Below are 141,928 nucleotides of genomic sequence, written 5' to 3' on the forward strand. Positions count from 1 at the left end.
TAGGAAGTAAGTCCTTCCAAATGAAACCATCCCCATTCTGGCCCACCATGTGGTGTTAAAGGCCTATCCATCTTAGGGCTGTCTGCATGGGGAAACTAAGGGCTTGTCTACACTGGCACTTTACAGTGCTGCAACTTTCTCGCTCAGGGGTGTGAAAAACACACACACACCCCGAACGCAGCAAGTTTCAGTGCTGTAAAGCACCAGTATAGACAGTGCGCCAGCGCTGGTAGCTGCGCCCCTTGTGGAGGTGGTATTTTTAGAGCGCTGGGAGAGTTCTTGTTATGGGAGAGTGCTGGGAGAGTTCTCTCCCAGCGCTCTGCCGCTACTACTCAAGCCACGTTAAAGCTCTTCAACATCAGATTCATTCAGGAGCAGTCAGTGTTTGTGACACTTCACAAATGACAAATATCAATCAATAGTTCTGTTGTAAAAACAACGGAAAGGCAGAGACTTAAACTTGATAAAGTTGCAACCTTCTATGCTAGTAGATGTTGCTTTCAGCGTAACACAAAATGAGTATTTTAAAGAAATAATTGAAGCACTTTGCTCAGGATATACTCTTGAGAAATGACCCAGTAAATGAGTAGAAGCAGCCATAGAGGGGAGAAATGTGCACATACACAATGCTATTAATTCTATATCTGAAAACAATATTGTGTCCAAGTTGCTCACAATAGCATCCAAAATTTCAGAGAAAAGTATGAAAAAGGAGGTATGTGACATTTTCTTATATAAAAGCATTGAAATGAAGAAGACAGTCTTCTCAGGAGCACTTATCTTAGCTGTCTGATGTTTCAGTTTTCAGAGTGGTAGCCATGTTAGTCTGTATCAGCAAAAACAACTAGGAGTTCTTGTGGCACCTTAGAGACTAACAAATTTATTGGGGCATAAGCTTTTGTGGGCTAAACCCCATTTCATCAGATGTGTTTCAGTGGTCAGTATGCTCTTTAAGGCCTGTGGATGAAGTAATACTAATACAGACCTGAAACACATTGTGGAAACTCAAAAAAATTTTCTCAACCACTCATGGGCCTAAAGATCATTTCATTGCTTCTTTTTTTTTGATGTCCCATTTTTTGGTGAAATCTAAGGAATACTGTGTGTTTGTATCCAGCTGCCATAAGAGTGTTGAAGAGGACTTTGGTCAAAATATAGCATCTATTTTATACAACAAGGGGCTACAGAGAAGCACTAAACTTACACTGGGTGACGTTTCAGTGGGACGTGACAAATTATAGCCTGATAATTGATTACTTCTTTCTCAGTCTCGGTGGAAATCTGGCTTGATCTAATTAATAGCAAAGAACTGGAACCATACAAGAAGAAAAGAAGGTATGGTCCTTCTTTATTATTTAGCTAACGTGATTGATCCCAAAGACAAAGGTCATAGTTGGGGCCCAGAAAAAGAAGAGTCTGAAATGTGATTAGAACAAAATCTTAAATTCTCTACTCTTTTTTTGCATTTAAAGTTGAAAATCCACATTTCTGTCTCCAATCTGCTTTTGAAGGAGATTGTCATTGTTTGTTCCATTAAATAGTGGGAAATTGTAGAAGTAAAATCACAAGACAGGACAGTTTAATTCAGAATTTTTTCAATGTTTAGAAGACTTCCACTCTTGTCCAATAAGCTCAACATCTGTTGAGTGTATTTTAACACAGTTGGTTTGGTTTGGGTGAAACTTCATTATAGGCTAGGTCAGCGGTTCCCAAATTTTTTCCTGAAGTGACCCACTAACTGCATTTTCTTTTTAGTGACCCACTATTACATATATGCACCTTCTGCCCTGGCACTACAACCCGAATCCCAGCCCAGGGCGGAGGGCAGTTCCTCGGAGGGGGTGTTGTCTGAGTGCAAGCATGCCTTGCATTCACCCCACACAGCAGTGGTTTCTGTCCCATGGGGCTGGGGCTGGCTCCCCACTCCAGATGTTGTGACCTGAAGCAAAGGGTCGCAGTGCTACTCAAGTTTGCCCAGCTGTCCCTCCATCACGACATTAGGTATAACTAATTAATAGACTGGGAATTTGATTATGTTCAAATAAATTACAGCATTGCAAACTTTTAATTTTGGACAATGTATGTGTTTTATGTTTGAGGAATAAATATACATATGAAATGCAAGCTATAGTGTGTGTTTTATCTCATTTCATAAAACCTTTGTAGGTTTTATCTATTTCACTGCTGTTTTCCATTATTTTGAGAGTTGTTTTGTTGGGCTGTTAATTTATTATTCTGCACTTTCTAATGTAAAAAGTTGTTCAGCTGTAATTAATCTTCATGACCACTACAGATGTGGTCTTATGATTTTTTGGGGGGGGGAAAGGGGGTCAAAATCTGAGGTCAAGTAATATGAAGCCTATTGGAAGTAGAGATTTTTATTGAATAGTTTTAGTTCTTGCACTTTTTAAATTGTCCTAGAAACTATTGGTAAAAAATATTAAAGTTGCATGATTAATTACTCAAATACTCAAATGCCAAAGTTGAGGTTACATGTGCAACTGTACCTCTGCCTTCTTGTGTGGATGCATTATGATAGTCTTTAGTTATGATCCTATGCTATTTCCCAAATACACTATATCAAATAAAATTGTAAAACTTTAGATAAGGCAGTATCTTGTATTTTTTAATTTTGGTATCTTTACACTGTTTTATTTGCCAAAATGATCTAGTATTTTTAGACTTCTAAAATGTTTTCTATCTTTAATGTATATGTTTTAATAATTTAATCAGCAGCCATTTACTATACCTTTTCTTTCCAACCATCAGTCTTTAGGTGCCATTTTGGAGATGAGGCAATTAGAGCAATAGTTTAGTGAAAAACTGGCTTGTATATACTAGTGTATTTCACTAGTGCTTTGTTGTAGTTACATCTTGTGTAAGAAAGTTTACTGTGTGCATGTCATAGAAATCAATTTAATCAATTCTCATGTTCAATATAGTTATACACAGTAATAGAAACTGTACATGTTCATATAATTTATATCATTAATGTATATTATTGTTGCCCCTAGGAGCCGTAGTCAGGGACTAGGACCTGTTGTGCTAGGAGCTGTACAAACACAGAACAAAAAGACAGTTCCTTCCCCAAAGAGTTTACAGATGGATAAGGATCAGATTAAAGGTTGCATGTGCAGCCATAACTGTAATTTTCTGACGTGTGTGCACATCAGGGTAACCTTAAGATTGTCAATATAATATTTGATGGAACTCCATGGATTTTAGGAGGAAAGAGAGAGAAAATAAAATTTATAATGTGGAAGTATGACACCATTAGAACATCCTATCCTATCCACCTTGCAAGGTCCTACTAAGAGTTAGCTCTCTGCTCTGAACATTAAAGAGTTTGCAGAGGAGAATCCATTATCTGCAAATTTTAGGTGTGCAGCTTTTATCTTAAGAGATTCATAAGGAAAGGGTCATTCCTCAATCCCTGCACATTTTATAGGATATTTAGCGGTCTGTGTTGGAAACATACACCTTTTGTTTCCAGTTATTGATGTGCCATACTTCCACTGATTTATGTGGAAAACATTATTTGTATTATGTTAGCACCTATATGCCCCAACCTGAAATCATGGCCCCATTGTGCTAGGCACTACCCACAAAAAAAAAAAAAGTAAGAGTCCCTCCCCAAAGACCTTATAATCTAAATAGAATAGGCAAAGACCTGGTCTGTACTGGGATTTCAGCCAGTGGTGCAGCTACACCAGTACGGACACCTAGAATATACACAGTTTAGACTGATGTAACACAATTTGCACTGGCTCAGTTTTCTCTGTCCTGACTGTAACTCTCTCAGCTGTAGAGTTGTTTGGGAAAAAAATTGCAAGAGCATGTGGGAAATATTTTTTTTCACTCATTCTCAAAACCAGCTAATGCTTCTTTGCTAAAATAATAATAAATAGTATAATTAATCACCCTGGGGTAGGGAATGAACCTGGGACACTATCCCAAAAAGTGAGTTTCAGAAAATTTTGAGTGCCTGAAAAAGCAGGCAGAATAGAGAGTTCTGCAACTTTGCTGTAACAGCCTCTCCCACTATAACCAGCACAATTGTTTATGATTGGTTAAAATCAGTTGACTCTGCAATTGGTACTAAATGGACTCGGGTTTGGTACTGCTTTAAAAGCATAAGTCTCTAAGCACAAATTTATAGTGGTTAAGGGTAATTGCATTTTTTTCTCAAGCATCTTCCATTCTTTGCTTCCTGAAAGCAACTCAAGAAGCTAATTTAATTTACAGTCTAGTGGACTTTTTTTTTATTTTTGAAACTTCTTAGCCAGTGCTGAAATTATAATCAAAATGCCATTGGGAAATTGCAGTTTCATTGCTGACTTTGTCTGTTTTCCAGGAATTTGGATTAGTAGAGACGTACACTAGTTGTTTAAATAGTAGTCTGATTTTACATGTGCACCTAGACTTTATGGTTTAGAATGAACTAAGGTGACACTCAGAGCTCAGTGATTCAGGAGCCAAATTAGCGATCAACATTACCCAAAAGAGCTATGTAGAGTGAATTAATTGTTTCATTTACTGTTTATATAAATATAATATAAAATTCTAATAGCAAAATGACTGACCAAGTATTCTACAATTGGTAGTAAAAGCATTCTGATTGGTTAATAATTAAATCACAGTGTTTTCATATTGTGCTGCAAGGAGCTGAAGGAGACATATTAAAGAGCCACTTGTGGTTTGCGAGCCTCAGTCTGAGAATCTCTGGGCTAGAACATATTTCAAGGTAATTGGGCTACAGACATAGAAAAACTATCTAGGTGTATTATTGGGTTATCTAAAAATAACCCCAAAAGCAAAGAGAATTTTGTCTACATCATACAGCAAAGACTATGGGATTATAATATTTTAAAGAATCCTGCCAGAACATCCTCTTCAGCTTTCTTCCATGTGAATTTAGTGCTTGCAAAAAATTCCAGATCCATAGATTTGGAGATTCCCTTTAGTTACAGATCTGTAAGACGTTGTTCCCCAATTCTGACCTGTAGGTACAGTATAAGATCCTGACTTAATTAATGGAGAAGGCCTCCAAGTTTGCCAGTCTTGTTTGTACACTCCAGTTGCAGGACACTGATGCAAGGTATCTTTTTCTGAAATTGGAGATGTCCAATCTGCTCCACTTTTCCATGGGAATATTAAATATTTGCAGGCAAATGGCCAACTCCACATAGCGAATATGTTGCTTGCCAAATTGGTTAAATAGGTGTCTGAGAGTTTTTAAGTATTCTCAGAAAGAAGTAATGTGGAACCATTAGAGAGATGGCTGGAGACCTGAATCTTCACATTTGCTGTTGTAAATGTCATAATGCAAATGTTAAATTCACCTAATGGTCTTGTGTGCTAAGTCTCTGGAAGTCTTTTAGCTTCTTTAATTAAGGACAACTGCAGAGTGTGATAGTTCAGTGTTCTAAAAATCAAATTTGGAATATTTAGACTCCCTGGTTCTACAATTTCAAATACCAGCAGATTGACTTAGTCCTTTAACATGTTGAGGTGTTTTGGATGAGGCATATTTAAAAAAAAAAAACATTAAATATATAACATGCCACTTTTTATAAGAGTTTTCATTTGGTTTATTTAGCCAAAACACACTCTTCTGCCCCAATCATGGTGTATGCTATATATTTATAACCTGGGACTTAGTGCACCTGCTGATCGCCAATATAACTAAAAAGAGTTAACTGGCCACTTTACCTTGAGTAGTCCCTTGAAGTATGAGTTAAGTACTAATGCTAAACAATCTATTCCGTCCTGTATTAAGCTGTGAGACACTGAGTAAGGCCATGTCTACACTAGTAGGCTTACAGCAGCACAGCTGGACCAATACAGCTGGACCACTTGCGTAGCCGCGCTGTGTCGATGGGAGAGAGCTCTCCTATCCACATAAAAAAACACCTAAATCAGCGCTGACATAGTGCTGTGCACAAGAGTGCTTATGCTAGCACAACTTATGTCACTCAGGAGTGCGTTCTTTCACACCCTTGAGCGACATAAGTTTTGCCAACATAAGTGGAAGTGTAGACATGGCCTGAGTTTCCCAGACCTGAAGAAGAGCTCTGTGGAAGCTCAAAAGCTTGTCTTTCTCACTAGCAGAAGTTGGTCAAATAAAAGATATTACCTCACCCACCTTGTCTTTCTAATATCATGAGACCCACAGGGTTACAACACTGCATATTACAACTAAAAGACATTCACAATTCTTAACTGCTTCAGATTTCTAAAGCACAGGTAAAGTGGGATTGCTTAATAGTGGAATGAGGAAAAGGTAATAAGTCTTTTGAATTATACTTTCTACTGGTGTGGATTGTGAATTCTCATTGTGTGGATAAGAGATTCTCAAATGGCAAAATGCTGTTAGGAGAGGCTACTTGCTTAAAAGTCAGAGTGGAACTTGTTAACGTGACAAGATATAACTTGACCATATCCATTTCAAAACTTGTTGCTCTTTCTCTGTTTTTGTTTTTGTTTTTTTAATTGAAGCAGTAAGGAAAAGCCTATCTTTCAGTCTGTCTGCACCAAAAATTTCTTATAGGGGGAGAGTGGGGAAAGGTTTAAAAATAAATTAAAATCTATTTTTACATTATCATGCTAGTGGTGAAATTTTTAGTAGGTCTCTTATTTAATGGATCACATCTGTAAGCTGCATGTATCCCTTTAAAGTAGGCTGCTTGCATCAACCAGGGCTTTTTATTCTGCATTGTAAGCAAAATTTAGATTGCTTACTTTATAAATTCCATAACAAGGAAGCAGTTTTGTAAGTTTTATTTGTTCTGTGGGCCTGTATGTAAAACTAATTCCTAATGTTTGTGTACTGTTAATATGCGCTTTTCTGTAAAATCAGTTTTGGCCTGGGTTTTTGTGACCTTTTATTATTAAAGTTGGGTGCACTTATGCCACATTGGTGGAAGTGAAGTCCAACACAAATGAGGTTTAAAATGGACAAATTTAGTTTATACTACTTCCAACTCTGGAATACTGTTTGCCAGTGTAAGACATTTTAATGAATAGTTTCTGAATCAAAGTAAGTACTGAGCTTAAAGACTAAGGCCTAGTCTACACTTAAAACTTGTACCATCATAGCTGTGTCAGTAAGAGGTATGAAAAAACATCTGCTTGTGATATCTGTGCTGACAAAACTCTCAGTGAGACACAACTACGCCAACAGAAGAGAGTTTCTGTCGGCATAGCTAATGCCATTTGCAGAGGTGCTGGTCCTATACCACAGAACTCCTCTTTCTGTTGCATATATTGTGTCTACACTAGGGGGCTATGTTAGCATAGGCTCTGCAGTATAGACATAGCCTGAGAGTCGGCTACTGCAGTCTTTCTTTGAATCAGTCCTCAAATCTGTGTGATGGAAGTTGGAGAGCTGCAAGGAGTGTAGAGAATAGGACTTGAAAACTTCACTCTTCCTTATGGTGAGTACAGAGCTTTCCCAAGCAAATGCCACCAATTGTATACAATCTAAACTTTCATTTTAAAAAAGTAAGTTTCTAGACTTCATGGTTGCAAAAATAATCTTCCAGGTGATAACTAAGTATAAACCCAGTGCAGTGCTGTCTTTCTATGTCTGCAGAGACCACTGCAATGACTCTATATAAATGCTTGTAGGTTTACAAAGCTACAGCAAAGTGAAAGCCCACCAATATCTTTGGCAGTTAATCACTGCTGATATTGGGAACCCTATGGATAGCAGCACAACTGGTAAGAATTAGGTCAATGTCACTCCTGCCCCGGAGAGCTTCCCGCAGTGCTGTAAGTGGTTGTGGAGTGACGTAAAATGCGTCATCTTCCTGTCTTCCATGGGAGCCACGAGAAGTAATTCAGCGCACTTGTGTAGTAGGCACCTAGTTGTTTACAGTGTATGTCGGTAGCTACACAACTATGTGGTGCATGGAGAACCATGCTAAGCAGGAATAATTTTCATCTGTAGATCACAAAATGTGTTACAAATGGGATAAGCATTATCTCCATTTTACAGATAGGGAAATTTGGCACAGAGGTAGGGTCACGTGGTGAGTCAGTGGCAGAGTTAAGACTAAAAGCCAGGTTTTCTCACTCTGACTGGTCACTATTAACCACACTACTCTGAGGAGATGTAATTTAAAATCTATAGTCAGTAGCACTCTGTACATCCGACTCAGACTGGTCTTGATTTAAAACAGCTGATATTGAATCAAAGTTAGAACAAATAATTGTTTGAGTTCATTGCTGGGTAGATTTTTCTATTTTTAGCTGGCAGATAACATGAAGAAATGTGGTTTTTCATTAGAAGTAGCAAAGGCATTGTGTGAAATGCTGCTCCCACATAGATGCTTCCTCCACCTACACATTTGTCTGCAAGTCAAGATTTGGTGCACTTTTTGCTTCTGGGCTTTATGCCTTTAACTCTTGTAACCTCACTTTTTAGGTTTTCCAGTGTAGTCTCTGAATACAAATTTCCTGCAGGTGCCTCATAACTATTCATTTTATATTCATAATAAAACTACTTCTGAGTTTGAATTCGGATGTACTTCCTTTAAAGAGAGCCTGTGTTTCTCCCATCTGATAGGAAAAGCATTCTTTCAGAGTCTGAACAATTCATCAAGATATGAGACAGACTCTCACTCATTAAGAATTCATTAAGAAGAATAGATTTTTTTTGTCTCTTGTCTTTTTTGTATTTTCAGAATTAAGATTTGTATATTGTCAGAAATTGCTAGTAAAAGTTATATTTCAGCACTATTTTATTTCATACTTTTTAATCTTCTGATGCAATGCATTGTTTGTATTGAGAATGTATTAAGTGTCCCTCTTTTTACCATCTCTGTGGCAGTTAATGAAATTTTGTTCGAAAGTTGTGGGTCCCTTGAGGATTGCAAATATTATATTCAAAGTGAAACTAGGTTACTGTTTCTGCAAAGTGCAGTGGTTTAAGACCAAACAGCTTTTGATATGTTCAGAATGTGTCCTTTTGCTTTTGAAGTGGTAATACATTCATGTAGAGTGGTTTTATTTTATAGAACGTTCCTAAAATGAGCAGAGGTGAAACAATTCTAATAAATATGAAGACAAAAATTCAATGAAAACGTGATTTTATTTTTTTTCTTGTTCACAGCAGCATGTTAAGCTATTTCAGGTGTTATACTGTCAGTGATTATACACACTTCTAGTGTTAGCCATGTAACTTAGATCTGTTCAATGAGCTTACGAAATAACTAGGTATAGTTTTCTATATGGCATAAACACTGTTTGCTAGGTTTTATGACTAATTTTTAAAATTCTGTTGAGGGGAGAGACATAATAGTGGAATTCACACTTTGTTGTGCAGACCACTTTGTAAGTACCTCTTTGGGTCCATATTGCTTTGCAGTCTCTCATCTCCCTACACTATCTGTAGAATGCTTGTTTTTTATTCTGCAGATCATTGGTAATTGGTACCCTAGGAGAAGCACCACTGGTTTAATGAATTTGTTTACCATAAAAACTATTACTGAAGTCGTCCTTTTTCAAACACCTTAATTGAACTCTTTTTAAGGTTGTCGAATAGAGAAATACAACATATACTTCCTTCTTTATATAAATTGCATTCAGCTGTGTCTGGAATGAAGTTGTCATATTTGTGGTTTGGAGAATGTTTTTATTAGTAACTCACAGTGCTAAGTGGAAAGAAGTGTGTAATGTACAGCTGTAATATACTATTCTTCCTACTTAAATCATGTGTAGTTTTTTCTTATTGAAGTCAATTTAGTGCATGTGAATGGTGCTGAATTGTACCCAAAGGTGCTTTACTCTGTTGATGGGATAAGTATTGCATAGAAATAGCAGCATAAGTCTCACTACACAGTGTTGTTAAATCAAAGGTGCCTCAACTCTGAATTGGTGGAACAAACTTTAGAGGTGGACAGTTATGTAATAATATTCCCATAGAGGAAGTTCCTTCTTAACCCCAACAGTTTAGTGGTGGGCTTTTCTGGTTCTCCTAGCTCTCTGATTGCTGCTTCAAACTCTCTTGTTTGGTGATCTGTCATCCTCCCTTCTCCTTCCTATGTGCTTCCCCCAGGCCTCTATCCTTGGTTCCCTCTTTCTGCACCCTCTCTAGGTACTGTTGTCTGCAGGCATGACTTTTTGACTATCCCACATTAATGCTGATGGCTCAGATATACCCCTCTATCTCATCCATTCAATCCAGATTCTTGGTTTGTCTTTCTAATATTGCGCTGCTTGAAATGTCATTTCCTGAATGGGAAAAAAATCTTGAGGTTCTGATTACTAGTGGTAGAGATCACGTGGTATTTTTTGCAGGAGGAAGTAGGAGCTTTAACCCTGGTGTACTGGTCAAACTCCAACTTTGATAACTGCAGGTGAAATTTAGATGGATAGAAAGTGTTATTGTTTGGCTACTAGATTGGGGAGTGAGTAACCGTGGGACAGGGCACAAGCTGAGATAGAAGAGAATAGGTCCCTTAAATCAAATAGAGATTGTATGAACAATCTGTGAGGTGGAAACACAAACAACTGGACACACAATATCTTCCACTCTAATTTACTGCTGCAAGATGAAAATGTTTCACTGAGACTCTTCATGCACATGTACATTAATAAAATGTCCTTTGGCACATAATCAGTTCCAGTTTGCATGCTACTACAACCTGGAGGGTAGAACAGGGAGGAGGCAGTTTAGAGATGCTTTCTCAGTTGTTCTGCAGAACTTTCCTGTCGGGTTACCCATCTCATCCAGGCTGGCACATGTACAGAATTTTTCATGGCCTTTTTGATCTGAGTTTTTCTTGTTCTGCTGTAACTTTTTTTGCAGCACAGTGAAATTGTGTCCTTGGTGCTACTGGGAACTACAGTGAGTTTGTTGACTTACTTAAAAGTGACCTGTGAAAAGGAGAGAGGGTCTGTGCCTCTTTTTTGCTTCTTTATGATATATAGAGAAGATTTGAAAAGATTATCTGCCCTCCTCCCCATCAAAAATACTTCGTATTTATCTTTGATATATCAGGAATATTAAGTCTGCTATTCTCAGGTTTACAGGAAACTTTGTTTGGGAATAGTCTCAGATGAGTATTGCAAGACTTCTCAGCCCTTAATTGTGTGCTGAATCTTTAACAAAACTATATTGGAATGAAAATCACTTCTTTCTCAAGTAATGAGGTTTAATAACCAGAGATATGCCATACTATCAGTTCTCCATCTTTCCATAGATCATCAGAAAACAGGGTAGAGCAGACTTCAATTTGTAATGTAAAAGATTTAAAAAAAACAAAATTTGGGAGGGGGGAGGGATTTTTAGGAAGGATATCATTCAGGATGCTTTTAGACATAAGTTTAATTAAAAAAAAAAAAAAAAAAAAAAAAAAGATGGTGGGCACCCTTTTTTTTCTTTGCACCTGGCCTTTATCCCACATTATCCACTATAAGCTGTGGACCTAGTAGTATGGTCCATTTTCATATTTTACAGTTTGATAATCTCTTATCTCTCCCGGAGGGTCTGTTGAGATCTGCACCATTGCCAGTAATCAGTGGAAATAAGATTTTTTTGTTTGGCAATTTGAAGAATAGACCACTAAGCATAATGAATAATTAACGATTGGTATGGTCGATCTTGCTGGGCTCTGCCTAAATTGTACACCTGGAAAGAAAACAAGGAGCTTGGGGGATACATTTCTTCAATTATTTTTAAGAAACTGACTTAATTTTCTCTGTTCTTCTTTGTAGATAAGATGTTTGGAGATTGGTTGGTCGCTTTCTTCAGAAGAATATTTACTACAGCTCTGCTCTTGCCATAATACCAGAATTCTGTGATCCACACTTCAGTGCTAAACACCAGGAGAGAGTCGTATTTTAGTCATTCTGTCTTGATGGAACAGGCATCATCTTGAAAGCCCATCATATTTCACAGCAGCTTATTTGATTTTTCTGGGATCAAAGGTGCTCAATGAATCAGGGCCCCCCCCCCAATGAGTCAAACAGCCAATTCTGACCAACAGCTGGTTGAAAACAGTGCTGTGCACGTAGCAGGGATGGCGCAAGAGGAAAGCCGTCGTGGTCAAGTGCCACCCACATTTTATCATGCTTCCAGTCAGGAACTTGATCTGTCCACCAAAGTGTACAAAAGAGAGTCAGGAAGCCCTTACTCTGTGTTGGTGGACAGCAAAATGAGTAAACCACATCTCCATGAAAGAGAGGAGCAGCCATATTTCAGGGAGAACAGATCAGTGGGAGAGGTCCGGGCTGTGAAAGAAGATAGAGAGAACTCGGACAACTCTGAGGAGGAAGAAGAGGAGGAAGATGAAGTGACTTACAAAAGGGAGCAGATTATAGTGGAGGTAAACCTTAACAACCAAACATTAAATGTATCAAAAGGGGAAAAGGGTGTCCCCTCCCAGTCCAAAGAGACTGCTGTTCTTAAGACCAGCAGTGAGGAAGAGGAGGGTGACAGTGGGGAAGAGGCCACTGAAGACAGTAATGATGATGAGGAAAATGAGAGGCAGAAGAAAAAAGAGAAAAGAGTGGAAAAAGTTAGTGTTACCCAAAGGAGAACAAGGAGAGCTGCATCTGCTGCAGCAGCCACAACTTCTCCTTCACCCAGAACTACAAGGGGCCGTAGAAAGAGTGTGGAGCCCCCCAAGCGTAAGAAGAAAGCTGCAAAGGAGCCCAAGGCACCTGTGCAGAAATCAAAGTGTGAAGAAAAGGAGACTTTGACCTGTGAAAAGTGCCCCAGGGTGTTTAACACACGCTGGTACCTGGAGAAGCACATGAACGTCACTCACAGGCGTATGCAGATCTGCGACAAGTGTGGGAAGAAATTTGTTCTAGAAAGTGAGCTGTCCCTTCACCAGCAAACAGACTGTGAAAAAAACATTCAGGTAGGTTAGTTCACCTGCTTGCCAGATTTCCACACCTTTCTGTTGTGCCCTGGATACAGCTAGTGGACACCAGAGAGGGAATTTTTTTTATGGAGACAAGGTCCTGACCGAGATCTGCCTCTACCTGTCAGCACTTCTTGGTGTCTGCCAAAGGAAATAACTTGTAGGGACCAGAGGGTGCCCCGTGTGCTGTTTTAGCAGAGTTCTTGCTAGGATTAATCTACACTGTGGGAAGATGCCAGACTACTTTTTAACAAATGCCAGATACAAGAATAATGGGTTGAAAACTTGTCTGCAGTGCACCACTTTGTGCAAAATAGGACCTGATTTTTCAGAGGTGCTGACCCACCTGCAGCTTCCAGTAGCTTCAGTCAAAGTTTTGAATGTTTGGCACCCTTGAAAATCAGGGACATAATGTGTAAAGGTAAGAATTTGAGGGGAGAACAAAATGGTGACAAGTGTCAGGGAATCAGCAATGTGTAGAATGTTGGCTGACACAAGTGACCTAGAAAAATTGTAACACCTTCAAGATGTGAAAAGTGTTAATTTGTCATCTTTGCTTTCTGGATCACATTAAGATGATTCAAATTCTCTTGACATATTATTTACAATGGTGTTTGTGTACATGTACATAGGTATGTGGAAATCCTTCTAATAATGCAAAAGGTGAACCTGATCATAAACCTGCCCATTTCTGCAGTGCTGCAAAATCTGAATAAATAATAGATTAGCCTTTGAATTTGCTGTTAGTAGGGAGATTTTTGTTGGACTGCATCTCACCAGAAGGTTTGTCACTTTTAGTTATATACACAACAGTGGAAATCTTTGCCATGAAAGAATCATTTAAATAATTTAAATTATGGAATACAATTTCTGAGCTTTTTGACTTATCTGTGACTTGTTTTCTGCTCTTAGGCATATATGTTATCTCATAACCATGGTCATTGTTGTTTTATCTGATGATTTAGTCTTGCTTTGTTAAAGAAAACTTAACACAGTGCTGCATCCTAGTGGTGAAATAGGCCCACTGCCCCAGGGTAAAGCCCCGTGAATTCCATTTTAATGTAGTTGAAATGTTAAAAGGCAGAAGGGCAGTAAATTATTCCCATCCAATGAGTATCACCAAAAGAGGGCACTTTTTAAAAAGAATACGTACATTTGACTGAAACGTGACATAAAAACGGCCATACTGGGTCAGACCAAAGGTCCATCTAGCCCTGTATCCTGTCTTCCGACAGTCAAGCAGAAGGCCCCATTTCAGCCCAGAACATTAAAACCTTTGGTTTCAGAGTAGCAGCCATGTAAGTCTGTATCCGCAAAAAGAAAAGGAGTACTTGTGGCACCTTAGAGACTAACAAATTTATTTGAGCATAAGCTTTCGTGAGCTTCAATGAAGTGAGCTGTAGCTCACGAAAGCTTATGCTCAAATAAATTTGTTAGTCTCTAAGGTGCCACAAGTACTCCTTTTCTTTTTGTCTTCCGACAGTGGCCAATGCCAGGTGCCCCATAGGGAATGAATTATCAAGTGATTCATTCCCTGTCGCTCATTCCCAGCTTCTGGCAAACAGAAGCTAGGGACATCATCCCTGCCCATCCTGGCTAATAGCCATTGATGGACCTATCCTCCATGAATTTATCTAGTTCTTTTTTGAACCCTGTTCAAGCCTTGGTCTTCACAACATCCTCTGGCAAAGAGTTCCACAGGTTGACTGTGCATTGTGTGAAGAAATACTTCCTTTTGTTTGTTTTAAACCTGCTGCCTGTTATTGTCATTTAGAGACCCCCTAGTTCTTGTATTATGAGAAGGAGTAAATAACACTTCCTTATTTACTTTCTCCACATCAGTCATGATATTATAGATCTCTGTCATATCCCCACTTAGAAGTCTCTTTTCCAAGCTAAAAAGTCCCAGTCTTATTAATCTCTCCTCATACGGAAGCCATTCCATACCCCTAATCATTTTTGTTGCCCGTTTCTGAACAAGTTACTGGACTGCTCCAGTATTCTGAAAATAATCCTAGCTGTGAAGCTTGGATTCTTACCTAAAATGGATCTTAACTTTTTGGTACAGCAGCCAATAATTTTTGACCTTACTTAGAATTTGCTTATGAAGTCTCTGGACAGCTTTCCCTTTTATTTTAAATTGCATTTCTGGACCTGTACTGATATGCAGTTTACAGTGTTAGTAAACAACAATAGAAAACACTGAATATATATAGGAAAAAAGTAACAATTTTTAAATAAATGCAGACTTTCCAATTTTGTAGAAGTACATTTCAAGTGACATTTCTGACTGAACTGTTTTACCTTATGTTCCAGCTCATAAGAGGGAGATGAAAGGAAGGATAAATTATTATTTATTATTATTACCTAGCTCTTATTGAGCACTTCAGTAGATCTCAAGCACTTTACAAAAAAGATCAGCATCGTTATTTCCATTTTACAAATGAGGAAACTGAGGCAGAGAGAGGTGAAGTGACTTGCCCAAGGTCACTTAGCGGCCCAGTGTCAAAGCCAGAAGGAAAACCCAGGTTTCCTGGAACCCAATCCAGTGTTCTGTCCATTAGGCCAGACTGGGCTTTAAAAATTGAGGTTACAATGGGTTAGGCTTTGGACCACACAAATTCCAGAATGGTTTTCACTGCCAAGTTGAGACCATATCTATGCTTAGGAGTACCCCTGACTCAGCCATTGGTGGCTGGCATGTGGTGTAGCTACACTGGTGCTGACTCTTAAATATAGGCAAGGCAAGCCTGGATTTTCCCCTATACAAACATGGGTAAACCTCAGTTGGTGCAAACCCACCTGTATCTCCTTGTCTACAAATAAGGGTCAGGATTGATGCAGCTACACTGATTGGTGGCCATTCCTGGCCTAGTGAGAACTATCTCTAAGAGCAGACAAGGCTTGAGAATGGATACAAAGTAGAATCTGGAGCTAGAATTGCAGTAAAACAGTTGGGCACGATCTGTTAATGACAAGCCAATGTATATAACCAAATATCCAGGAGACAGCCATGTAATGAAGTGGCCTAGTATAAAGCCATTTTATACCTGGGCATTTTGGTGTTTAAAAATAATAATCCAGCAGTGCTACAACGAATTCAGTTACATTTGGTGTTAACATCAGTTGAAGACCTAGTGTACACAAGACAGCAGCAGCTTCTGGTATTTTTACCACTGTCAAATAAACCTGCTTCTCAAGAAGTTTAACTGACATGGTAATAAAAGCTTTGTAACCCACTGGAGCCTTGTTTACACTAAGGCTTTTACTGATGCTAACACCAGGTGCAGTTGAACCAGTGACAGCACCAGTAGGATTTTTTTTCCTAAAATTCCTCAAGGTAGACAATAGTCTAGGAGAAGTTAGACCTATTGGTTTACCTGTAATAGATCAGAAAGAAAAAAGCCAATAAATATTTGTATAAAATTAATTTGAGGTATCTGTAGCATCAATTAGTGCATAGTAGACTATGGATGCACTATAAATGCCCCTTATGTCATCTAAGTAGAAATGTAAACATCATTGCCGTTGAGTGTGAGTGTGTGTGTGTGTATGTAAAAATTAAACATTCTGCTGCATCCTCATAGAATCATAGAATATCAGGGTTGGAAGGGCCCTCAGGAGGTCATCTAGTCCAACCCCCTGCTCAAAGCAGGACCAATCCCCAATTAAATCATCCCAGCCAGGGCTTTGTCAAGCCTGACCTTAAAAACTTCTTAGGAAGGAGATTCTACCACCTCCCTAGGTAATACATTCCAGTGTTTCACCACCCTCTTGGTGAAAAAGTTTTTCCTAATATCCAACCAAAACCTCCCCCACTGCAACTTGAGACCATTACTCCTTGTCCTGTCCTCTTCTACCACTGAGAATAGTCTAGAACCATCCTCTCTGGAACCACCTCTCAGGTAGTTGAAAGTAGCTGTCAAATCCCCCCTCATTCTTCTCTTCTGCAGACTAAATAATCCCAGTTCCCTCAGGCTCTCCTCATAAGTCATGTGTTCCAGACCCCTAATCATTTTTGTTGCCCTTCGCTGGACTCTCTCCAATTTATCCACATCCTTCTTGTAGTGTGGGGCCCAAAACTGGACACAGTACTCCAGATGAGGCCTCACCAATGTCGAATAGAGGGGAACGATCACGTCCCTCGATCTGCTGGCTATGCCCCTACTTATACATCCCAAAATGCCATTGGCCTTCTTGGCAACAAGGGCACACTGCTGACTCATATCCAGCTTCTCGTCCACTGTCACCCCTAGGTCCTTTTCCGCAGAACTGCTGGCTAGCCATTCGATCCCTAGTCTGTAGCGGTGCATTGGGTTCTTCCGTCCTAAGTGCAGGACCCTGCACTTATCCTTATTGAACCTCATCAGATTTCTTTTGGCCCAATCCTCCAATTTGTCTAGGTCCCTCTGTATCCTATCCCTGCCCTCCAGCATATCTACCACTCCTAGTTTAGTATCATCCGCAAATTTGCTGATTTAGTATCATCCGCAAATTTGCTCATGCCTATCAATGAATTGAAAAAATCCTTGCACTTCTTAAATGAAACGTTTCTAAAGCTTGTAGTGTAGCAGAGACCACTTAAGTATAAATTTACAGGATGGTATAGTCATTCAGGTGACTCAGCTCACAGCAAATAATCTTTTAGAACTGTCAATGGGATTTTATAAGTAGTTAACGTATGGTATATAAGGGACTTCTGGGAACATTGAACAGAAGTATTTGTCAGGACACTTACCACACTTGAAAGGCATCACTGGTACAATAAGTTAGTCTTTTGACCATTGTTAGTATGCAGTATATTGAGTAAAAATGGACTAGAAGCTTAAGTCACACATTCAAAAGTGATTGAGGCACTTAGGAGTTGACTTTCAATGAGATTTAGGCTCCTAAGTGACTGAGTCACTTATGAAATGAGAATTAAGCTCCTAAGTCTTTAAGTGCTTATGAAAATTTTATCCAAGACCTATTTCAAATTCAGCAAAATTTTATCTTTGCCTTTATATAATATATTCATCATAATATAATATGTAAACTGTAGGACCCAGGGGCTAGTAGGTGCTAGAATCTAAGTGTTCATTTAAAAGTCTCGCCCTTATTGGTTACACAGATAACTTTTTAAATGTGAGTCAAACATAAGGCCTTGTTTATGCTGATTTTTAGCCACTGGTATAGCTACTGTAGTGCCAAATTCCTAACAGATATGACTTATGTTGGTGCAAGACATTTTGCACTACTGTACCCAGGATAAGTCAGCCCACCTATAAGACCTGCTTTATTCCAGTGCAGAATATCTGTGTTGGGAGTTTGCGATGGTTTAGCTGTATTGGTGTAGCTACACTAATGCAAAAATCTCTCATGTAGGCAATACCTTAGGCACTTCTGCCTCTGCCCAAAAGGGAGAGGGAAAGAGGAGAATATATTCCCTCTCCCGTATCAAAAGCCTCAGAACCCAAAAACTGTCTCCCAAAACTTCATGGGTGCCTGACTATCTTCTTCAGATTCTCCCTGTAAACATCTATTATGCAATTATACCTTGTCAGTACTAAAACTTGCAGCATGTTAAAAATGAAAATTTGGGAGTAGCTTTTTAAAAAATTAATTTGATTGGGAAGGCAGTGAAGAGGTGGGGGGAGAGTTGCGTAATATAGTTCTAATATGCCAAGACAGACATGGAGCCTTGTCTAGAACAAATCCCATGTGGCTTGATTACATAAGTGCCAGTTGGACTGATGATAATGGCTGTTCAGTCATGTGTAAACCTAAATATAGCTCTATATGATGGGTTGTAGCCATTCCAAAAGAGCCTTTGTATTCTGTTGGATAAGTACCTTTTCAAAATTAGTGCCTTTACAAAGGTTTTTATTGTTGTGTTAGGCTGTATCCAGACATTAAATTGGTGTATCCCGATTACTTGCTGTTGATCGCTCATGGAAATGCTAGATTTCCATATCCCAATGGCTGAACTTTGTGTTAAATCAAATGATCACTTTTTAGCACTGCTTTACTCTCCAGGGTTTTTCCACCATCGACTGCAGTTTGTTCCTGACATCTCCAAGTAGGTCCTTTGAAAGGAGAAGGCTCTTCCTGGTGGCAGTGTGGTATGCAAACTCCCAGGCCAGCAAAGGTTGGGTGCACTGTGAAGGCAGTATGACTTGCCCATGGGGGGGGAGGAACACCTCATGTTGACAGGAGTGGCACTGACTGTCTCCTTAGAAAACTGCGTCCAGCTCACTTTGAGCATGAGCAGGATGACATGAGCAGCATGAATGACAGCCAGGAAAGATTAAAATTTCTAGAGAACTCCTTCCCTTTCCCTTCAAAGATAAAAAATGTTTGGTATCTTCATATATTGCTCCATTTACAACTGTTCTGAAATGTATAAAATTGTACAAAGATTTTTAAACATGTTCATCATTAATGTTCTTTTGAAAATGGGGGTGTACATGAGAGGCTTGTCCTTGATCCTGTCTGGAGATTTCATGGTAATGGTGGGGTTGGGGTTTGGGGTTGAATTGAGAGGTCATGTACTGCATATTTCCCAATATAAAATGGTCTTGAAGGCAAGGCAAACAAGGTTCTTGGGTTAGAAGTAGTTTGTCTACGTGAGTTAGTGTATTAGGCTTTCACCTCTGTAGAACTGGGTTTAAATTCTTGCTTAGTATACTTGTATAGTGCTTTCCTTCTTGAAAGTGAAATAAAGAATTTAACTGTTCCTCAACACCCCTGCAGGTTATATCCTCATTTTGCAGAGGGAGAAAGTAAGACACAAAGAAGTTAAGTGATTTGTCCAAGATCACACAGTGTCATTGTACAGGCCAGGGTTAGAACTCATGACTATTTGGCATCCAGCTGTCTGGATTAGGTAATTAGTGAAAATGACTTCAGTGTGACTTTACGCCTTACTTATCCACCTCATAAAACCACCACACAGTTGACCGTCCCTGCTCAATTAAGGATCAAGATTAGAATAGCAGTGTCCAGAAGTGCACCAGGTCAGTATTAAGGTGGTTGCATAGTGCCTTCTGACCTTACAATTTTCAGGGCCCTAAAGTTCCAGAAACAGGGAAATCTGGCCATGTATTGCTGTCTCCTTTGGGCTTGTTGCTGGAGTTTGAGCTCTGGCATTAAGATGTTTCTTCCTATGTAGTCCTGCTGCCAAGAAAAGTAGAGAGCCATGCCAAGAGTTATGCAAAGCCTCCAAGTTTTCTTGCTTTCTGGCGCTGAACAAGGACCCTGATATGGACATTCTAAACCTCTCCTTCCAATACTAGAATCTGACTGGACAGTCCAACCTAACATGAGCTGACACTATAGATCCCACTGGGTTTTGGAAACAGGATACTGTAATATAGTAGCTGCACTGCTCTTGAGACGTCAGCAGATGGCACCAAACTGCAAGTGTGTTAACCTCTGTTCCCTCATTCCACTCTTCCTTGTTCTGTACTCCTTGTAAGTGTATCTAAATTTTCCAAATTCTTAAAAACAGTGAATATGGGCTGAAGTACATGTTGGGATTCTTACTACCTTCCTTGTTTTGGGGACATTCTTCCTTGATCAAGTTGATATGTGACTTGTGGCTTTGAAACTCTTTGTGAATTAAGCTTCCTTGTTTGTCCCATTCATTCAGTGTGTTTCCTGTAAGAAATCATTCAAGAAGCTCTGGTCTCTCCATGAACACATCAAGATTGTTCATGGATATGCAGAGAAAAAGTTCTCCTGTGAGATCTGCGAAAAGAAGTTCTACACAATGGCCCATGTGCGGAAGCACATGGTTGGTGAGTTCTTGCTGCTTATATTTGCTGAGCCTGATAGCTTGTTGTCTTCCTGGTCTTAACTGTTTTTAATATATAACCTACAATGCAAGTAACCTAACTTCCTTAGCTTAATCTGTTAGAGGGAAACTAAAAATGTATGTCCGTAGTACTGGGAACACCAGATAGTATTCATCTCTATAGTACCAGTCTTTCTCCTCAGGAGTCCAGAATGAGAGATTTTGAGTGAAGTAATGTGTTTGTTGCATTTTTAGTAACCTTTTTTCATAATGTAATATATATGTTGCAGCACATACAAAGGATATGCCATTTACATGTGAAACCTGTGGAAAATCATTCAAACGCAGTATGTCGCTCAAAGTGCATTCCCTACAGCATTCTGGAGAGAAACCTTTCAGATGTGAGGTGAGGCAGCCACTTTAATGATGTGTTGACAGGGTATGAGGCATATGCATCTAGTAGCTACAAATGTGAAAATGTCTTATCTATGTAATGAGGTGCAGTTGTATTAAGGCTTTGGGAAAAAATGTACTCTCTGGGGAGAGCAGAGCATAAGTGCAGATGGGAGTAAAGCAAAACTGTCAAGAAATCTGGGTTGGTTCAGTGCTGCAGTGGAAGTAGCCAATTACGGTGTGTCATTTTTTCCTTTACTGGGAATACTATGGGGGCAGAAAAGGGGTATTGATTCAGGGGGTGAGAGGGTAAAGCGGGTAAGAAGCTCTCCCTTTCTTTCCAAAACCAGGAATGAAGGAGGGTAGGAAGAAATCTTTAGACCAATTATCCAGATCTCTCTTCCTAGCACCTTCAGGAAAAATGGAGGAAAACAAAGCTTGCCATCACTTTCATCAGTGTTGGGGAGGATGAAGAAACAAAACATCCCTTTCTGTCCTAGCTTTGGAGGGGTGGGTGTAGTTCTAAACTTACCAGGCATCTACATGCCAAACTACAATAGGATGCAACAGAATCCAGAGAAAGTGCTGTTGGAAGAGTCCATTGTTTTCCCTCTTCAGCAGTGCAAGGAATACACTGAGCTTTCTAATGAGACAAACTGTTAGTAAAATGGAGAGTCATTTTTCATATTACTTGTGGCCATTAGGTATCCGATGAGCAGTTTCAAAGCCCTGATTTTTCATAAATCTCTTTAAGGCTGTACCTCCTGGGTACACAAGATAATGCTCCTAATAATGGACCCCTCCCCCCCCCCCAAAAAAAAAAAACAAAACTGTGGGTATCAGTAGTGTGTGTGTTTCATATATGCATTTTTAACTAGATGCCCTACTGTTGTAAAATCATCTCTGCACTGTATGTTTTCTTGGTGCATGTACTGCTTTGGGGTGGTCTTCTGGATTTCTATATATGCAACAGTAGAACACCCTTCTGCAACTTCATTGCTTGCTTACCTGAGATGCCTGAAAGTCAAGGTCTGTGTCTGTTGCAGAACTGTGATGAAAGGTTTCAGTACAAGTACCAGCTGCGTTCCCACATGAGCATCCACATTGGGCACAAACAGTTCATGTGCCAGTGGTGTGGCAAAGACTTCAACATGAAACAGTACTTCGATGAGCACATGAAAACACACACTGGTAAGAACATATCTAAGAAAAGTGCACACGCCTCCAGGGCATAAACATGCCAAGTCTTCCATGTGTATCGGTCCCACCAAACTTATGCCTAAAGCCAGATTCAACCCAGATCCATCCAGTAACTTAGTGACACCTGACCTCCTCTCCCACTGCACTGTGTACTGTATTTCAACTGCAAAAATGAGTGGTTGTGCATGTTTCTCTTCATGTTACTGTGGTTTGAAGAAGCCCGTTACCTAGCCTTTTTAGAGGTCTCCTCATGCACCATACTATGAAGCTGGGAGAGGAGCTTACAAAGATTGAGGGCTTTTTTGGGAAAGCAGTGTCGGCTGTGATTTTATTTTGGCCGTAAGTAGGGAAGAGTGCAGTCTGTGGAATATACAACTCATTGACCACTTATAGCTGAAGTAAATTGTTAGCAGAAGCTTTCAGCCTAACTGGCTGCTGTGTTTGTCTTATAGGAGAGAAGCCTTTTATCTGTGAAATCTGTGGCAAAAGCTTCACCAGCCGCCCAAACATGAAGAGACACCGCAGAACTCACACAGGGGAGAAGCCTTACCCATGTGATGTGTGTGGCCAGCGATTTCGCTTCTCCAACATGCTCAAGGCGCACAAGGAGAAGTGCTTCCGAGTCACAAGCCCCGTTAATGTGCCACCTGCTGTTCAGATCCCACTTACCACAACTTCTCCTGCTTCCGCAGTCCTTTCTGTAGCAAACACACCCACCTCCCCAACTCCACCCATTAACCTGAACCCAGTGAACACGCTCCCGCCACGTCCCATCCCGCATCCATATTCACACCTTCATCTCCACCCTCATCCACACCATCTCCCAGTCCCCCCAGTCCCTCATTTACCCCCACCTCCAGCCCTTTTTAAGAGTGAGCCTTTAAATCATAGAGGCCAGAGTGAGGACAACTTTCTGCGACACCTGGCAGAAAAAAACATTTCAGCACAACACCACTAACACCTTTGCCTCCTGCCAGCTGTTTTTCCTGTTTTATGCACATGGAAATGTGCCCTCCTGGAAATTGCAGAGGGAGAGCTCGTGAAGATCTTTCAATCTCTCCTGGTACTCCCATGAATCAGTTAACGAACAAGAAAATTCTATTGGATCAGCAGTGATCATTTGAACCAGGGGAACCAAAGGGACTGAAACCCAATTTGCTTGCGTTCTACTGATGACTTTTATAAATTTCAAATACTGAGATTTGTGGAATTTTATAATTTCATATCAGCTGATGAGGTATGCTTGCTTTTATATCCTGGACTTCTCCTCAAAGAGGGGATGGGCCTGGTTTCCTTTGTACTAATCGGAAAGGCTGTGAGATTAATACAGAGCATTAATTGTATCACTGTGTATCGTAATGAATTCTTTTCAGCTTTTGGTGCCGGCTACAGAGCGAGCCAGCCACGTATCACAGTATATCAAGCATTATAGAGAAAGACAAAAAAATTTGTTTGTGTAGCTCTCCTAACGCACTCTTTATTTTACTACAGAAATTATTTTAGAGTTTTTTGTATAGACCTATTTAGTAGTCTGTTTCTAAAATGAAATGTATTTCAATAAGCGGTGTAATTTTTTCAGTGTAGCTGGACCTATGTTGTATAATAGATAAAAAATTTTATAATCATCAAAACGTGATTCTAAAAAGATGCAAATAGCTTCTATAGTTAAAGTTATTCTTACATCCATACAACTCAAAAGGTGCTTCAGAGAAGAGAGGGACCCAACAGGTCTCTGGCAAGGCTGCCTCAGAAGTGGTGTTGATTTCAGAACTTTTATGTAATTTATTTAGTAGTTTTTAAACCTTACCTTTCCCCTTCCACAGTGTCTCTTAGGCTTATTGAACAAAGACGTTGAGTTACCATACTCCTGCTCTACAAGTTTCACTTAGTTCAGTTAGATGGAAGTGTGGAATGGGTTAGAAAGGGACACACCCGTTGGGTGAAGAGACTCAACAGCTCATGAGTTACGAAGTCACAGGTGAGTGAGAGATCTGACTTAGGAGAGGGAAATAAACAATCTCAAGTCAGCCAAGCATATCTTCTTTGATATAGGAAGGCCTGGTTTTAATGTTTGTTTATGGTATGATTTTAATTTTGGGATCATATCAAATGCTGCTCATTCAGATTGCTATTTTTAAATTCCTGGATTTAGGAGAGGGGAATTAAGTTAGATTCACAAATGTGGTGTTTGGTTGATTGTAAGAATGAGAAGAGGAGAAATTTGAATGGGAAAATGGTGTTTAAGTAGACACATTGCTGAGAAAATGCAGTATGTATCCACAGTATGGAGCTCTGTCCCATAAACGTGACACATTCAGACAATATGGGATGATGCTGAGGGGTTCATAGTCCCCTTTTTTGGGCAAATCGGAGTTTGACAGTTGTAGGTTAGAAACCTTTGAATTTAGACAAGTCACTGTTTCATAATCTTGTGAGGCACTGAGTGAGTGGCAAATGACAAGTTTGGTGCAGAGGTGGTGGGCTTGGAAGGCCAAATGTATCTGTTTTAATCAGTGAGTGGTGGTTTTTCAGGTTTGTATTTTTGTTTAAATGACATTGAATATAGCAGCATTATGCAATCTAGGTAATTGTTGCCACCTTCAATGAAGACACAGAGCCCCAAGGCCATTGTACTGTAAGTTTCAAAAATGTTTCCTACTATTTTGTGCTGCTTTGTAAAATGAATCCCACCCAAACTCCATCTCCAAAGACCCCAATAGACAGACTGCCATTTTAGTTAATGGACTGGGCTTTTGTGGCTGATCGATACCTTCAAAGTAGCAGAAATGGTGGGAATTCTTCCTAGCATTATTTCTTCAAGTTTAATGCTGTTCACTATTTTTTTGAAACACCACATTTTCCGTCTTTTGGGAATTAGCTCCTTAGTTGATATTTTACAAACTTTCTGCCATCTAATCGTTAATGCTTTCTTTTTTCATAGGAAATTTTAGGAACAGGAATTAGGCCCTTTTGGGCCAACATACTCATTTTTGACTGAACTGAACGTACCCCCCATTTCTGAAAAATAAAAGAATGCGGGTTTTTTAAATGTTTCTCTACAATATTTATATACACCCTTTATCTTCTAGGTGATAAAGCCACTCATGATTATGACTGTTGTATTTACTGTGGCATGTCCGCCCAGGAAAGTTCTATGCATTCCATGTCACATTTACACCCTACGTTTCTGTTGTGCCACGATTTTGTGGTCAGGCCTGTTATTAAATGGTTTTTAACTGCTAAAACAAAATCTTGGTAAATGAATTGTAATCCGGTTTTTAAAAATGATTTTCTTCTCAATAAATTTACAGTATTAGGCTGCTATTCAAAATTCGAGAATCTGAGACCGTTTTTCTCTTCTATGGTACACAGTAATTGTACATCTTGGATTTCAGCTGATTTTGCCGCTGAGATATAGGAACTTCTACCATTCTGCAGAAGAAAGTGAAATTGGGCTAGGAAAAATTAAATTAATAGTCACATGTTTAATAGAATGTCATGGTACAAAATGATGTGGAGACAAATTCTCTGTAAGCATCTGGGGACAAACTTAAAATGGAATCTGACATGCTTGTCTAAAAGTGCTGCAATATTGTACCATAAAACTACAAACTGCAGTAACAGAGGGTAGGTGAAAATTCAAAGGAGAGATTTGCCATGGCTACTGGCATATTCTTAACATGGCATATGCCCTAAATTATATTAACATGGGCTTCATTTACAGGGTTCACGCAATACTGGAAAATATGACAAGAATTTGTCTAACACTTTACCATTGTTGTGAAGGGGAAAAAATATGTATGAGTTTTGTGTTAGCTTTATTGTGTGTGTATTTTATTGGCCTAAAGAGTCTTTTAGGTTATATTAAGTGTTTTGTTTGTTACTCAGTTTTCTGGTGACAGCAAGGTATTAAAATTCAACAAAATTCCAGTCTAGAGAAAATTCCAGCCCAGATGCTAGTCCAGGAGTGAAAAGGATTTCAATACTTTTTGAGTTAAAAAACTATATAACAAACATGGAAATGTGGATTTACAAGATGCTTTCTCTTTATTTGTAGAGCTCTGACTCCTTTCCAAATTTGGAAGCTTTTAACCAGTGTAGGCTTGTTGATTTGCCTGTTTAAAACTTATTTTTACCTACTTTGTCTTTAAAATAAGTGTGGCAGTGCTTAGTCTCTCCAAGGAGCAGACCCTCAAGTGGCGTGTATCCCATAGCTCTGTTGAAGTAAATGCAACAAAGGCAGTTTACGCTAGCTGAGGATTTGCCTCCAAGTTTTGTGCGCTTCTGTCATCCGGACTCAGCTGGTGAAGTCTGACGCACTGAATTCTGGCCCGTCCAAAATTTTCTAGAACCTAACTCAGATTTTATTTTTTGAACTTTTTAAATGCATTTTTAAAGGAGAAATTTCAGCGAAATTGACAAACACTAGTTGTCACACGCAAAATTAACTTACAGTTAGGAGTCAAACAGCAGCAGTAGTGGGACAGCTGCCCTCTTCCCCCCCCCCCCCCTCAGTGAATTTAGTGCTTATGATAGATACAAAACTGCTAGTCTTGGAGAGAGAAGTCATTTATTTTCAGAAAAGGCAGTGGCAATGCAAGCTTCCCTATACAGTGTGTATCTCAGATTGACCTGAAAGGAAACCAGTCTTTCAAGATGAGAGAGCAGTTCTGTGTCTATGACTGCCTACACAGTTGTCTTTGCTGATACTGCTAACAATAGGAACGTTTAGCATCAGTCTAATTCTTAATGGATAGATGTCCACTTAAAAAACCACCTTTACAACTAATACTAACACTGTTAATGAATCATTAAACAGTTGTTGGGGTATGATGATTTTAGATTTAGTATCTTGAGCCAGATTCAAGCCTGAGCCCTAAACGGGGAAAGGCTCTATATCTCACCAGTTAAATCCACGATAGGTGGGATTCTTCTCTGTTTTCCTGGAGCTTCCTATGCACCTCATTGTTGCACCTTACCCTGAACTGTGAATTTCTTTGGTTTGCTCTTGTAATCTGTTGATCTTGTAATGATTATTGGTGGTGGTTGCTCTTTGATGGAGGAAGGAAGGAGGTAAAACTGAAGTGATATCATCTGAAACACAAGCGCTTCCATATGTCATTTTCACTTCTGTTTTTAACCAAGTAGGTGAGCAACAAAATGTAACTCTCCCACCTAAAAGTTACTTGAATTACTGTCTGTCCCTTTGCAGTACAAATAGAATGATTAATGGTCCAACTATGAACAATATTTGTATGAGAGGCATTTTAGAAGTGTTTTTCAGAGTGATATGTCATATTATCTAGTGATGTTTGGACTCTGAGTCAAATGTTTGTGCACTGAAACTTTTGATTTTGATTGTGCATATGGATTGTATATGTACATGCCCTTGATTTGAAAGTGGTTGAGGGACCTCGTGATAGAACACCATGTGACTTGTAGCGAGGCCCATGAGTGTACTAAGTCAGTAATGCCAAACTTCCTAGCTCATGGGAATTTAGCCCAAACTCTCATAAAAATATTTAAATGTTTTATGGTTTAATTTCCATTGATTAATAATAAAAAGGAAAAAAACTCATAATTATAGACTTGAACTGTGCAATTTTACCCATTGAGATAGAACATCTTGTCTGTAAATAGAGGCTTAATTAAACTGTGTCTTTAAAAAGCTGCTTTGCGGGGAAATAATACTCAAGACACACATTTACCTGAGACATCTTTGAGATCATTTAAGTAAATACATGAGGCAGTTTCCATAACAAATATTGGGTACTTGATAGACAAGTAATAGCATTCTTGAAGCTTTTCCAGTCTATTGTGTAATACAGTATACTTTTTTTAAATGGGGGGGGGGGAATGGAAAAATTGTACTGCCCATGCACATTAACCCATTTCTGAACTTTTGAGTTCTACCATTTTTCAGTCATGACTATTCAATTCCTCTTTATCTCAGGCTCTTCTCTCTCTCTCTCGCTCCCAATCTTATGATTTTAAAGTGGGCAAATGGATTTTGGTTTTCAAAATTGGTTTTAAAAAATTGCTGTTGAGCTGAAAACTTGCATACTAAATTTGAGACTGGGGTGACATATTACATTCCGATTTGAGAAATGTGTGTGTTATAACGGAGAATAGTTAAACCTTATTAAGGATGCGAGTGTTATCTTTATTATGCAATAGATTCTAGCTCTGTAACATATGATTATTGATAGCCACCTTGCACTGGACACTACCTCAACAAATCAGAGGTGCTCTCGACATTTTAGACCTTAAAGGCCATTAGCCAAAAACTTGTCAGTTTTCACTATTGATAAACACTTTAACATTCAAGTCTAGACTCTCTGATTTTTTTTTTCCAGGTACATCATCCAAAATTGTAACAGTTGAAGAAAGCAAAATTCCACATTTATGAATATGCAATAGTTTAACTCTTCTAAGGATTAAATAGGGAAGCTCTTGTCACAAAATCTTGCCATTTCTGAAATACTCATTAAGATTTAAATATCCTTTTATGCAACATCATTCACTAACCTACATCTAAGTAGTTCACCTTACTGCACTCTAATTTACTCATTTTGCTCACTACTTGGTTCCACAAAATTGTGGAATCATTTGTTGATTTCTTGTGTATAGGTGTCTTTACTAGTAGTTGACACTTACTTTGTCCCCTTTTAAGAAAAGGGACATGTTTAGCTGCTTTATATCAAGAACCTTCATGTGTATATAGATAAAACCTGATTTTTCTGCCATGATCTCAAGACACACAAAATCTAAATAAAACTCAGACTAGTAAAATTTAATGTAGTTTTGATGCACTTTTCAGACAAAGGACCAGCTATGAATTTCAAGTAATAGAATCACCTATTTGGTGCTAACCTCTGTGTGTCTTACCATCAGTCCTACCCTATCTCCATACAGCATCAGCACTACCCTTCTGTCCTTCAGTGTCTTGATTGAGGAAACCAGGTTTCCAAAACACATCCCAGTTCAAAATCTTCCTTTAATTTCTGATGGGGTGGCTTCCTGTTTGTCCCTTTCCACTGAGTGCCTTGGGGCTGTTTTTAGCTTTCTTCTGTCCTCCTCTCTCTCTTTCATAGTTTCATCTTTGAATATCATTTACATGTGAACGTCACCCTGCTCCACATCTCAACACTTTGATCCCGCTTATCTTATCTCTCTTCCCTTCTGACTCTTGGATAGTGATTATGCTGCAACTTTCTAGTACAGAATATTTAAAAACTATAGATCTGGTTTAAAGTCCTTTTCCCATGACTCCAACTCCTGTATCACTCTTCCTAGCTTTCCTCTTATAGTCAGAAATCTAGTTTTCCTTGACCTCCAATCACTTTTCAGTAACCTTCTGTGTAATTTATTAACGCTTCTGCAGAAATCTTAATCCTTTCCTATATTTCCTATTTCAGTTCTTCCTAGATCCGGTCCTTCTCACTAATGTTCAAGGAGACCAGAATGCTGCTACTAGGCAATTTGTTCTTGTTCCAGGAAGTAAGCTCACATCATCTCCTGTCCTATTTCACTAGCTTCAAAGTATCTTCAGATGCAGTCCTAAATTTTCCTTTATTTTCAAAAGTATTTGCTCACTCAACCATTTACTTCTCTGTCCATTCACTTGACTCCAGCCCCTCCACATGGCTGCAAAAAGCTGAAAGTTTGATGTTCACTTTATGCAGCTGTCTTTCTGAACTTCCCCCAATCCTCCCCAATATCTTCTAGTCACTCTTTAGTTCTCTCCATAAACCACCTCTCTTTTCTACCCTGATTTTGTACAATAGAAGCTGCCTTTATTATAAGTGGTATAATATATTGTTTGCGCATCAGGTTCAGTTTCCTACATAAAATAAAAATGGTGGTTTTGTTATTTTTTTTTTTTTTGGCTGCTGCAGCTGGGGTTTGCACAGTGAACAGCTCTCTTCCATTCCCTTCACCCCTGTGTTGTCTGAAACCGAACAAAAGGACTCATCTTAGTTGCTTTTGAAAAGGGGAATAAAGACTGAAAACTGGGTTAGTTGGATGGGTAAATTAGACCACTGAGAATAGTCTAGCCTTAAGGTTTATCAATTCCATCTGAATTCATTCTTCTACCGTTTGCTTTCCTTGACGTAAACACCTAATTTAGTTTTTGCAAGGCAAACCAAACTCCTAAGAGTTTGGCAGATAAAGGCTGGAGAGAGGAGTAATATTTGAATTATTAATCTCAGGTTAGACTAGATTCTGATGGTCCCGTCTGGCCTTAAAATCTATAAATCTGCTAGTCCTTTCATTTGGGTCCATGGTGGATTGTTACTGGTATCACAAGGAGAGACTTGAAAATTTAAGGCAAATACTGTGTAAAATGATGGGATTGGTAGAAGGCTTAATTTCTCTGAAGGAAAGATGAGCTAAAAATAAAGGATAAAACAATTTTCTGCATTTTCCACTCAGTAGTGAGTTGCCTTTTGGGCAGAGAACTCTCTCTAAAATTTCCTTCCGGTTTAAGGTTCAGAAACACACTCATGATTCTGCTCCTGGTAACAATCAGATAATTTTGTGATTGCTAATCTTTAATATGATTGAGTAAAAAGTGGTGAGAATTATGTTAATTTCATGGCTCTCCCCAGGAATTTCTGCTTGAGCTCACCTAGTCATTTATTCTGGTGCTTAATGAGGAAGCCATTTGTGGGCAGCAGGGGGCACCCTTTGCATTTGGAAAAGTAACCACAAAGCTCTCTGTAGACAGTGTTGGATTATTCCGTTTGGTAGCTGAGCCTTTTCAAGGAGTATAGGGATTTAAGAGGGGTTTGGTGATTTTTATTCCCCTAAACTTTTAGAAAAATGGCCTGTCCATTTTTTTTCTTGTGAACAACTCTTTGACACTGCCTCCTGATCATTATAACCACTTATTCTGCTGCCCTTTTCACTGACTTAAAATGCCAAGGAAGTAGGAAATTGCTTCTGATTATGAAATTCTTCAGAAATGTTTAATCATTCTTCTCTCACTGTCGGGTATTGAGAGTGACAGCCTTTTCTCAAGAGCTGTGCCCCATATGTGTGGTGAACAGACTACATTTGGCTGTATATGACCGTAAATAGGCATTTCTTGACACAGTAACACCAATGTAAAACAATTTTTATACACAGCTTCCCTAGCTGCACGAGGCTGGGTTAGAAAACTAATCATTTAGAAGTTTGGAAACTGTCCTTTTACTTTATACTATTACATTTTTTTCAAACGGCTCGTCCATTGTCTCCATGCCACTCACCCTCTACTAATTTAGCATAAGAACCAGTATCTGTGTTGACCTGTCTAAAGTGTTCTCATACTGTTGACTACAGTAAGCTAGGGTACTTCACCATGTACTTTAATATGAAGATTTTAAATGCCCAGTTTGGATTATTCTGAACTATTGGAAATGCTTTCACATTTCCAGTCCAAAAAGAAACATTGCTCTTGTTCAACTTCTTTCCCTTTCAACTAAGCTGGGAGAACTTGCAAGCTCTTCAAAAGAAGCACTCTGATCTAGCCCCCTTTTGAGGTGCTATACTGATGTTAATGACTCAGAGGATACTGAGCAGTGTTTACCCTTTCTCTCTAGTCAAGGATGATTAGAGGATTTTGTCTTGCATTATTTCTCTAATTCCACCTCTATAGTAAAATAAAATCTACAATTAAGAATACTGAAACTGTGATCAGTTTGTATATAGTAGGATTGATTTGTTGATATAGTACAGAAATTCCTTGGACTTTTCTGACATGTTAAGAAAAACATCCAGTGAATCATTTAAAGCTAGATCTAAGCAATAAGCTAGACTGTTTAGTGATAACATCACTAAACAGATGGCATCTAAAGAGAAGCTAGCTAAAGGTAAACTGTAGTTGTTGGGGACACATCTCTCACTGATTTCATTGGATGTCCAGGATTGAACCCTTTGTCATATGAATTAGTCACTTGATCATACTACCAAAAAAACAAAGATGGCTAGTTGGAGCTTATACCAGGATGAGGTGTTTGGCAGTAACCCTCGCCCTGTGGAAAATACAAGGGGCTTTTGGTGTTGAGATGCTTGCAAATGAATGAGACTATATACTCCTCTTTTTGGACTGATGCCATGATGGGGTGGAGAGGTGTCCACTCTGGTTTATGGTGCACCAGTGGCATTGTTGGGTCACCAGTTCATTATATGTAAGTTCCCACATTTCCTCTTCTGTAGTCTCAAACTAGCTCACAATGCTCAATTTTTCTTCCTCCGAATGCTCTGACGTCTGCATCTGGACGAATCTAGTCAGACTGGAGTTTTTTCTTTTTATATTTACTCAGTTGCTAAGTTTCCTTAGCAAGAGAGTGCACTTCCCCCAACTCAAGCATGGCTCTGAAAAATAAAGTTTATAACAGTTACACATTGTAAAAACTACTGTTTTATTAGCCCATCATTGTTGCATTGTATATTTTATTCTTGAGAGTCTCTGCTACCAGATGTGCCATTTCGCAATGTTTGACGTGCTGAGCCTTTGGATGTGTACAATAACCAACATTTTGCGAATGTTCAGAGTAAAAAAGAAATGTCTGTCTTTACTGTGTATGTTGCACTAACCCTTCTTACAAAATCAGTTGAGGGAAGGTTTATTGGGCCCTTTTGTACAATATCAATTAATTTAATTTGTGTAATATCTTGAACACCAAAGGAAGGTTCCAAAATTGCAGGTCCAATAAAATAAGTCATATGATAAACAACATCATGTAGACCACAGAAAGAGAAGCAAAGTAACTACATTTCCATGTTGGAGAAGTTACTCAACATCTAGAGCTAGGATTCTTTTAAGAATTTAGGGGAGATGAGATTTTTCCCACTTTTTCTCCTCACCCCCATTACAGATAGCTATTTATCATTGCACTTGGGAGCTGGTGCCAGCAAGCAATAAAAAGAAAGAGGTCAGAAGTAACCAGTGGAGAAGCTGCAGTATAGACACTGACTAATCAGAATACTGATAAGAGCCCCTGCTGTTTCTAATATTGAACTAAAAAATTAAAACCGTAAGGATCCATCAAACATAATTACTTTTCCTTATTTCAGTCTTGACTGTATGGAAAATCAATTTAGGTTCTTAACTGTGAGCTGCTGTGACTGTTGATGTCCTAATTTCACAGTTTCGTCTTCAGGTTGACCATAGCTGAGAGAGATGTGGTTGGGGCAAGAGATAATGAGTGGAGTTTGGAACTGCTTATAAAATATTGTAGTTCTGTTTTTGTCACCTATGCTGGTACAGAAACAGCAGTTCAGATTCTTGCATATGTTACGGCTAAAAGTGCTGTACCGATGTCTGCATATTTGTGGGCTTGAACACACTTTACACAACAATCCAGAAATCACACAGGATACGCACGCTAGAAAACTTGCAAAATTAGGAGGTCATGAGGCAGCAGGTTACAATATAGACTCTGCTGTTCAACTTTCCAACAGGAATTCAGCCTTTTTTTTTGCCTTCGTAACTCAACACAGGATAATGAATTGAAGCAGTGTGTGCATCCCTGTCCAGTGAGACACCTAGATTTGTAGGCTTCCATATACTTGTTTGTTTAAAAGTTCTCCCTTTCGCCCTTCAGAGAGAGAAATATCTGGTATCAGACTTTGCCAGCTAGACACCTTTCTCCATAAACGTGAGAAAACCAAGGAAGTTCATTAGAAAGCACTGCTGTGGCAGACAATCTCTGCCTGCATTACAGGGTTTTCTATGATGCTCAGTATTGTAGTATTTGAGCAGCTCATGTATGTATTCATCGTCACAGCACTCTTGGGTGGAAGACATTATCCCCATTTTTATAGATCGGAAAACAGTGTGACTTCCCTGAGTGAGTGGTAAAGCTGGGAACCAAACCCCAGATATCTTGAATCCCAATCCCGTGTTCTAATCACAAGAACACAGATTTTTCTCTTCAGTTTCTTGTATGATCCTCTCTCTGTAAGGTTTCTCTAACAATGGATTGTATACAGTATAGTCAGGTGGTAGATACTATCAGTGTACCTCAGTGTGAGGTTCCACTTAAACTGATATGTGAAGGCAAAAGCCATAGACAAAAGGGATAACACATTTTAATATATGACCCGGAACCATATCCACTTCAAGCTCTGTTTCAGGTTTAGTAAGTTCAGAGCTGCTGATGGTGCCCTCTATCAGATAAGCCTAAATACCAAATACCATTTGTAGCCATAAAGATCCTATGGCAGTTTTCATATGATATGAGTTACTGTGTCCTGGTCAAATTCCAGTTTTTATAACTCTTCTATCTCGTTACATGGGCCTTGTGATTTAAATTAGGTATGTTATCCTATACTTCCTGTTCTGTCTGGACTGTTTATATTGTTGGATGCCTTGGCAATATAAGAGGGCATCTTCAGTGTGGCTACTGAAGAAGCCTATTTATCTGACCAGTTTAGTTGCAAATTTGTAACTGAAAATGATACAATCACCAAGAAAGAAAGGGACTGTATATTATAATATGCCAGTAACCCTATAATTAGAGTTGAGACTTTTTGTTTTAGAAATAAGCATGTATAAATCTTCTTGTTTTGGGGTGATTACAGCATCTGAAGGAAAATACCTACTGGAGCTGAAACTGCTCATAATTGTGAAGTTGTATGGAAAGTCGGATATATTTGTTGGATCTTTTTATGTTACAGAATATAACTCTTTACGTCTTGCACAGTCATACAGCTTTGTGCATATTTGTTCACCTTGATTTTAAGCATGATTTGTATGACTTATTATAGTTAGTCCTCTGCGCCTTTTGACATGTTCAAAGAAATTTGATATAGAAGTAAACGAAGTGTTTAAAAAATACTATACTCTGCATACAAAGTACATTCTGCAATGTGCAGCACTGAGATATACATGTGAGCAGGTAGCCATTGATACCAAGTACTTCATTACAGACCATTCTTAATAAAAATATATTGTGTATATACCCTGTATTTGAATGTGTACTGGTTGAAATAAATAGTTGATTACATGTTCAAATAATAGTTATATCTTGTGATATATAATTTGTGTAATCTGTCAAGTAAACACAATGGCTTTATATCAATAAGTACACATTCAAAGAAATGTTGGACTATTTCTGGATATTTTCCTGGGCTCAGCAGACTAAACAGTCGCAAATGATATAGTATGCAGTCATATGTACTAATTGTGACCTTCCACATTTATATACAAGTGATTTGTATAAATGGAATGTAATCCATTTAAAAGCAGTTATGTGGAATGTAAGTAGTTCTAGCTAGATAGAATCCCTGTGAGATAGAAACCTTAGGTCCAGTTTCACTGCAGGTATCTAGTTTGTATTCCAATGCTTGTTAGCGTTTTAAATTATTTTAAAGTTTAAGATTAAACCCCCTCATTTTCTGAATACAGGTGCAATCAGAATTCCTCCGTATGTAAACTCCAAGTGATTTAGTGGGATTGCACTACAAACTTTGGATTCTAAATCTGTAGATACTGTTGGGAAAGCGAGTACAAATCTCTGGTTTAATCTCTGTATAATCGGAGTACAGACATCCTTGGTTGATTGCCCTCCCCATCTCTAGTGAAATGAACATTGGATCTCCATGGAGAATGTGATTTAGGCTGGTTTAACTGTGGAGACTGACCTAACGTGAGTTGCATTAACTCCTCATTTGCTATTACCATTGTACTTCATGGTTTCTCCCAAGTCCTAGTGATTGGGGAAAGCATCCAACAGGGGATTAGGATTTGGGATCCACTTTTGAACTGGAGGAGAGCGAGCAAGCAGTAGGAATAAGTTCTGGAGCGATAGATAGAAGATGGTAGTGGGTGGAGTTGATCCACACCTGCTGCTGACCCTAAAACAAGCAAACTAAGGAGACAAAATGAGGATACATATTGCTTTGGTGTTGATGTTGTAGAACCCCTGGATGAAGGAACATACTGGTTTAGTAGAGCTCTACTGTTTGGGCTTCGTTCTCTCAAAATAATTATCACATACTAATCCCACTAAACTTTCATTGCTTCCTAAATTAATGCTTACAGTTCTACCTTTGGGGATGCTAATGTCACATGTAACCTAATTTTCTTAATCAGTGTAAAGCACCATAATTCAATTTCTGTGACGCTGCATCCGTTTTCATGGCAGCTGTTCTGATAGCAGGATTGTCTGACCACTTGTGAATTGCACAGACTGAATCCAATTCCTGCGTGTGCTGTTCTTGGGTTTTCTAGCGGTATCTACAACCAGTGCTTGCTGGACCCTGATAAGTATGTAGTTTACCTGTCTGTCTTGCTTAGGCTTTTTATAGCATCCATCACAACAGTATCTGTGTGCTACCCTGTGGGAGCTATGGGGAACTGACAAAAGAGAGAGGGAGGGGTGATTCCTAGTTTTGAATTGATAGGATAGTACTACAGAACAAGATTGAATTTACTTGCATGCACAAGAAGTCGGCTATCTGGTTAAATGTAGAAATGCATGGTCTTATTTTACAGTGTGAACTGCCATTGCTGAGAAGGAGCTTTATTAGTCTTTTTTCATCACCATACTGCTGTGAGGGTGGCTAAACTGGCTAGCCAGGGCTGACCTGTACTGCTGCGTGTATGTATGTACCACCACAGCTGAAACCTCTGCCAGCTGATAAGTGGCCCCTTTCCTGTTGCCTATTTTATGTATGGCTGCGTAATCATAACTTGGCATTCCCTTAACAATCTATTACAGCTTCTTTTTATTGTATAAACCCTTGATGGAATTATAGCCTTATGTTACATGCTTTCTTCACTACTATTCTTATACACTGTGTGGCTTTTGCCTTGAGACTCTTAGCCAGCAGCTTCTGTAGTTGCTCTTGGGGATCTACACTTTAAATGTGTAGGCCGTAGTCTTCAAACTGCCTTTCCACCACTGTTCAATTAGCAACACATGTCCCTGGCTCAGAGTTCTTTACTCGTTTTTGCCCTTTTCTTTCTCTCCCCTTCTTAATGAAATGCTTATTAGCCCAATACTAATTGCATTTGGTGTGCAACGTAAGTCAGCAGCAGGTAGTCCTTTTCAATAACCCAGCACGCCATGATGCTACTTCCCAGCCAAGGAACCTTTGAAAATCTAACTGTAGCATTACATCAGTTGACTAATACTTAGCTTTTATATAGCACTTTTTATCCATAGATTTCAAAGTGCTTTACAGAAGTGGGTAGGGTGTTACTGATGGGGAAACTGAAGCACAGAGGAGAGATGCTCCAGGTCACACAGTAAGTCAATGGAAAAACTGGCTGTAGAATAGATCAGCTAGCCAGTCCAGTGCCCTAGCCAGTGGAGCATAAGAACATATACATTTTATGCAGATGCCAAATCACTGATGATAGTAAAAGAAACATTGGTAATGGGAATTTTGTACTGGAAAAAGGCTGACACAATGTGGGTGTAGCTGCAGGTGATTTTCCTGTCGGCGTACCTCAGGTCCGTGCTGTAGAGAACACCTGCCTCTAGAACTAGTTCCGCTTTTGGGGCCCTCTCCCGAGAGAACATCAGAGCCAATTAATAATGCCAGTTGTGTTGGACACTTGGGCTGAGGCGCCAGACTCATTTCTTGTAGGCCACTGAACCAATTCAGGCTTTAAAGCTGCCTTGGTTTTTACCACTTGAAAATATGATCAAGAGTTAGCGAAAAACAGCTGGAAGGAACATGCATGCCTGAATGTTTCTGGGCTTGTAGCTGAGTTGTTAAGACTACACACAAGCTCTCTCAAGTTCAGAACAGTGACCAAAGTTCAAAGAGAAGTAAATGTAAATTTGTGTAGTTTGGCTCTTTGCACCCAACTTGTTACACCATTACAGGGAATTCTTGTGTTCGCAGAGGGACAGATGAGATGGATTGCATCTCATCTATTCTGGGGTTTCCAGGGATTAGTTCAATGCAGGATAAAGCTGTTGTCACTTGCTCTCTAGGGGTTTGCAGCAGTGGGAAATCTCTGGGAAACACGACTACCCTGGAGTATGGCCCTCCCTTCCTTTGATCTCCTGGAATGCCCCCTGCGCTGGAAGCTTCTGTGGAGATGATGCACAGGCCACCTGCACTGAGGCTATCCACTAGCAGGGGGATGTAGCGCAGTAGTGAATCTGGTCCTTAGACTCCCACCCACATAAACAAAATTTAGGTGGTGTGTGTATCCGTGTGAGAGTGTTCAGGATGGTGTAACTCAATCTGAGGGGCTAGCAAATAGGAGTACAGCAAGAAAAGAGACCAACAGGTGGGTTTAAGTCAAGTAGGGGGTGGACTACTTTAGCTTACACATCCTTCTGACTCCTTGGCATGCTAATTAGACTCCTTTACACTTAAGTGTAAGGGAGGTTGAGTGTAGAAGGGAGTCAGTGGACTTGTCTTCACTAGTTCCCGTTGTCAGCAACACCAGCCAATGATGGTAACTACCACTAGTGGTAGCAACGCTGGAAATTTTAGTGTGGATCAACTGCCACCAGCATTTTAAGTACTGTGCCACCTAACCTTTGTTAACAGCAGGGTCAGATCAAGGCAGTGCTCAAAACTCCAGCAGCCTGGCTGCCAGAGGGCTCCTGATGTGGCTCCCACCTGTGGACCTTGAACCCCTGTTACCAAAAGTGGGAAATTTGCTCAGTGTAGAAGTCCAAGGCAAGGTTTGAAAGTGTAGGGGGATCGAGCTTAATTCAGAACCACTTTGTGTAATGTATGCTGTCTAATACAGTGACACCATCAAAACGTAGGGTTCAGGGTCCAGGGAGTTGTGCTGTTTGGGGGGATCCTTTTGGATTTTGGTCTGGTCCTTTCATTTTTGGAAGCTTGGTTTAAAAGAAAATAAAAATACTTCTGTAACCTTCTCCTATTTGGTTTTTAATGTCATGTTGCTCTGACCACTCCCTCCCTCTCTCCCCATGCCTTCAAATTTTAGAACAAGCTTCTCTTTTATCTTTGAAGCCCATGGTACAAATTAGAAAGTCCTGCAAAACCAAAGATGATACTTAGGGCACCGCCTAAAGCGTTGTTGATAATATTTTAGGGTGTGGACAAACTTGTTTAATGTGTCTTCAGTTGTAGAAGACTGATTTGGAAGAGTTCTCTGTAATCCCCTGTTCTGTGGCAGAGTTGAGATCTAAAATTAGCCATTAATACCAGACCATGCCCAGTTGTGGGCAACTTGTTTAGCCAAAAAGAGCGTATTTGTGTTCTTTTGGTCTCCAATTTTTTCACTGGGCGTTTTAAGTTAAAATTGAACCAAAAAAAAGAGAGATGAATTGTGGGGAAGAAATACGTACAGTGAAGCACACTGACTTCTATCATTTATCTTTGGCTATCTTGTAGAGAGCTATGTTGTAGGGTTTTGTAATAAATATAAAAGAGTCCAAAGATCTAACGCTTACAGAAATAGATGGGACGCAAGAGGTGTACAAATGTCTTACTAGAGCACTACAGTACCAAGGGTCACATCTGTGTTTCTGATGGCAAAAGAGTTTTAAGTAAATGTATTTCTTACCCAATTTGGCCTCTTTCCTTTTCCCAGTTCACATCACCTCCCAGGCTGGTTAAAAAGGCTAAGGTCGCTTTCTTCACTTCCTGCAGTCTCTGGGTTTAGGCTTGCTTATTTATTTTCTTTCTTTTTGTTAGCATTTTAGGGAAAGCCCTGCCCGGTCTAAGTGGGCAGCCTTGCCTATCTGCAAGCCAGATGTTTCCAGACCTTTTCAGAGCTGCAGCGGGGACCGATTCAAGGACAGCCTCCAGCCTACGGGTTCCCAGCTGTAATTGCACTGACCTTCAATTCAGAACGAATGAAGCCAGGTGGGGGACCATGTAGAACCCCGTGCAAAACGCTCCGGTCGTTTAGCTGCCTTTTGTTAAGGCTCCCGGCCCCTTCGCAGGCGGGCAGGCATTTGGGGGGGGGCCCCGCCCCCCTTCAGCGTGGCCCACCCGTGTTCGCGTGCGTGAGTGGCAGCCCGGTTGCGGGGCTCGCTGGCATCCCTGCGCCGGGGCAGCGGGGTGGCTGGTGCAGAGGGGGCCTGAGCTGCAGAGACCCGGCCTCTGGGGGGGGCGGGGGGGGCTTGGATGCTCTTGCTCTGCGGCGGTCTCCCCTTCCCCTTTGATCTGCGCCGGCGCGGCTGCCATTGGCTGGCCCGTTTGTGACGTGCGGGGACTGCGGCTGTCCCCTGGAGCCGCGCCGGGCTCAGTTTCCCTCCCTTTAAAGGGGCCGAGGCTCGCGGGGCGGCGGGAGCCCGGAGGTCCGGGTCGGGGTGGGAGACCGGGCCGAGCCGCCCCCGGGCGAGGACGAACCCGCCCTGTCCCAGCGGGAGGCCAGGCGCTGGGTTTCCCATTGAGCCACCCGAACCGGAGCAAGGCTCCCGAGCGGGGCGGGGAGAAGGGAAGAACATTTTGCCGTGAACAGCTGCAGCCTCCCTCTGCCGCCCCAGAACGGGGTCGAACCGGGCCGGCGCCGGGGATCCCGGAGACGTCCGTTCAGGGAAGGAGCCCCAGTGGATCGCACGTGAGTCTGCATCCCGGCAGCTGGTGGCAGTGCCAGGGAGGTCAGAAACGGCCGAGGGCAAAGAGCTGGGGCGGGACGGTGCTGGTGTCCGTGTCATGGGTTCCACAGGGACCATGAAAAATGGGCCAAGGAGGGGATATTTGTACTAAAGGACACAGTGGGCCAAGAGGCATTAATGAAACAGTGGGTGCTCAGAAGGGTGTGTGTGTGCGGGGGCAAAATGGACCAAGAGCTGGGACTGGTACCATAGATGTTGAGGGGGCAGTGGGCCAGGAGGTGGTACTGGTACCAGTCATGTATCGGAGGGGTGCGGCGTACCCAGAAGCAGAGGGCCTGGAGGTAGCACTGGTAACAGAAGTTTTTTTGGCACCTTAGAGACTAACAGATTTATCTGAGCATAAGCTTTCGTGAGCTACAGCCGATGAAGTGAGCTGTAGCTCACAAAAGCTTATGTTCAAATAAATTTGTTAGTCTCTAAGGTGCTACAAGTCCTCCTTTTCTTTTTGCGGATACAGAGTAATACAGCTGCTACTCTGAAACCAGAAGTTTTGGGGGGTTTTTTTGAGGGTGGAGATGGGGGGAGGGATCCTGGAAGCATGGACCAGGAGTTGGCACTGGTACCAGAAGGGGTCTTGGTGCCTAGGAGCAATAGGTTGTGAGTTGGACCAATACCAGGATGGAGGGTGGGGGTCCAGGAACAATGATCCAGTAGTTGGTATTGGAGAAAAGCGTTTAGCAGGTGTCAATACGCTGATGAACTAGGTCCCAGTCCAGGAAGGACCCTAGTACTTTCTGTGGGGAGGGGCTGCAAATGCTGCATTCATTGCACCCAATCCATGTGTACAGGGTTCTGACCTCTCTGGCTCAGCCCTGGTCTGGACTTCTCTGATGTCCCTAATATCCCATTCCTGCTCCTTTCCGGGTACCTTTTATCTTTACACTCACTGCTCCAAAGTCCCATTCTACCCCATTACCCTCCCCTGCACACACATGCACTCCAGAATACCCTTTCTGACTCCTGATCCTGTTCTTCTTTGCTTTCTTTGCCTCTTCCCATTGCCCTGTGCCTCAGGTGAGTAACACTGTACCGCCAAACTACGCCTATTCATCCCTCAGCCTGGGGTAGGGAGAGGACAGGAACAGCATTGGACTGAGATGTGTCCAAAAATACTCTATTCTAGACTCCTTAAATATAGCTCCTAGGCGATCCTCTTTCCCTAGCAGGGTGTCCCACAGGTTTATGGAGTATATAATACAAATACAGACTTTGTATAGCAAAGTTTTATTTATTTAACTCCCTGCTTCCCTTCCCCCTCCCTCTTGTTTGTTCTTCTCCAGGTTTTTCTGGGTCAGGCATTTCTGTGGGACTCCCACAAACCAGCTGCCATCTGGCCTGATTTTGTTTGCGTGTGGAATAGATAGTTTGAACTGTACTGAATATTTAAAAGAGAGATCAACAGTGAACGCAACAGTGAAAGCTCCCTACTAAACTGAATCCTCTGTAAATTAAAATCCCTCCCCTAAAAATGAAGCACCAAAAGAAAACTCACAATGTCAAAATTAAAAAGTAAGGCAATAACTTTGCTACATTATTACAAACTGGAAAGACCATGTTTTAAAGTAGCTTTACAGATAGTGCTGCCTCTGAAGGGCAAGCAACATACCACTCAAAATTGAGCCAACTTGACATATGCCTCCATTTCCCTGTGAGGCATCTAGCACATGACACCAAAACTGGAGAAATAGGCACTTTTAGATCTATTACTAAATCAAGCACGAAGCCTCAATGTTTGTTGCAAAAGCCACTGAGCTTAATGTAATATTTTGGTGGTCAATTTTCTGTGGGGCGTCTTAAAAATGTAACCCTGATAATGCATTGACCTAGAGCTTTCCACAAATCTGTTTAACCCTCTGGTAGTGTCACAAACTATCCAGATCTGGGGGGTTGAATTTTTGGTTTTTGTGTGAGTTTTTTGTTGTTCATCTGGGCGGGTGGGAATTCCGTTCCCAGATAGCTTGGGTCATGGTGTTCAGTTTCTTAAAGAGCCAAAGTAAAACAAACTATAATCATTTGGTCTGAAGCCTAAAACCTTAGGCTCCTAATTCTTCATGTAGGCTCCTAAATAAGCGGGCTAAGGTAAAATTTTCAAAAGCACCCAAGACCCACTGATGTTGGCTTACTTAGATGCTTTTGAAAATGTTACCCCGATGTCCAAAAGTGCTGAACACCCAACAGCCTCTGATGAAGTTAAGCTGGTGGGTGTTGGCAATTTTCAAAATCAGACTAGTTCCTTACCCTTCTGTGGGTAGGATTTGCAAAAGCACTGAGACATCGTAAGAGCACAAGGCACATGTGTTGACTTTCAGTGCGATTTGTACTCCAAAGTCACATAGGCACCTTTGAAAATCCAACCCTAATTCCATTGTTAGGTACCTAATTCTAGGCTCCTATTTTTGAAAATCTTGTTCCTAAGCCTCTGTGCTTGTCACCCATAAATTGAAAAGCAACAGTATCCAGTGAGGCACACAGGCTCTCCAGTCACCTTTGGAGTCCTCTAGCATGTAAAAATATTAGTGTAATTGACAACGGGCTGAGGAGGACGTATGGTTTTTCAGTTGCCTGCATTCGGGGCAACAATAAGTAGTCTTCTGCTTCTCTCTATCTCGATTTTGATTTTGTGGGGGATACCTGAGGAAGTAGGTTTGAGGACAGATTGATGACTAGTTTGGAACGATGATTGATTTCAGTGGGAGTTGGGCATCTAAATACCTTTTTAAAATATGACCCTAGAACTACAGAACAGTACTTTTGTAAGGGTAATACTGTCAAAACTAGGAAGAGAAAATGTGTTAAACCATCTTCTCAAGAGAGCTCCTGAGACACACAGGGATAGCAGAAGGGAATTTTTAACCTCCCTTGCCCCCATCCCACTCCTTCCTGAATTCTGAAGGTACTCAAATAACATTTCTTCCCAGATCTGAAGAAGAGCTCTGTGTAAGCTCCAAACCTTGTCTTTCTCAACAACAGACGTTGGTCCAATAAAACATTACCTCCCCCACCTTGTCTCTCTAATTTCATCCCTGTCTGGAGCTGGGCCACACCCAAGCTGGGCAGAGAAAGAGCAAGAGTTGAGAGCAAGTTTACTAGGCAAGAGCCTCATCCCTGAATTCCTGGGGCAGCCAAAAAATTCCTATTGGTGCCAATGGGAAAGCTTTCAGATCCCAAGGGACCACAGGATCCGCCCCTGGATCCTGTGGCCCTTTAGGACCCGAAAGCTCCCCCATTGTTTCAAGCATTCAGGAGAAACAGAGTTTTGTTTAGTCTTAGAATCTTTTTTTTACATGATGTGACCAAAGCGAGTTGAGAATAGATAGCACAGGGACAGTGTGACTGAGTCCCGGAAAACAATTGCACTTAACATTTAATGGTCTGTGTATTTATTTATTTATTTTATTTATTTAATTTATTTCTTCCTTGGGAAATTTATATGGCCTGAGATGATTCCAAAGTTCAGCGATTCTAGATTCTGGAAATAAATGGCTCATCCCACAAAGTCGTAGGCACATGCGTAAATCCTATGCAGGCTCGACTTCATGTGATTTTTATTAGTTATGGGCCTGATCCTGTAAAGGCTTACGAGGGTGAGGGACTGCTCCTACAACTCCCAGGGTTCACATGTCTACCCCTTTACAGGATTAGGCCCTCGGTTAACAAGAATGACAGGAGGGCACAAGGTTTCCCCAGAATGCACTGTAATTGAGATAGTCAAGGGGAGGAGTATTGCTGGCCCTTTCTTCCCCCCAGTGAATGCAGGAGGATCCTGTAGGAAGGCTTGGAGGTACTGTATGTTCCTCTCTTTACTCCAGGGTGAAAAAAGGTGAGGGACCATGGGGAGAAGCTCCATCTGCCCCCTCCCCCAATGACCAGTTCCTCTCCATGAGACAGATTCCTCCTGACCCTTCCTTCCATGGCTGCCCCACTTTGCACCGTGAGCCTTGCCCCAAATTTAATTTTGTTTTAAACCTTTTCCAAAAAACAGTATTTCACGCAATTAATAAGCAAACTTCTGTTCTATTTTCTGTTTCAACATTCAGGCTTTGAATAATGTTAGGAAGTACGGCCACTTTTATTTTATTTTGGAGGGACTACTTTTTTTTACAGAAGGTAGAAGAACACCCACCCAGGAAGCAGCCCTTAGGTGAGTCATTGCAATATATAAATAGTTCTGGTGAGTGTTACCCAAGGTTCCATGCTTGGCCCAGCCACGAAGCAGAAAGTTCTTGAGGGAAAGCTGACAACAGTTGTTAAAAGTTTTGAAAACCCACAAGTTCTTTAACAGCAATCCAGCCTGCCTTCAAGGCTGTTGTTGGGGTGTTGACCAGCAAAATGGGGGACAATGTGGTATAATGGCTAGTGTACAGGATCAGGGAGTCCGGAAACCTGGAGTCGATCCCCAGCTTTGCCACTGACTTTTGTGTGTCCTAAGGCAAGTCACTTCATCTCTCTCTGCGTCAATTTCCTTACAGGGGTAATAACCACTTGAGAGCCTTTTGATTAAAAGTTGCAGTACCAGTGCATAGCAGGGTTCTTATGAAATGCCAGCCTAAAAAACTAAGTAGTGTGCTGACTGTGAGTTCATAGGCCCTCATTTCCCTTCTGTTTTAACACTGACCACAGTATTATTGTGTGTGACCAATAAGTGCCAGCAGCTGGTGCTACGTGGGCCTGTTTGATTCCAGCCAAACCAACATCTGGCTTCAAAAAGGTAGGGGTGGGGCGCAAGGAGGAAGACTAACCCTTGGTTCAAGCCCTGAGTCTGTTGTGAGGGAAGATGATGGTTGTGGACAGCTCGCTCGCGCTCTCTCTCTCGCTGTGGTTAACCCCTAGCAAATCCAAAACCAATGGCTCGTGTCCATGTATGCATGCTTTGTACATGTGGCATTGCTGATTCACCCACCGGACATTACACATGCTCATTGCTTTACTAGATGGGGTAATTCAGGACAGAGAGAAGAGAGACTCCTGTTAAACAGTGTTTTTCTCTTCTCTGGTCTCCCCTCCTGCTCACAGACTGAGCCAACTTTTGACATGGATTTTACCAGACGTGATCTTAATTCATTGCTAAACTGGCTGAGTCAGTGGTTCTCAAACCTTCCATAACATGAACCCCTGTTCCGTACCATTCCCCTCCCTCTCACGCTAGCCAGGACCTAGTCCATTTAGCAATATGAGAATGGCAAGATGTTCACAACCTCTGGGTTAATAATAAAAATTAGCACTTTTAATTGGAAGATTTTACAGAAGAGGAGAAGTATCATCAGATGGGGAAACTGAGGCTCAATATCATCCTGTAGGCCAGTGGCTAAGCCAAGAATAGAACCCAGGTTTCAGTCCAGTGTTCCTATCCATTAGGCCACACTGCTGCTAATTTTAAGAGATTAGACTGTGTTCCTTTGCCTTCCCTCTCCTCACCCAAAAAGACCCACACTGGGTTCTGTTAATCACAGTACAGGGGATTTCTGAGAGACGTCTCCTTGCTAGTGCTTGGAGGGGAAATTTAATGCGTTGCTGTTTACAAAAACGATGGTATGGCACCAAATGTCCAAGTTAACTGCACAGGTATGACCTGTCTTCACCATTTTCTACAGCATTTGTAGGTGCCGCTATCGCTTTCCCCGGCCCCATGTTGTCTGTTCTATTCCCACGTGATCCTAACCCTGCACCTTGACACATCCTGCTAGGAATATGTATTCTTAGTCTAGCTTCTCTGATGAAGCTGTGGGGTGAGGGAGTGTGGGCTAGTGGTTACAGAGGAGAACCCGGAGCCAGGACTTCTGCAGGAGATTTGTTCTTGGGTCTGCCACCAACTCCCTATATGGCCCTGGTCAAGTCATTTAGACTGGGATTTTCAAAGATGCTTGCCTCTCTTAGGCACCCAATCTCATTGAAATGCAATGGAATTTGGACACTTGACTCCTTTAGGCACTTTGAAAACTTCAGCCTAAATGTGTCCATGATTCACTTGCCCATATGTAAAAATGGGGGAGGGGTGACACTGCAGTGAGTATCAACATTTATTGACCCCAGCGCACTGTTTTACTTTCATGGACATGAGGTTGATATGTGTATTGTTACATATGTTTGGATGGTGCAGCCTTCATCAGAAGTAGCTAGAATTCTCCCCATGGTGGCCACAAATTTCAAAAGTTGTTCCACAGAAAATAACACATTTAAGGGGAAGATAAAGTTGGAAGTCCAAGAGGAAAATTTTATCTCCTGAGAAGCAACCACCTTTCCAAGAACTCCTCTGTGGACAAGCAGACAATCACGATGTGTGATCTCCTTGGCTCACACTGTTGCAGACCTCAGAACTATTGTTCATGGATGGGATGAAGAATAGAAATTAACTGACTCAATTGTTTTCACTTATTGCTGAACCAGGATTTTTCTGCTGTGTAACAACACTTAACTCAAAGGAGGCAACCGTGTGCATGGTGTTTGAGATCTTCCGGTGAAAGGCACCAAAGTGTGACTTAAAAAAAACCCTGCTTATTTACTGTAATTTATTTTTCTTGACTTTAAATGTCCGTGTGTAAACTGACATGCTTAGCTTAAAGAATCCGAGGGTCTGATCTGTCAGCCCTTGCCCATGTGAGTAAACACAGAAATATTGGGCCCCTGCAGAGCTTTTCAAAACACTGGTTTGCTTCCCACATCTGTGTGGATTGACCCATTTTCCCTGAGGCGTAGCTTAACTAGTAACTCTTTTCTATGGAGACATATTAACGTCCCTTCCAACACATTTTCATTGCCGCTTTCACGCTGATATCTTAACACCTTCTTTGGGCTTAGACTGAAATTTATTTCCCCACCATTAAATTCTTGGCCCTGGCTCTCCAGAGACTCACACTGATTAGAATTTTGTGAATGGAAAGTTGGTATAAAATAGCATAGCCTATAACTGCTGAACATGCATAGAAGCTATTTTAAAGGGACATTGTCCACTTAATCAGATGTAAACAAACATTTCCTCACCTCATACTGCTACCTTCCTCATACTGCTACCCACTAGTATTAAATCATTGTTAAGAAGAAAAGAATTTCTAAAAATCCAAATGACTTTTTTCATGTTTGTACTGTTTACTTTTTGCATTTCTCTACACTTGGACAATGAAAGTCAACGAGGTCAGTTTCACTTTTGCTTATAGTCAGTTTCATTTTCAAGTTCTTAGTGCAGCAATATTTGGGTGCAGGAATGCTTGCCATGTTTTAAAAAGATAGCCATTGAAAAGTGACAAGACGACTTTGGTTTCTAGATTCAAGGAAAGCTCATTTTAACAACTTTTCAATTTAGAGCCTAACTTTAGTTGTCCATGTCCCTTTACGCTTAAAAATACCTTCACGTGTTCAAATAACTTGTGTTGTTTGTTCTATAGCAGCAATTAGTTCAACACAAGGGTTCAGGGCAAAAACTCCTTCTAGTACAATTTCTGGCCAAAATCGTCTCTGAAACTGGATTTAGAACAAAACAGACTTAAAAGAAATGATTTTGAGGCCACCAAAAAAAAAAAAAAAGTTGAATCAGGATGCCGACGAAACTTTGATTGAAGTCTCACTCCCCATCAAATCAGAATTCCTGAGCAACAAATGCCCACTTCCCTCAGAACGGTCCCTTGGCTAACAGCTGTCTGATTTCCCAGGAGCACTGAGCACCCATTTATACTTTAGACTCCAATAGGAGCTGCAGGTGCTCAGCACAGCAGAAAATTACCAGCAGGTTTGACTGTTTATAGAGCCCAGTTTTTACAGTTGCCGGCCACAAGGGGTCAGCAGAACCCAGGAAGAGTAAGTGCACAGCCCAGTGCATTTTATGCTCCCCTAGGTTTTCACTTTGCTTAAGGGGCTTGTCTACATGGGGAAATGGACCAGCGTAGCTCTTCCAGAATAACTGTTCTCCAATAGCTATCCTGGAATAGCTCATGTGGACGCACTCTTCCAGAATAAAAGTGACTTTCTCTTGTGAGCACAGTAATTTCTAGTTGTTTTTGTGGATACAGACTAACACGGCTACCCCCCTGATACTTGTTGTTCTTGTGAGCACAGTAATTATTACAGAATAAAGTCACTTTTATTTGGGAAGAGTTTCCACCTGGGAAAGCTATTCTGGAGTACCTATGCCAGGCAGTGTAGACAAGCCCTTAGCATCTGAAGGGGTTAAGAGGGATCGGCTGCGTTAAACAATCTCTCCCTGCCCACTCAGCCCTTCCCCTGCACAATAACTGTTATAGTTCTTGGTGCTGGAGGCCAGCATGTTCCATCCGGGACAGGGAGGGGAGATTATTTCCTTTGGAACTGGAGCAATCTGTTGTGACTTTTGACACAGTACCCTGAAGTGCAAGGGGGCCTACAAAGTGGTTGTTAACCAAATTACTCTTGTGGTTTGCAGTGATGTGACCAGCACAAAGGGAGCCTTAAACTGTAGCAGCAGGAAAAGCGGTGTTTGGCGAGTGATGTCCTTAAAATGAACGGGTGCTTTGAGGGTGTTGGGCTGCGATGCCTTTTTAAGGTTAGTGCAATTCTCCAACGTTTTGATCTCTTTGCACAGGGCTGTCTCCTCCTCCCTCTCCGGCTTATGAAGCAGCTGTTTTAATAAAGGTGCCCCGTCACTGGTGCGCAATCCTGCCCTGAAAAGTGGCTGCAAAGCTGGCTCAGCTGATCGACTCACCCTGTGCATATTCAGAGTCACAGCTGCTGGCTTCTGGTGACAGAAATAAGGCCCCGAGCCTGCCTGCCTGTCTCTCTCCACATGGTCAGTGTCTCACACCCCTGCAGAGTCCCGTTTTAAGTCAAGGGGTTCCAAGCAAGCGCAGTTCTGCCACTTCAGTACCTAAACTTAGCCCTGCAGAGAAAATGTGGCTCTGGGTCACTGAGCTGCATTCTGTCCTGTCCTGTCTCATGTGCCACAGCAAAATTCTGTTCGCTACATTCAAATGGCAGGGCTGGACACTGTGCTCCCTTATGCTTGGGCCCCTCTTCTTTTGAGGCACTGGGGGCTGCACCTGGATAACTGAAGACATGAGGGCCACTGCCCATCTCTGGTGTCAATGGAATGACTTGGGGGGTGAATCAGACCCAGAACTTGAAGGTGATGAAAGTTGCACGTGGGAGCAGAATTCGACCTGCAGAACCTCTCGGTGGCAGGACGATGCCCAAGAGTCTAGCTTGGCTTTCGGAGGCCAGGGTGAGTCTGCAAATCTGGCAGCTCTAAGGGGCAACCTCCCCACGTACTGTTCTGCATGTAAACCCAGCACAGTGACTGGGACTTATTGAGAGGCAGATACACACAGATGACGCAGCTGCAGGTTTGTGGAGTCAAAGTGCCACCCTAGGGTTAACTAGACCCTCTTGTGAGAGGGAGTCCAGTACGCAGCTCGGCACGTCTTGAGGGCAGGGAAGTCCAGGATTAAGAGTGACAAAATGATCTCTTTACAGGGTGCGTAAGCCTCTTCAGGTCAGGGTTAGGATATTCAAGGAACAGATTAGGTCCTCAGCTAGGATAGAAAAATACACGGAGAGAGGGAGAGACGGCCCTGTTTTCCCTAAATAGCGTTACGTTGATCGCTCTCAACCCATGTCAGATTGATTCCGTTAACAACACCAGGGTGTCTGGGGTAAAGAGTTCTCCCCTGTCTTGAGTAACTGACATGTCTCATTGGTTCAACTCACAGGGCGTCAGCATGGCTGCCCCCAAGCCTCCAAAATACCTCCTAGCCTTTGACTTTGATGAGACCATCATCAATGAGAACAGCGATGACTCCGTCATCAGGGCCGCTCCGGGCCAGGCGCTTCCAGAGCACATCCGCCAGACCTTCCGGGATGGCTTCTACAACGAGTACATGCAGCGCGTCTTCGAGTACCTGGGAGACCAAGGGGTCAAGATGCTGAACTACAAAACGGTCTATGAGAACATCCCGCTGTCTCCTGGGATGCCAGAGCTCTTCCAGTTCCTCTCCAAGAACCAAGACCAGTTTGAGATCATCCTCCTCTCCGACGCCAACATGTTTGGCATCGAGTGCACTTTGAGAGCCGCCGGTGTCTACTCCCTCTTCCGCAAAATCTTTAGCAACCCCTCTGGGTTTGACAAGAGGGGCTACCTCACCTTGGGGCCCTATCACACTCACAAGTGTCCCCAGTGCCCCGCAAACATGTGTAAGCGCAAAATCCTCACTGAGTACCTGATGGAGCGGGCCCAGGAGGGAGCCGAATTTGAGAGCATTTTCTACGTCGGGGACGGGGCCAATGACTTCTGCCCTTCCATGGCTTTGACTTCGACAGATATTGCTTTCCCGCGGAAGGGCTACCCCATGCACCAGATGACCCAGGAGATGGAGAAAAAGCAACCCAGAGCCTTCCAGGCCAGTGTGGTTCCCTGGGATTCGGCTGTAGAAGTTTGCCGCTATCTGCAGGAGCTCCTCAAGAGGAAATGCTGAGAGGGACTGATGGCTCGGAAGAGACTCCTGCTGCCCTTGAGGCAGCTTGGGGGCAGTGTGCAGGAAAGTGGGAGGTTCAGGAGCATCTCCATACCCAGTGGCTGATGTGACTCCATTTCTAGCTTTGCAGAGTTGGACTCTTTGAACTTCTGGATTTCTTCCCCCGCCCCCTACTTTTTTTTCTTTTAAAAAGCACATTCTCTGGGTCCCCTTTTCTCCCCCCTCCTCCCAATCTGGAGACAAGGTGTTCTCTATGCAGGTTGTACACCCGTTCAGGAGAGTGGGTGTTCGTCCGAGATCTTTATTTTTACCTTCACCTTGAATTCTTTTTTCAAATGATTCTTTTATTTTTGTAAAGAAACAAAAACAAACTAGTTCTCATGCGGCTACGAAGTGCCCATGCTCCCGCTAGCCCCAGGGCAGAGGTCTCCAAATCTGTAAGTTGATCACAGCAGCTGGGGTCCACCTACGTCATCACCCCGTGCATGACCCCTCTGTTCCTCCCCACCACGTCAGATGACTTGAAACTGACCTCCTGAGAATCCCTGTCAGGGCTCGTCTCTGTCCAGGAGGCAGGTGGAAGCCTAATCAGGGGCAGCTTCTATTCATAGAGCCACCCTGCCCATATCCCCTTGTTCCAGGAAGGCTGCTACAACAAGAAGATATGGGTGCGGTACCAGATTCAGGAGTGGGGTTAGGAGGACACTGTTGATTTAGGTTTCCAATTACGGGTGGTTCACTGAAGCACATTTCTAAGCAAGCAAGAGTGAGATTTTCCACAAGTGCCAATGAGAATTAGGCACATCACTGTCATTTTGACCTTTGAAAATCCCCCAAGGCTCCAGTTCCCCAGCCCTGTCCCCTCTGAGCAGATCAGTCGGAAAGGGCTGTGGAATAATGAGATGTAGGGGGCAGTGTGTGATATGTAGCTGGAAAGCCCTGTCCCCCACCAAAATATAACTAGTTTGCATTTAAAACATTCCACTGAATCTGGATTTCTGAGGCTTGTTTGCACAAGCATACTCAGGAAAGTAAAGTGGAGTAGTTAATCCCATTACACCCTGGTGTGGACGCTCTCATTCTGAACTAAAGTGGCGTTAATTTGGTGTAGCTTAATTCAAACGTGAATTAAACTGAAGTGAAGTAAGGCCACCTTAATTCTGAATCGGAGTGCCCACACAGGAGTTTTATGCAGTTTAACTAATCTACTTTTAACTTGCACCTTTAGTTAATTTGGATTACCACTCCTGGATGTCCTGATGTCAGGGCCAAGTCCTTACACTTTGCTTCCATTTTGCTTTCATTTTCTCCCCCAGGGCAGAAATTTCTCCATAGTAACTTAAACATCTTTCTCTGTTATTTTAAGCATGAAAGTGAGCATCCCTCCTCAAATGCTTTTACACACACAGCTGATTTCCAAAGCCGAAGCTCCTACTCATCAGCTGCCTGTGCTCAGTAGCCCATGTCCATACTGGATCCCAAAGCCTGTTTATTGAACTAGTTCAAAATCTAGCCTAACCACTGCCCTGTCTGAACTGCAGTGCTGCAGCTGTGCTTTGAAGCAGCTCCTGAAAGGCAATTTTGAGATGCCTGGTGGACAGCACCCAGGAGAGCTATTTCTCCCAAGCTACGGGCTGCTTCCGGTGCACGTGGAGCAGCAAGTAGCAGAATAAACCAAGCTCTCATTGTGCCATAGACTAATCACCGGTCAGATCACAGCATAGGGGTTATATTAGGATGGAGCCGCTTCCTTGGCCTGATCCCTGGAGGTGCTGAAACTCCTGTTGATTGCAAGGGGACCTGTGGTGCTTAGCATCCCCTGGGGGGTCAGACTGCTAGAGGATCAAAGCCTCTCTCCACTCTGCTTGTCAGTATTCTCTCCCTGGGCAACCGCAGTATTAACTACCCCGTGATTGCACTCGGCAGGGGCAGCCGCAGCATTGACTGCCCATGATGGTGGCTTCTACCCGGATCAACTGCAGCCTGTCTACTCCAAAGCCGATAGCCCTGACCAAAACTCTGCGCAGTACAGAACTAACCAAAGCTGCCCCAGCTTCCCTTCCTCTTTGCAGTTTGTTTTTGTTCTTCCTCCCTCCAATCATGTGGAACGTAAAGCCATGGAATTTTTTTAAAACAAATATCGGAATGTTATCTAGTAAATATCAACAGCAGGTATAAAACGTTTGTCTGGAATTTGCTGCACATGTTGTATTTTGATGTGGACATTTAAACGAACACCCCACCTGCCCCTAACGATCATAAATATATTAATATATATCTCTATATGCACACGCCCAGGTGACTACAGGTTTGTGACTTCACTTTCACTTCGCTTTTCCCTGGGGCTGTTGAAAGCAGTGCGGGTGGCACTTGGAGAAGCCATTTGTGCAGTCTCTGGCTCTAGTCACTCATCTTTGATGGGCTGCTGCCCAGGACGCAGAAAAAGGAAGGTAGGCTGGGGGGGGAATTTCTCTGTATGGGAGGAAGGGGGAGCAAATGATGTTTCCTGGTGCCAGAAACCAGAGTACTAGCTTAGGAAGAGGTCTTGTGGTATCTAGTACCCCCCCCATTAGCACTAGCCACTAGTCATGTGTCTTACTCCTGGCAAAGCCTGGTAGTTATGTTGACTGACTTGCTGTGGTCCAGGAAAAGGGAGCAGGGCCTCTGATATCTGTTCCTGGCTCACTGGGACTTTGGCATATTCATTAGATCCCTCTGTAAAATGGGTTTAATTAGCAGGTGCAGAGGCAAACACCCTCATGAAGGGAAGGGTGGGTGTGTTTTAGCACTGGGACCATTCGATGTAAACGTGGCAGTTTTGGAGGTTTAATCCACTTCCATCAGCCACTGGTTTTTCCTGTGGAGTCTGACTCCTTGCAATGATGCTGTTCATTTAAAAGCTACCACACAGCCACCCAGGTGTTACCAGGGGCTGAGTCCTGTAAACACTTGACTTCAAAGGGGGTGGTCTCTGACTGGGGCCCCAAGTGCTACAACTAGGCCAAAGGCAAACATTGCACAGGGTGATGTAACTGTTGGTCATCTGTCAAGTTGGGGAGAGTTTTCCTGTTGACTGCTCTTAGGCTAAGTAGACCCTGGAGCTTGTCCTTTTCCCCACCTTTCCCTTCACCACTTACCTACCCGAGTTCCAGGACAAACGTGTTAATTTCTCATTGTTGCTCATGAAGCAAGGGGGTAAACAGAACAGGCCAAGGGCAAAGTGACTGAGTAGGGCTAGGTCTATGGAGCATGCCTATGGCAGCAAATAATACAGCCAGCTGTTTGGAAGATTCCTTCTCCCTTTTTTGCCATTCCCACACCCAGCTGGGAGGTGTATGATTAATTCCCCTCCCTCAACACCCAGCTGCTCTCGGAGGAGGCTTTAAATGGCCCAGAGATCATTATTTTTGTCTGCAGTTTAGCAGCTCGCAACAAGGTGGAGAGCCAGCACCATAAACCACCCATGATCCACTATCCCCTCTTTAGAAACCTCACCTTAAAACAAAAAAAATACAAAGGGTATTGCAGGTACGTTAACTCCCTCGTTTCCAGGCGTGTTGCTGGTACATTTCAGCTATATTTAAGCAGAGGCAAGCCTGCAGCTGACGTTCCCACCCATCCACTACAGCCAGGGGAGACACAAGCTTTTAGAACTCTTTATTAAAAGTGGGCACCTTTATCTAAGCAGTGAGGGAGCTGGGAGGCAGGAGCAACAGCACGCATCAGAGGACCTGCACACTAATGCTCTCAACAGCACCTGGCATTAGAGGGGACCAGGTTCAATAAGCCTCCCTTTCTACTTCCAATGCGCTGTGAGACATCAGCAAGGCAGGTCCCCACAGCACATTCAGAGCATGGGTTGCCCACCAAAATTCCATGAGGCAAGGCCCTGGGTGGGGCTTAAAGGCAGAGCTGCCTTTCTTTCACTCCAAACCTCAAGGCAATCAGCTGCCATTTTTCAGTAAAGAATCAAGGGAGGCAAAGCAGAAGCTGCAGCTCTGCTGACATTTGCATTTTGGGGACAAGGCTCATAATACCCCAAGCAGCAACCTGATAGGGTACTACCTGGCTCTGTATCCTTACACAGCCGGAAACAAGGGGGCTATTCCTGTGCACTTGAGCCTGGATCCACTGGCTCTGGTTTATACAACTTAGTCTCGTTGCCAAAGCTCATTGCAAAACATCCTCTTATCTTCCAATCACCTTCCCCAGTTATTTTTCCATTTCTCATGTCTCTGCCTGTCTAGGCTGCTGCCGGTCGCTCTGCCATCACGCTTTGTGCCAATGGCACTCCACACACCCACGTTAATCTCTAGCCCAGCCCTACAAGGCAGGGAAGCACTTGTGCCTGCTTTCCAAATTGAGAAACTAGACTTGCCCAAGGTCACCAGGTGACTCTGTCGGAGCTGAGATTCGGTCTCTTGCCCATTGCTACTTCCGTGTTTGGGCAGCACTGTCCCAGTTGCTGGGGAAAAGGCTCTTCGCCAGACCCATGAGAGCCTGCTCAGCACCTTCTAAGTTACTGCAGGAGTCATGAGTGGGGAAGCCTTGGAGCAGCCCCGAGCATTGGGAATCTCTGAGCACTCCACACGCCTACCTCGGACTCCCTTCCCAGCTAGTCAACAGCATTCTGCTGTTCAGCCGCATTCGTTCTGGTGAGTGGGAGGGACTGGCTGCAGGCTCCCTGGGGAACCCGGAAGAGGATCCTCTGATCATGGTGCACGTGCAGGGGGTGGAAATAAAAGAGCTGAGAATAATCAAAGCCTCAAGCAAAGGGATTCCAGGTTAAAGGCTTCAAGCCTGGTCCCCAGTGGTAAGCAATGGAAAAACTCGCATTGAGCTCTGGGGGACTAAGATTTGACCTGAAAGTAGCAGTGCCAAAGCAGGGCACTTTCTTGGGCCTCCAAAGCTGCTCCTGATAAGTCTTGGATTCAGAGCGCTACCTTTCCCTGTTGCCGTCTGCCAGGGATGTGGGTCTGTCTGTGCCCCAGCACAGGACGGGGAATGGGGGATCTATAATCTGATCAATCTGGATTGTAAATGGATAGTGATAAATTCTGTAGCCAGGGGCAGTGGAGGTGGCTTCCCTGGTTTGGCAGAGAGAATGGGCTCCATTAACCCTGAAGGGTGAAGGAGGAAAACCTCTGCTGGTCCTTAGTGGTGTCATCTCCTACATCCATGCAGGGTCAGGAGCAGAAAGGTTCCACGTAGTTGCCTGGGAAGAACCCCTCTGCCTCGCTGGTCACGCCCTCGCACCAACCATCCGAGTACTTCCGGGTCATGTAAATGACGGCCCCTTCTGGGAACGAGAGCTCGTTCTCCTTTTGCTGAGTGTAGGGGTAGAGGGTCACCACTGAAAGGAGAAGGAGGAGCTCAGAATGGGAAGGAAGGAAACAGAGCCAGGATCATTGTGAAAATACATGGGTGGGAGCTCTAAGCCTGCACCCAGTCAGAAAGCACTGCCCGGGCTGCAAGTCAGCCAAAAGGGGCTGGGGGGAGAGGGTGGGAGCAGGTCGGTTTAAATCAGGACTTCCTCCGCAATGGGGTTTCCTGACCCGATGCTGATTTGGGGGGAAGCTGTGAAAGGAGAGAGATGCTCCACCTTGCAGTGGCAAAGACAGGCTCCAGAACTACAGATCATTAGCCCCGATGCAGCATTTTTCATGCGCAGAACCCCCTCACAGATTGGGAAACTGAAGTAGCGGAGGCTGTGGGGGAGGGGGTTTTCCCCAAGTCCACACACAGCAGGATAGTGGCAGAACTGGGAAGGTCACCTAAGTCCCAGCCCTACCTACAAGACCATGCTGCCCACTCTATCCATCAGGTGATGGCTCCCTAATTGACCACGGCTCTTCATCTGCTTATGCTCAGAGCACGGGGGAGGGCGGAGGGGTATTAGCCCTTTGATCCCTTTACAAGCGATGAGCTAGGTCGCAGGCTACAATGTAACATGCCACTAGGCTATCAGCGCCCAAGGAATCTAATCAATAAATGAGACCAGGTGGTCGGCTGGCGAGCTGTAGCCCCCCTCCCATTCAGATAGCTTGGCCCACCCCACTGCTGCAACCAAATGAAGCGGGGAGAGTGACGGGGGGACAAGATACCTTTCTCCAAGTAGCTGTCTGGCGCCCACGCAGGTTCCTCTGTACCCAGGGTGGGAGGAGGAGGAGGAGGAGGAGGAGGGGCAAAATCTTCAAACTCTGTCAAGCTTGGCAGGGGCGGAGGGGGGAGCTCCAGGAAGTCGGCATCTGCAGAAAAATCCCCAGAGAATCACGAGGGGGATGAAGTCCTAATCGCAAAACAGAGGTCAAGCGTTGCCAGCCGTGGTTGTTTTTATCCCAAGTGTCCTGGTACTCGGTGGCTGTCTGGAAGCCCCGCCACCTGGCATCATCTTAACCGGGACACAGCTTTCATTTTTAAAAAATGGTGATTCGTGGCGGTGGAGAACAGCTTGACAGCAGGGCCGCTTCAGCCTCCAACGCCAGAAATCAGAATGAACCCAACTGGGATTCTTTTTAAGCTTATCAATTTGTGGGAGCCTGATTCATGATTTAGAAAAAAGCACAACACTTGGGGCTGACCACTGTGCGACTGGAGCAAACAGATCAGTTAGGGAAGCCTCCTCCAGTGAATATCTGTTTTTCCACCCTAGAATAACTTCACTGGGGGTGCAATTGACCCCTATACAGAGAGCCAACACATGGGCTAGGTGCTGCATAGGTCCCACTTAAGCCTCCTCTGTTAAGTGGTGCATGCACCTGATACAGCAATTTCACCCTGTAAGTGGAGATTTGCTGAGGTCCTAGGGGCAACAGCTGAGCCCAGAGATTTGGACAAAATTTTTGTTCAACAAGTAATGGTGTTTTTTTTCCAAACCAAAAAACTTTGAGTTTGTTTTTTTTGGGGGTGGGGGGGTGTTCAAATAAAATAAAACAAAACAAAAAAAGAATTTTCAGTCTTTCCACCCTTTTTGTTACTGAATACAATCAAATAAGTGATATCTAGGTTGATTTTATTCTATTTTCTCCCACTTCTTTTTTTTCTTCTTTATTTTGCCACTCAACTTTTACAGAACTTCCTCAGCTGGGGGAAGGTTATTGCATGGCCAAAGGAAAAATAAAAATGAAACTCAAACTCTGCCACTTTTATGTGGAAAAGCTGGGGCTATTTCGAAAAGTTACGGAGCGCAGTTTTGGGGGTTCATTTGCCCCTTGTGCCATGCTGTCACTTTCAAAAACGGCCCCAACTTTGGAAAAGGTTACAAAGTCACAATGATGATAAAACCTAGAGCTCATTCATTTCATTGCATGCAGTGGCCAAAAGAGGTGGGCATGGGGAAACCGTTATGTTCTGACAATTCACAATTTTTTAGACACTTTTGTGGAAAAAAATTTAACCGAAAAACCAGCTTTGAAGCAAAATGGAAGCAACTTCCACATTCATCTTTTTCCCCAAAAAATTGTTTTCTATCTTCTTTCAACCAGTTCTGCCTGTAACAACCCAGTGCTACGCTTGGGCACTGATGGTGCAAAGTTCCCAGCACAGCTCAGCATAGGGATACCACGCTAGTTGCTAGCTGATAGGGAGCATTCGGCCTGAGGATAAGCTGTGTCAAATACAAGCCCCACCTGGCATGGAGAATGGTGGCGGGACATCTGGGAGCGGCATCTCAAAACCGATGGGTGAAGGTTCGGGCATGTCTACAGGAGGCAGAGGGGGAGGAGGAGGCATTGTGTCTATGTCCAATGGAGGAGGCAGTGAGGGCGGCATAGGTTGTGCAATAGGCACCTTGGCATTGATGTTGCCAGCTGCTCCACTGGAACTGTTGTGGGTATAAATGAGAGAGTGACAGAATCGTATGTAACCATACTCAAGGAGTGAATGCCAGCAGTTGGCAAACTATGGCCCACGGGCCGCATCCAGCCCATCAGATGTTTTAATCTGGCCCGCAAGCTCCAGCTGGGGAGCGGGAGCTTACCCCGCTCCACGTTTGCCGTGTCTCCGTGCGGCTCCCAGAAGCAGCAGCATGTCCCCGCTCTGGCTCCTACACGTAGGGGCAGCTGGGGGCTCCGCATGCTGCCGCCGTCCCAAACGCCACCCCCGCAGCTCCCATTGGCCGGCAACCACGGCCAATGGGAGCTGCGGAGGCGGCACCTGCCAATGGGGCAGTGTGCAGAGCCGCCTGGCTGGCGCCGCACCTCCACGTATGAGCTGGAAGGGGGATGTGCAGCTGCTTCCGGGAGCTGTTTGAGGTAAGTGCTGCCTGGAGCCTGGACCCCTGACCTCCTCCTGCGCCCCAGGGGCTGATCCCCCTCCCACCCTCTGAACCCCTCGGTCCCAGCCCAGAGCACCCTCCTGCACCCCAAACCCCTGCATCCCCAGCCCCACCCCACAGCCCACACCCCCAGCCAGAGCCCTTCCCCCCTCCCTCTCACCGCAACCCCCTGCCCCAGCCTGGAGCCCCCTCCTGCACCCTGAACTCCTCATTTCTGGCGCCACCCTAGAGCCCCACACCCCCAGCCGGAGCCCTCACGCAAGCTACCTGAGGGATGTTAAAGATGATGTGGAGGACGCTGCTGACAGTTTGCCTTCCGGAACCACAGGCAGTTGAATGGGCTCTGGGATACGAGGGTTTTTCCTGCAGTCAGAACAGACACAGAATACACCATCAGATCCCCAGTGCATCTTGGGGAAGAAACTCATTGCCCTTTCTCCGCTGAATGCGAGGCGTTTTTATTCTGAATTTGGCCTGAAAGTATCAATGCCAGAGCTGTGGTGATTCAGTGTTAGATTGTCATGATGGTATAAAGAGAATCAGTGTGAGGCAGTGGGCAGGTTACTAGACTGGGACCCAGGAGACCTAGGTCCTATTCCCAGCTCGAGCACTGACCTGCTGGGTGACCTTGGGCAAGTCACTTCCCCCCTCTGTTTTCCCCTCGCACTTTTTGCCTGTCTAGTCTACTGGGGCAAGGACTGTGTCTCGCTATGTGCTTGTACAGCCCCAAGCACAAAGGGGTCCCATGCTGCCCATAACAGAAACAGTAACAGCAAATGGCCTTTTGCATAGAGCAGGGCTCCGCACAACCAGACAGCCAATGAAAAAAACAAACCAGCTTCCCAGAGATGAAAATCTTCACCTTAGATTAAAACTACTCCGTGCGCTTTCAGCCTGACAAATTGAGGCCCTTTGTTCGCCTTAGCCCAGGTCCCACAAAGGCAGGGGCAAAACCACCTTTCCCCTCCCCTGGACTCCACCTGTGTGCCTCACCCTGACACGCACGCCCTGCGGACACCAGGAAACTGGCTGATGACCGTTTTCTGCAACAAGCACCAACTTCATGGCATTGATAGGGCTCTGGAGGGCCCGAGAAGGGAGGTCAGTCTCCAGGCCCACTCAATACGCTGGGTGGCTTAAAGGCAGTGGGCTACATTCATGAAGAATCCTCGGTGCCGTGGGAACTTTCCCTGCAGAAATGCAGGTGCCGAGCAATGCTGGTCACTTACAGAGTACGGGGGCAGTTGGGCAGGGGTTTGTGAATCCCTGATTCTGGGATTTAGGTGCCTGAAGTGGCAGGTAGGTGCCTAAGACCTTTCGTGAATGTAGCCCAGCGTGTTCTTTATAAACAGTTCTTCCCCCAAATGCTACAGCTGCACTAATGACACTACAGGGCACAGCTGGAGGAAGATTTTCCAATGTTTGGAAATACTGATTTGGCAAAAATCAGAATGTTGCTCTGGGGACCTTCTGCTGTTGTCTGCATTTCCAAGAGAAAATTATTGAAACCTTTTTGTTTTGATGCAGTTGAAACGTTTCATCTTGTATCTGATAATGTATGTTACAGTGACTCTGTAATCTCCTACACAAAACATTCTGATAAGGTCTAAATGGAATTTTTCCCTAAACGACATACTCTGGAATATCATCTTGCAAAAGAGTCCAAGGTTTCTACTTTATCATCCCAATGCAGAATGAAACTAAATTTTGAAATCTCAGCATTTTCCCTGGAACACGAATATAAACAATACTACTTTCATTTTTGACCAGCTCTGCTGCAAGGTTTGTGGCTATGTCTGGACTAGTATTATTTTGGTCATGATCTAGTCAGGGCACATTTATAAATGGCCTACAAATGCTTACAAAGGGTTAATAAATTATTTGTGGATGCCATAAGCATGTTACTGACATGAGTAGAATCTGTTATAGATGGGCATATGCAGACCAGTAGGTGTTACAGAGGGTGATAAGCCATGGCTAAAAGCAACCTCCTGACCTAATGGACCCTACAACAAATGATCAACCATTTAGTAAAGCACCTATCAATTTCTTAATTAACCCTTTCTAGACCATTTATAAATGGAATCTTACTGTGAAAAGCATGACCATTATTTGCATAAGGGACAGTCTCAGGCAGATGTCGGACTTTCGGGAGCTAATCTGAAAGGTTTATTTTCCAGTGGGGAGGGGGGAACCTTGCCACCTCTTTATCAGGCTTGTGTCTCTTTTAGGACAGGATGGTGGGCGGAAAGTAGGGCAGTGGGACTGCCAGGCATCAAGTGCAAGAGAGTGGTGCCATCTCACCCCAGGGTGCCCGTAGACTGTCCAGATGATGTCTTGGATCCTTTCCGAGTCAAGGTTCCCGTTCGTGACAACTGTGTGCTCTGGTCCTACAGCCAGGGAAGAAGAGAGAAAGAATCAGTGGCTGCCAAGAGAGAACAAACCCTGAGAAGCTTGTTTACAAAGACTCACCAATCCGGGGGGGTTTCCCACAGAGAGGTACAGCTGTGTGTGGCCAAGATCATTCTGATTCTTAAGCCTTGTTGAAACTAGGGATATTTGCACTGGATACCGGTGCAAACCCATAACGCAGACACACTGCACGGGCGCAAAACATGGAGATTTTTCCAGTGCAACTAGCCCAGGTAATTTACCAGTTGCAGTGGTATAACTGTGGCAGTGCAAAAAACCCTCCAGTGCTGCCAGGGCCCTGAGAGAGAAACGAATTAATTTGTGCCAGGGCGCTTGCAACAGTCTCCACTTCTAGATTACACAGACAACAAGGCCTTGCTGATGTAAGCTGGATCTGAATGAATTCTCCCCTGACAGCTAGCTGGGAGGGGGAAAGAATTCAGAAGCAAACTGTATTTACATGAACACACCCACTCTGCTTAGATATCCAGCGGATAAAGCGGTGTTGCTCAAAGTAATCAACTCTGGCTGGTGTTGGGATACAAATCACTTTAGTACTGAATGCAGGGGTAGTGAAATGCTGTTACCAATGTTGTTGTCATTACTGTATGAATAAAGGGGAGCAGAACTATGCTTAACCTGTCCAAAATGAGGGGGTCCACCCTCAGCTGAAAGCACCTTGTTAAGCCAGGGGCTCGAATGCCAGTGCCCTGTGAAAGTAAGAGAGGTGGGGACAGGTGTCTCAGCCAGGAGGTGTGGCCTCTCTCTAAGGGTCCTCCGTCTGGTTTAACCTGTTCCTCTCCACTGTTCAATGACAGAGCTAAACAGGCTTCATTAGGAACCTCTTTGTTATGTTAAAGTGTTCAAATGAGAGCTGAAATCACCTGACATGGGGTAATGTTTCTGCCCAGCCTGCAAAGAGCTGAAAATTACTAAGAGACTGACCTGCAGTAGTCACAGCAGAAGAGGCAGGTGGCAGCAGAAGGTGGCTGACAGTCAACCGGCGAATGAGTGGGCTAGTGAGGCAGTGAGCAGAATGAGCAGCTGGCGAGGCAACATGCGGCTGGTGAGGAACCACAGCTGGCGGGGCAGCCAGGCGGCAAGGAGCTGCATCTGGCAGGGTGGCCAGCCAGAGCAAGTGCAAGCAAGGTGCCTTCTTCCCCAGGTGGGAGGTGAACTCACACATATGCATCTCTAAACCCTGGGCCCTCTCTGACCAGGACAACCACTGTGAGTGGGGTATGGTGAGGGAGCAGTGAGGGGCACAGAAAAGGAACTGTTGGTTGTAGAACTCAAGAACATGAGGCGGAAGGCTCTGCCCCACACACTCTGGGGTGGGTGTCCTGCTCATAGTTTTATGATTATGAATCCTGTTTGTGGCATTCTCCCTGATTAATGTCGGATGACTTCCCTCCTTTCATTAAACGTTTCTTTTCTACCCTCAGACTCTGTGCTTGCGAGTCGGGAAGTATTGCCTCCAAGAGGTGCCCAGAGTGGTGTATAATTTTCCCAGGTCACTGGGTGGGGGCTCAAGCCAGTTCTGTGTTGTATTGTTGAAAAGGAACCCCTAGATATTGAACCTGGCCATGGTTGCTGCCAGCTCCACCTGGCAGCAGGGTTACACTAATAATAATAATGCTTTGTATTTCCTATATCTTTCATCAGAGAAATGTCATCAGACGTCACCAGTGTGGTGCTCTGCTCTGCCCAATGTTGATAACAGTCGGCTGAGTGGGTGTGTTCCCTCTATGTGCTGGCCTGGCTCTGCGCAGATAGCTGGAACAGCAGACCCCAAGAGAAACCCCAATGACCACAGATGCCGATAAGGTACAAAGGCACCCGTCCAGGTTTATTGCCAAACGAAACACAGTCTCTAGCTCCCCGGATCAGCTGTCTACAGTTCTGCTAGTACATATGTGCTCCCTGACAATGGACTGGCTCAGTCAGTGGCGGGATTTACCACTGCCCCCCAGGCCAGACAAAGACAACCCCTCAGAGGTCCATTTTTATACACAGGTACAAACAAGTTACACCTCATTCCTGACGTATTGAGGTACGACCCCTCTACATGTCCAGGTGCCGCCTATTACCTTGTACATGTTGGTTCAAGCAAAACCACTCTATCCATCATATTATCCTTTTAACCCTGTCTTTAGGATGGGTCAGCATGTTCCTGTTATCTGAGGGGGAATGTGTTTGTGCTGGAGTGTTCTGGTACCATCCTGGCACGTGTTTACACCACTTGTGCCCACTACCTTTTAGGTATGTGTGTTTTTGCAGCATCAGCCCTCTTCATGCCAGATTCTGTGAGCAGGGCCTGCTTCTTGCTCACAGCTTAACTTTGTTTTATATCAGCAAAGTCTTGCCCGTTACTTTAGCTCAGGCCTTAGGCCTCATACCAGGCCTCTGAAAAAAGGACTACAAAGCATTTTACAAACTTTCATGAATTCTCCAACCATCCCATGCCACCTTCTGAGGGGCAAGAGTAAAGTGCTTGGCCGAGGTCACAAAATAAGCCATGGCAAAGCCAGTGCTTAGGCTGGGTTAAACCTTTATGGAGCTAGTGGGTGTAACCACCGCCCTTCATTTAAGATAGTATTAAGAAACGGTTAAGCTCCTTTATAGCAGCCCCCACTCCAAACATAGGCACATGCAAGTCTGCCCTGGAAATAGAACTATGTGAGCAGAGGGCTTTGCTGGTGATCTTTTGGGGTAAGGGGGTATGTATGTGAGAGAGAGAGAGAGATGAGACAAGGCAAGAAAGCACACAGAAACAGACAGAGCGACGCACACAGCCTGGACAAGTACAGTGGGGAGCTGGCTAAAAGAGGCTTGGGGCTGTAATCAAAGAAACTATCTCCGGTTGTTTGGTTCCTGCAGTGTTCATGGAATCAGGATTTTGTAACTACACAAGATTGCATCAAAGGGCCCCTGACTCCAGCTGGAACAGCCTACAAGACCCCAATTTGTGGCTAGCTGCTTGGGTCAGAAGGGGTGGCACTGGAAATGGGTTCCAGGAGTCATGATTTCCAGCTGTCTCTCACAGCCAGCGTGCTATGCTCTCAGCCAGAGCTGGGAATGGAATCCAAGACTCCTGAGGTCCTGCTCTAGCTAGCAGACTATACTCCCTTGCCCAGGACCCCAGACTTCCCGCTCCCTGACCTAACCAATAGACCCTACTCCCTCCCAGAGTTTGACATAGGAGTCCTGTCTCACAGGGCTCCCGCTACACTACACCGCCCCGGGAATCCAGAGTCTCCTGCCATGGCTACACAGGTGTAAAGTAAGTTAGACGGACAACTACAGCGTCTTTCAAGTGCAAATGCTCTCCCCCTTTAACTGTCACAACCTGCAATCTTGTTGCTTCCGAGCAGCAGCCCTGGCAGCACCAGTAATAGCATGAAGTCTTTTTTCCCCTGTTACCAACAGGCAAAACATCCTAACATATTAATACACATTTCAGAATTGCCACTCTCCTCACTATGCATCACTGCATGTTTATTTTGTACCCTGCCAGCACCGTGTGCTAGATCAAAACGAAACAGGACATGCTGTCAATCCACTGAGGAGGTTACACAGCTGCAGCTGCTAGGAGACACACGGTGAAAGAGACAAGGCCAGCAAGCCAATGCACCACTGGTGAGAAGATGTAAGAGTGGAAAAATTTTCCTGTCACTTGGCCTGAGGTCTAGAATAAAACAAGCAGGCCAAACAGCTTGTCCCAAAGCTGGGACTGGATGGCTCAAGCAGTTGGGATACAGAACCAGTGGCCTCCGAGTTGGAATTAAGCCCATGTTCTAGTGAGCAACCAAAAGCTCTTAGCATCCAAGAGCTGTTCAGGGCCCAGTCTGCTCTGTTTCAGCCCAGCTCCCGGTAGACAAGCATCCATGCGATCAGCAGAAAGTGGCTCTCTCAGTAGAGAGCCAAACTAACAGGATCGAGAGGCATGAGCTGAGGACAAGGTGGAAGAAGGTTGGGCCACCATATTGACAAGATTGGGTACATGGCTACACATCTTTCTGTGGCTAGCCACGCTGTAAAGCCATGCAGCCAGCATCTGTCACCAGTGCCACATTCACCTGCCCTTTAAAATATTTAAAGGGAAAAATAATACAAACTGGACAAGCCCAAACGCTAAGAAAAATGCTCCTACTCCGGTAAATGCAGCACTTTACTAGGGGCCAGGAGCCAAGAGAACATTAACCCACAGGCTACCAGAATTAGCAAGAAAGGAATGGATCAGAACCATTAAGCAGCTGATCTAAAGTCAATGGGTGGGGGAGGGTCTTTTCATTGACTTCAATGGCTTTTGGATCAGGCCTTAAGGAACAGACTGTCACATGAATTCATGTGCTGCCAGTAGGTGCTGATGCTTTGACAAGATGGCCATTGGCATCGCACGGGGAGCTGAGCACATCGGAAGATCTGGCCTTTAATTAGCTCCCTTGACGGAAGCGAAGCTCACTGGGAAAAAGTCTGACATCTGCCATGCACAAAATAGCACTGAGAAGGTACTTCAGACCAATGGGGCTGATCACTTAGCCACAGGGAGCAGCAGAAAGCATGCAAGAGCTGGGTGGAGGAAGCAGCCCTTAGAGCTGTGGCGAGCACGCTGCTGAGAAAGTGGAGGCGATCGTGGGAAAAGAGAGCCCGAGCAGACAACTTCCCGTGTCTGCATTAAGCTAGCTGTGGCAGTTTCGATCTCGGGTGGTTACGGTCATCTCAGATCGCTGGGCACCTAGCTGATGAAACCCTCCTGCATGGGGATTTTTTTTTCTTTTGATTTCTTAAAGGTGACTCACAAAGGAGAAAAAAATAGGGCTTGTTTTGGCACTTTTGCTGCTTTCAGAAGAGATACCAGAAGGGATTCAGACATCTTCTCCTCTGAAGAACTCGCTGGGCAGCTGGAGAACTGGGAGGATTATAACACTACAGATACCAAGGGAGTAACATCAGGGTCACCGAGAGAAGAAAGGATTTTTAGTCGGTGTCTCAGAACAACAACAACAAAGTGCATAATGGCTATTGAATTGAAAACCTGGGGGAGCAAAGCTCCATGGTAAGGGCTCAGCATCTCGCCCCCCGACTCCATTCAGGGACGAGAAAGCGACATGCACGCATCTCTGAGGCATCCAAGCAGTTCTCCATCAAAAACAGGGAAGGCAAAAAAAATAAAATAAGCACCAGCAAAAAGACACCCTTGCAGATCATTTTACTACGTCATATAAAAAGGCGGGGAAACGGCACAAATCCATTTTCTTTTTCTTTGGCAAATCATCTTTACCAACAGAGTCTGAGCAATACATGCCTGGGAGACAGAAATGCAGCACCCAGAGAGATGAAGAGGTTGGGTTGCCCAGTGGTTAGGGCAAATAGCGACTCACACCAGCACCACTCTGGCTCCAGCTCCTGCCAAGGCTTCCATCTCTCATCAAGCTCTGCTCTTGCTCCTTTCAAAGAGGAAGAGGAGGGCTGGGCTGTGGTTCACCAGGGGACTCTAGCTGTCCACAAAGGAAACGCTTAGAGACGCTGTGTCTGTCTGCCTGTCTCTGCATGAGACATCAGAACTCCTGGTGTGTCTCACATACACCCACGCAACCCCACCAAACTCACGAAGGTTGCCCAAGTCGTGAGGGCAAGATTTGGACTCTAGTGTTTTCTACAGCAATTTTCTTGTGACTCTGGATTGTAATGCCTGGTTAAAATCCCTTCCATCCCTTTTATTGGAACTTTGGAACGGCTGACTTAGAGGCAGACATCACAAGATCCATCCCAGGTTTTATACAAGACCCTACTGCACATTGGGATTGGATGCTTTGGGATTGGGATTGTTGCGTCATCTGGATCAGCAGCAATGTTGGCTGCATTCAAGGAGATGTGTGGGCTACTGGCTAGAGCAGGGCTCCGGGAGAATTCTGGATTCTGATCCCACTTCTGCCACTGACTCACTTTGCGGCCCCAGGCAACTCACTTCACCTTGCTATGCCTCAGGTCCTCCACCTGTTGTGGTGGGATAATAATTCCCTACCTTGCAGGAGTGTTTGAAGGGTTAATTAATGTCTGTAAAACATGGTGGAGCCTCTTGGATCAAAGGGGAAAGTTACATACTCTTCACCATAACACTTCAACTAGCAGAAGAAGGTCTAACATGACCCAAAGGCTGGAAGCTGAAGCTAGACAAATTAAGACTGGAAATGAGGCATACATTTTTAACTGAGAGAGTTATTAAACCACTGGATGAATTTACCAAGGGTCATGGTGGATTCTCCATCCCTGGCAATTTTTAAATCAAGATTAGATGTTTTTCTACAAGAAAATCCTCCAGAAATGATTTTGGGGCAGTTCTCTGGCCTGTGCTATACAGAACGTCAGACTAGATGAATCTATGAAGAATGAATAAAGAAGAATTCAGTGAAGCTGAGAGCTCTTTACCTTAGACTAATAGGCCAAGACTTTCAGAGGCGATGCGTGATTCAGAGTACCTGACTTGCCAGATGTTGAGGATGGCTGATTTTCCCAGAGCAGGTGCTTAGCACTTTCTAAACCAGGCCTTTTCAGGTGTGTCAAGCTGGCCACCCAAAGAAAAATTGGAGGACCTCAAACAAAATTAATACTTTCAAACCGATGACCATACTTTTCTACGGCCGGGTGGGATTATTGTGATCATCCAGCAGCCTGACCTGCATAACACAGGCCACAGAATCTGACCCAGGGAGTCCTCCAGTGGATTTAGTCTTCTCTGGTATGTAAGCAACACCATCAATCCCAATAACTGCCAACTGAACTAGAGCCTCTCTCATTACGGAGCCTGAGTGTGGTCACTTCAAGCTCCCTGTGACCTGGGATCCATCCGGATGGACTTCACCTGGGGTTTATTCTGACCTTTATCCCATGACCAACATCATCCAGGGTGCTGAAGTTGAGGGGTTTCCTGTAGTAAGCTTCCAGGGGTTCCTGATATGTTGGATAGATGATTTTCTGGTAGTGGGGAGGCCTCTTGCAGACTGTCAGCATTCCAATCTCTCGACGAGCCACTTTCTCCTTGTGCACGTCTACCATCTGCAGAGAGAGACAATCGCCACCCGTCACCTTCCCCGCCAGGGCCTTTCCTCTTGGAGGAACCTCAAACCCCCATAGCTATTCCACTAAGAGGCATGAGTTTCTCCATCTGAAATTCGTGGGGCTCCAAAAGCACTCTTCCCCCTAAACGAGAGGCTCTTGTGTGGAGACCACAGGCCTGGGAGCCAGGACTCCTGGGTCCTCTTCCCAGCTCTGCAATGGTCCTTAAGTCCCAACCCCTCTCAGTGCCTCAGTTTCTCCATCTATAAAGTTGGGGGTGGAGGGGGCAGGGAAGGGTTGCTGCCTCCCGGGGAGGAGCGGTGAAACTTAATGAGGGCTTGCTCCTGAACTCCATGGTGCAGTTCCTACACTTTAATGCTGCAGGATCAGGCATGTGGGGGCAGATGCTCAGCTGAGGTAAATGGACACAGTTCCACTGACCTCAATGGAGCTACACCAATTTACACCTGCTGATGATCTGGCCCTTCATGTTCAGAAAGTCCTTTGAGAGCCTCACTAAAGACAAGCAAACGCCCCAGCTCTTCGCAGCATTTAATCCATTCCTCTGCAGTTTCCTGAGCAGGTTCCCCCGCCCCCACCCCTAATTATTTTTCTCCAGCTAACAGGAAAGTTACCAGGCAACTTTCACGCACAGGAAAAGGGCTGGCTGTCACTGAACACTCCACACACATCCGTAGACTCCAAAAGGATAAGGATGGGGGTGGGGGAGCAGTTAGATACACACGGTCTTGCTGGGCAGAGAGTCAAACCCTTCAGTCAGCTATGGGGCCGTCTTTCCTGGGCAGTAAGGGACAGAGCCCACATGAAGTTAGCAGCTCGCTATTCTGTGTGTCAAAATGAACAGGGGCTCCTGGGACCCATTCCTGCAGGGCTTTCCCGCTTGTGGGGCAAAGAGGTCTTCGTGCCGTTTGCCTGCGTTGCAGGGTGTGCACATGGGCTCGAAAACTGCCATCGCTTAAGTACCAGTGCAGGATTCTCAGGAGGTGCAGAGCACCCACGACTCCATTCAAACTCAGCGGGAGCTGCAAGTGGTCAGCCCCTGTGAAAATCAGGCCCCACTGTCTCCCCAAAGGGATCTGGGGCACTTTGAAGGATCACCAATTATTCTTTGTGCTATGACAGCACCTAAGTGGCTTGATCAGGGATGACAGCCTCACTGTGCTTGGCCCAGAGGACGGCTGTAGCTCCATCAATAACAATGACTGCAGGCTGTAAGTGTGGAGTGGGGCATGTACAGTAGAAATCCCTCACATGCGGGTATCAAACCCGACTTGAGCCAACAGCAGGATTTGAGCCCCAGACCTTCAGCACTGAAAACACGAGCCTCTACCACAGGAGCTAAAGGAGCACTTTCATCAGCTGCTAATATAAACCTCTTACGTGGACCAACCCCTAGCCCAGCATCAAAGATCCACACGTTTAGTGTGGCCTACCTGTGTGCAGCACAGAAGTCATAGACGGCAGGTGAGGAGTCGGAGACCATGTCTACGCTGCAATCAGAGGTGCGATTGCTGCACATGTAGACACAACAGAGCCTGCAGTGATCTAGCTGACTCACATAACAAGTGAAGCTGCGGCAGCATGGGCATACACTCAAGCGGTTAGCCCATGTGGCTACGGCTTCTTTGCTGTTGTTATTCACCATCTAGATCAAAGCTAGCTCGGGGATGTCTATGCGTGCTGTAGTCCCACCGCTGACTGCAGTGTAGACATACCCAGGCTGAACCACCCCCATTGTCTCTAGGCATTTCCCACCCACCTGCGCAATGCAGCAGACGTTGGCTTCCACCTGGTGGAGTTCAGTTGCATGCAGGTCCAACATTTGGAGGACGTTGCTGGCTAGGTTGCTGATCTGGTACGCGACGCTAGCCAAGGACTGGGCACTGTAAGCCATGGTCTCCTCCAGGGCTTTCCTCTTGTCTGTTGCCTGGAACAGAAAACAAAAATGTTTGGGAGTCACCCTGGCCAGACTCTGACACCATTGTGATGGCGCAGTATAAGAACCCAACCGAACGGGAGAGCCAGGAGACTGGCGTGGTCTCAGGGTCCACAGGCTTCTCTGACATTCTACCACTATAATCTTTAAGATGTTTTGTACTGGAGAGGCTCAGGGACTCGGATACCAGCCCTTTGATATCTAGGCCAACAGTTCTGGTGTCTCAAGAGGAGATCGTAGAGGCCAGTTTTCGTTTACATGGGATGAAGAGCTGGTGTAAGGTGCAGGAGTGGACCGCTCTGAAGACTACTTGCCCTGGGGATAAACACAGCCTGGGTACTGTCAGTGCAGACTCCTTCTCCTCCCTGTACTATCCCCAGCTGATATGTCTAGATGCTGCTCTGGAGAAACTGCCCTCTATCTCCATGGGCCATTTGTTCCTGGCTTTTCTTCTAAGACAGCCAACCAGGGGGCCAAATGTGACATGGACACTTGGACCTAGGAACTAATCTACGACCACCAACTCCATTCACACAGCCTGCCAATCAGCCTTCAGCTGTCAGTGGTGTAACAGACTGTCTACTGTCTATGTGAACCACTGCCCTCTGTTGGATGGATCAGAACTGCTCAGCTGTATGTGTCATAAGCCCTCTACTGTCATAGAACATAAGAACGGCCATACTGGGTCAGACCAAAGGTCCATCTAGCCTAGTATCCTGTCTTCCGACAGTGGCCAATGCCAGGTGCCCCAGAGGGAATGAACAGGTAATTATCAAGTGATCCATTCCCTGTTGCTCATTCCCAGCTTCTGGCAAACAGAGGCTAGGGACACCATCCCTGCCCATCCTGGCTAATGGCCATTGATGGACCTATCCTCCATGAATTTATCTAGTTCTTTTTTGAACCCTGTTATACTCTTGGACTTCACAACATCCTCTGGCAAAGAGTTCCACTGTTTGACTGTGCATTGTGTGAAGAAATACTTCCTTTTGTTTGTTTTAAACCTGCTGCCTATTAATTTTATTTGGTGACCCCTAGTTCTTGTGCTATGAGGAGTAAATAACACTTCCTTATTTACTTTCTCCACACCAGTCATGATTTTATAGACCTCAATCATATCCCCCCTTAGTCATCTCTTTTTCAAGCTGAAAAGTCCGAGTCTTATTACTCTCTCCTCATATGGAAGATGTTCCGTACCCCTAATCATTTTTGTTGCCCTTTTCTGAACCTTTTCCAATTCCAATACATCTTTTTTGAGAGGAGGCGACCACATCTGCAAGCAATATTCAAGATGTGGGCGTACCATGAGTTTATACAGAGGCAATATGATATTTTCTGTCTTATTATCGATCCCTTTCTTAATGATTCCCAACATTCTGTTTGCTTCTTTGACTGCCACTGCACCTTGAATGGATGTTTTCAGAGAACGATCCACAATGACTCCAAGATTTCTTTCTTGAGTGGTAACTGCTAATTTAGACCCCATCATTTTATATGTATAATTGGTATTATGTTTACCAATGTGCAATACTTTGCACATGGAAATTCCCCTTTAGTTCAAAGGTTAAATGCCTGCTTGTTTTGGAGCAGGAAAATCCCATGTTCTATCCCCAGCATCACTTTGAAGTTCTGAGAGGCCAGAGTTTGAGACAACAATGAACTCCTAAGCAGCCTTGGATTTGTTACAATGATTTTCAGTCAGGGCCAGAGGCAGAGCTGAAAGGTCATAGCCCAGCCCCAGCTCACTAGCGTGATTCCTTTTACAAGGAGCAAACCGGGTGGTGTCCCTGCTCAATTAGACCCAGAGGAGGATAGTTCATAGCTGGCAAGGGGTGGGGCTCTCAGGAAGCGGAACCAACTGACTCTGCGAAGAGACAGCGTCTTCTAATTGGCATCGGGCTTAATTTTAAGATGTTTCCTTCTGCTTTCCAAATGCATCAAACTTCCTTCAGCTGCGTCAACAGAACAAGAGCAGGTCACTGACACCCATTACTCAGGGACACTTGTGTCTGCCTGAAACTACACTATTACTCCAGCCCCACCCTGGCCTTGACAGGAGGATAAAGGCAGCTGTTAATCCCTGTTTGCCGGTATTGTATCCATATTGGTCCCAGGATATTAGAGAGACAAGGCGGGTGAGGGAATATCTTGTATGGCACCAACGTCTGGTGGTGAAAGAGACAAGCTTTCGAGCTACACACACCTTCCCAGGCCTGAAAAAGAGCTCTGTGTAGCCCGACAGCTTGTCTCTTTCATCACCAGAAGTTGGTGCCATAAAAGATATTCCCTTGCTTGCCTCGTCTTGCTGTTACTCTGGACAGGGACGCCAGGGTGTTCTCACTTGGGAAGGGGAAACAAAACACCTAGGCTACGTCTACACTTCCGCCTACGTCGGCAAAACTTATGTCGCATAGGGGTGTGAATATTTCACCGACATAAATGTTTGTGTACATGGTGGTATGTCAGTGGGAGAGCTTCTCCTGCCGACATAGCTACCGCCGCTCGTGGAGGTGGTTTTTTTATGCCGATGGGAGAGCTCTCTCCTGCCGGCATAGAGTGTTTTCACCAGGCGCACCACAGCTGTACTGGTACAGCTGTGACGCTGTACCAATAGACATGGCCCTAGAATCCTGCATCCCGAGCCCAGGACATGCTGGAAATGGATCTTCTGTTCCAGATGACCTGGGTGGAAACGAATGAAGGCTTGATGCAAAGGGCTCTGCAGTCAATGGTGAGTCTCCCATTGACTTTAATGGGCTTTGGATCAGGCTGTAAAACCCCCATGTTCTGCGGGAACTGAAGGGAACAACCCAAGAGTCTTAGGTAGGCTACAGCACTGTTTGCCGGTTGCTGTGTCACTGCAAGCTGTCCTCTTCTCAAGCTAAGCAGGGTCAGGTAAGCTTAGTTCTTAGATGCAATCCTCTCGGGAACCCCTCAGCAGTGCTAGCCATTTGGTAGATAATGTTTTCTGAGCCAGTGTGTGGTCATGGTGTTAGCACACCTCCGGGGCTGGGGTTGCTAATTTTCACAGGAGAAATAAAACCAAGCAGCTGGCCATCTGTAGTCACTCAAGATTCACTTCAGCCATTGCCGTTTTCACAACAGCGCAAGTGCTACCCTTAGTGTCCTGCCCAAATTCCAGCTCGAAAAATTACATTCTGTTTATTGAAATTCCACCTCTATTTTCAACTGGACACATTGTGATTCTTCTCTTTGTGCCCTGAATGGTTGTGTGGTGCCATCTGTGTTCCACCCCAGAAGTGGCTGCATTTCAGAGTGACTAGTTTAATCCCTCAAACCAAGAGTTTGTACAGCCCTTTAGAATCCACATGGACCAAAGATGGTTAAGACACACTGGACTTTGACTCCGCACACCAGGATTAAAATCTTGCTTCTGCCAGACACTCCCTGTACCTCAGTTTCCTACCTATAAAATCAGGATAATGCTCCCCTTGTTTATTTGGATTGTAACTGCTTTGTTAGAGCACCCCTCAACGAGAGCCCTGATCTCAGCTGAGGCTGCTAGGTGCTACCACAATGCAAAGGAAACAATAATAAATACCAAGATTGTTCTCCACTCCCATCTGGAGAAGGGAAGGAGGTGGGTTTTAATTCCCAGGTTGCACATGGAAGGGAATAACGCTGCAATTTCTTCAATGAAGCAGTCACAGAAGAAGACCGCTGCTCACCCAAGAGCTATCACTGAAGCATTGTGGCAGTGACTAAGCCAGGAACTGCAAAGCCGAGGCTGCCGCTTGCGGCTCTTGGGGGTTCTGCTATTTCACAGGTGCATGAGCTGAGCACAGAGTTTCAGCTTTTACCTCTGTGTTTCCTGACACATGATTCTTGGTGTCACCACGCGGAACAATCCCCCTCCCACTGAATCTCCACCCCCTCCTGCCCCAGTTGTATGTGAATAATTGGTCACTCTTCCCCTTTAAAAACCTATCTAGAAATTAACAAAGGGAAGACCTTATTAGGGTGGATCCAGTCTTTATCGCCATATAGTACAGTGCTTATACTTACAGATCATCAGGGTGGGTTGTCATTAAGACTGGATGTGGAGACAGAAGATCCAGGTTCACTCCCCAGCTCTGCCAACCACAGACCCTGTGACCTTGGGCACATCACTTCACCTGCCTGTACCTTAGCTCCCCATCAGTAAATGGGGGTAACACTTTCTGCTTAGCTAAGCTCATTGAGCTCTAAAGAGGAAAAGTGCTAAATAAGAGCTACATATTATTATTGTGCTAGGCACTCTGCAAACACACAGGGCTTGTCTTCACTATGGAAAAAGGTTTGTCCTTCACTCAAGTTAGCTAGTGCAAGGTAGAAGCCTAGTGACGAGAAGGCAGATGCTATGTCTCACAGACATTTGCAGGTCAAGTTGAAGACCAGGCTCCCCTGGGGTCGGATTTGAGTTAAGAACATACCTTTCCCCCCTATGCCCCACCACAGTGAAGACATGGTCTCTCTGCACCTTGGAGCTTACAATCTAAGGACACAAAAGACACCAAGGCACAGCAGATGGAGTGGTTTCTCTAAGATGACTGAGACCAGAATCCAGGTCTTCCAAGTCCTGGTCTCTCCAAAGGTAAGATGATTTTCTTTCCTTCTTTTTTTACTCTGCACAGACAGCAATGTCTGATCCTTTGCATAAGAGTCTCTGAAGTTTTCATGCCCCTAACAGCATGCCCAAGATCTTTGCACCTGCAGCCTCATGATTCTGCCCCTCTTGGGCACATGCCCAATCAACTTAGGGGAAGCCCACCACACGCCCAGCACACATTCTCCCCAGCCCCTGAAGACCTGCTGCAGTACCATAGAGCTCAGGGTGGTGTGTGGGGGCAGAGAGCATGCACCTACCTGCATGTAGTTGTTCTCACAGTAGTCAGCCACTTTGTGAAGTTTGCTGTAATTCTCCCTCAGGACTTGCCTGGCAGAGGGGATTTCATGCTGCTGAAGTTTCTGCAGTTCAGACATGCTGCTGCTTTGCTCTGTTCCCACTTCCTTCTCTGAGAGAGCTGCTGTCCTAGCCTGGGGTTTTGAACCTTGCAGCTCTCAGACACGCTGGTGCAGTCATTGGCTGGGGAGGAGCTCAGTCACACTTCAACTGCCTTCAGCAGCAGTGACCCTTTTCCTTTGCATTTCACATAGAGAATGGAGGACCTCAGTCATCTGCCTCAGATTCATTATGCACTGGTCACTTGCCCAGCCATCTTGGGGGTTAATTCAAAGAGACCCGACTTCCAGCCCCTAACACCCTGCTAACCACCCTTGGTTCCTTGCATCCCAGCCCCTGATCTGGAGGCTGATACAACGAGAAACCAAGGTGATTGGAATAACTCAGGAAACTTAGGACTTGCCAGGAGAGGAAACTATTATTTTAGCCTGGGTCTGTTCACTGATTGCTACAAATGGGTTCTCATGTTCTGTAGGACAAAGGGATTGCAACACACACTGGGCTGCAGCAAGGAGGAAGCTGGTGTCAAACCATTGGTCTGATCCTCTTGGGGAATGGGTGGATGAAAAAGGAGCAACGGAGACAGGAATACGGAGACAGCCACCAAACATGCTCATGGGAAGCTCTGGGGACCAGGCGAGAAAAAAGCAGCACTGATAAAGGATGTGAGTCATGTTCCCGCTGGCAGAAAAGTAAGTCGGCGATGGAAAAAGAAGCATTTCCAAGAAGAACCCAGCAGCTAGGAAGCTAAACTATCAGGCAACAGCAGGTTCCTTAGGCGTCGACTCGTCTCCCACTCCTGCCATCTGCTTGAGGCATTTGTTCCTGTGTTCATAGCCGAACCTAGATGCCACGCTCAGTGTTCTCTACGGCTGCAGCTCCTCCGTAGCACATCTAGGGGGTCAAATCCTGGCCCTACTGAAACCAACGAGTAGGCCCTTAGAGACGAATGCAATAAAGCAATGGGGTTCCTCGTATTCAGTGGGACCAAGGTTTCCAGCAGAGACAGGCCTGAACCAACCCCTCGAAACAGCTCTGAACTCAGGCAGATCAAAACCCAACATCTGGCTCAGATATTTGTGCCATGAGCTCAGCTCTGTTTTCCAGAGATCATGCAGGGCCTGGCATCACTCCACATGCTACATAGCAGTTGCCCCTTGACTTAGTCATAAACACAGCTTTAACCTGGTTATGGTCCAGTCTACACTATAAAGTGCAACAGTGGGGCTCTTCCATTCCAACCCCTCTGTGCTGCGCTGCCACTTTATCTCCCCAGCTGGGGATTCTCCCAATGTGAGCAAGTCCCCATTGACAGCCAGTTTAGTCTGTTCCTACTCTTCTCCAGAGCACAGGGGATGCGACCACAGTGCTGCTGAGCTCAAGCTATTCTACAATTGGCAGATGGCCCTTTGGGGGCCGCAGCCAGTTGGTGCACTTTAGAGCAGCTCCTAGGCTGCTCTAATCATAGAATCACAGAAATGTTGGGCTGGAAGGGATCTTGAAAAGTCATCAAGTCCAGCTCCATGCATGGAGGCTGGACCAAGTAAACCTAGACCAGCCCTGATAGGTGTTTGTCCAACCTGTTCTTCAAAACCTCCAATGATAGGGATTCTACAACCTCCCTTCGAAGCCTATTCCAGAGCTTAACGATGCTTAGAGTTAGAAAGTTTTCGTTATATCTAACCTCAATCTCACTTGCTGAAAATTAAGCCCATTACTTCTTGGCCTTCCTTCAGTGGACATGAAGAACAATTGATCACTGTCCTCTTTATAACAGCCCTCAACATATCTGAAGGGCTTCATCGGGTTCCCCTGTCAATCTTTTTTTCTCAAGACTGAACATGGCCAGTTTGTTTAATCTTTCCTCACAGGTCAGGTTTTCCAAACCTTTTATCACTTGTGCTGCTCTCCTCTGAACTCTCTTCAATTTGTCCATATCCTTCCTAGGGTGCGGTGTCCAGAACTGGACGCAGTACTCCAGCTGAGGCCTCACCAGTGCTGAGTAGAGCGAGACAATTACCTGACACATTTTACATACAACACCCCTGTTAATATGCCCCAGAATGATATTAGACTTTTTAACAACTGCAGCACATTGTTCACTCATATTCAGTTTGTGATTCATTATAACCCGCAGATCCTTTTCAGCAGGACCACCTAGCCAGTTATTCCCCATTTTATAGTTATCATTTGATTTTTTTCTTTCTTAAGTGAAATATTTGGCCTGTGTCTTCATTGAATTTCATCTTGTTGAATTCAGGCCAATTGTCCAATTTGTCAAGGTCATTTTGAATTCTAATCCTGTACTCCAAAGCGCTTGCGACCCCTCCTGGCTTGGTGTGATCCACACATTTTATACGCATACTCTCCACTCCATGATCCAAGTAATTAATGAACATATTGAACAGTACCAAACCTGGGACTGACCCCTGTGCCCCAAGATCCCACTACATAAGCCCTCCCAATTAGGTTGTTTTGGCATGATTTGTTCTTGATAAATCCATATTGGTTATTCCTTATAACTCTATTATCCTCTAGATGCTTACAAACTGATTGTTTAATAACTTGTTCTAGTATCTTTCCAGATATCAAAGTTAGACTGGTCTATAATTCCCTGGGGCCTATTTGTTCCCCATTTTAAAGATAGATACTATGTTTGTCCTTCTCCAGCACTCTGGGACCTCACCCATCATCCACAAATTCTGAAAGACAATTGCTAACGGTTCTGAGATTGCTTCAACTAATTTCTTAAGCAGTGTACGCTGAATTTCTTCAGGCCCTTCTGACTTGATCTAAATCTAACTTATCTAAATATTCTTTACCCTGATCTTTCCCTATTTTGGCTTGCATTCCCTTCCCCTTGTTTTTAATATACATTGTGTTGAGGTCAGTGATGAGCTGCCAAAATCTTAACAACGGGTTCCCTCCTCACCCCACGAGGGTGTCATTGCCCACCCCCGCCCCCCGGGACTCCTGCCCCATCCAATCCCCTGCGTTCCCCATCCACCCTCCTCCCCTGTCCCCTGACTGCCCCCAGAACCAGGCGGGCAGGAGGGTCTCGTGGGCCACCATAGTGGGTGCCCACCCCACCCCTAAGAGCCAGAGGCACCTGCTGGGGGGACGAGGTGGGGAGTCCCGGCGGTGCTTATCTAGGGCAGCTCCCAGGAAGCATCCGGCACGTCCCTCTGGCTCCTAGGGGCGGGGGAGCGTAGCTAGCGGGCGGAGCGGCCGCTCCCCCCACTGATCACATCAAAAGTGGCGCCTTAGGCACCAACTCCCTGAGTGCTCCGGGGCTGGAGCACCCACGGGGAAAATTTGATGGGTGGAGACCACCCACCGGCAGCTCTCCGCCCCATGCCTGGCCCCAGCTCACCTCCGCTCCGCCTCCTCCCCTGAATGCACCGCCCTGCTCTGCTTCTCTGTGCCCCCCCGCCCCCGGCTTCCCGCAAATCAGCTGTTCAGCGGGAAGCTGGGGAAGGCTGAGAAGCAGGCGGCAGCTGCCCACTCAGGCCGAGGGTGGCGGAGGTGAGGTGGGGCGGGGAGCAGTTCCCCTGCGCCCCCCCTCCCCCACCGGGTTACCTGCTGCAGCACGGGCGGCCCTCCTCACGCCCCCCCCGCCCCAGCTCACCTCCACTCCACCTCCGCCTCCTCCCCTGAACGCACCGCCCCATTCTGCTTCTCCGCGCCCCTGCCACCGGCTTCCCGCGAATCAGCTGTTCGGCGGGAAGCCGGGGAAGGCTGAGAAGCAGGCGGTGGCTTCCAGCTCAGGCCGAGGGTGGCGGAGGTGAGCTGGGGTGGGGAGCAGTTCCCCTGCACACCCCCCCCGGGTTACCTGCTGCGGCGCGGGTGGCCCTCCTCGCGCCCCCCCGCCCGAGCTCACCTCCGCTCTGCTTCCCTGGGCCTGAGCCCGAAGCCGCCGCTTGCTTCTCAGCCCGCCCCAGCTTCCCGCGCGAACAGCTGATTCGTGGGAAGCCTGGGGGGGGCGGAGAAGCAGAGCAGGGCAGCGCGTTCAGGGGAGGAGGTGGAGGTGGAGCGGAGGTGAGGTGAGCTGGGGCCGGGGCTGGGGCGTGGAGCTGCCGGTGGGTGCCAAATTTTCCCCTTGGGTGCTCCAGGGCTGGAGCACCCGTGGAGTCGGCCCCTAAGGCGCCACTTTGGGCCGGTTAAATTTAGAAGCCCTTTTAGAACCGGTTGTCCCTCGCAGAACAACCAGTTCTAAAAGGGCTTCTAAATTTAACAACCGGTTCTAGCAAACCGGTGCGAACTGGCTCCAGCTCACCACTGGTTGAGGTTCTAATCTCATTAACCTTTTCAGTGAGCCTGACTGCTCGTGATGAAATCCAGGGAAATTTAACTTTTAACTTGATTTCCAAAGGCAGCAGAGGTAGGCCAAACAGAAAAAGACTTTGGCGCCTAACTCCCATTCAAATCAATGGGATTTAGGCACCATCTTGAATGCCACCCTAAATGCTTCTGCAAATCCCTCTTACGTCTCAAGTGCAGGAGCCCTCCTACTTGCTTTCGCCATGCCAGATCAGTAAGTAGATGCAACCTCATTCTCAGTCGGTCTCAGCCTTTGGCTGCTCTTCTGCCGAAGGGGAAGGGCTGCAGACAAGGGAGAGACCACTGCTTCTCCCTGGGGGCAGTTGGGGAAGGAGGTCACAAGTTTCAGGACTTGTCCACACATGAAAATTAATCCAGAATAAGGTAGGGTGTGAGTTTAAAGCAGATGAAGACCGTCCACACATGGAGATAATCAAGAGTAGCTATTCTGGAATCGCTCCCTGTGTAGACAAGCCCACAGGGTATTTCTACACTACAGCTGCTACAGCAGAACGACAGTGCAGTAGCCGTGCCACAGCGTAGACGCCTCTGACATCAATAGAAGATGTTTTTTCATCAATGTAGTTAATTCGAGAGGTGGTAGCTAGATCAATGTAAGAATCCTTCTGTCAACCTATCCGTGTCTACACGGGGAGTCAGTTTCCTGTCTATAGAAGCAGTGCAAACTTTTTCCCATGCTGCCCTACCAGCATTCCTCATTCCTGGCTTGGAGGAGGCAAAGAGGCCCACTCGATCCTTACCTCCCTCTGCGGAGACCGCCAACGGTGGTTGTGTGTGGGAGCGGGAGAAGAGAGGGCAGTTTAGATTACTGACCCCTGGTCACCAGGAACTTGATTCAGACCCACCAAGCTCAGTTCACAAAGCGACTGAGCAGCCTTCAGGCAGCAATGGCTCTCGGACAAAATCCCAGATAACTTAGCCTATTGTGCCCATCTCTAGCAATTCTTTTCACTCATGACCAGCCTGGACTGGAAGCTGGTCACATGAGCACTCTGGGGCCTCTTGGAAATCCGACTCCCAAGCTTTTGGAGGTGCTTTCTAGACTGCCCTTATGTAGCATAAGGTGAGCGAGGTAACCGCTTTCATTGGACCCACACAGCTACAAGAACTCTGCCAACAACCAGGGAAGATCTCGAATTTTGCTGCCTGAAATAGAAATGCCACAACATGAAGAAAAAGGAAGCATTACTTCCGAGAGAGAAGTTGGTCCAATAAAAAGGATTACCTCATCCACCTCTCTCTAATATCGTGGGACCAACACTCAAGCAGCATGTTAGTTGCCAGCTATGAAATTATTGATCAGCTTTAAAATCTGCCTCTGCAGCCCCGTCTGGTTACCCTGGATTTTGAGGTTAATGCCCGACACCTGACCAGCTTAATAAACTGAGTTTATTATCAGATTAGGAACTGAAGACATCTGCTCCATTGGCCATCTGGTAAATCTGAAGGAGTCTTCAAGTGGGAAGCAGAAGGAGAGAGCAGAGGCCATCCTCTCAGCAGCCTGTACAGATGTATCTCTAAAACTTCTCAGCATTTCGGAAAGGAAAAAGCCTTCACCCCAGTAGGTAAGTTTCCTTCATTTCCTCAGAGCATGGGCTGTTTTGCGGCAGCGTTCATTCGTGTCACGGTGTTCCAGGCTGTGTCCTGGCTTCTCTTCAAAGCCTCGCTTTTCCTTGGTTTATCACTCAGGTGTCAATGAGTTGCAGGTCGGCACGAAAGTGTAACAATCTCAGCTATGGAATTTGACAGTATTTATATACCACTCTAGGTAGAGGAAGCTAGGGCGAGACATATTGAATATTTCTATTGCAGTGCATTATAGAGAGTGCACTCTTATGAAGTGATGGAGCAAAGAAAAATGGCAATAACAGTGCTAGCAATATACAGGAAGAATCAGAGTGTGTGTGTTAAAATGAATCCATTCAGCTTTATACTTAGATACATTTTGCACTCAGACCTCCAAACATGTTTTGATTCTAAATATGAAACTGATTAATCCATCATGTGGGCCACTTAATTTTGGTATTCTGAATAACATTTAAAAAAAAAAGACACTATGTAAAAGACATCACTCTTGCTTAAAAAGTCTCTCTGAACTAGACCCAAACATCAGACCAGTTGCAGCCACGCTTATTCTTGCCAGAAGCCTTACTGAATACTGCTAAGATAACAATGACTATTTCACGCACATCACTTATTCTAAAGATTCCTCATTCTTTTCCAAACCCTAATTTATTCACAGATTCCATATCCCCTGTTCTATTTCCATAAACAGGATTCTGTTTTATGTGGAGTTGCTTAACTAATTGCATCTGCTATTTCCCAGCTTATAAATAATAAAGATCAGAAGTATAGTCTAAATACATATTTAGATACTCAGAACAAGTTCAATTTCTCTGGACAGTTCAAAATATCCTTATAGTGCTGTTTCCTTTTAATACTTTTGCAAGTTAATTGTTAAATTATTGCAAATTAAAGCAAAATTGCCCCCCAAAAATAAAAATAAAATACAAACCCTGAAAGCATTAGAGATATTTAAGTTTTGGCTTAAACTGACAAAGGCCAGGGAGGAAAAATCAGAATAATACTTCATTTGTTTTCCCCATCCACATCAACTATGAAACTAGTTTCAGACTCCAAGGGCCAGAACCTCAGCTGATGTAAATCAGCACAGACCCATTGACTTCCAGGGAGTTATGCGGCTTTACTCCAGTTGAAAATCCAGCGCACAGCATTCTGAGAGATAGTCAATAATTAAATATACCAGATGAATTAAGAACAGTGTTTCAGTTAGTACCAGGAAGTTGTGTTCATGTTGCTCTTTATACAATGAGAGCACAGATAATGGTTTGGGCTAGGACAGACAGCCAGGACTCCTGGGTTCCATGGCCAGCACTGCCACTGACTTGCTTTGTGACCGTGAGCAAGTGACTAGAGCTGTTTGATTTTCAGGTCACCAAGTCTGTAAAATGGGGATAATACTTACCTATTTCACAGAGGCATGATGTCACTTAATTAATTAATGTTCATAAAGCGCTTTGGGACTCTTGGATGAAAGGTGCTAGAGTTGGGCAAAGTATTAGAATTTAGCTGGAAATAGCAACCTGGTAACAAACCTATCCAGAGGAATAGGGTTTGAGAAAAATCGCTCCCTTTCAGTGTAGTACGCTCTGAGTTCAGAAAGATGCAGTTAGCGATTAGAGCATTCTCTTAATTTAAGATAAATGGGCAATTCTAGCCAATATCCAGGCTCAAGTCATTGAATCCTCCTAAAGCTACCTGGTAATAGAGGTTCAGGGTCAGGCTGAAGGCACATATGGTAGTAAGGAGTCTAACACCCACTAAAAGTCAAAGGTAGGTAGATCCCTAATTGCCATTTGTGCCTGTGAAAAATCTCCCATCTAATATATATATATATATATATATATATATATATTGAATTGGGTGGGGGGTTTTAATATCAATCTAGGTCCTCCACTAGTGTAAATCAGCATCAAGCCATTAGATGTTCTTCTGGGTAACAAAAAAATCCAGTTATAGTAACAAAAAAAAAAAAAAAAAAAAAAAGCTTTGGAAGAGCTATTAACCCTCATGCTTCTTAACCCTCATGCTTCAGGGCACCAGCCTAGCTACTAGGGGGTCAGGAAGACTCTCTCTGGTAGCAGCTAATCCCATAACTGCCCACTGCAGGTTTTCTTATACCTCCCCCTAGTACTGGTCACAGCTGGTGAGGATATTGGACTAGATGGACAACTGGTCTGATCTAATGTGGAAATTCCTATGTTACCTAAACCAGCATAGCACCATTGGCTCTAATAGAACTCTGCCAGTTTAAACCAGCTGAGGATCTGCTTATATCTTCTATTTGGAATGCTGGAGAAATTCAAGGATTTTCCATATCAGCTCAGAATGGGGAAACAGATAGATAGCCTTAGTGTGTCTCCAGGCCCCACTGACTTCACTGAGTCCTAAGAGAAGCTAAACTGTTGATCATACCTGCTTTTGGGCTGCCTTAGGAGAAGCATTTCCAAAAGATGTATGTAAATCAGTAACAGGGCTTCCACTCTAGTTGCAGGGCAACATGGCTCAAGATCTCACAGAAAAAGAACTGCTGAAGATGGAACTTGACCAGCTGAAAAAGGAAGTGAAGAATGAAAGGGAAATGGCAAGTATTTCTATTAGGGTCTAAGCATAATGGGATAAACTAATCTCTGGGGTAACCATCTAGACCAACGTTCATAGCAGGCAAAGTGTGCCCCAATTTAAGGGCCTTCAATTAAATCTCAAATACAAAACCAGTGGCTGAGTTTTCACATTTCCACGTTAAAGATAGGATTTAGCCTTGTGTTTTACTTGTCAGGATTGCAAATTTCAGGCTTCTAGTGCATATAAAAAGGCTAGAGGAAAGGACAATTAGTGAGAGCACAAAGAGAAAATGATTTGGGCCCAGATCTCAAAGGCACTTAGGTGCCTGAATCCCACTGAAATCAATGAGGCATGAGGATCTTGGTCCCTGAGAATATGGAACACAGTCTTCTCTGGCTGCCATTTGAGTATTTAAAGACAGATGGAAAACAGCAGTTTCCCAACACAGTCCAATCATGTATAGTGCCAAATGCCCTCAACTCCTGTTACAATCTATGGGAGAAGAGAGCACTCAGCACAAAGAAGGATTGGTCTCACAGGGCTAGATTTTTAGGAGTTTAGCCTCATCCTGACATTCAGCACTCAACACACCACAATCTTTTGAAAAATCTGGCCCACAGTGTCTGTTGCTGCACAAAAAGCCTGGCCCAGCTCCATTGAAATCCATGGGAGCTTGGATAATAGCAAGATCTTGCCACTGACTTCAATGATAGCAGGATCAGGCCCAAACTGATGGAGAATGACATTAGAGTTAAGACACTTATATGCAATGTTCCACTTGGTTTAAAAAAAAAAAAGGGTTAAGGGGCAGGAGAACTGGTTTGTATAGGAGACCCCATAAAATAATCTAGTTGTATCGTGCAGAGAAGACAAAGTCAGGTGCTAGAGAAGACAAAATCCTGCACTGGCTGTGGGATGAGATTGACTAGATGACTGAAAAGTCTTAGCCAGTTTCCATCTTGTACCATTAAATTACTACAGTATAACCCAGCTGAATTAACATGGCCAGAGTTCTTAAAACAGGAGCAGGGGTAGCAATGAGGTCTCTCTGCATGGAATTCATTGGCTATTTCATTGGCCCAGGGTTGCTAGTCTACTCTATATCGGTTTTTATAGCACACTCATCACCAGAGTATCTGAGTACCTTCCTGTAGTGCATTAAGCAACGTGACTGCATCTCTGTCACGTGTTTATTCTCTTATCCTCTCCCCAGAGGGAGAAGTGTGTGTAGGGGAATGTCATGCTTTGCTAGGGTTTTTGGTTTATTTGTTAAATACATCTCTGTTGCTACACATTTACATTACAGAAGGCATGGTCAAAAAAACGTGCCTAGCACTTGGAGCGAAAAGTGATGAGGCCTGTTCTAGCCCTGAGTGCCCGGGGGAATTCATGACATAGTCTCGGACCAGCCCTGAAGAAGGTTCTGTCTCCCGTACAGATGAGCGTTTACCCTTATTGTTGAGGGTTCCATAGTGCCAGAGGAGTGAGGTTGTTGACTCCTCCTGGTGTTGAGTACCCTCAGCTCCAGTGAGCCTTTACTGGCTTGCTGAGGGTTCTCAGCACCATGCCCCGGGGCTCTGGGAAATTCCTGCTGCTGATCTAGGGAAGTGGCCTGCTTCAGAAAAATAATTCCCATCAAGGTGCAAGATTCAGAGAGGGATTGGACATTTATATGGATAACAAGGCTATTTAGTTAATGCTAAGAAACAGGTTTGGTAAGGATCTAAGACGGCATGCTCCAAAATCTTCAGCCAATCTCTAACAATTAGGGGCTAGGATGACTCCAACATAGGGAGAGGTTTCATGCACCTTCTTATGAATCATCTGGCACTCACCGCTGTCCTGTCTCCAACAGTGGAGTATGAGGGACCATGAGTCTGATACAGTCTGGCCAATCCTATGTAATGAGATCTCTTTATCATAACCTAAGAAGAGATTCTTCTTTCTCTCCAGGTCTCCAAGACGGGCAAAGAGCTCAAGGAGTATATAGAATCCATGGCAGCAGAGGACCCTCTTTTGAAAGGTGTTCCTGAGGATAAGAACCCTTTTAAGGAGAAGGGAGGCTGTATACTTAGTTGATCCCCACCATTCACAGACAAACTTCGGACCCTTTCCTCCTACAAAACCAAGACTGTGAGAATTTTGCTTACCACTGTAGCGTGATCTTTCCATTGGGTGGGGCAGCCCTTTTGAAATGCAGTACATCTATGGGACGAAAAAAAGGGATATTTGAGATGTACCTAAATTTAGCAGCAAGAAGGCAGCCTTCTTCTCTAGGCCCTCACAGCTGATTTCCATTTAATTTAATAGACATACACATTTGTTGAACTCGCTGCACTTCTATCAATCAACACTTAAATCAGACATTAAGAAAACCCTCTGAGACTATAAAGCTTAACTTCAGACTTGACCTCTCTAGCACAAGGTGGAAGTCAATTCCACTTGACTTGTTGGGTGACTGTGAGCAAGTCACTTAACCTCTGTGACAGAGTTTCCCCACCTGTAAAACAGGGATAATAATGGTTGCTCGCCTTTGGCAAAGCACATAGAGATCTAAGTTTCAACGGTGCTAAGTATTATTATAACTATCACGCCCAAGGATTTTAGGGGAACTGATAAATTGACATATTTACTCTGTCCACATTCCAGGCTACCAGTTACTTGGATGTTGCTCCTTTATTAATTACATTATTTGGGGAGAGACCCTCCCACCCCCCCACCCCGTCTGCCCCCAGCAATGCGCTCAGATCACTACGCAAGAACAAATATTTAATACAGATGTAATTTAACCATTTAAAACACAAACACCTTCTTAGAATACAAATTGAGTCTGGTGTGGGGTATGCAGGAGAGGAAGATAATAAGGAGCCAATAGTAAGCATTGACAGGGAAAGGCACCACAAAGAAATGTTTGCAGGGAGATTTTTTAGAAGTGGGGAATGATCTAGGCCTCAATTCCAGATCTTAAGAGCTGCCACTGTGATAACTTGGCTATCTGCCAGCCTGAAATGTGCAGCATTTTCCTATATGGCACACAAGTGAGCTAAGTTTGCAAGCGACTTGTTCAGAGCCCTCTTCTCCCTGCCTTTCCTTCCCCCCCATCTTCTCTGAGGCCGGGCAGATTCCTTTACAGCAGGAGAGAGCAGTGAGGAGGTGGATGTTGGGAGCTGTGCTGGAACTATGGTTGTTTTGACCATCATTTTAATTTTGGCATTCACCTGCGTTCATGTCGGTAACAGCCAGAGTCCTCTGCTCACCTCTTGGGAGTTTGAAGGCCTGTGGATTAACAGAACTGAGGGAATGTGGGTGAGGGAGAAGGGGGAGGGGAAGCAAGATGATGAAAGGAAGGCTCAGAGCTGTGGAAATGGGAAATAACCTGGGGGGGAAAGGCTCCATCTGCTCAAACCTAGCCTGGGGTGATAGTGAGAGTTATTCCTCAGATTGCAGTTCCATGGCTTGGGTGGTATTAGCGGGTGGATCTCAGTCAAATCCCCAGTGGTCAAGTACCCCTAAGCTGCCCCACATTTAGCACTAACTTGCTAACAGGCTCAGCACTAAATGAGCTATAGTGTGAGACTGAGCCTCCTACAACAGATTTGAGGCATTGGCAGGACAGCATGAGGCACTCACCTTGCCACCTCCCATGCTGTTACCCCTCCAACAGATGAAGTGTATCCGTCTGCAACCAAGGCTGAAATGTTCCAAGAGCCAATGTGGTTATGGGTGTCTTCATTTTTTGGGGAGCCCTCCCCCCCAAAAATGATTTGTGCAGTAACCTAAATCAACAGAAAAAAATGTATATTGAAAATAAGACAGCGAGGAATCCAAGCTTCCTGAGGCAGAGCTGTCTACACCACTACCACTTCCCCTTTGGGTGAGACGTGTGGCCAAGACCACGACTCAGACCCCTGCTGCATCCTGTGATTTCTCTGTAATAGTGTATTTGATATTAAAGGATATGAAACAGTTTACTTCAGAGGTACAAAAGATATGTTTGAAGCAGGCACGTATCAGTGTAAGATTTAGTAGCGTTAAAGACAATAAAGGCTTTTTCAGTGAAGGAATTGTCCATTCTCTTCCCTCCCGTATAAAACACAACTGACACGTGGGAAGAGGTGGCAGGGTTATCTTTTGGTGCCTGTTGTAGCAATTCTGCATGTCAAGTGTTTGTGCTGGAACATGCCAAAGTACCAGCTTCTGATACTTTTGTGGCAAAGTACAAGTCGCATCAGGACTGGCTTAGTCAGCACCACGTACGAACAAATCTCTGTAGTTGGCCATTTGACTTGCATGATTTCTGTCTGCCAAGCCACCACTCGCACTAACTTGAGGCTCAGTCCTGACCGCTGCTGAACCTCATGGGAGTGGAAGGGGGCTCAGCCTTCTCAGGATCAGGCCCTACATGCATCATAAAGGAGCCCAGCTCCCATAGAAGAGATGAGTGTGGGGAGGGGGAATAACATGTAACTAATTTTTTAAGCCAAATTGAGAATTATGCATTTCCTCAGTAGCCGACATCATCCTGCTCAATGTCTTGTATGCAATTAGCAGATGTTTTGTTCATTCTGTTGTGGACTATAAATAAATCTGCTGAATATTTTAAACATTGCTCATCATTCTTCCTCTTTTTTTTTTTTTTTTTTTTGGTGTTGGTAGTAGTAGTTTCGAGAAGTACCCGTTCCTGAGTTTACAGCTCAGAACACAGAACCCTCTGCTCAGTTAACCTGACAAAGGGCAAAACCACCCAACAATCTTTCCTTGAGTGAAATTCCAATTTAAGTTCATGGAAATTTAGCCCGAATCAGGATTAGCGCGGTTTGGCCCATTGTTGGCACTGAAAGGGCAAAGCATCTGATATCCTTTCAAAGGGTCTTTCCAATCAGCACACAGAATATGCTGTTTTCTAATCTAGACAAGCATCTTCAGGTTAAAAATGAGACCCCTCCCCCAAATCTTCCTCTCCCAACAGCCTCTGCTGGAATGTGTCACCCATCAGGCACTTATGAAAAATTAAAACTTGTCCACTGACAGATAAGAGCTTTGTTCTTTGTCTCCATTTCCAACCTGAGAGGGAGGGGAGGAGGGAGATAGATCAAATATACCCAGGTATTACCGTTCTCAAAGCAGATTGACCTATTTAATCAAAGCTGAGCTCCTTGTAACCTGCGTCAGAGTGAAATAATCTGTATTAAAGGGATTTGAGTTTCTGGGCCTTTCCTGTTTGACTGGCCTCTGGTCTTTACAAAGGATTTACCAACAGCACTGAAAGCAGGGGTTGTAACCAGCCTTTGAAATTTGTTTAAGCAAGGGCCTCCTGAACCCTGCCTGCAGGGTCCTTAGAATCCCCTGAAGCAACCAAGCAACTCCAATCCTGGAACTTTTAAGATTCCACCGGCTTGGTACAGGAACTCAGTGTTAGTCAATGGAATACCCTCTGCAGGTCAGAAGTCTTCCATAGGGCAGGTGGGATTTCCAAGGTCCAGGATCATACATACAATGCAGTTGTGGAGAAAGAGGCAGCAGACTCAGTAGGTGGTGAGAACTAACAATGCATTAATAGTGATGGGGGGAAAACCAAAGTCACCCTTCCAGTGTGACACAAGAAGTGCTGCCCTCAGGAAATTAAAATGAGCGCAGCATGGTGACTCCCTGCTTATAGCTATGGCCATTATGATTCAGGCTGCTACATAGCTATATTTCTGCAGAAAATTAAGGGAAAATAACTTTGTTTGTGCCAATATAAAGGGTCCTAAAAAAAGAGTCCAGTGTCCTATAATGCCGGTGTAACCCATCCTAAAAGAATGTGGGCATTTGCTCTGCTTTAGTGCCTTGTCCATACAAAATGTTTACAAGAATATTATTATTCCCACCTAGGTGATTTAGTCCTTTAGCTCAAAGAGAAGAGTCATGCTTTTAGATCTGAAGGTCCCAGATTTAGATTCCACTGATGGTCCAAGCAGGTCAACTATACCATCTGGTTTTAGACAGAACTGCTCTCTCTCTTCCACGGAGACTTCTGCCTAAAAGTCAACGGTGCAATATAGCTCCCCCTCTACAACTTGCAAGTCTCTCTTTAAAAGACACACGAATGAAGAGTGGAGCTCTAATCTGAAAAGCAATTCTGCAGACATGTTACCACAGGGCTTCATGTTTATCTTCTCTCAGCGACTCCAAATTAAGTTTGTTCTGCTCACCAACAGTGGCCACTCTCCAAACCTGTCTTGGGATCTGAATATCAAGCTGGGTTATTTCTGACATACATCATCACCAGTAACAGCAAGTCAGATTCTGCCCTCGCCTGTGTAATGCTGTTGTCTTTACATCTTGCACTCATTTACACTCAGATAGCCCCATTATCTCCGGGGTGGGGGGGGAGGAGGGAGGGAGCACTGGTATAACAAGGCAGAGTTTGGCCCCAAATTAGAATGTAGTTAAAAATTCTGTTAATGGTGACAACCCAGCTCCATCTCTTTGCTGTGTTTCAGCTGAGCTAAGAGAATCTTATTTTTGCCACTAAAAACCAATACTTCTGACTCTGAACATACACAGTTGGAGGGTGTGCAGTGTAGATCAGCTGACTAAGCGGGGCATTTTTACCTAGCCACCTTCTGCAAGTAAAACCACACTGTACGTGGCAAACTGTTGCAGACTAACTAGTACATGGAAATTAACATTCTAGTAAGAGCAAAGGATAAGTGTCTCCATCAGGTAATTTAGTGTTTTCAGTTTTTCTGCCTGCCATATTCCCAAATCAGCTAATTCCCTGGTCTCAGCCCCATTTTGGGGCAAATCTTCATTCCTCAGTCTGCATTTTGCCCCCATTTTCAGACTCACAGGATGAAGCAACATTGACTCTGACATTGCAATTCAGACACGCTCCCCAGAACCACCTGCAAACAAGTGGAGAGAGAAAGGGTGAAGAAAGGGTGGTCATAGACAAAAGACAGGCAGTGGTCTCACTGAATCTTATTTCAGCAGCTGACAGACAACAGGAGTCACAAAATCAGTCAGATCTCCACCTGTGGCCAGTCTGCCATCTGCTGGTAGTATCATCTATGCAGGTGCAAGGAAAGAGAGAACCAGTTATCTCACCCCAGACTAGGAAGCCTTCACTATAATCAGTCAAAGCAATCTCGGTTTGAAATACCAGGAGAGCTACTGAAGTACTCCAATGTTTCATTTGTATGCAACATCAGGATGGCAACAATGCTACAGCCTCTTTACAAATAGCTTCCTTTCTCTTGCAACACAACTTTTCTCCACACATCAATGGCCCTTAAAAATCATCCTGAAATCTACATGATGCATTTTAAAATTTGCTAGCATCTCTCATTCTAAGGACACACGACACTCCGGAAAGGCAGTTGCCCGTGGCACACAGCAGACCTAGCAGCGAATCGAAGGATGAAGGGCTGGGATTTGAAGAACCTGTGCTTTAAGAAGTTGCAGTATTTCAAAGCCACTGCATCAGCTGGCCGTCACAAACACCTGGTTAAAAGAGGCAAGTTACTTAAGGCCTGCTTATTAGGAGCGCTGCGCGTCCATCACTCCAGTCCAAGTCAATGGTGTACACACCTCTAAAAACCAGGCCCTGGGAGTATGAACAGGGAGGTGAGAGGGCCAAACAGGGTACCCACCCCACTGAGTCAGACTCACAGCTGGTCAATGGGAAGGGGAAACTGAGGCACCGAGCAGGACAGTGACTTGCTCAAGGTCACCCAGCAGGTCAGTGGCCAAGCTAGAACCAGAATCCAGGTCTCCCAAGCGCCAGGCCAGCACACTACCCACTGGGCCACAGTGCCTCACCAGTGAATTCCGATATCTCCCTCCAAGAGCAGAGCTGCAGCTGAGCTCAGGCTAGGGGGTACCAAGAGAAGAGGGGGGAAGAGTGGGGAGCGCAAGAGAACAGGCAGGGTTGTGAACGGAGGCAGTGGCGGACTTAGAGTTAGTGGGGCCCTTGTGCAGCTTCATTTTCACTTCCCCCCCCCCCGTCACCCCTCAGGACACAGCCAAGAAAAAGAACTTTCTCTTATCTTCCCCCCGTTTTTCATTCTTTTTTTCTTCATCCTCCTCCTATATTATAAGTAATAGGAAGTAAATGACAATAAAGTGAGGTACTTTGATTGGAGCAAAGGGTTGGGGTGCAGGAGGTGGTGCGGGGGTCGGGTTCTGGGAGGAAGTTTGAGTGCAGGGTGCGGGCTCTGGGCTGGGGCAGGGATGCGGGAGGGGTGCGGGCTCTGGGAGGAAATTTGGGTGCGGGCTCTGGCCTGGGGCAGGGGTTCGGGTGCAGGAGGGGTGCAGGCTCTGGGAGGAAATTTGGATGCGGGCTCTGGGAGGAAGTTTGTCTGCAGGCTCTGGCCTGGGGCAGGGGTTCGGGTGTGGGAGGGGTGCGGGCTCTGGCAGGAAGTTTGGGTGCAGGCTCTGGGCTGGGGCAGGGGGTTCGGGTGTGGGAGCGGTCAGCGGGGGCGTCACTAACCTTGGGCAGTGCGGCTCCCAAAGCGACCGCCCCACCCCTCTGGCAGCGGCTCCTAGGCGCGGGGAGAGCCAGGGGTCTCCGTGCGCCGCCCCCGCAGCTCCCATTGGCCGCAGCTCCCAGCCAATGGGAGCTGCAGAGTCGGCGCTCAGGTAACGTGCGGAGCTTGCGGAGACACCCCCCAGGGGCCGCCGGGGAATGCCGGCCGTTCCCGGGAGCGGCACGGCGCGGAGGGGGGAGGCTGCCGGCACGTCTCGGCGCGCCCCTTGTGGGGAGGGGGGCAGCGGGTCTCCGGCCAGGACTTGGGAGGCAGGTTGTCAGATGAGATTTGTCCTGCATTGGGGGGGGGGGGGGGAGAGCTGTTGTGGTGGGGGGGGCCGTACGGTTTGTTTCATGGTAAATCCGCCTCTGAACGGAGGGGAGGCGGGAGGCGGGCTGCAAAGCCCCCTTGTAACACTGCCTGAACCTGGGGGTCAGAGCTAAGGGGGCGGGGGCTGGGAATCTGAGGGGCCCGCCAGGGATGCCCAGGAGACAGACACAGACCCCGCGAGACGGGGGCGGGCCGCTCAGCAGAGCCCGCGGCGCCCGGGCGGGGGCGCTGAGGGGCGAGGGGAAGCCAAAGCGAGGCGAGGGCGGGAAGAGGCTACGACGCCGACCCGGCGCGCGGCCCCCGAGCCTTCCCCCTCCGTCCTCGCTCAGCCCCCGAACCCGGCGGCACCAAGACCCAGCGGGCCACAGGAAAGTAGCCAATGCGAGGAAGGGCATCGCTGCCCAGCCAATAGCAGCGCGGGGCAGGCGGGCGCCCGCCCCGACTCAGCCAATCGGCGCTAGGGAGGGCGGGGCCAGGCCCTTCGGCATCACTCGGATTTCTTCGGTTCCTCGGCACCCCACCTCGTCGCGCATGCGCAAAAACGTGCAAACGCTACCCTTTGCTCCCGATACACAAAATGGAGTCCCACTTTAGCCCCCCGTCCTTTGAAATTAGCCAGAGAGGTAGTTTGGGACTCGCCGCCTCCCGCCTCCGCGCTGTCCGTGAATTTACTGCGAACTCGGTGGCAAAAAGTCCCCAGAGGTCCCACCGAGATTTGAACTCGGATCGCTGGATTCAAAGTCCAGAGTGCTAACCATTACACCATGGGACCAGCTGGTTAATATATTGCGTGGAAACCTTCCTCAGCCTCTATTAGCTGCCTTGCAGAAAAACACCCTTCTTTCCTGTTCCTTCCCCCGCAGCATCCTCTCCCCCACCCTGCAAGAGCCGTTCCGCCCCCTCAGTCCTGTGGGGACCAGGCAGGCAGAGCCCAGCGTGGATGCACCATGCACCCTCCAGAGGGCAGTTTGCTCCCCGCAGAAAGCCCTCATTAAATGCTGCAGCAAGGTTCTGCAAGCCACATTCTGCGCTTGCAGGCTTGCAAGCTGTGGAGACACTAGGGCTAGCGGGACCAGGGTCGCTTCCCGTGGCGTGCAGCGGGAGCGGATACTGCTGCACTTGTATCTCCTGCGCTTGAACCATGCTGGGCTCTCTCACGCTTGGACAGCACAATGTGGGCGCTGGGGAATTAGGCTGCAATTGTGCACCCCTCGGAAGGAAAAACTGCAGACATGAGAAAAGGCAGATGGGACCTCCCCAGCGTTTGTGAGGACTTGTATATTCTCTCCTAGTCCTCCCTCCACCCCTGTTTTGGATACAGTTGAACCTTTACCAAGAGGAGGATTTTGATCTGTGGAAACACATATTTAAAAAGCACTGGTCCCTGCTGCTTCACCAACACACTGGTGCAAGCTGCAGTGTTGCAACCATGGCTCTAGAGCACTAACATGTGTGTTGGTTTGGTTTTATGGACAGGAAAACAGCCGTGTTCTCCAAGGATGAAATTCTCTGCTCCCATCCCGGCTCTGCTCTGCTCTCAAGACATGTACCTATCATAGCTGGAGAGCAGGCTCGCAGAGTTGAGCTGCAGCGTGTAGATCCGAAAAGAGGATTTTGCTTCAGGTGCAAACACTTGTTGGGAAAGAATATATTAATGATGTCCCTAAATGCTGCAATAACACTATTGCAAGCAAGAGTGATTGGGACCATGACTGTTGAAGACTGTTTGCAGTATATAAATGGAGAGAAAGGTGCATACTCACACTCAGCGTTATAAACTCTTCTCTTGGGGTCCCATGCTGCAGCACAGCTGAGATAGTCTGCTTCCCTGCATCAGCAAACTGCAGTGGGAGACCTCTCTAACCCAGATGGGGCATTTCCTTCTGAGAAAGGATTTTCAAACGGTCCCACAGTTGAGACCAGTGGGGCATGCTCCATTGTAGGGATCTGGGAGGAAGATTTTGCATTCTGTAGACTGTTAGGGCAGCATACTCTAGGGCTGTAGTTAAAAAGCAGTGAATGGGTCATCAGGCAGACAGCAAAATCCTTCCTCATCAGAGGGATAGGACTCTGAGGAGTGCCTTAAAAAGCCATCCTCCACCAGGGGGCAGTACCTTCGCAGCGCTGGGATACTAAGCATTTATAAAAAAGAAAAGGAGGACTTGTGGCACCTTAGCGACTAACCAATTTATTTGAGCATAAGCTTTCCTGAGCTACAGCTCACTTCATGGGATGCATAAAGTGGAAAGTACAGTGAGGAGATTTTATATACACACAGACCATGAAAAAATATACATTGTAAGGAGAGTGATCACTTAAGATGAGCTATTACCAGCAGGAGAGTGGGGTGGAGGGAGAGAAAACCTTTTGAAGTGATAATCAAGGTGGGCCATTTCCAGGAATTAACAAGAACGTCTGAGGAACAGTGCGGGGGGGGGGGAATAAACAAGGGGAAATAGTTTCACCTAGTATAATGACTCAATCACTCCCAGTCTCTATTCAAGCCTAAATTAATTGTATCCAATTTGCAAATTAATTCCAAAATTCCAATTCAGCAGTTTCTCATTGGAGTCTGTTTTTGAAGTTTTTTTGTTGAAGGATAGTCACTTTGAGGTCGGAAATCGAGTGACCAGAGAGATTGAAGTGTTCTCCGACTGGTTTATGAATGTTATAATTCTTGACATCTGATTTGTGTCCATTTATTCTTTTACGTAGAGACAGTCCAGTTTGCCCAATGTACATGGCAGAGGGGCATTGCTGGCACATGATGGCATATATCACATTGGTAGATGTGCAGGTGAACGAGCCTCTGATAGTGTGGCTGGTGTGATTAGGCCCTAGGATGGTGTCCCCTGAATAGATACGTGGACACATTTGGCAACGGGCTTTGTTGCAAGGATAGGTTCCTGGGTTAGTGGTTCTGTTGTGTGGTGTGTGGTTGCTGGTGAGTATTTGCTTCAGGTTGGGGGGCTGTCTGTAGGCAAGGACTGGCCTGTCTCCCAAGATCTGTGAGAGTGATGGATCGTCCTTCAGGATTGGTTGTAGATCCTTGATGGTGCGTTGGAGAGGTTTTAGTTGGGGGCTGAAGGTGACGGCTAGTGGCGTTCTGTTATTTTCTTTGTTAGGCCTGTCCTGTAGTAGGTGACTTCTGGATACTCTTCTGGCTTTGTCAATCTGTTTCTTCACTTCAGCAGGTGGGTATTGTAGTTGTAAGAATGCTTGATAGAGATCTTGTAGGTGTTTGTCTCTGTCTGAGGGGTTGGAGCAAATGCGGTTGTATCGTAGAGCTTGGCTGTAGACAATGGATCGTGTGGTGTGGTCTGGGTGAAAGCTGGAGGCATGTAGGTAGGAATAGCGGTCAGTAGGTTTCCGGTATAGGGTGGTGTTTATGTGACCATCGCTTATTAGCTCTGTAGTGTCCAGGAAGTGGATCTCTTGTGTGGACTGGTCCAGGCTGAGGTTGATGGTGGGATGGAAATTGTTGAAATCATGGTGGAATTCCTCAAGGGCTTCTTTTCCATGGGTCCAGATGATGAAGATGTCATCAATATAGTGCAAGTAGAGTAGGGGCATTAGGGGACGAGAGCTGAGGAAGCGTTGTTCGAAGTCAGCCATAAAAATGTTGGCATACTGTGGGGCCATGCGGGTACCCATAGCAGTGCCGCTGATTTGAAGGTATACATTGTCCCCAAATGTGAAATAGTTATGGGTGAGGACAAAGTCACAAAGTTCAGCCACCAGGTTTGCCGTGACATTATTGGGGGTAGTGTTCCTGATGGCTTGTAGTTCATCTTTGTGTGGAATGCGAGAGACTGCTGAATTGGAATTAATTTGCAAATTGGATACTATTAATTTAGGCTTGAATAGAGACTGGGCGTGGTTGAGTCATTATACAAAGTAAAACTATTTCCCCTTGTTTATTCCTCCCCCCACTGTTCCTCAGACGTTCTTGTTAACTCCTGGAAATGTGCTGGAAATGGCCCACCTTGATTATCACTTCAAAAGGTTTTCTCTCCCCCCACCCCACTCTCCTGCTGGTAATAGCTCATCTTAAGTGATCACTCTCCTTACAATGTGTATGATAAACACCCATTTTTTCATGGTCTGTGTCTATATAAATCTCCTCACTGTATTTTCCACTTTATGCATCCGATGAAGTGAGCTGTAGCTCATGAAAGCTTATGCTCAAATAAATTGGTTAGTCTCTAAGGTGCCACAAGTACTCCTTTTCTTTTTGCGAATACAGACTAACACGGCTGCTACTCTGAAAATTGTGATTCAGCAAGCAGCAGATAATTTCTGTCCTCTTTATCCCATGCTTTAGTGCAGGAAGAAATTCCACCAGCTTCGTTGCTGGTTGATGGGCAGGTGACTTGTGCTGGGTGCAGTTGGGTGGTATTTCTAGGGTTCTGAAGCCTGGTATACTCTACAAAGTTTTACTGAGAGCTCTGTCTGCTAGGAATGTGGGGAAAAAATCACAGCCTTCACCGACAGAGCGATGCCGGCAGTTGCCCCTCTGTAGATGCAGTTTATATTGGCTAAAGTGTCCTTTTGCCAGCTTAGTTTATGTTGTTCAGGGAGGAAGTTTAACTATGCTGGCAAAAGAAGTCTTTTTGCTGGTATATGCTGCATCTCTTCTAGAGGGCTTTCCTGGCATACTGATTGCAGCAAAGCCTTTGTTGCATAGGCAAGCCCTGAACCTAGCAAAGTGCTATTGCTCATGAATTCTGGCTTAGTGCCTTCAGATCTTGAAAGCATTGGTAAAGCCCCAGCAAATTATTTCCCTGCTCTGGCATGTCACCAAGTATTGTTTCCACTCCCCACCCCATATACGTGTTGCTGTTGAGTGATAATTATATGGAAACTCAATAATTTTACAAACTTGAAAGGAAAGCTAATGGCCCAGATTCTCAGAGGGGTTCAGGAATGGACTACCTGTATTCTGATTGGGAGTCAGTTAGGCAGGAGTTCATTGCACCGCAACCCCCTTCTGACAACAAAAATTACTTCACGACCCAGGAGGGGGGACTGAAGCCTGAGCCCACCCAAGCCCCGTTGCCCCGGGTGCGGGGGGCCAAAACCCAAGCCCCACCACTCCAGGCAGGGGGGCCAAAGCTAAAGCTCAAGGGCTTCAGCCCCAGGCAGGGGGCCTGTAACCTGAGCCCCACTTCCCAGGGCTGAAGCCCTCGGGCTTGGGCTTTGGCTTCAGCCCTGGGCAGTGGGGCTCTGGCTTCAGCCCCAGGCCCCAGCAAGTCTAAGCCAGCCCTGGCAACCCCTTTCAAAGGAGGTCACAACCCATTTTGTGGTCACATCCCACAGTTTGAGAACTGCTGAGTTAGAGCAACCTAGGGGCTGCTCTAACTTACCCTCCAGCTCCCAGGACACCCCGTGGGCTTGGGCAAGCAAAGACTAGCCAGAGGGCAACATGCTCCATGTGGACCTCTCCTGATAGGTCTCTTATACCATAGGAGAGCACAGGGCTGGAGCTGGGCTGCTCTCCACCAGTAGAGGAGTCCTCTTAGGTTTCCACCCTTTCTTCAGAGCACCATAATGGGCCCTTCATGCCAGGGCACATTCAATAGGAGCCACAAGATTTCATTAAAAAAAAAAAAGTCTTACATTTCCTCCATTTTAATTGGCCTGCTGCAACTCCTCCTGAATATGGAAACAGAATGGGATTCCAGCAGCCTAACACTGTTCCACCTGCTTTTCACCACCACACACACAGCTCCCCAGTTCCACTGGTTCTGGTTTCATGCTGGTTTGACTATCCAGATAATTTCTTCTCATGATGATTTTTCCCCCATCCACCCAGATCCTTGTACCTTGGGCTTAGCAAGCATCACAAAGGAAGAGAGTGATGCTGGCATTCCAATGAACTCTTGGTTCTAGGCTTTAATGCTACTTCCAGGACTGCCCAGGTGATTTTTGTGCCTGTGTGTATATGTTCAAGGAAGGCCACAGCGGAAAGCGTAATGAGACTAGATCATGGGGTAAGTGATGAAGCTACCAGAGAGATTAAAATCTGCAAAAGCTTTCTTGTGAGGAGGTGATGCTAGGGAAAGATGCTAGGAGCACAGCTGCATCCAGGACTGTTGGTCTAGTAGATACAGTATAAGCAGCAGCTGAGCAACCATGCTATGCAGGTGACTGCCAAGGAGTCACAGCCCTGGGCTAGAGGGGAGTTTAGTCAAAAGAGAGGCCAAAAAATAGACCTCAGAGAGACAGGTTAGCACATGACAGGGAGAGAGCCTGAGATGACAAAGCTCATCTTTCAAAGGTGGGGGCAGGCATCTAACAGCCATCAGATGGCAATAATTTTCCATCTTGGACTGGATTTGACAGGTGACAGTAGTGAAGGTGATGAAAGGCTTGATGGAGTATTATTGATTTCCCAAACCAGCTTGCGGACCCAGTCACCTCTTGGGGCCTGTAATTCCTTTCTTCACAGCCTCCCAGTGACACATGACTAGAAAGTATTAAGCATCCTGCAGGATAAATGACTCAAATTTAACTCTTAAAAACATATGGGGAGATAATGTTTGTGTTTTTGTGTATATATATATATATATATTGGTAGAGGCCAACAATATAATCAAAAAGAAAAGGAGGACTTGTGGCACCTTAGAGACTAACAAATTTATTTGAGCATAAGCTTTCGTGAGCTACAGCTCACTTCGGATGCATTCCGATGAAGTGAGCTGTAGCTCACGAAAGCTTATGCTCAAATAAATTTGTTAGTCTCTAAGGTGCCACAAGTACTCCTTTTCTTTTTGCGGATACAGACTAACAGGGCTGCTACTCTGAAACCTGTCAATATAATCAAACAGTCCCTGTCTTTGCTGTATTCTGTTAATTCGGAGATCAAAAGAACATCTTAACATTTAAATGAACTGCAAACAAAGGATACCGCTGTATTCATCTCTCCTTGAAATGTATAGCAAATTATCTGTGAATGGTGGAAAAACAGGCAATTGTTTTATGTTAATTCATGTAGCTAATTACTGGTGCTCAGGAAATAAACCTACTTCAAAGTTGCCCTGATTGCCTATTGTTTGCCTAAGGACTCTGACCTATCAAGGAAGGCCTGGAATTGTATAAAAGACCCTTGGCTCCTGATCCTGTCATCCCAGCTGTTAGGGGCAAAATCCTAAAGTTTGTGTTTGTATTATTGTTTATTGTATTTGGGTGGCATCCATGTTGTAATCTAAAATGGAGTTATGGTCATGTGACCTGAGCGTTAGCTAGAATGCTTCCCGCCCTTTTCAACGGTCAGCAGTGGTAAACAAGTACCAGCTCAAACCGGTTTTGCGTGGCGGGTTTCCCGCCTTAGACTCTTTAGAAGGCTGGCAGTTACCTCAGTTAGGGGCTGCTGCCCATCCTCAGGGCTGGTGCGCGCCTCTTGCTCCAACAGGCCGTCTAGACTCCAGACCAGTTACCCATCACAGTCGTTATCATCTGCCTGCAGACGTCCTGCTGTCGTCACGGAAACCTGTCTTGGTGTCCTCAGGGAAGACCAGACTGACGAGGGATCGCCTCAGTGTTCCTCTCTCAAGGCTTGATACGAGCTAAGAGATAGAGGTCCTGAGCGGCCGACGGAAGGGTGATATCTGTGTGTCATACTGACCTTGTACCCCTCTGGTATTGATTTGGGTCCTGGCTTCACACCACACGTTCACTAGGTTACTGTACCTGGAGAAGTATACGCTTCAGTTCATGATTACTCACTTCCCTTGTCCCTGCTTTGTATACAGCTCCCCAAATACACATTTCCTGTTTGGTTTACATACACCTGTCTTCATTATCCATCATAGGAAGCAGGAGGGAAATAACAAGGTAGAGGGTGATAGCCAACCAGATGATAGAGGCTGGTCTCACAGTAAAGGACTGAGAGCTCGTTGATTGTTAGGTGGCTCCCTGCTGCTTTATCCATTCTAGTTCTTGTACCTAACACAGGTCTGCTTGAGGTTTCATACAGGGGAGGCTTAAGCTATAAGGACTGAGATCCCAGTTCTCACTGGACCGCCCTGAGTATAAACATTGGACTATAACCTATGGACTATTTCTGAAAGAACTCTTTGCATCTACAAAGCTCTCCATCTCTGCTATGAATCTGAATCTCAAGATTGACTCGTGTGTATGTATACTGTTCTTTTAACCAATTCTCTCTCCCTTTTCTTTTTTAATAAATTTCAGTTAATAAGAATTGGCTGTAAGCGTGTATTTGGGTATGATTTTTTTCCACATTCCTAGCAGAACCCTAGAAATACCACCCAGCTGCACCCAGCACAAGTCACCTGCCCCTCAACCAGCAACGAAGCTGGTGGAATTTCTTCCTGCACTAAAGCATGGGATAAAGAGGACAGAAATTATCTGCTGCTTGCACAATCACAACTGGTAATTGAACCACCCTAATCCTGCTATGCTTTATGCTCCTTTACTTTTCCAAGCTGTCCCAGGTGCTCCTGCTGTTCCATGTTCATTTATACTTTGTTCAGAGAGGCTCATTGCCTCAGCTCCCCTGTGCATACAACACTTCCCTACTCCCTTCAAGGAAACTGCTAATCACTCATCCGAGGCTGATGCAAAAAACTCATTTCTTTAACGCAAAATCACAGTAGTCTATTGCTTAACAGCACATCTTGCCAGCAGACATACTGTTAGCTTTCACAGGGCTTGCCAATGGGCAAGTGATTAAGTCTGTACATGCAGGAGATTCAAAAGTCTGTGAAAATAAGCACAGAGTTTTGCTTTGATGTGACAACAGACGTCTCAAAGTGAAAGTGTGTCGAGCAAGAAGTTAGAGGGAGTCCTCTATTGCAGTAGTTCTCAACCAGGGATCTGGGGCCCCTTGGAGGGCTGCAAGCAGGTTTCAGGGGGGGTCTCCAAGAATGGCTGGCGTTAGACTTGCTAGGGCTCAGGGTAGAAAGCCAAAGCCCCATCGTGCAGGACTGCAGCCTGGGTTCCCAAGCCCCACCACCCGAGGCTGAAGCCGAAGCCTGAGCAACTTAGCTTTGCAGGGCAGCCCTGTGGCATAGGGCCCCGGGGCTATTGCCCTGCTTGCTACCCCCTAATGCTGGCCCTGGCTTTTATATGCTGAAAAACAGTTGTTGTGGCACAGCTGGGCCGTGGTGTATTTATAGCATGCGGGGTGGTGGGGCAGGGGCTCTGAAAGAAAACAATTGAGAACCTCTGCTCTATTGGAGAATAATGGTTATTGCAGTTGACTAGCTTGTGGCATGTGCACTGCTGCTCTCTCCTGGCAGTGATCAGAATTTCTTGAACTGTTCAATGAGTAAGTCGGGAACTGCTAAGGTCTGCCAGGAATTTCCTTTTATCTTAAGTGCATGAGAATTTGCATCATGGGAGAAGCAGAGTTATCTGTGCGTCATAGTGAATGGTTATGGGTTTGTTACATTATAAACAGTAAACATTAGGCACAGCTGGCTGAGACATCAGCATGAAGAAGCCAGAAGGTTATAAGCTGCTTATTATGATGCAGCACTTTCAGTTGAAGTAGCCAGAGGCTGAGCATCGACTCTAGGTTTCTATGATAGTCTACGGATGTGACAGGAGCTAGACTACGCACAAATGTAAGTCACTTGTCTGATGATGCTTCTAGTTTATTAGCTTTAGAAATCCCCAGGAAGGGAAGGTTCAGCATTTAGGGGGTAGAACTTGATCTCAGTTATACTGGTATAAAATACATTTTTAAAAAGGCAGAAACCCACCCCCCTTGAAACCAATGGTATTTCTCTAAATTTGCATAATTTGCACCTGCAATAATGTCTTTGGCCTCAAGATACAGCTAAGATTCATAATGTCTCCACTGCAATAAAAAAACCCCAGCACTGAGTCTCAGAGCCCAGGTCAGCTGACTCCTGCTCACAGGGGTGGGTGAGGCTGAATAATTTAGTGTAGCCATTCAGACTTGAGCCGGAGCTCAGGCTCTGAGCCCCGCCCCCCACACCTTGTGGGGTTTCAGAGCCCAGGCTCCAGCCTGGATCTGAACATCTACAGTGGAATTTCATAGCCCCGCAGGCCAGACACAGCTATGCGGTGTAGATGTACCCCTTGTTTACTTTTGGGTGTTTTATTAGATCTGTTGTCCTGAATGGAGAATTATTTGTTCCTGCAGGAGAGTGGGGTGAGGGGAGAGAAAACCTTTTGTAATGATAAACACCCATTTTTTCATATAGAGACTGGGAGTGGCTAAGTCATTATGCAAGGTAACCTATTTCCCCTTGTTTTTTCCTACCCTACCTCCCCGTTCCTCAGACGTTCTTGTTAAACCCTGGTTTTGTGCTGGTTATGGCCCACCTTGATTATCATACACATTGTAAGAAGAGTGATCACTTTAGATAAGCTGTTACCAGAGAGTGGGGTGGGGGGAGAGAAAACCTTTTGTAGTGATAAACACCCATTTTTTCATTGTTTGTGTGTATAAAAACATCTTCTGTATTTTCCACAGTATGCATCCGATGAAGTGAGCTGTAGCTCACGAAAGCTCATGCTCAAATAAATTGGTTAGTCTCTAAGGTGCCACAAGTACTCCTTTTCTTTTTGCGAATACAGACTAACACGGCTGTTACTCTGAAACCTGTCATACGTCTCTATTCACTTCTAACAGTGACTTTTAAATTACACAGATTTGCCCTTGAGATCCCTTGTATTCCCAAGAATAGAAGCTGATGGTGATAAAGTGTTTGCACAGGGCTTTGAAGATAGAATGCTCAAACAAATACCAAGCATTCTCCATCTTTCCTTATCGCTTGAGTTACTGAGGCCAGGTCTACATTCAAAAGTTGAGTCAATCCAGCTATGTCACTCAGGGGTGTGAAGTCCACACCCCTGTGCCACCTAGGTAAACCAACCTAGCCCCCATTGTAGCGAGCGCTAGGTCAAGGGAAGAATTCTTCCTTCCCTTATTTCTCCACAGTCCAGCTGCCTGGATGCTGGAACCAGTGCTGCAGCCTGCCCAAACCCCCAGCTGCTTAGATACATTCCCCTCAGAGTTTACCTACCTGTGGGAGCTCTGATTTTCTAGTCACATCCTTCAGTGACAATGTGGCAGCATGAGAACTACCATATCGGGTCAGACCAATGGTCCATCTAGCGCAGTGTCCTGTCAGGGCTAGGACCAGAGTCTTAGGGTGAGTGTGCAGAACAGGTCAAATGAATCCACTCATGTCTTTCCCTCCCAGCTTCTGGCAGTCAGAGGTTTAGGGTCTCCCTGAGCATGGAGTTGCATTCATGACCATCTTGGCTAATAGCCATTGATGGACCTATCCTCCATGAACTTTAGTTCTCTTTAGCCCAGTTATACTTTGAGCCATCACAACATCCCATGTCAATGGGTTAATTGTGCATTATGTGAAAAAAGTATTTCCTCTTGTTTATTATAAACCTGTTGCCTATTAATATCATCAGGTGACCTCTGGTTTTTATAGTGTGGGAAAGGGCAACTAACATTTCGCTATTCACTTTTGCCATGATTTTATAGACCTCTAGCAAATCCCTCTCTTAGCTTTTTCTTTTCTAAGCTGAATAGCCCTAATCTTTTTAGTTTTTCCTCATATGGAAGCTATTCCATCCCCTGGATCGTCTTTGTTGCCCTTCTTTGAACCTTTTCCAGTTCCAGATATCAGTTCTGAGATGAGGTGACCATCTCAGTACTGGACACAGTATTCAAGACATGGGCACACTACGGTTTTGTTACCCCCAAATCTGTGTTATAGAATAATAAGGAGGTGACATATAAATAACAGTTTTGACTCCTACTAGCATCTATCCACTGGAAGAGTTAGAAATCTGTGTGCCTCCCGCCCGTGTTGCATTGAAATAAAGGATAGAGAATATAACCTTAAACAGAAAGAAGATTTATTAAGGGAAAGTTACAGCTGGGGTAAGATTCACTAAGGGAATCACATTACAAATACCCAAGAATAGATTCCAGCAAGGGGCATAAAGCCCAGACCCTCAAACCGTCCCTTGGTTAAATTATTAAGTGCCCGAAAAACAATTACTGTCTCTCTGCAGATGGAGGTCACCGGCAACTGATGGACCGTCTCAGAAACATCGGAGGATCTGACTCTCTACCGCCAAAGCAGGAGATCAACAGATCTGGACTGATGGCAAAGTCTCCACTGGATATCCAGTAAGTATCAAAGTCCTTGGCAGGTGGTAGTAGCCGAAGTCTTGATCCGATGCTGTGCAGAGAAACTGGACGTGGCTGCCTCGATGGTGGACAGCACCGCGTCATTGCTGACAGTTCCTTATATGCTCTCTGTGGCGCAAATTCCTGAGGCACACACTGGCAGACACTGCCCCCAACCAGTTCCAGCCAGCTCTCACTCCCTCAAGTTCTGGCAGGAAACAGAGTTTGAGCAGGAAAATGCCATGAAGAAAGGATAGCAAGTAGGGTGACCAGATAGCAAGTGTGAAAAATCGGGACAGGGGATGGGGGGTAATAGGCGCCTATATCAGAAAAAGCCCCGAATATCGAGCCTGTTGCTATAAATCAGGACATCTGGTCACCCTACTACCAAGATGGAGTTCAAACCTTTTCTACCACATACGCCATCTTGAATTCTTAGACTCCATTTTGAAGAGCCCTGGCTGGGATGCTTTAGTTGGGGATTGGTTCTGCTTTGAGCAGGGGGTTGGACTAGATGACCTCCTGAGGTCCCTTCCAACCCTGAGATTCTATGATTCTATGAATTGCAGCAACATTCATTATAATACATAACAAAAGTATAACCATACACCAATAACAGCCTACAGTTTTATATAGTGGCATTATGATATTTTCTGTCTTATTTTCCATTCCTTTCCTAGTAGTTCTTAACATTTGACTGCTAGTGAGCATTGAACTGAATTTTTCAGAGAACTATCCACAGTGACTCCAAGAGCTCTTTCTTGAGTGGTAACAGCTAATTTAGAACCCATCATTATAAATGACAGGTTTCAGAGTAACAGCCGTGTTAGTCTGTATTCACAAAAAGAAAAGGAGTACTTGTGGCACCTTAGAGACTAACCAATTTATTTGAGCATAAGCTTTCGTGAGCTACAGCTCACTTCATCGGATCCGATGAAGTGAGCTGTAGCTCACGAAAGCTTATGCTCAAATAAATTGGTTAGTCTCTAAGGTGCCACAAGTACTCCTTTTCTTTTTGCATCATTATAAATGTGAGCTTCAAGTTCACAAAGACTGTCTGGGTTCTCTAAACACCTGTTTTGCTTAAAGGATGTTAGCTCAAAACCAGAGCCAGTGGAAGTGCTTCAGTGAAATGCACACAACATCCGTGAAAATAATTAAATCAAACAAGCAACCTTAACTACAGTTTGCAGCCTGAGCACTTCAGCCTTATGCTAGGACACGAGAATCAGAACATGAAAATAACTAGAAAGGGAAAGTAAATTTGTTCATGCTTCCACCTTGGAACTGTATTCCTTCAATAGGTGTTCACACAGTCATTCTCTCGCGGGGTGACCAGATAGCAAGGGTGAAAAAATGGGACACTTTTGCGGGGCAGGGGTGGGTGGGTTATCGTTGCACTTATAAAACAAAGCCCCTAATATTGGGACGGTCCCGAAAATACCTGGACATCTGGTCACCCTATTCTCTCTGTTCATGTAATGGTCCTTTGTGAATGGGCATCCTGTCTACTGTTTTCTGGATCTGTTTTCATCTAGCCCACTGCCCAGCTTTTTGATCCATTCCCTTTTTCACCAATTATATATCCTTTCATATCTTTTCCTTGATTCTCTCTGTCTGGTAAGTCTGTAGATTTTTATTTCCCTCTGCTTCCCTCCTCTAATAAAAAGAACAAGGAGTACTAGTGGCACCTTAGAGACTAACAAGTTTATTTGGGCATAAGCTTTTGTGGGCTAAAACCCACTTCATCAGATGCATGTAGTGGAAAATACAATAGGAAGATATATAGATATATACAGAGAACATGAAAAGATGGGGGTTGCCATGCCAGCTCTAATGAGACAAATCATCTAGACTCATGGAAAATAAGACCTTGAGGAATTCCACCAGGATTTCAACAATTTCCATCCCACCATCAACCTTCTGCCTGGACCAGTCCACGCAAGAGATCCACTTCCTGGACACTACAGTGCTAATAAACGATGGTCACAAACACCACCCTATACCAGAAACCTACTGACCGCTATACTTACCTACATGCCTCCAGCTTTCATCCAGACCACATCACACGATTCATTGTCTACAGCCAAGCTCTAAGATACAACTACATTTACTCCAATCCCTCAGACAGAGACAAACACCTACAGGATCTCTATCAAGCGTTCTTAAAACTACAATACCCACCTGCTGAAGTGAAGAAACAGATTGACAGAGCCAGAAGAGTACCCAGAAGTCACCTACTACAAGACAGGCCCAACAAAGAAAGTAACAGAACGCCACTAGCCGTCACCTTCAGCCCCCAACTAAAACCTCTCCAGCACATCATCAAGGATCTACAACCTATCCTGAAGGACAATCCCTCACTCTCACAGACCTTGGGAGACAGGCCAGTCCTCGCTTACAGACAGCCCCCCAACCTGAAGCAAATATTCACCAGCAACCACACACCACACAACAAAAACACTAACCCAGGAGCCTATCCTTGCAACAAAGCCCGTTGCCAACTGTGTCCACATATCTATTCAAGGGACACCATCATAGGACCTAATGACATCAGCCATACCATCAGGGGCTCATTTACATGCACATCTACCAATGTGATATATGCCATCATGTACCAGCAATGCCCCTCTGCCATGTACATTGGCCAAACCGGATAGTCTCTACGCAGAAGAATAAATGGACACAAATCAGACATCAAGAATTATAACATTAAAAAACAGTCAGAGAACACTTCAACCTCCCTGGACACTCAATTACAGACCTAAAAGTGGCAGTTCTTCAACAAAATACTTCAAAAACAGACTCCAACGAGAAACTGCAGAACTGGAATTAATTTGCAAATGGACACCATCAAATTAGGCCTAAATAAAGACTGGGAGTGGAAGGGTCATTACCACAAACTAAAAACTATTTCCCCATGCTAATTTTCCCCCTACGGTTACTCACACCTTCTTGGCAACTATTTGAAATGGGCCACCCTGATTATCATTACAAAAGTTTTTTTTTCCTCCTGCTGATAATAGCCCACCTTAATTGATTTGTCTCATTAGAGTTGGTATGGCAACCCCCATCTTTTCATGTTCGCTGTATATATGTATATTGTCCTACTGTATGTTCCAGTCCATGCATCTGATGAAGTGGGTTTTAGCCCATGAAAGCTTAACCAATTTATTTGGGCATAGTCTCGAAGGTGCCACAAGGACTCCTTGTTCTTTTTGCGGATACAGACTAACACGGCTACAACTCTGAAACCTCCTCTAATAGCATCTGCTCACATACCCAGATCTATTTTTTCCTGCGTCTCCTGATCTGAAACCTTTCCTATTTTTCCTTCTTTCTGCCTTCTCACTTCCCAGTCCCCTACTTTTCTTTGATCACTTCACCTCCTATCCAGACTCCCTCTCCCCAGGACAGCATTCTGCACTGCTGCATTAAGTGCTAATGCCAGGGTCAGGGCTAGTACAGTAGCACTTTGCACTGTCACTAGGGGAACAATATGGGCCAACTTCCAGTGGCAGAGACAGCCACACATCAGGGGATGCAATTTGTTCTGCCTCATCTTAGCACTTACACTGTGCCCATCGCTGTTGGACATGCGGCTCTAAATGCAGAAGCACAGTGCTGCAGCAGGTCAAGTATCTAACAACATAATTCCAAAATGAACAGTCCACTGCACGCCCTCTTCCCCCTGGAGAGCCAATGAAAGAAAAAAAAACACATGACTGAGGTCATATTGCTTAATGCGCTCTAGGCACAGTCTAAGAACCTATATAGAATAGAAAGGAGTGAAAAAGTACTGGGGTGCAAAGAAGCAGGAATAGACCTGCTTTCTTTTACGTCAAGGCTGGTTTAAGGGCACCATGGGAACCCAGTTAATGTGACTTTTGCTCAACCCTAAGGTTAGTAAAAAGAAAAGGAGTACTTGTGGCACCTTAGAGACTAACCAATTTATTTGAGCATAAGCTTTTGTTGAAGTGAGCTGTAGCTCACGAAAGCTTACACTCAAATAAATTTGTTAGTCTCTAAGGTGCCACAAGTACTCCTTTTCTTTTTGCGAATACAGACTAACACGGCTGCTACTCTGAAAGCAAAGGTTAGTATCACTGACCCTTTAAATCTAGCTCCTAAAAAGAGGGGGAAAATCCAGTCTCAGACAAAGGGAGACAAAACAGCCACAAGGCAGTGTTAGCCAACACATATATCTTGTTAGTATATGCCACGTTGTAAGAATGCCTGGCAGTTATAAGAGCCAAACTGGCCTATGTTTTTCCCTGAGTTTTGTTCATTCATGCTAAGCTACATCCCACTATACCCTGTGTGACAAAGCTCTGTCCTTGCCTCCATGGGTCCCACGTTTCCTGGCAGATTTCGCGAGCCTCAGAGGCTCACTGTGACCCTCCACATAACCCTTTTCTCTCTAGAGACAAGTGTCACAGTCTACTGAGCCATTTTCATCATAAGCCAGCGAGGGAGGTGAGGAGACGTTATCCTCCCTTGCACAGTCTCTGTTGTCTCCCAGTCTCAGTGATTAATCAGGGGGCAAAGGTGGGGGGAAGCCCGGGCCCACCCTCTACTCCAGGCTCCAGCCTAGGGACCCTAATAGTATCAGGTATGGTAGCTGACTTTTTAGAAACATGACATGTACAATTCCCTGGGCTACTTCCTCCACAGCAGCCCTCACTTCCTCAAGCTCCACTTCACCCTTACCTCAGGGCCTCCTTCCTTGTGCCTGATATGGTGTGTACTACTCAGCCTCTCCAACAGTGCAACTTCCTCCCACAGCTCCTGACATGCACCCCCACCTGACTAACTGGGAGGCTTTTAACTAGTTTCAGCCAGCCCCTGATTGGCTTCAGGTGTCCCAATCAACCTAGCAGTCTCCCTGCCTTCTGGAAAGTTCTTAATTGGCCCCAGGTGTCTTAATTGACCTGTCATTTCACTTATCCTAGTACCAGGGATTTGTTTAGCCTGGAGCTAATATATATATCTCCCACTACTTTTCTATAGCCATCTGGCCTTGCCCCGTCACACCTGCAATAATACAAATCAGCATTTGGCAGGTGCCAAGGGGCCAGTTGGAAATAAAAACAAAAGCAGCCCTTATTGTGGGCACAGCCCCTGGGCACAAGCATAGCCTTCCTCAATACACACCAGAGAGACAAGGTGGGTTAGGTAATATCTTTTTTTCTGAAATGACCACACCCAGACAGAAGAGTAGAGGGAGGTTAAAAGTGTTAGGGGAAAAAACAATTAGCCCTTGCTCTCACCAATTTAGGTGCTTGATTTGACTCTAGGATCCCACGAACTTCTAAATTCTGAGTCTAATCTATACATGCGTCTTTTATTAGTTAACAGAAATACAGCTCGAGCTGGGTGCCTCAGGAGAGGGACCCCGCCCCTCAGAAATTGCAAGCAATTCTACCCTTTACAGTTGGTAACACCGCCCTTGCCCATGTCCAAAGTCCAATCCCCTAATTTGAGTAGGGGTCTCTGCTCTTTTCCATTGGACAGTTCTGTTGCTGAGTAGACAGTCTGTTGCTGGGTGCTGGACTTGCTCTGGGAGACAGTCAGTCCTACTCCTTGCATTCTTTTTTATCTTCAGTGATAACGGGCAGTCTCAACTGGTTTTGTAGCTGCTTCTTCAGCATTCATAGAATCATAGAATATCAGGGTTGGAAGGGACCTCAGGAGGTCATCTAGTCCAACCCCCTGCTCAAAGCAGGACCGATCCCCAATTAAATCATCCCAGCCAGGGCTTTGTCAAGCCTGACCTTAAAAACTTCTAAGGAAGGAGATTCCACCACCTCCCTAGGTAACGCATTCCAGTGTTTCACCACCCTCCTAGTGAAAAAGTTTTTCCTAATATCCAACCAAAACCTCCCCCACTGCAACTTGAGACCATTACTCCTTGTCCTGTCATCCGCTACCACTGAGAATAGTCTAGATCCATCCTCTTTGGAACCACCTCTCAGGTAGTTGAAAGCAGCTATCAAATCTCCCCTCATTCTTCTCTTCTGTAGACTAAACAATCCCAGTTCCCTCAGCCTCTCCTCGTAAGTCATGTGTTCCAGTCCCCTAATCACTTTTGTTGCCCTCTGCTGGACTCTTTCCAATTTTTCCACATCCTTCTTGTAGTGTGGGGCCCAAAACTGGACACAGTACTCCAGATGAGGCCTCACCAATGTCAAATAGAGGGGAACGATCACGTCCCTCGATCTGCTGGCAATGACTCTACTTATACATCCCAAAATGCCATTGGCCTTCTCATCGTTGACTCATATCCAGCTTCTCATCCACTGTAACCCCTAGGTCCTTTTCTGCAGAACTGCTGCCTAGCCATTCGGTCCCTAGTCTGTAGCGGTGCATTGGATTCTTCCGTCCTAAGTGCAGGACTCTGCACTTGTCCTTGTTGAACCTCATCAGATTTCTTTTGGCCCAATCCTCCAATTTGTCTAGGTCCCTCTGTATCCTATCCCTATACTCCAGTGTATCTACCACTCCTCCCAGTTTAGTGTCATCTGCAAACTTGCTGAGGGTGCAATCCACACCATCCTCCAGATCATTCCTCTCAGGTCAGCTTGACCTCGGCCTCAGGCTTCAACTACTTTAATCACTTATGCTAAGTTAGTAACTTATGCTAAGTTATAAGAACAAACTTATTGAACATTCATATAAAATAGCATATAAGCGCTTTTTTATAACAAAAGTAAACAGACCAACTGGAAAAACCTGGTTTGATGCTGTTTTTAAAATCTCGTGATTTTTTTTGGGCGGGGGGGGGTGAATCCAACTCATGATTTTTTATCTCTGGTGGTTGGCAATACTGAAGGGGGCTCCCCCTGGTGTCAGGGCCTGGGCCAGTGCCTCCCTCCCCTGGCTCTCTGATCCAGGAAGTAGATATGAAGCTGTGACTTCTGTTCCCAGGAATGGAGCTGGCAGTCCCCTTTCTCGCCCGCCAGAGGAGGGCTGCCTGGGCAGCCAGAAAAGCCACCCACCTCTGCAGCCCAAGGTAAGCCCAGCTGGGGCAAGTCGGGTTCCTGGGGGTCGGGGCACCCAGCAGCCTCCGAGTTCTGGGTGCTGCAGGCCTCAGCTCCTGCTGAGCTCTAAGCAGGGGCTTGAGGCAGAAGACTACTGTTTGTTACAGGGATTGGTTCCTGGGTTAGTGTTTCTGTGGTGTGGTGTGTAGTTGCTAGTGAAAAGAAAAGGAGTACTTGTGGCACCTTAGAGACTAACCAATTTATTTGAGCATGAGCTTTCGTGAGCTACAGCTCACTTCATCGGATGCATCTAGTGAGTATTTGTTTCAGGTTGCGGGACTGTCTGTAAGTGAGGATTGGCCTGCCTCCCAAGGCCTGTGAGAGTGGGGGATTGTTTTCCAGGATAGATTGTAGACTGTTGATGATGCACTGGAGAGGTTTTAGCTGGGGGCTGTACATGATGGCCAGTGGTGTTCTGTTATTTTCCTTTTTGGACCTGTCCTGTAGAAAGTGACTTCTGGGTACCAGTTGTGACGTTGCACTCCATATGCCTTATGAAAATATGCTTGGAGTGTGAATATAACATAACTGGAATATGCTTTATGCAAAAGGTCACTTGTAAGGTATGATTACAAAGCTTATAATCTACTGAGTGTGTTCATCCTGTTTGTATGTATGTATCATTCTTGTATCTAAAACTAGAAATATGAAGTTAACTCTGAGGTCCTATTGTAATTATGCAAAGTGTGGGCCATTAATGGTGGTTTAGAATCTTGATGGCTCCCATTGACCAGGACAATTGGTTGTAAATGGCTTTTGGGGGAGGGATAGCTCAGTGGTTTGAGCATTGGCCTGCTAAACCCAGGGTTATGAGTTCAATCCTTGAGGGGGCCATTTAGGGATCTGGGGCAAAAACTGGGGATTGGTTCTGCTTTGAGCAGGGGGTTGGACTAGATGACCTCCTGAGGTCCTTTCCAACCCTGATATTCTATGATTCTGTGTTTACTTGTAAGCCTTCCTGTGAGTCAGGCTGGGAGAATGGAGGCTTGAGGGATGTGATCATGTCACCTGGTACTGGTAGAGTCCATCTTAAACCTGGTGCTTTTCCATTTAGAAGGAGGGGTGGGAATCCAGAGAAACAAAAGATTCTCTCCTTCAGCCAAAGCTATAAAAGGGGGTGGAACAGAACAAAGTGGGTTGCCAGTCATCAGAAATCCCCTAGTTACCACTTGTACCAGGGGAAAGGATTGGGCCCAGACTAAGGGAGTCTAGTCTGTGAAAGTAGCTTATTGGAACATCTCTGAGGGTGAGATTTACCTGTATTCAGTTTCTTAAATGTATTAGGCTTAGACTCGTGTATTTTGTTTTATTTTGCTTGGTAACTTACTTTGTTCTGTCTGTTATTACTTGAAACCACTTAAATCCGACTTTTTATACCCCAGGAGCGAGGACCAAAGTCTCAACCCGCCCGAGCCCCGCCAAAGCCCGAGCCCCACCATCCTGGGCAGGGGGGCCAAAGCCCAAGGGCTTCAGCTCCCGACAGGGGCCTGTAACCTGAGCGCCACACTTGGGCTTTGGCATCGGCCCACGATGGTGGGACTCAGACTTTGGCTTTGGTCCCGGGCCCCAGCAAGTCTAAGCCAGTCCTGGCAACCCCATTAAAATGGGGTCCCGACCCACTTCATTGTCCCAACCCACAGTCTGAGAACTGCTGGTCTAAGAAGACCAACCAGACCAAAGGATGGATGGGTAAATAAATAGAGGTACAGAGGGGTGAAGGGACTTGCTTAAGGTCACGCAGCACGCCACTGACGGAGCTGGGAACAGAACCCACCTCTCCTGACTCCCACTCCAGTATCCTACCTGCTAGACCATGCTGCCTTTCATGTGATGAAAGCCTCTGTGTGAGCAGGTGAGCTTGGTTGGAGGGGGGCATACACTACTCTGATTCATATGGCAGTGGCAGCTAACTGTTAGGTGAAAGAATAAAACCAAACCTCTATAGGCAGGGTTCCTACTCTGTGCTGACAACTATGATTTGATCCAAACCAGAGCAATTATTAGCTAAAACTGGCCCACAGATTTTGCTCCTGCATTGCAGGATGAGCTGGATTATACTGTTCAAAATAATTGAACACGTTGTTTTACTAGTGAATTGTATTTATTCAGTGGTTTCTTTCTGGCACTGGTGTTCTGGCTTGCATTTCTTACGAGGCCTGTATCTCGATAGTTCAGTATGTGTTCTCTTTCTACATTTCCAAAATAAAATTTATTTTGCTTAGTTTGCAGCTATTTTTATTTTAAAAGATCAATATTTATGTCCTTTCTAAGCTGAGCAGTAGTTTGTGTGCAGTATATTTCTAGTAGGCGTTTGTTCTCATGGAGAGAATTTTGCATAGGGTGATGGTACAGCTGAGCCATTCCTCACAGAGGAAGCTTTTTACCTTTTGAGTAGTTTGGCTGAAAATCTCAGAATTGGGGAGATTTCCAATAGCATTGCTGTGTTTTCACTCTCTATATTGAAACGGACAAGGCTGTTACAGCAAAAACGACAAGGAGTCCTTGTGGCACCTTAGAGACTAACAAATGTATTTGGGCATAAACTGTTACAGTGAGTGGAAACCTTCCTCAGCCGCTACTAGCTGCCTTGCAGGAAAACACCCTTCCTGCTCCATGGCGTGCAGCGGGAGCGGATACTGCTGCACTTGTATCTCCTGCGCTTGAACCACGCTGGACTCTCTCACGCTTGGACAGCAGAATGTGGGCGCTGGGGAATTAGGCTGCAATTATGCACCCCTCGGAAGGAAAAACTGCAGACATGAGAAAAGGCAGATGGGACCTCCCCAGCGTTTGTGAGGACTTGTGTATTCTCTCCTAGTCCTCCCTCCACCCCTGTTTTGGATACAGTTGAACCTTTACCAAGAGGAGGATTTTGATCTGTGGAAACACTTATTTAAAAAGCACTGGTCCCTGCTGCTTCACCAACACACTGGTGCAAGCTGCAGTGTTGCAACCATGGCTCTAGAGCACTGACGTGTGTGTTGGTTTGGTTTTATGGACAGGAAAACAGCCGTGTTCTCCAAGGATGAAATTCTCTGCTCCCATCCCGGCTCTGCTCTGCTCTCAAGACATGTACCTATCATAGCTGGAGAGCAGGCTCGCAGAGTTGAGCTGCAGCGTGTAGATCCGAAAAGAGGATTTTGCTTCAGGTGCAAACACTTGTTGGGAAAGAATATGCTGCAAGAACACTATTGCAAGCAAGAGTGGTTGGGAGGACCATGACTGTTGAAGACTGTTTGCAGTATATAAAGGGAGAGAAAGGTGCATTCTCACACTCAGCATTATAAACTCTTCTCTTGGGGTCCCATGCTGCAGCACCTGAGATACTCTGCTTCCCTAAGCAGCGGTTTTCAAACAGCAGGTCACGACCCAGTACTGCGTGACGAAATGTAAGGCACTGGGTCATGGCGTTAAAAGTCCCTTTGGTGGTGCTGCCCAGCTAAGGCAGGCTAGTTGCTTCCTGTTCTTACACTGTGCTGTGGCCTGGAAGTGGCCAGCAGCAGATCTGACTCCCAGGCAGGGGTGCCATGGGGTTTTGCCCGCTGTGCCCCGCCCAGAGCACCGGTTCCAGGCGCCTCTGCCTAGGAGCTGGGTCTGCTGCTGGCCGCTTCCAGTGCGCAGCGCGGTCCACAGGGCCATGACAGGCAGGATTCTGCTAGTGTCCACAAGTGACTGGACCTGGTTCTCTAGGGCAAGCCGTAGCAGCTTGGTTTTAGACCCAGAGGACCTGTGGTTCAATTCCTTTACATGGAGAAGTGATTCAGTCCTGAGTGGACCATACAGAGCCTTGTAAAATAATTTCACAGCCGTTCTTGGGGAAACGCAGGGTCGCTTAACTTTGCTTTTTTCTCCTCCCCAGAATTTTTCATGGATGGACTGGGCATCTTGCTTGTCGGTTCCTGCACTGATGTTTCTATCGGTCACCAAGCACATAATCCCGCATCTGATCCCAACCTGACTAAGGTAGAAGACCAATATAAAAGGTTCCGGACTAACATCAAAGCACAGGTGCAATTTAAGCTATCTTTGCACTACTTCAAAAACCGACTGAAATGCTACTCAACAGGATAACCCTTTTACCCTGCCGTGTGCAATTCCTATGGTAACCTCCCTGATGCCCACAGCAGGAGTACGCTTTGGGCTTCAGCCTAATTGCCTTATTTATGCCACACTGGATGCCTTCCTTTTGCACCTACCTTTCTATAAAAACTTTTTAATGGGCTGAATTTGGGATTCTGGAGTCTCTTGGCCCAAACTTGAAATGGACAACAGAGTCATGTGTGTTATCTGCATTCGGGTCCTGCTACAGGCCTTGCAATGGTGTTTTCTTCGTTGCAAAGTTTTTCTGATTATAGGGTGAGACAGTTTGGCTAATAATGAGCCAGATTCATCATGGCCTGCACTGTGTTCTTTCCAGCCAGTGCAGAGTGAAGGGGGGCAGGGCAGGGTAGAATTCCTACTGATTTGATCTGGTAGCACTCCACATCCTCCCTGCATTTGAATGGATTATCAGGGATGCACAGACTGTCTGACTTCCTTCTTGGAGGAGTAACTGGAATGAGTGTTCTCAAGTTGAGTGCCAGAAGCACAATGACTTTCATGTATAGACTGAAGTGCTTGGTTTATCCTAAATGGAGTTAGTATGTTGCCTATGCAATATCTGTTGAGAACTTCTTATGGTTACTCCTTACTTAAGGACCGGAGTGGGGATGTTGGAAATCTGGTTTAGTTAAGAAGCTTTCACTTAAGAGGAGGAAAATGCAAACTCTCCTAATTGCCCTGCCTGAATGCAGTCCACATTCACGTGATCTGAGTTCTTTTCATCTGCTAGCTCGTGGCCTATGTGAAATGGTGGAGTTCAGTTCCTAGCGGGCAGCTAACCACAGCATCAAAAACACCCCACCATTACCACAGTGGTGGGACCTGGATACTAATCTGAGACAAGAAGTAAATGCCAGAAGCAGACCACGGGTCTTACACATCATGGCCCCAGCACTAAGTTAATATGGTTAGGGAGGAGTCCTGTACCTACTTGCTCCAGTTTTTAAACTTGAATGGCTGCCACGGTCAGTCCCTCGGATTCACTTTATTACTGGAGCACCTCGAAGCTCCAACCGAGATCACAGATTTAGGGCCTCATTTTGCTAGACTCTGTACATATGCATGGTGTGAGACCATCTCTGCCTATGGAGCTTACAATCTAGGTGGAGAAGACGGGGTGGGAGAAAGGCAGTGTTACTGCGGGAGAACTTCGATGACCATGAGTGTCTGTCTGAATTTTTGCCAGCACTAATGTTCTTGGAAGGCAAAGTAACACCAATGTTTTGAAAAGTGACTAATGACTTTGGGTGACCCAGTGAAGGCTCCATTTCTAAAGGGCCTACTTTTTAGAGAGTGGGTGCTCAGCACTTTCTGAAAACCGGCCCCTTGAAGATGCCTTCCGCAGCAGGCCCTCAAACTCACTAGCCACTTCTCTCTTTGTACTGCAGTAGCACCTGGAAATCCCAGCTCTGACTGGCCCTTTAGGGTGCTAGGTACTGCCTAGGAAAGTCTCTGCTAAGCTTTTGTTCTGAGAGTGTTTGCTCCCCAAACCTTATCATCTGAACCTCTGCATTACATAAATCCCTTCCTCGTCTCTCATTAATCTCATGCGGGGGGACAAGGAAATTCCAGAGGGCAGATAATAGAGAAGAGACCCCTGGCCAGGGCTCAGAGGAGGATGCAGCTGTGCTCCCAGCCGTGAGGGAGGCCACGTTGCTGCTGAATGGCTCCTGCCACAGTGCAGGGAGCCTCTGCAGTCCTGCTGTCACTGAGTGAGTGGAGCCAATCCCTGCAGGTGCATGGTCCAGGGAAGGCTGCAGTCCTGGAGCGGCAGAGTACTGGCCGGGGGGTTCTGCTCTGCCCTGCATCTTGTGCCTGCAGGGATCGGGTGGCCCTGGCCCTGCGGCAGTGCTGGGAACCCACTGCAGCCCCACTGTCATGGGAGCGAGTGAGCAGGGAAGAGCAGAGATCCCTGGCCTGGACTGCAAGGAGGCTGCCATGTGGAAGGCTGCTGAATGACACCTGCCCTCTCAATTATCCCAGTTCCTGACGGGCCAAATCAAATCTGGGTTCCCCATGCTGTTCAGATAATCAGGAGTATACTGTATTAAGTAACAAAGCTGTAACACTGCAGAGAGTCCAGTGAGCCATCTGTGATAGTGTGAGGCATGCAGGTCTGCTAAGTCCGTGCCTTGAGTTTTATCAGCACCCACCCATCCACGCCTCAGCATCGCTGACCTCTTTGTTTCTCCTAAGAATGGAGATAAACACACACAGATGCAGTATAATTTTTGCTTTATTTTTAAAAATGAAACTGGAGTAAAGCGGTTTGTGGCAAAACCTAGCTGGAAGAAAAATGGAGCCCACGTCCATCCACAATCAACTCCAGATCTGAGCCAACTAACCTGCCTCACAAAAGTACAAGGTAAAGAACATGGAGCAGAAGGGGAAAGGGGAGTAGAGAGAAAATAAACAATCAACCGAAGGGAGGAAAAATATCATTACAGTCAAGTACAACTTTTCGATGAATAGTCTGAAATTGCACTGGATCAGTGACTTGGGGGGCAGGGGGAAAGCAGCACTTTGTTCCACACACTTGTTTGAATAAATCAATCAGGTGGACAAGCTATTCCCCATGTCCCCCAATATCAAGCATGAGGGAGTACAGAACAACATGGCAGCTGACTGGGGATTTCAAAACCAGGATAACTGCAATATGCATTAGTTTTACCTCTCTATATGCACATCTGTGTATTGAACTGTCCTAAGCTTCAGATGATCATGTAAGAATCACACAATCCATTTAGTCACACAATCCATTCCTGTTTGGTTGTTACTTTTATAATCCAGCCCTGATTGCTTTATCGTTAACCCACGCTGAGCACTGGTAAAAACGAATCATCCAGATTTCACACCACTTAAAAATACTTCCCCACTTTAAAGGCATACCATCTGGGTGCCGCTAAAGCAATGTGGTCCGAATGGCAATTGAATGCCAGTCTATGCGAAAGTGACCAGTCATCACACGAACAAAGCGTCCGCTGAGACAGAGGAGCGGAGAGAAGTTGGACTGCTGACAGAAGTAAATATCAAAGTTAAAAAGAAAAAAAAAGTAATGGAATATTGAGCATTTTAATAAAAATTAGTCACAACTGAACAATTTAGCACTTTTACAACGAATGAACACATTAAAGTGAAAAGAAAGCCCATACATTCTATTTTTTTTATTTTTTAAGAACATTTTTTCTTTGGAAAAAGAGTAATTTTTTCCTCTACACTACCGCATGTGGAGTTGCCACTACCTATTTTATTCTATTGTCACTAAGAGGTAGATAAACAAAAATGAATTGGTTATATAAGGTCATGTCCCCTTGGCTGACATGCAGGAAGCTAACGTACTCCATGGGCACGGGCTGTTTAAGGATAGCTGGGGGCTTCACAGAGGGGAGGAGGGGTTTAATCAATGTGGAGTGAAACTACAGATCTGTAGGTTTTGTAATTCACTGGAACAGATCTGATTAAAGGGACAGTGTCAGATTTATTTATTTATTTTATTTTTAAATTGGGGAGAAATTCATCTTTAAAGCCAGTGGAGTTTATCTTGGGATGAATTGGATGCATCGTTAAAAAGCATAACTTCCTTAACTCTTTTAACACACACTAAATAATTTTGTAAAGACCAGCTCTGCCCCAATTTATAGGCCATGCAGTTCTGTTAATTTCCCAGGATGTTAAAGCTAAAGCGATTTTAGCTAAGAATCTAATTTGTGTTCCATTAATGATTTCCTTTTTGCACTGTGGTCTGTTTGGCTGCTGTTTAGAATAAATTTAATTTTTCAGTTCCTTCCCAATCAGCACACTTGCTGCTGTTTTCAGGTGGGGAAATACAAATTTCCACAGGAATCTTTTAATTTAAAAAAGTATCCATGGAAACGGTTTAGTTTGGCCAAATATTGCTTTTTGGGTCATAACACCAACAGTGTGGGCCTGTGTTCACCTGACACCATCCCTTTAATCATTCACTGTTGAAGATCACCGCTCCTTTAACTGGTACACTGCACAGTTTACACCTTCCCTGCTGCCTTTGGGAATGGGGATGCTCACCTCTGTGGTGAGAAGGTGACGGGGCTTTTTCTCCCCTCCCACAAGCCAGTTTTGAAAGCGGCCCAGCTTTGCCCACTGCTGCTCCTGCCATGTCACAAACAGACCCATGTCCAAGAGGTATTAACCTTGAACAAAAATTTAAAAAATTCTGTCATGTACAATAAAGCAGCAGGGTTCAAATGCATATTTAAATTAGGGATGGGCCGACTTTTAAAGGGTTCTGATTGTCACCCTTCTGGCCGGATGTCTATCTGAACCTCAGGGGCCTGAATGGCACCACATCTCGTATGTCCTACCCTCCCCAGGCCCTGGCTCCCTCAAACCTGCTGTGTCGTTTTGACTCAGCAGGCTACTCCACCTTCTACTACCAGGTCTCTTCTAGGGAGTGGAGGGCTGGCACCTTCTGCCTCCTTCAGAGGAGAGCCTTACCCTTACCTCTGATGCAGCAGGAGCCAAAGGGTCAGCCGCTGGGTTTGTCTTAACCGCCACAGCACTGGATTTCAGAGGTTCTTGAGAGTGCCTGGGGGGGGGAAATCCCATGAGGTTGTCGGGATCTGATGTAAATTGACTGGTCTCTTTTATATTTTACGGTGATGGGATACTCATCGCCCTCCAGAGAGGCTCCCATTGCACCAAAGCAGGCTTCCTAGTCAGACTCCTAGAAACAAGATGCCAGTAGTGGAAAATGAGGAGCCATCATCTGTGTGCCCGCTCTATCAGCAAGAAGATCCCACACTGACCAGCAGGGGTAGTAAATTGCCCAACCACTCCTCCTCCCTCCAGGAAATCTACCGCTGCGGAGGATGGAGACCCTTCTCTGAGCTTTCAGGAAAGGTTCTCTTCTTCTTCGAATGCTGTCCCTGGTGGTGCTCCACTCCAGGTGACGGTGCATCCCGGTGCCGTTGATCGGAGATCTTCGGTAGCAGTGCCTGGTCGGGACGCACACGCTTAGCTGCTGTCTCGTGTCGTCGTCAGGGACTGCCTGAGCATGCGTGTCCCGAACCCCCCTCAGTTCCTTCTCAACCGTCCTCGGCTGAAGACGGGACTCAGGGCGGTGCTAATCTCTTCCTTGGTTACTGAAGGAAATAAGTAGAAAGAAATAGAAATAGTTAGACATATCCCAGTTATTTTCCTTCCCTTAGAATAGTTCGTTAGTTTCAAAAAGCAAAAACAAAAAACAAACCACAACTTTTTTCCTCACGTTTGTCTCCCGTTGAAACACCCTCCCCAGGCATTCCTAGTTCAATAATGCCAGGGTCCCCAGGATTTAAGAAATGTGACTCCTGCAAGGAGTCTATGCCGCGGTCTGATGGACACACGCTGCATGAAGTGCCTCAGCAAGACACACGTCCCTGCCGTGTATTCATTGTACCAACCTGAAAACCAGGGCTCGTCGTAACAGGGACTTGTGGATAAAAATGCTCCTGATGGCGAACTCCCTACATTCGCCTGTGGAGATGGGCAATAGTGAACCCTCTCCCTCATGCTCCCAGGCTAAGTCGGAACCGATCAGGAGCGTGGCTTCACCCTCTCAAGCGAAGAGACAGGAAGCCCAAATGTCTCTGCACAGAGACTTTCAAAAGGGTAAAGGGTATCCTGCAAGAACTTAACCCTCCGTGCTGACAGGGCCAAAAGCAGGTGCCTCCGACTGCCCCAGCACCTCAGTCATGGCTCATGCGGAGCACAAAGGCAGGGACCCAACTTCCCGCAGTGGGAAGCTCTCCTCGGCACCGGTCCCCTCAGCACCAAAGACAGACCCAGTGCCGATAGCGCATTCTGCCCCGGTGCTGACAAGAACGTTGGCACCAAGCCTGCCTATCACTCCCACAGCAGGCACAGACCCCCTGCAGGGCTCCTACAAACGGCCTGAGACACCCGCTAAAGTTAAACAAAAGTCGCTGCGGGCTGCCGCTCGTGCTCCGCAGCACTGCAGACCAGGGAGCAGCAACAATTTCGGCATCAGGATGATATCTCTGTGGCCCCCGAGCCCAACTCTCCGCTCCTCGTCATGGAGCGCTCACTGTTTGAACAACCGCTCTTGCCACCAGACCTGGCTACCTTCACTGACAGCGAGAACGACATGCAGTAGCAGGCAGAGTTCTCTCCGCTTGATTCTCCTCCTCCACCGGAGCCATATCTGTCTCAAGATGCGGCACCTCACAAGAACCAGCCTCAGTTTCCCTACTTTGTCCCCCCCATGGGAGGGGCCCCATTTTTCCTACCCTATGCCCTGGCCTCAGTGGTACCCTTGGTTGGCTCCTGCCACCACTCCTCCTCGCGCCCCTTCCACCAGACCACAAGCCCTTTCTGCACCTCTATCTCCAGCTCCATCTACATCTAGACCTACTGAACCCCCCTCTTGAACATGCGGGCTATGAACCCTTCCCTGATTTACCGGCTCCTGCCTCCCCATCAGCCGCAGATGAAGCCCTCATGCTACCTCCTCCACAAAATGTGGATGACTTTAAGCAATTCCAGGAACTTTTCAAGAGGGTGGCACTCAGCCAGGACATTCCTTTGGAGGAAGTCCAGGAGACACAACACAGACTCCTCACAATCCTTCACCCCTCTGCGCCCTCAAAGATCGCGCTACTCATAAACAAAGCCCTCCTAGAACCAGCTGACACTCTCTGGCAGACCCCTGCCTCCATCCCACCAACATGCAAGAAGGCTGAACATAAATATTATGATCCCGCTAAGGACGTAGATTTCTTATTTTCCCACCCTCAACCCAACTCTCTTGTGATGGATGCAGCGACGCACAGAACAAAACAGCCACAATACCGGCCCACTCCGCAAGACAAGGACCTCAAACGCCTTGACCTCCTGGGCCACAATGTTTATACCTCCTCCACTCTACAATTTAGAATTGCAAATTATATCTCCCTCCTCACAAGCTACGACTACAACAATTACAACAAGCTCTTTGATTTTGCCTCCTATATCCTGGAGGACAGGAAAGCAGACTTTAAATCAGTCCTTGTTGAAGGTCAATTAGTGTCCAAGATGGCACTACAAATATCCCTGGACATGGCGGACACAGCAGCCCGCACTACTGCAACTGCGGTAGTGATGCGTAGGTCTTCCTGGCTGTCTGCGTCCAGTATCCCCAAAGATCTGCAGACCAAAGTCAAAGACCTTCCCTTTGACAAAGATAAACTTTTTTCTAAAAAAACCGATGAAGTCCTTCACATCATGAAAGACTCTAGGGCCACTCTGTGCACACTGGGGATATACCCGTCCCTCCCCAGAGACCACGGTATCAACCTTATCTGAGGCCCTGCACACAACATCACCAGCCCCAGCCCAAACCGTATGATATTGGGAGAAACCGCAACAGACCTCCTCGGCGCAGCCAAAACCATGCGCAACCAGCTACCTCCCACCCATCAGGAAACAAATAGCAATTTTGAAGTGCTGGTCGGGGGTCTGCGCGACCACCCCTTGACTCCACTGCCTATTTGCCCATTTGACCACCACCTCCAGAGTTTCCACCATGTCTGGCAACAGGTCACCCAGGACCACTGGGTCCTGGAAATAGTTCAGTCAGGTTACTCCATCCCTTTCATATCCTGCCCGTCCACCCTTCCCCGTCCCTCTTCAGGGACCCCTCTCACGAGCACCTACTTCACATAGAAGTGGCTCATCTTCTACAGCTAGGTGCAGTGGAAACTGTACCAACGCACCATTGGGGAAAAGGGTTTTACTCCCACTACTTTCTGATCCAAAAAAAAGGTGGGGAGTGGAGGCCTATACTAGTCCTACGCTGACTGAACAAATTTGTACGTGTACAGAAATTCAAGATGGTCACATTTGGGCACAACAATACCTGTGCTGGAACAAGGGGACTGGTTCACAGCCCTCGACCTACAAGATGCCTATTTCCACATATCCATTCATCCAGCACACAGACGCTTCCTGCAATTCACACTCGGACACAACCACTTTCAATACAGAGTACTTCCATTCGGTCTCTCCACAGCACCGAGAGTATTCTCCAAGACCCTAGCCGTAGTCGTGGCCCACCTCTGCAAACACAGGATTATACTTTTCCCCTACTTAGGCGACTATGATGTCCCAGCTTGGACACACAGTAATTGTGGCATCCAAAAAATTGCAAGTCGCTTCTGACAATTTTGGCCCTCAATTCCCTAGTAGGATTTGGATGCCCAACTCCTTTTACACCTCCAAGCAAAACCCCAGTTGAAATTAACAGTAGCACTGCTGATATGTTCACAGGCCAACTGATTTGTTCATTCCTTCCAGACCGGTCTCGAGAAGAGAGTGAATTAGAGTTTCAAAAAACACTCTCTGTCCCCTCTCAGGAGCATACGTGTTTCACAGGACCGCACCGATTTCATTAAAAAGAAAATAAAGAAAAAGGAAAAAACCTCTCGGTTACTGTATGATTTAAAAAAGAAGAAAGTTCCAAAAAAATTAAAAAAGCCTGTGATGTGTGTCCCATTTCACGGGAACAGTAAAGCAGATCCTATATTTTTCTTTAAAAACAGTTAAAAAAAAATGTCTTCAACGGTCTCATACCAAGTCTGCGTTTCTGGTGGTTTTCCCCCCAGAATCTAAAAATCATCAAAATATTTTGAGCTAAATGTTAAAAAAAAAAGACTTTTCTGATACTTTATTACTAATGTTTACTGTTTTCTTCTGGCTAAAAAACCAAAACCAAACCAAAATCTAATGCCCAGGAAACATAAAATGTAGCTTAGAGGCAGTTTCTTTTTAATATTTACACTGAATTTGAGTCTCTTTTAACTCCTTAAAAACCTTCCAAGTATGTCAGTTTGGTCAGGTTGCAGTTATCACTGCCAGCAAAGGAGCACATCATCCGCCATAGCTACTCAACCATAGCTATGTGTTTTTAATTGCCGAGAAAGTGTTCAGAGCTAGAAGAGAAAAATAACTGCGCATGCTGGTTTAGTCATTTTTGCCCCTTGCTGAACCGCATGACAAGATCATGATAGCGCTAGGTAGGTGAATCAAAAAATATCATGTTGTTTTAGTTACTCCTAATAATAATACTTTGCACTCTATATGGCACTGAGGATTGCAAAGTGCTTCAAAAAGATTAATCTGTTAATCCTCACAACAGCCCTGTGAGGTAGGTATCATTATACCCATTCCACAGATGGGAAAACCGAGGCACAGAGAAGTGAATTTTTATTTTTTTTTTGCCCCTAGACCACAAAGCAAGACAGTGACAGTGCTGGGCACAGAACCCTGTCTTCTAACCACTAGACTGCACTGCTTCCCTAATTTAAATTCTACACCTTGGAGCTACCTAATGCATTACAGCCTCCCCTGTCCTCCGGAATGAACCCAGATTCTGTCTCACTTTTTATTCCCCTCAAGTTTAAAACCCAGGGAACGTTTTCAAACCTTTGAAAAGGATCTACAGGAACCAAACCAACCAATTTCCCTTAGTCGAGGAAATGTGCATGCTGGAGAAACTCTGCTGCTTCTGCTATCATCAAAATGAGGTGCCAGCTCAGATGTGGGCTAATTTAGCTACAACTAATCAGGAAAGAGATCTTGGAGTCATTGTGGATAGTTCTCTGAAGACATCCACGCAGTGTGCAGCGGCAGTCAAAAACGTGAATAGGATGTTAGGAATCATTAAAAAAGGGATAGAGAATAAGATGGAGAATATCTTATAGCCCTTTATATAAATCCATGGTACGCCCACATCTTGAATACTGCGTACAAATGTGGTCTCCTCATTTCAAAAAAGATATACTGGCATTAGAAAAGGTTCAGAGAAGGGCAACTAAAATGATTAGGGGTTTGGAACGGGTCCCATATGAGGAGAGATTAAAGAGGCTAGGACTTTTCAGCTTGGAAAAGAGGCGACTAAGGGGGGATATAGCGGTATATAAAATCATGAGTGGTGTGGAGCAAGTGAGTAAGGAAAAGTTATTTACTTGTTCCCATAATATAAGAACTAGGGGCCACCAAATGAAATTAATGGGCAGCAGGTTTAAAACAAATAAAAGGAAGTTCTTCACACAACGCACAGTCAACCTGTGGAACTTATTGTCTGAGGAGGTTGTGAAGGCTAGGACTATAACAGGGTTTCAAAGAGAACTAGATAAATTCATGGAGGTTAAGTCCATCAATGGCTATTAGTCAGGATGTGTAAGGAATGATGTCCCTAGCCTCTGTTTGTCAGAGGGTGGAGATGGATGGCAGGAGAGAGATCACTTGATCATTACCTGTTAGGTTCACTCCTTCTGGGGCACCTGGCATTAGCCACTGTCAGTAGACAGGATACTGGGCTGGATGGACCTTTGGTCTGACCAGTATGACCACTCTTATGTTCTTGAGAGATGAGGCATTTCTCTGCTCCTCCCCCTGTCCAAAGCCAGCCCTGGCTCTACAGAGGATGATGCTCTTAATAATGCTTCCCTTTTGATTTCAAGCCTAAAGATCCTGCCACTTAACAAGGGTTTGCCTCCAGGGCTTCCGGTGCCTGTTGAACTTTAATAGGGCTGTTGGGGGGATTGTTCACATTTCTTTTTAATTTTTGGCGGACTAGAAATTTATTTGCGTCATCAGATCCCTTTTACTTGTTATTCATTTAGGCCTGGGTCAAAGCTCAGTCAAGTCTCCTTCCATTGACTTCGCTGGGCTCTGCAGCTGGTCCATACAAAGGGCTCCTTGCATAACGCTGTTATCAAGGTTCCTTCCGCACTCTGAACTCTAGGGTACAGATGTGGGGACCTGCATGAAAACCTCCTAAGCTTACTTTTACTAGCTTAGGTTAAAACTTCCCCAAGGTTCAAACTATTTTACCTTTTGCCCTTGGACTTTATTGCTGCCACCACCAAGCGTCTAACCGGTATATTACTAGGAAAGAGTCCGTTTGGAAATGTCTGTCCCCCCAAAAATCCTCCCAAACGTTACACCCCCTTTCCTGGGGAAGGTTTGATAAAAATCCTCACCAATTTGCATAGGTGACCACAGACCCAAACCCTTGGATCTTAAGAACAATGAAAAAAGCATTCAGTTTCTTAAAAGAAAAATTTTAATAGAAGAAAAAGTAAAAAGAGTCACCTCTGTAAAATCAGGATGGTAAATACCTTACAGGGTAATTAGATTCAAAACACAGAGAATCCCTCTAGGCAAAACCTTAAGTTACAAAAAGACACAAAAACAGGAATATCCATTCCATTCAGCACAGCTTCTTTTCTCAGCCATTTAAAGGAATCAGAATCTAACACATATCTAGCTAGATTACTTACTAAATTCTAAGACTCCATTCCTGTTCTGTCCCCGGCAAAAGCATCATACAGACAGAGAGAGAGGCTTTGTTTCTCCCTCCCCCCAGCTTTTGAAAGTATCTTGTCTCCTCATTGATCATTTTGGTCAGGTGCCCAGCGAGGTTATCCTAGCTTCTTAACCCTTTACAGGTAAAAGGGTTTTTCCTCTGGCCAGGAGGGATTTTAAAGGTGTTTACCCTTCCCTTTATATTTATGACAGCTGTAGTCTAGGCTGGTGCCAGAGAACTACAGTAGGTGCACAGTACAAGAAACTGCACAGAACAGACCTGTTGCTTACTGGGAATCACTTCATTGATACTCAAAGCAACTCGGCCATGCAGAGTTCTGCACTGGGAGACCTAGCTCTCTCTGACTCCTTAAACAGGTGCCTAAGTCCCATCAAAGTCAATAGGACTTAAGCATGTGTAAGTGCTTTCCTGAATCAGGGCCTCAGGGAGGAGATAAGTGATTTGCATAAGTCCACAGAGTAGAAACAGAATTCAAACTCTCTTTGTTTGTTTGACATTCCCTGTCTCTACAGAAAAAGGGTCATTACTTCTTTAAAGCTGCAAACGTTTAGGGGCTCAATCCAGCGTTCTTCACGCACCCAAAATTCCCACTGAGTCTGGGGGCACGGGACGCAGGTTCAGCCTCTTGAGAATTGATTTTACCACCACAGATCTTTTAACATGACATTCTAAAAAAGGGGGTTAATTCATGCAGGTACAATAAAAAAGGAGCAAGATGTGATTAAAAATGTGAACCTTTCTAATAGCGATAGCTGGGTTCACATCTCTCCCTCTTTATTTTTTTTCCTTGCTGTCTGCATTTATAAAATTTCTCTCCCATTTCTCTCTCTGTTTTCCTTTCCTTTTCTTACTTTTTTTTCCCTTGTTGCTAAAACACACAGCAATACCTGACTTCATAGAATCATAGAATCATAGAATATCAGGGTTGGAAGGGACCTCAGGAGGTCATCTAATCCAACCCCCTGCTCAAAGCAGGACCAATCCCCAATTAAATCACCCCAGCCAGGGCTTTGTCAAGCCTGACCTTAAAAACTTCTAAGGAAGGAGATTCTACCACCTCCCTAGGTAACACATTCCAGTGTTTCATCACCCTCTTGGTGAAAAAGTTTTTCCTAATATCCAACCTAAACCTCCCCCACTGCAACTTGAGATCATTACTCCTTGTCCTGTCCTCTTCTACCACTGAGAATAGTCTAGATCCATCCTCTCTGGAACCACCTCTCAGGTAGTTGAAAGTAGCTGTCAAATCCCCCCTCATTCTTCTCTTCTGCAGACTAAACAATCCCAGTTCCCTCAGCCTCTCCTCATAAGTCATGTGTTCCAGACCCCTTATCATTTTTGTTGCCCTTCGCTGGACTGTCTCCAATTTATCCACATCCTTCTTGTAGTGTGGGGCCCAAAACTGCACACAGTACTCCAGATGAGGCCTCACCAATGTCAAATAGAGGGGAACGATCACGTCCCTCGATCTGCTCGCTATGTCCCTACTTATACATCCCAAAATGCCATTGGCCTTCTTGGCAACAAGGGCACACTGCTGACTCATATCCAGCTTCTCGTCCACTGTCACCCCTAGGTCCTTTTCCGCAGAACTGCTGCCTAGCCATTCGGTCCCTAGTCTGTAGCGGTGCATTGGGTTCTTCCGTCCTAAGTGCAGGACCCTGCACTTATCCTTATTGAACCTCATCAGATTTCTTTTGGCCCAATCCTCCAATTTGTCTAGGTCCCTCTGTATCCTATCCCTGCCCTCCAGCGTATCTACCACTCCTCCTAGTTTAGTATCATCTGCAAATTTGCTGAGGGTGCAATCCACACCATCCTCCAGATCATTTATGAAGATATTGAACAAAACCGGCCCCAGGACCGACCCCTGGGGCACTCCACTTGACACCGGCTGCCAACTAGACATGAGCCATTGATCACTACCCGTTGAGCCCGACAATCTAGCCAACTTTCTACCCACCTTATAGTGCATTCATCCAGCCCATACTTCTTTAACTTGCTGACAAGAATACTGTGGGAGACCGTGTCAAAAGCTTTGCTAAAGTCAAGAAACAATACATCCACTGCTTTCCCTTCATCCACAGAACCAGTAATCTCATCATAGAAGGCGATTAGGTTAGTCAGGCATGACCTTCCCTTGGTGAATCCATGCTGACTGTTCCTGATCACTTTCCTCTCATGTAAGTGCTTCAGGATTGATTCTTTGAGGACCTGCTCCATGATTTTTCCGGGGACTGAGGTGAGGCTGACTGGCCTGTAGTTCCCAGGATCCTCCTTCTTCCCTTTTTTAAAGATTGGCACTACATTAGCCTTTTTCCAGTCATCCGGGACTTCCCCCGTTCGCCACGAGTTTTCAAAGATAATGGCCAATGGCTCTGCAATCACAGCCGCCAATTCCTTTAGCACTCTCGGATGCAACTCGTCCGGCCCCATGGACTTGTGCACGTCCAGCTTTTCTAAATAGTCCCTAACCACCTCTTTCTCCACTGAGGGCTTTCCCCACATCATCTTGTTGCAATGTTTAAACTGTAACTGCTTGTATGTTCCCTTTATCAAAACTAGCAAGCATTCCTGCAGCTGTGTAATCCAAATTCAAAGACGGTCATAACTCAGGCTACGTCTACCGTATGCAATAGCAGCTTATGTAGCCAGACCTGGGCTAGCATTGATCTAGCTAGCATGATGAAAAAGAGCAATGACGATAGGGGGCCGTGGACTTCAGTGTGGTCTCCCTCGGTACATACTTGCATTGCTAGCTTGTGCCACTGAATCTTCACTGCTATTTTTAGCTGTGCTAGATAACTTGGAGCAAGCGTGGGCACGCCAACCCATGCTGCAGTCACACCTCTGATTGCAGTGTAGCTATAAACTAAGCAAGATGTACAAAGGAATGCACAGAAGAGAAGGTCTGGTCTCCTCTACAAAAACAAATCAATGCAAGGGTGGTTCCCGGCTCGCTTCTCAGAGCCTAGATAGATCATCAAATTCCAATAGCCCAATAGGGAGTTAGTGGCAGAGAAAGAAAGAGAACTCAGGGGTCCTGTGAAGGTGATAACTGATGTCAATTCATTTCTTTAGGAACTTGTCTCTCCTGGGCTTAGCCTCTCTTGAGGCTCAGGGATTCTCCCTGCTGGTGGTAGGTCTCTCCAATTGTAGGACCACAGACTACCCTGTCCTCTCCCCTCAGTGATGGTGGATGCAAGTTTACAAGTTCCCATCTGCCTCCTATGTTCTCTCCTCTTCCCCTCCTCCCTCCCAGCACAAGCCCTGCACAGGGAGAGATTCCAGTCTCCGTACCTGGCTGGCATAGAAGCATCCAATGATTTTTACAATGACTTGCTCGTTCTCATCAGGTGTCTGGTCCCGCGGCACCACCACCTCTGCTGCCGTCAGGTTCTGCAGTTCGTTGACCTACAGGAAAGCGGCAGAGCCCACCCGGTTACTGCACCATTTCAGGAAGAAGAATTTAAAAAAAAACAAAAAACCCCTGCCCCCCAGATTTTGCATTTCTCCAGCTGGCAAAAAATAATAATAAAAATATCACTCCCACCCACCATGCTGGGCTTTGCATGGAGCTCAGAGTGTGTGAGAGCTGCCCACCTCACAGGAGGACAGTAACCAGGCCTAGCTTGTGAAATCAAGGATGCTCACAGGCTGCCTTCGCCGACGGCCTCCTCTCTGCTTTGATACTTGTCCAGGGGAGCAGCAACTGAACCTTGGATCTTGAGATAGCCCCGCCTCCTCTGTGGCCTGGCCCTTTCTCCATCCTGTCCTGTGGGTTACGAGCTGTTTCTTCCTTGCTCCTGACCTGACCCTCCTGCCTTCCACACTGGTATGTGGGCCAAGGGAGAACAATCCCCTGCCAGGTCAGCAGAGGAGCTGGGAAACAAAAGCACCAGCAAAAAACCCCTCCAAGCAATAGTCTTGACCCAGGTCTGCCTCACAGCATCCCCTCCTCTCCTCCCACAGTGACTGCTTCCTAGCCATAATAGGCAATCCTCCAAAGCTTCCACACCTGGGGATGAACCAGCCTCCTAACCCTGCCTCCCTACAGTCCTGATTCTCTCTTTCTCCTTGCTTTCACTTACAGTTTTGCCTCCTTTGCCGATAACTCGCTCTGCGGCCGAAGCAGGGACCCTAATGTGCGTCTCCAGCTTTACTTCTTCTTTAGGCCCAAAAAAGTTTTCCTCCTTGAGTTTGCCGTAAATTCGTCCTTGTGCCTGTGAGAGGGGCTGAGGAAAGTGTTTAAACTCTGCTTGTGATCTCTGGATCCAAGGTAGTACTTCTCCTGGGGATTTTTTTTCCTCTGGTCTCAGGACACAAAGTTATTGATGGGGCCAGACCAACCTGAGATCTGGTTGCACTATTGCTAGAACAGTAACTGGGAGATTAGCCCTGTTGATACAGTCATGCAGCTCTCCAAGGCTGGGGGTTCTCAACTGGGTGGTCAAATAGGTGTTGGGGGGCTTCCATGGGAGGGGGCTCCCACTAAAGAAAATGGGATCCCGGTAAGGAAATGGCTGAGAACCACTGCTTGAAGGGGCATTAAAAAAAGGCCTCAAGAAACAAAATACTAAGTTGCCCAAATACAATGGTGATGGGTGCCCATGTAAGAGAGTGAGCAACACTACACTCAGGAATGCCGGTGCCAGAATGCATGCCCACCCAAACTTCTTACCCGTTTCTATGTAGAGTCATAGAAATGTAGGGATGGAAGGGACCTTGAGCAGTCATCTAGTCCAGCCCCCTGAGCTGAGGCAGGACCAAGTGAACTTAAACCATCCCTGACTGGTGTCTGTCCAGCCTGTTCTTAGAAACTTCCCGTGATGGGGGTTCCACCGCCGCCCTAGGTTACCTCTTCCAGTGCTTAACCACCCTTATCATGAGAAAGTTTTTCTTAATATCTAACCTAAATCTCCCTTGCTGCAGATTAAGCCCATTACTTCTTGTCTTACCATCAGTGGACATGGAGAACACTTGATCACAGTCCTCTTTGTAACAAGCCCTTAACCTATTTGAAGACTATCAGCCCACCCCCACACCCCCCAGTCTTCTTTTCTCAAGACTAAACATGACCCATTGTTTTAACCTTTCCTCATAGGTCACATGGGTGACCATCCAAGGCATGGTGGTCCAGGAGGCGCCGTCCATGCCGCAAGCTCGTGGGAGTAGGCTGCCGGAGTGAGAGTGAGTACAGGCGAGCCTGTGCTTGGCGACCCTGGTCGGCCAGCCAGGTGGTGGGCGATGCTGCCTGGAGCTGCCAGCCTGGTGGGGAGTTGCAGGCAGTAGGGCTTGCCCCTTAGTGGAGCTAGTGGGTGAGCCCCTGGGTTCCCCCTTCCTGTGGGCCTGGTGATCAGGGGATGTACGGCTGGGAGAGCCACAAGCTCAGAAACTCCCCACTGTGCAGCCCAGCCTGGGTGGCTGGAGAGCAGCATCTGCTGCCCAGTCACCCAGTTCTGAAGGCAGCACCATTGCCAGCAGCCGCGCATCGGTACGGGTGGCATGGTCTGGTATTGCTACTTCTGCACTGCTGCCAGCAGCGGTGCTGCCTTCAGAACTGGAGAGTGGGGGCTGCCGGCAAGCTCCAGCACAAATTAAGCACTGGGGCTGGGGCTTGCTGATGCTGAGTCCTGGCACCTCAGCCGCTGCTGTCTGGCCACAACACCGTGTCGCACTTACTTCTCAGAAAAGTACTTCTGTGAAAAGTCAATGTGGAGAGTAAGGGGGAGCAGGCGCTGGGGGGAGCAGAAGGCCCATTTAGGGGTTGCAGGGAAATGGGGTGCAGTGGATGTGGGGCCAGGAAGGAGTCTGGGGGTGGGCAGAAGATAGTAATGGGGTGACAGATGGAGGAGATTGGATGGCAAGCCCCCAGACTGGGGTAGTGGTGGGCAGGAGAAATACTCTCCAAGTAGCCAGGGAAAGCCAGTGTTGCATTATTGCCAGCTGTTGCAAATCACAGAAGTTTGTGGCCTGCAGGAGGAGCTGTCATGATGACGCAAGAAGCCTTTCCCAGCCCTGTGACTTCCAGGGCTGGGTACTGGGCAGAGCTCTGTGCGGCTGTCTTGGGGCTAAGGACACACAGGCCTGTCCTGCCACTGAACCCCAGCTTCATGTATGCTCCTATAGCAGAGAGAGAGTCCAGGGGCAGAAGGAGGGAGAGCGGAGTGAAGGAAAAGCCTCCCACTGCTTTGGACAGGGCCGGAAAACCTTTTTGTGGACCCGGTGCCAAACATTTTTGGGCCCCCATGGGGGCAATGGAGCATGGCGAGGGGGCGGGGGCAATCTCCAGAGTGAGGGGCCGGCCAGGGGCATGTCATGGCAGGGGTGGCCCCGCTCCGCCCAGCCCAGTACGAGGGCACTATTTACAAATCGGCTGTTGCCAGACGCACAATTTCCTGCCTGGCGCTGTGCTGCCAGTGTGCTCCTTCCCTTTGGGGGTGGGTCCATGTCACACCACACACCACCACCCTCCGCCCAACACCGGAACACCCCCCCCCCGATTCCCTCTGACCAGAGCCCCCCCAGACCCGCTATGCCCAGCGCTCCCCCCCAAACCCTGCCACAAATGCACAGTGCCCTGCACAACACCACCCGTGCCCAGCGCCCCCCTGCCCACAGCCCCACCACAACTGCCCAGCACCCCACACAGAGCCCCCACTCCCTAGTGCCCCAACCCAGAGAGATCTTCCCTGCCCCCTTACAGCCCAGCTCCCCCCCCCCCCGCCCCCCGGCCCTGCAGAGACCCACGCCCTGCCTCCTGGCCGCACTCACCGGCCTTCTGGGAGGCGACTGTGTCTGCCGGGCTGAGCAGCCAGTGCAGCCAGGGCTGGTCCCGGGGCGGGGAATCACTCCGGCCCTTGGGGCGTGGCGCAATCAGCCAAGCCAGGGCCTGCCCCAGCCAGGCTCCCTCAGGACCCACTTGCCTGGAGGGGCCCAGCCAAGCTCTCCCCCCACCCAACTGGCCAAGACTGGCCAGGCTTCTGCTCCAGTCCCAGGTGGCTCAGCTCCGGGGAGACAGGTGGGGCCCCACAGGTGGTGGGAAGCAGAGACAGCCCGGAGCCGGAGGTGCCCTGGGGTCCGGCCAGGGGGCAGAGAGAAGCCGGCGGGTGGGGCCAGGGGGGTGGAGAGGAGCCCCCGGCTGGCCAGCGGGCAGGCCGAGAGGAGGCAGTGGGCCGGCGGGGTCTCGGGACACAGGGCAAGGAGAGTAGGCCGGGGCCCCCTCCTGAGCATGGGCCCGGCTCCATGGCGCCATTGTAAACCTGGTACTGGCTTTGGGACGTCTCCGCCACTTGGGATCTGGGGAGGGAGCGTTCTGAGGGAGTTGGTGAGGTGGCGTTGGTGGGTCCAAGGAAAGGGAGAGGGTAAGTGCACCCGGGGAGAGGAGTCCTTTTTGGTGTGCATCAAAGGTTGATTTTTCAATCTGAAATGACCACGCCCAGCCAGAGGAGTAGCGGGGGGGTTAAAAGTAAACAGACCAACTGGACAAACCTGGTTTGCTGCTGTTTTTAAAAATCTTGTGATTTTTGGGGGGCCAATCTCGTGATTTGGGGGGGGCAAGGGGGGTGAATCCAACTCATGATTTTTTATCTCTGGTGGTTGGCAATACTGAAGGGGGCTGCCCCCTGGTGTCAGGGCCTGGGCCGGTGCCTCCCTCCCCTGGCTCTCTGATCCGGGAAGCAGATATGAAGCTGTGACTTCTGTTCCCAGGAATGGAGCGGGCAGTCCCCTTTCTCGCCTGCCAGAGGAGAGCTGCCTGGGCAGTCAGAAAAGCCACCCACCTCTGCAGCCCAAGGTAAGCCCAGCTGGGGCAAGTCGGGTTCCTGGGGGTCGGGGCACCCAGCAGCCTCCGAGTCCTGGGTGCTGCAGCTCCTGCTGAGCTCTAAGCAGGGGCTTGAGGTACAAGATTATTAGGCCTAGTGGTTTATTAACCCTGACCTTCTAATTATCCCCGTTCTTGTCCTTCTGCCTCTTTGACATGCAAATCACACCTCCTAACTGGGATGTAACTGGCTTCAATGTTCGTGCAACCTGGCCCTACTAATGACATGGGGTGCCAGCTGTCTTTCAGCATACATCTAGAAATCTGATACCTCACTTACCCACTCAGACAGGTTTATTTCACTCTGCCCCCATCCCTTTCGCTCTTCCTTTAGATCCTGTAGCTGATAGACACACTGGGCAGCAGCCTGAGGGGGGACTCAGCCCCCCAGTGTGTTGCAATAGGCTAGATATTAGGTACCTATATATTGTGGGTGTTGGATACTTGCCAGATAGGATGGTTCTGTACAGCTGCATTGGGTCTGGGATTTGTGTTTTGTGGGAGTGGGTGGATGTTGGGTTCCTTTGGATGGAGCTGGAGCTGTTTATTGGCTGCCCATACAAGAAGGGACACTGGATTATTATTTTTTTGTTTGTACTGCCATAACGAGTTTGAACACCCACAGTGCTCGGTGCAGCACATACACATAATAAGAGATGGCCCCTGCACCAAAGAGCTTATGGTCTAAGTCAGTGGTTTTCAAACTGCAGGTCGGGACCAAGTAGTGGGTCGCGGAACGAAAGGCACTGGGTCGCAGCGGCTCTGGTCAGCACCGCCAACCTGGCCATTAAAAGTCCCGTCGGCGGTGCTGCCCGGCTAAGGCAGGCTAGTTCCTACCTGTTCTGACACTGTGCTGCGGCCCAGAAGCGTCCAGTGGCAGGTCCAGCTTCTAGGCGGGGGGGCCACAGGGCTCCGCACACTGCCCGCACCCCAAGCACCAGCTCTGCACTCCCATTGGCTGGTTCTTGCCAGGCAGGGCGGTGCCTGTGGGTGAGAGCTGCGCAGAGCCGCTTGCGTACCTCCGCCTAGGAGCTGGGCCTGCTGCTGGCCGCTTCCGGTGCGCAGCACGGTCCACAGTGCCAGGACAGGCAGGAAGCCTGCCTTAGCACCCCCGCTGCACCGCTGACCGGGAGTCGCCTGAGGTAAGCCTGTGCCCCAACCCCGTGCCCCAATCCCCTGCCCCAGCCCTGAGCCCTCCCCAAACCCGGAGCCTCTTCCTGCATCCCCCAAACCCCTCATTCCCGGCCCCATCCCAGAGCCTGCACCCCAAGCCCAGAGCCCCCTCCCACGCCCTGATTCCCTCATTCCCAGCCCCACCCCACAGCCCTCACTCCCGCATCCCAACCCTCTGCCCCAGCCCCGAGCCCCTCCCACACCCCTCATCCCCAACTCCGTTGGGTCGCGGGCATCAAACATTTTCTTCAACTGGATCGCCAGAAAAAAAGTTTGAAAACCACTGGGCTAAAACAGGTTCTCAAACATCATTGCACCTCCACCCCGTTCTGACAACATGGCCCGCAGGAGCGAGGGGTGAAACCTCTGCCCGCCTGAGCCCTGCTGCACTGTTTGGAGAGGCCAAAGCCCAAGCCCCACCGTCCCAGGCAGCGTGGCCAAAGCCAAAGCCCGAGCCCCACTGTCCCGGGCAGGGGAGGTCAAAGTCGAAGCCCCTTCAGCCCCAGGCAGGGGAACTGTAACCTGAGCCCTGCTCTTGGGCTTTGGCTTCGGCCCAGGATGGTGAGGCTCGCACTTTGGCTTTGGCCCTGGGCCCCAGCAAGTCTAAGCCAGCCCTGGCAACCCCGTTAAAATGGGATCATGACCCACTTCAGGGTCCAGACCCACAGTTTGAGAACCGCTGGTCTCAACCAGACCAACCAGACCAAAGGATGGATGGGTAAATAAACAGAGGTGAGGGTGAAGACAGACTTGCTTAAGGTCATGCAGCACGCCACTGACGGAGCTGGGAACAGAACCCACCTCTCCTGACTCCCACTCCAGTATCTTACCTGCAAGGCCATGCTGCCTTTCATGTGATGAAAGCCTCTGTGTGGTGCAGGTGAGCTTGGTTGGAGGGGGGCATACACTGCTCTGATTCATAAGGCAGTGGCAGCTAACTGTTAGGTGAAAGAATAAAACCAAACCAAACCTCTATAGGCAGGGTTCCTACTCTGTGCTGACAACTATGATTTGATCCAAACCAGAGCAATTATTAGCTAAAACTGGCCCACAGACTTTGCTCCTGCATAGCAGGATGAGCTGGATTATACTGTTCAAAACAATTTAACAAGTTGTTTTACTGGTGAATTGTGTTTATCCAGTGGTTTTTTTCTGGCACTGGTGTTCTGGCTTGCATTTCTTTCGAGGCCTGTATCTAAACAGTTCAGTATGTGTTCTCTTTCTACATTTCCAAAATAAAATTTATTTTGTTTAGTTTGCAGCTATTTTTTTTAAAGATCAATATTTATGTCCTTTCTAAGCTGACAATTGTTTGTTTGCAGTATATTTCCAGTAGGTGTTTGTTCTCATGGAGAGAATTTTGCATAGGGTGATGGTACAGCTGAGCCATTCCTCACAGAGGAAGCTTTTTACCTTTTGAGTAGTTTGGCTGATAATCTCAGAACTGGGGACATTTCCAGTAGCATTGCTGGGTTGTCACTCTCTATATTGAAATGGACAAGGCTTCTCCTTTTGGCCTAGATGTTGTGAGGTTTGTCATTATCCTGATTTTAATAGACCTACACATAATTGAATTACATTTTATTTTTTGTCACCAACAATTTGACTTTGCAGCAGTTCCAGGTTTCTACTTTTGTGCCACGCTAAAGCAATTGCTTTTTAAAAAAGTCTACAGAGCAGGTAAATATTCTCCCCTTGCTCATGTTAGGTGGTTTTGTTTATAAGCGTCTTCAGGGTAAAGATTTGTTTGGGGGTCTTTGTTTCTCAGGTAGGTCTGCAGCTATTGCACTTGTTAACAGGGTGGGGCTGTAGACACTGAGTATCAAGTGCAGGGCTGGCATTGGACATACCTGTGTGGGTGGGGCTGTAGATACTGAATTCCTGGAGCTAAGATGGTATTGGGTACCTGTTTACTAGGGGTGTGAGTTTCTGGGAGGGTTGGACAGCTCTCTTTGCCATATAGCTCAGATCAGTGCAATTGGTTGCTTGTGGGGAGCTCATGGTCGGGGGTGTTTGGTTGGTTAGAATCAGCATGTTCTGGGAATGGATCTCTCCTTATTCCTGGGCTTCCTGTGTAGCCAGAGCTTTCAGCTGCCAGTGGATTCCAAGATCTTACTGCAGGTTTGACTGTGGCTTCTTGTTGTTGTGTATGTGTTTTGTTTTGTTTTGTTCTTTTAGTGGAATAACCCAGTGAAAGGGAGTTGTCTCCAATTTCTGCCCATTGTGTTCAGGCTTCAGATTTTCTGGGGGAAACTGCAAATGCAAACCCAGCTCAGTTCCATTGAACTGGGCTATTGAGTTTGGCAGATACTGCTGCTGTAGTAGAAGCAAATGAGTACGCCCTGTCTGGGGGTAAAGGGAAGAGCCTTCCCGGAATTGAACCTCAGGGATTCTAGTGTTTGATACTGGCCAGGAGAGGAAACCCCTTGGCTGCAGAACAGTTCTCCTTGTAAACAAACGGCAGTAGCATTTTCTTTTGCTTGTTAAAAACTAACCTGATCTGCTCAAATAGGCAAAACACACTTCACTCCCTCCTTTGGTAAAGATGCTTCGTATGACCTCAGGCTGGTGTGGGTATGGGCTTTTGACTTGCAAAGGTTATAATAAAAGGAGTATTTGTGGCACCTTAGAGACTAACAAATTTATTTGAGCATAAGCTTTCGTGAGCTACAGCTCACTTCATCAGATGCATTCAGTGGAAAATACAGTGGGGAGATTTTACATACACAGAGAACATGAAACAATGGGTGTTACCATACACACTGTAACAAGAGTGATCAGGTAACCTAGGAACCTATCCTTGCAACAAAGCCCGTTGCCAGCTGTGTCCACATATCTATTCAGGGGACACCATCATAGGGCCTAATCACATCAGCCACACTATCAGAGGCTCGTTCACCTGCACATCTACCAATGTGATATATGCCAGCAATGCCCCTCTGCCTTGTACATTGGCCAAACTGGACAGTCTCTACGTAAAAGAATAAATGGACACAAATCAGACGTCAAGAATTATAACATTCATAAACCAGTCGGAGAACACTTCAATCTCTCTGGTCACTCGATTACAGACCTAAAAGTGGCAATTCTTCAACAAAAAAACTTCAAAAACAGACTCCAATGAGAGACTGCTGAATTGGGATTAATTTGCAAACGGGATACAATTAACTTAGGCTTGAATAGAGACTGGAAGTGGATGTGTCATTACACAAAGTAAAACTATTTCCCCATGTTTATTCCCCCCTCCCCCACCTACTGTTCCTCACACGTCCTTGTCAACTGCTGGAAATGGCCCACCTTGATTATCACTACAAAATGTTCCTCCCCCCCACACACACACTCTCCTGCTGGTAATAGCTCACCTTACCTGATCACTCTTGTTACAGTGTGTGTGGTAACATCCATTGTTTCATGTTCTCTGTGTATATAAAATCTCCCCACTGTATTTTCCACTACATGCATCCGATGAAGTGAGCTGTAGCTCATGAAAGCTTATGCTCAAATAAATTTGTTAGTCTCTAAGGTGCCATAAGTACTCCTTTTCTTTTGTGGATACAGACTAACACGGCTGCTGCTCTGAAACCAAAGGTTATAATGTTCTGGGCTGAAATGGGGCCTTCTGCTTGACTGTCAGCAAAGTTGTAGAGATCCCCTGTCAGTTAGTGCATGTCTCTCGCCTCTCATTATAGGTGGGTCAATGGCTAATTTTAATAAAACTCTGTCTAAATTAAACCAGTTTGTCTACTGATGCTTTTAAAATAAATATACTAAAATCTCAGTGAAAAAAACTAAACAAGTATGAGAGTACCTCATCCATTAAGATACATTTAAATAATTGTCCGTCATTCCCATATAGACAGATGGGGTGCAGCTGGAGTTCTTTTAAAACCTGTTTAACAACAACGAAGTTGGTGCTAAAGGGGGAATTTATAGGAGTAAACTGCTGGGTATTTAATGATTAAATAGGATAAGGAAATAACTGTCTAAATTTTGACCCTGACTTCAAAGAATGATGGGAGTCTTTATACAGGGTCTTAATGATGCCTTATGAGCTTTAAGAAAAGGTGTGTAAATCAAATCAACTTGATGTTTTTTGAATATGCTATAATCATAATTAAGTATTTTTAAAACATCTAAAAAAGGCGCACACATCTCTTAGCTATATTGCATGATGCGGGGGGCGGGGGGAGAAGAGACTACTGCTGCTTCAATGTTTAAACACAGCCATTTCCTTGTCCCGGAAAGAAAAATGACCATAATGCCTCAGAATAAAGGGTACTAAAAATAGAGAAGAGGGACTCAATGCAAAGGAACCCAAAAAAGCCCAGGAAGGTCACAATCATAGATATATTTAAACGTCTTTCTTCCTCGTTGATCGAGAAGAGTAAATGCAGAAGTAATTTTATATTCCCCAATCGCCTGTATTTCTACCAACAAAAAGACTTGAATGTAAGGTGTTCTCAGAAATACACCTCACTTTGTGAGCTCCCATGTCCTAACGGTAATAAGATTCCTTCCCCCACTTCAAGTCAGGTTTCAGAGTAACAGCCGTGTTAGTCTGTATTCGCAAAAAGAAAAGGAGTACTTGTGGCACCTTAGAGACTAACCAATTTATTTGAGCATAAGCTTTCGTGAGCTCACGAAAGCTTATGCTCAAATAAATTGGTTAGTCTCTAAGATGCCACAAGTACTCCACTTCAAGTCAGTGCTTTTGTGTTGGATCATTGTATTTGCAAGTGGTTGTATTCACTTATCCCAAAACTTTGCATACGGCATGGTAAGACTTGTGGTGCTTTACAAATGACCCCTGATCAGGACAGTAGCCAGATTGACTTCAATAAGTTCATAAGAAACTACTTTTTAATGAAAAAGGGTTTCAAGATTAATCCTATAGATAAAAGGCTAACAAAATATTTACTTGTGGGGAGGAGATTGTCTTAAATACCAAGTGCAATAATTCCACAGACATGTAATGCTTTCTTTACAGTCTTCCATTTTCTTCCTCCTACCATCAGGCAGAAAGCAAGAGATCTTGGTATGCTCCGGTAAACCAGGCA

The 141,928-nt window shown here is 45.6% G+C and overlaps 6 protein-coding genes, 1 long non-coding RNA gene and 1 other non-coding gene across 11 annotated transcripts in view; 5 read left to right on the forward strand and 3 right to left on the reverse strand.

The window, feature by feature from the left end:
- The first annotated feature begins 11,721 nt into the window (after positions 1-11,721).
- On the forward strand, positions 11,722-26,253 carry ZNF652 (zinc finger protein 652). The gene is made up of 5 exons (XM_074940948.1): positions 11,722-12,872; positions 20,506-20,653; positions 20,940-21,055; positions 22,089-22,233; positions 22,695-26,253. The coding sequence occupies exons 1-5, from the start codon at positions 11,964-11,966 to the stop codon at positions 23,198-23,200; spliced, it is 1,824 nt and encodes a 607-aa protein (XP_074797049.1). The 5' UTR covers positions 11,722-11,963; the 3' UTR covers positions 23,201-26,253.
- A 14,201-nt stretch (positions 26,254-40,454) lies between these two features.
- PHOSPHO1 (phosphoethanolamine/phosphocholine phosphatase 1) lies at positions 40,455-53,510 on the forward strand. 3 transcript variants are annotated; one of them, XM_074940467.1, is made up of 4 exons: positions 40,455-40,744; positions 44,840-44,943; positions 49,192-49,311; positions 50,474-53,510. In XM_074940467.1, the coding sequence occupies exons 3-4, from the start codon at positions 49,267-49,269 to the stop codon at positions 51,233-51,235; spliced, it is 807 nt and encodes a 268-aa protein (XP_074796568.1). In that variant the 5' UTR covers positions 40,455-40,744; positions 44,840-44,943; positions 49,192-49,266; the 3' UTR covers positions 51,236-53,510. The 3 variants fall into 3 exon arrangements, with proteins under 3 accessions (XP_074796568.1, XP_074796567.1, XP_074796569.1); XM_074940466.1 differs by lacking the exon at positions 44,840-44,943 and having other exon boundaries at positions 40,456-40,744; XM_074940468.1 differs by lacking the exons at positions 40,455-40,744; positions 44,840-44,943 and adding an exon at positions 40,766-40,784.
- Positions 53,511-54,884: 1,374 nt separating this feature from the next.
- Positions 54,885-75,949, reverse strand: ABI3 (ABI family member 3). The gene is made up of 8 exons (XM_074940787.1): positions 75,805-75,949; positions 70,762-70,929; positions 68,805-68,981; positions 61,815-61,900; positions 59,778-59,873; positions 58,864-59,057; positions 57,340-57,483; positions 54,885-56,588 (listed from the first exon to the last, which is right to left on the reverse strand). Exons 1-8 carry the CDS (start codon positions 75,919-75,921, stop codon positions 56,422-56,424), a joined length of 1,149 nt encoding a protein of 382 aa, XP_074796888.1. The 5' UTR covers positions 75,922-75,949; the 3' UTR covers positions 54,885-56,421.
- GNGT2 (G protein subunit gamma transducin 2) lies at positions 75,448-88,953 on the forward strand. Its single transcript, XM_074940788.1, has 4 exons — positions 75,448-75,532; positions 81,642-81,807; positions 84,312-84,407; positions 86,342-88,953. The coding sequence occupies exons 3-4, from the start codon at positions 84,324-84,326 to the stop codon at positions 86,465-86,467; spliced, it is 210 nt and encodes a 69-aa protein (XP_074796889.1). The 5' UTR covers positions 75,448-75,532; positions 81,642-81,807; positions 84,312-84,323; the 3' UTR covers positions 86,468-88,953.
- Positions 88,954-93,931: 4,978 nt separating this feature from the next.
- TRNAQ-UUG (transfer RNA glutamine (anticodon UUG)) lies at positions 93,932-94,003 on the reverse strand. The gene has a single exon. It is a non-coding gene; the product is annotated as a tRNA-Gln (tRNA).
- An 11,269-nt stretch (positions 94,004-105,272) lies between these two features.
- Positions 105,273-116,421, forward strand: LOC141978604 (uncharacterized). Its single transcript, XR_012636406.1, has 3 exons — positions 105,273-105,388; positions 112,316-112,400; positions 116,288-116,421. It is a non-coding gene; the product is annotated as an uncharacterized LOC141978604 (long non-coding RNA).
- Positions 116,422-120,930: 4,509 nt separating this feature from the next.
- Positions 120,931-137,800, reverse strand: LOC141978621 (insulin-like growth factor 2 mRNA-binding protein 1). 2 transcript variants are annotated; one of them, XM_074940840.1, is made up of 4 exons: positions 137,702-137,800; positions 131,968-132,111; positions 131,177-131,290; positions 120,931-121,649 (listed from the first exon to the last, which is right to left on the reverse strand). In XM_074940840.1, exons 1-4 carry the CDS (start codon positions 137,723-137,725, stop codon positions 121,647-121,649), a joined length of 285 nt encoding a protein of 94 aa, XP_074796941.1. In that variant the 5' UTR covers positions 137,726-137,800; the 3' UTR covers positions 120,931-121,646. The 2 variants fall into 2 exon arrangements, with proteins under 2 accessions (XP_074796941.1, XP_074796940.1); XM_074940839.1 differs by lacking the exon at positions 120,931-121,649 and having other exon boundaries at positions 131,067-131,290.
- B4GALNT2 (beta-1,4-N-acetyl-galactosaminyltransferase 2 (SID blood group)) overlaps positions 135,597-141,928 on the forward strand; it is a 33,160-nt gene continuing 26,828 nt past the window's right edge. Inside the window, exon 1 of the mRNA XM_074940838.1 lies at positions 135,597-135,671. The gene's annotated coding sequence lies outside the window, so the exon portion shown is untranslated. The remainder of the gene's footprint in view (positions 135,672-141,928) is intronic.

This window comes from Natator depressus, chromosome 27 (genome assembly GCF_965152275.1).
Source record: "Natator depressus isolate rNatDep1 chromosome 27, rNatDep2.hap1, whole genome shotgun sequence".
Taxonomy (NCBI): domain Eukaryota; kingdom Metazoa; phylum Chordata; order Testudines; family Cheloniidae; genus Natator; species Natator depressus.

Excerpts from the sequence above, each read along its gene's own strand:
- GNGT2 (XM_074940788.1), top strand. The coding sequence starts at position 84,324 with ATGGCTCAAGATCTCACAGAAAAAGAACTGCTGAAGATGGAACTTGAC. Across the intron at positions 84,408-86,341 it reads TGAAGAATGAAAGGGAAATG|GTCTCCAAGACGGGCAAAGA; the intron begins GCAAGTATTTCT and ends CTTTCTCTCCAG.
- LOC141978621 (XM_074940839.1), bottom strand. The coding sequence starts at position 137,725 with ATGAAAGGCAGCATGGCCTTGCAG. Across the intron at positions 132,112-137,701 it reads AAGGCAGCATGGCCTTGCAG|CCCCTCTCACAGGCACAAGG; the intron begins GTAAGATACTGG and ends CACTTTCCTCAG. Across the intron at positions 131,291-131,967 it reads TCGGCAAAGGAGGCAAAACT|GTCAACGAACTGCAGAACCT; the intron begins GTAAGTGAAAGC and ends GCTTTCCTGTAG.
- PHOSPHO1 (XM_074940467.1), top strand. The coding sequence starts at position 49,267 with ATGAACGGGTGCTTTGAGGGTGTTGGGCTGCGATGCCTTTTTAAG. Across the intron at positions 49,312-50,473 it reads GGCTGCGATGCCTTTTTAAG|GGCGTCAGCATGGCTGCCCC; the intron begins GTTAGTGCAATT and ends TTCAACTCACAG.
- ABI3 (XM_074940787.1), bottom strand. The coding sequence starts at position 75,921 with ATGTCTGAACTGCAGAAACTTCAGCAGCATGAAATCCCCTCTGCCAGG. Across the intron at positions 70,930-75,804 it reads GTGAGAACAACTACATGCAG|GCAACAGACAAGAGGAAAGC; the intron begins GTAGGTGCATGC and ends TTTCTGTTCCAG. Across the intron at positions 59,058-59,777 it reads TCATCTTTAACATCCCTCAG|TTCCAGTGGAGCAGCTGGCA; the intron begins GTAGCTTGCGTG and ends TACCCACAACAG.
- ZNF652 (XM_074940948.1), top strand. The coding sequence starts at position 11,964 with ATGAGTCAAACAGCCAATTCTGACCAACAGCTGGTTGAAAACAGTGCT. Across the intron at positions 20,654-20,939 it reads TGTGCGGAAGCACATGGTTG|CACATACAAAGGATATGCCA; the intron begins GTGAGTTCTTGC and ends TATATGTTGCAG. Across the intron at positions 21,056-22,088 it reads AGAAACCTTTCAGATGTGAG|AACTGTGATGAAAGGTTTCA; the intron begins GTGAGGCAGCCA and ends TGTCTGTTGCAG.